The sequence below is a fragment of the Nomascus leucogenys genome, chromosome 16 (genome assembly GCF_006542625.1).
Source record: "Nomascus leucogenys isolate Asia chromosome 16, Asia_NLE_v1, whole genome shotgun sequence".
NCBI lineage: Eukaryota > Metazoa > Chordata > Mammalia > Primates > Hylobatidae > Nomascus > Nomascus leucogenys.
Genome location: NC_044396.1, coordinates 61,176,675 through 61,320,853, shown reverse-complemented (window position 1 = coordinate 61,320,853; position 144,179 = coordinate 61,176,675). Strand labels below are relative to the sequence as shown.

General features: G+C 37.7%; 1 protein-coding gene across 1 annotated transcript; it reads right to left on the bottom strand.

Annotated features, from left to right (window-relative positions):
- Positions 1–59,329: 59,329 nt before the first annotated feature.
- On the bottom strand, positions 59,330–95,023 carry TRHR (thyrotropin releasing hormone receptor). Its single transcript, XM_003256109.4, has 3 exons — positions 94,767–95,023; positions 93,347–94,220; positions 59,330–61,838 (listed from the first exon to the last, which is right to left on the bottom strand). Exons 2-3 carry the CDS (start codon positions 94,133–94,135, stop codon positions 61,431–61,433), a joined length of 1,197 nt encoding a protein of 398 aa, XP_003256157.1. The 5' UTR covers positions 94,136–94,220; positions 94,767–95,023; the 3' UTR covers positions 59,330–61,430.
- Between the last annotated feature and the right edge of the window lie 49,156 nt (positions 95,024–144,179).

The window sequence follows — 144,179 nt, the reverse complement described above, 5'->3', positions numbered from 1 at the left end:
CCTCTGGCAACCATTGATCTGCTTTTTGTCACTTTTGTTTTGTCTTTTCTAGAATTTCAAATAATCGGAATCAGATATAGTCTTTTGTGTCCAGCTTCTTTCACTTAACGTAATACTTTTGCGGTACTGATATTGTTACATGTATTAGTCGTTAGTTCCTGTTTTACTGTTCAGTATTTGCATTGTATGGTCATACCACAGTTTGTTAATTCACTTATCAGTTGATGGACATTTGAGTTATTTTCAGTTTTCTTTTGCTGTTATGAATAAAGGTGCTATGAACGTATGTATATAAATAAGTAAATAAACAAATGCTCCTGCTGTGCTTTGTGAGGTCTAAATATAGTCAGGATGTATGTTACATAGCTTCTCAGTTATTAAGTTTAGATTTGTTCCCATGAAGTTATGTTACCAGCTTCCTCCCTGGGCACCCTGTAGAAAGGTATATTTAGTGTATGGGGGAGTGGAGAGAGACACACAAGATATGGAGGTATGATGGTCGTAAACAACTTGAATTCCTATGAACTACAACCAGAGAGAAATCCTTTTTCTCCTTCAAGTCTTTATTTCTTCCACTGTAAAAAATAAAAGCAAAAAGGATATTTACAATTCATGTAATAATGCTAGTGGCCATATTGTTTGACATTCAGTTGTTGTGGAAAAAATAAATTACTCTAGCTACGCAGCAAACCCACTCTAGCTAATTTATATAAGAAGGTATTTATTCTAGGGTATTAAATGGCTTATGAAATTGTTGAATGGGATGAAGCAACAAATTCTACTTTGAGCTTTCAGGAAAGAATCCCAAAGCCACATGCAAAATTGGACCTTTAAAAATGTTGCTGCTGAACAAAAAACCAAACACTACATGTTCTCACTTATAAGTGGGAGCTGAACGATGAGAACACATGGGGAGAAACAACACACACTGAGGCCTGTCAGTGGAATGGTGGGGGAAGGGAGGGCATCAGGAAGAATAGTTAATGGATGCTGGGCTTCCCACTTAGACGATGGGATGATCTGGGCAGCAAACACCATGGTATGCATTCACTTATGTAACAAATCTGCATATCCTGCACATGTACCCCTGAACTTAAAAGTTGAGGAGAAAAAAATGCAAATTAAAGAAAAACTCCATATAATTCATTAACTATAAAAGAGAACTGAAAATAATTGCACAAATAGTGTCTATCTTGATGTGTAAGTGCTCAGGTAAAATGATGGTTGAAGATGTGATGAAGTCACCCAATGAGCAATCTACTTATAGAATCCCTATGAATGGGACAGCTAAAAGGCCCAACTATGAAGATGTGTTGTTTCATAATTCAAATGTTAAGAGTGGCCTTGCCATCCATGTCACAGTGTCCCCAGATGGTGGACAAATTGGTAAAATTGCCAGCAAAACAAAGTACAATCTTTGCCCAGTTTACAAGATAATGGCATCCCTGGAAAAATCAACATGTCTTAAAACCACCCCAAAATATCTCATGTTTATGTGTGAAATTGAATTATGTTATACTGATGATTAGAAGCAGATTTTTTTGTCTGCGTGAATGTCCAGAGGACAATAAACAGGGTGAGAAACGGGGACATGACTTCATTATTCAAGACCATCTTGTGCATTGCAGGAGACTTGTCATCTTCTCCTGGGCCCCCTAAATGCCAGTAGTTCCCCCACACCCCATCACTGTAACAACTAAAAACCCTCATGCCAATATCCAGATTGCCTCACCTCCATGAGTCTGGACTGTAGGAGTTACCTCCAGAAGAACCAAAACAAGAAATAGTTAAAAGAGGTTGCCTCTGGGAAGGAGGCCACTGTCTAGGAGGGAGGGCTGGGGGACTCTTGCTTTTTATCTTCTTTTTTAGCCCCTGTATTCTATTTAATTTTTACCATGTGTATGCATTACATATACATACAAATTTTTTAAAAAATGAAAAAAATGTTGCTGCCTTTCCTATGGTCAGGAAGTTATTGGCTTCAGCATAAATTACCATTGCCACAATCAGGCTGCCACTAGAGTCAGGAAGCTGTTGCTACTGCTGCCAGAGTTAGAGCCATACTGCCTCTTACCATCTGTATCTGTACCTGTGAAATGGATGTGCAATATGTTGCCTTTCAACTTGCATGAAGTTAGTGACTGGACAATGAGACCTTTTCTAACACAGCCAACAAAAATACAAATGTCTCCACAATCTTAGTTGGTCATGTAAACAAAAGCAACAGCAAAGCAAAGGAGGAGACTGGCATCCTCCTAACTTGTGCCTTTTGAATTTTAGAAGAGTTCATCTTATTTCCAAAACTAAATCATGTTCAGGTCTTGGCAATGATTTCTTGGATTGGAATTATATCATCATCTCTACTGGGTCTCCTGGTTTCCAATTACAGGTCTTGGACCTCTCAGCTCTATAAGTGTGAGCCAATTTCTTATAGTAAATACACACACACACACATTTCTTATATACTATTATAAATTATATATTTATACTATTATAAATTATACTATTATAAATTATAAGAATATACAATATATTGCATAATATATATTACATATATTCTTATATATTATATATAACATATATTCTTATATATTATATATAACATATATGATATATTATATCATATATAATATATAATATATCATATACAACATTATATATGATATATCATATATAATATATAATATATCATATACAACATTATATATGATATATTATATATAACATATATAATATATTATATAATATGTAATATATTATATATTATACATAATATAAATAATTATATATTATATAATATATTATATAATATATATGGTGTATTATGTATAATATATAATATATAATATATGTCATATATAATATTATATAATATATAATATATCTCATGTATATCATATAATATATATTATATAATATTATATCAGAATATATTATATAATATATCATATAGAATATATACAATGTAATATATAATATATGCAATATAATATATAATATATGCAATATATTATATAATATATAATATAGGCAATATATAATATAGGCAATATATTATATAATATAGGCAATATATTATATAATATAGGCAATATATAATATAGGCAATATATTACATAATATAGGCAATATATTACATAATATAGGCAATATATTACATAATATAGGCAATATATTATATAATATAGGCAATATATTATATAGGCAATATATTATATAATATAGGCAATATATTATATAGGCAATATATTATATAATATAGGCAATATATTATATAGGCAGTATATTATATAATATAGGCAATATATTATATAATATAGGCAATATATTATATATGCGAGTGTGTGTGTTCTGTTTCTCTGGAGTACTATTGGTCTGTTTCTCTGGGGAACCCTGACTAATACAGATTTTGGAACTGAGAGTGGTTCCACAGATACGGAATTTTAAGGATGAGTTTTCAGAATTGTTTCTTGGATTTCTGAAGTTGGCTGTCTGATCTGAATAGATTTAACAATGCCAATGACTCTATTTCCAGTAGTGAAGGGAGCACTGATAGTCCATGTCATGATCTGGCAATGGAGATATGCAAAATCTCTGCATTAGATATTCTGAATCAACCACTTAAGAAACAAGGTACTGAGTGATTATGTATATAATACTTTTGAACATCTTTAGAAATCTAATATAATTACATTGTATGATTATAATATCATGCAATATTACAGTGAGGTTGACTGGTTGCTACTAACATCAATGAACAAAGTGATGGAAGAAGAGGATGAGCTCAGGGATTTGAATTCCCACCTCAAGCACTACATTGATAACCTGAAAGTTTCTGTTTATGTACTGAAGGAGACCATTATCTCTTGCAGCCACAGTGGTGGTTGCTGAAAATCAAATGCAGAATCTCACCATGTGATTGGCTGAATTACAACACAATTTAAATTCTCAGGCCGAAAGAGTGTCTACTGTTAAAGTGATGACATTGACTGGGGAAAAGGGATATCTTGTAAATTGGAATGGAAATGTGTAGGAAGACTCTGATGATGCTGAGGACATTAAGCCTCCAAATTCTTTTTTGCTCTAAACTAGATGTATTTATTTTATTTATATCTGATAGATATATTGAATTTATTTCTGATAGATAAATTGATATCTGCCAACTGCCCTGAAATATATCAATAAAATAAATGAATTATTGGAGGGATAGATAGTGATAATGCAAGTATAGTATAAGATTAATGACAATATAAGCCCCTAAATTCTTTTTTTTTTTTTTCATCTTTTTGAGACCAGGTCTCACTCTGTTGCCCAGGCTGGAGTGCAGCGGCAGGGTCTCAGCTCACTGCAACTTCTCCATCTCATGGGTTCAAGTGATTCTCATGCCTCAGCTTCCTGAGTAGCTGGGACTACAGGCACCTGCCACCATGCCCAGCTAATTTTTGTATTTTTAGTAAAGGCAGGGTTTTACCATGTTGGCCAGGCTGGTCTCGAACTCCTGACCTCAGAAGTGATCCATCCACCTTGGCCTCCCAAAGTGCTGGGATTGCAGGCGTGATCTACCGTGCCTGGCTCATAAGCCCCTAAATTCTGATGAGTCTTCTTTGCCAGTAAAAGAGATCCCCTCAACCTCAGTGGAGGTGGCCTTGTCGTGCTCAGTAGAATCAGCCTTCCCACCCTCAGTGATAGTGGCTTCCCCCCATCGTCAGTGGTTCCAACCTCTCCACCCCACCTGTGGGGGTTAACCCTGCATTGCCTAAGGAAACTATAATGGCTACCCCTGAGATAGTCAAATTGCAAGACAATGCTGATTCTTTTTAGGATCCACCCTTCTTTGCTTCTAGACTTATAACTAGATTCAAGTCCCAGCAGGCCCCTAAAGGTGAGGTACAAAGTGTGACCCATGAGGAGGTATGCCACACTTCAAAAGAACTACTTGAGTTTTCTGATTTATACAGAGACAAATCTGGAGAACATGTGTGGGAATGGATATTGAGGGTGTGATATAATGGCAAAAGGAACTTAAGTTGGATCAGACCAATCCAACTTTAGAGTTATATGAAGTTGGATATAGGCTCTCTATGCAGAGACTTATTCTATATTTAATGTTGCAGCTCATGGAATTAGGAAGGGCTCTAACAGTTTGGTTGGTTGACTGAAACATGGACCAAAAACTGTCCCAAAATGAATGAATGCTGAACCTGCCTTGGTTTAATGTAGAGAAAGAGACTTAAAGACTTAGGAAAATTGGAAGGCTAGAGTGGATTTGTCATATAATACCTACACACCCACACTAAGAAGGTCCAGAAGATGTACACTTTGTGACTTCTGTAAGAAACAAATTTGTGAGGGGAGCCCTGGGATTCTTGAAGAGATCCCTTCTCTGTAGGCAAGGTCTTACAGTGGGGACTGCTATCACTTATTAGGAAGCCTAAATGCAATGGGAATGTATTAGCTTGTTCTCACACTGCCAAAAAAGACATACCTGAGCCTGGGTAATTTATAAAGAAAAAGGGGTTTAAAGGACTCATGGTTTCACACAGCTGGGGAGGCCTCACAATCATGGCGAAAGGCAAAGGAGGAGCAAAGGCACATCTTACATGGTGGCAGGCAAGAGAGCTGTTCAGGGGAACTCTCATTTATAAAACCATCAGATCTCGTGACACGTATTCACTATTCAGAACAGTATAGGGGAAACTGTCCCCATCAGTCAATTATCTTCACCTGGCCTGATGCTTTACATGTGGACATTATTACAATTCAAGGTGAGATTTGGGTGGGGGTGCAGCCAAACCATGTAGGAGAGTAATTAGGTTTTGATTTGACAGGACCCAAGTAGCAGCGCTCGACTATCAAAGGCAAGGTGGATGTGATTACTGCATTGAACAGCAGAGTCAAAGCAGTAATTGGAATAGTTTGACTTGCAGACCTGTGGCATTGGCTAGTTGATCATGGTGTTCCTAGAAGTGAAATAGGTAAGAAACCTCTAAAATTCTTACTTGATCTGTATAAATAGAAAAGTTCTAGTCCAGGTGAAAAAAAGTCTAACCCGAGATAAGAACAAAGCCATAGTCACTCAATTAATTTCCAGATTTGAGCCAGTTTACAGACCCTAAACTCCTTCAATGAAAGTGAGGTCCCTTTGAAGAAGGACCCCAGTACACCACCAAAAATGTATACTGTTAATCTTTCTTCCAACTTTCTACAAAGGCACCTATAGTCTTTTAACTGTGCAATGGGGAAAAGGGAATAATCAGAACTTTTGGGGACTACTGAACACTGGGTCTGAGCTGACACTAATTTCAAGGGATTCAAAACATTACTGTGCTCCATCAGAGTCAGGGCTTAGATCTGTCTCACAGTTGGCCAGTGGGTCTCTGAACTCATCCTGTGTTTTATTTTTTCAGTTCTGGAATGCGTAATTGAAATTGATATACTCAACAGCTGGTAGAATTCCCATCTCGGTTCCCTGACCTGTGGGGTGAGGACTATTACAGTGGGAAAGGCCAAGTGGAAGCCACTAGAACTGCCACTACGTAGCAAAAATGTAAACCTAAAGCAATGCCACATTCCTGGAGGGATTGCAGAGATTAATCCCACCATCAAGGACTTGAGGGATAAACGGGTGGTGATTCTCATAACTCCCCCATTCAACTCAACTCTTGGTCTGTGTAGAATACAGACATATCTTGGAGAATGACAGGGAATTATTGCAGGCTTAATAAGATGGTGACTCCAATTGCAGCTACCACACCAGATCTGGTTTCATTGCTTAAGAAAATTAACACATCCACACCAGGTACTAGGGTGCATCTGCATTCCCCCAACCCCCACTATAACCAAAAAGGAGACACAACACCTATTAAACTTCTTTGGATTTTGGAGGCAACATGTTTCTTGTTTGGGTGTGTTACTGTAGCCCATTTACTAAGTGATCCAAAAAGCTCCTAGTTTTGAGTGGATTCCAGAACAAAACAACACCCTGCAACAGGTTCTGACTGCTGTGCAAGCTGCTCTGCCACTGGGTCTATCTAATCCTGCAGATCCAGGGGTGCTGAAAGTGTCAGTGGCAGATAGAAATGCCCTTTGGAGTCTTTGGAAGGCTCTAGGATTTTGGAGCAAAGCCCTGCCATCTTCTGAAGATAACCACTTTTGAGAAAAAGCTGTTGGTTTAATATTGGACCTTAGTAGAGCTGAACACTTAAACATGGGCCATGAAGTTACCATGCAAACTAAGCTACTCATCATCATGAACTGGGTGTTATCTGACCCACCAAACCATGAAGTTGAGCATGCACAGGAGTACTCCATTGTTAACTGAAAGTAGCATATCCATGATCAGGCCCAAGCAGGCCCTGAGGGCACAAATGAGTTACATGAAGAAGTGGCCCCCACTTCTGCTACATTGCCTTCTCTCTGTACCTTTGGGCCCATGGAGATTTCCCTATCATCTCTTGACAGAAGAAGAGAAGACTTGGGCCTGATTTACAGATGATTCTGGAAAATATGCAGGCATCCCTGAAGGATATTGGTGGAGGAAACCAGCGGGCAGAACTTTGAGCAACACATTTGGTTGTTTACTTTGCTTGGAAGAGGAAGTGGCCAAATGCATATGTACAATTATGTAGCAATTCATGGCCTGTGCCCAGTGGTTTTGTTGGATGGTCAGGGACTTGTAAAGCACATGATTGGAAAATTGATGACAAGGAAATTTGGGGAAGAGGTATGTGTATAGATCTTTCTAAATGAGCAGAAAATGTGAAGATATTTGTGTTTTGTGTGAATGCTTACCAAAGGGTGACCTCAGCAGGGGAGGATTCTAATAATCAACTGGATAGGATGATGTGTTTTATGGATACCAGTCAGCTTCTTTCTCCAGCCACCTCTGTCATCGCCAGTGGGCTCATGAACAAAGTGGCCATGGTGACAGGGATGGAAGTTATGCATGGGCTCAGTAACATAGACTTCCATTAACCTAGGATGATGTGGCTACAACCACTGCTGAATGTCCAATATGCCAGTAGTGGAGATCAATAGTAAGTCATTGATAAGGTATCATTTCCCAGAATGGTCACTAGGACTTCTTTCATTATGGAAGAGGTAGCATTTTGTTACTGGAATAGACACTTTGGGTATAGATTCGCCTTCCTTATAAGCATTGATTCTGCCAAAACTATCATCAGTGGGCTTATAGAATGCCTTATTCTTCATTCTTTCTTCTTTCTCTCTTTTATGCTTTGCTTCCCTTTTAAACATGAGTTCCAATTTCAAATCATCTCTTTGTGAATGCATATGACTGTACACCTTCAGAAAAATCCAGGTGACCTCTTTAATGCTTTACTGCTTAGAAATTTCCGCTGCCAGATACTCTAAATCATCTCTCTCAAGTTCAAAGTTCTACAAATCTCTAAGGCAGGGACAAAATGTGCCAGTCTCTCTGCTAAAGCATAGCATAAGTGACCTTTACTCTAGTTCCCAGTAAGTTCCTCGTCTCCATCTGAGACCACATCAGCCTGGACCTCATTGTCTGCATCACTATCAGCATTCAACAAGTCTCCAAGAAGTTGCAAACTTTCTCAAATCCTCCTCTCTTTTTCTGAGCCCTGCAAACAGTTCCAAAGTCGTCTGTTACCCAGTTCCAAAGTTGCATCCATATTTTCATGTTATCTTTATAGCAGTACCACACTCTACCGGTACCAATTTCCTGTATTATTCCATTTTCACACTGCTATAAAGACATAACTGAGACTTAGTAATATATAAATAAAAAAGGTTTAATTGACTCTCAGCTCCGAATGGCTCAGAAAACTTACAATCATGGAGGAAGGCAAAGGAGAAGCAAGCACCTTCTTCACAAGGTAGCGAGAGAGAGAATGAAGGGGAAGTGCCACACTTTTAAACCATCAACTCTCATGAGAGCTCCCTCACTGTCACGAGAACAGCGTATTTGATGTCTTTTGAAGTGGCAGATGTTTAAATGTTTCTATTTTTCTACATAAAATTGAAAAAATCCTCTACGTTTTCTACAACGTATGTGCACCTATAAAAATAAGATATCAGATGCAATTGTAAATTGAAAGCTTTAACTGCCAATGTAAGAGCATGCTACATTGTTATCACTATCAGTTTATATAATAAAGAGAATAAAAATGTTATTTTATTATCTTTGTAAACTGAATTGAGATAAATACTGTGTTTAGGGGCAACTATTTATTGTCAACCAGGCATTGTGCTTATCGTTGGAGAGGAAGAGCTTAAAAGCCACCATTTCTACCTTTGAAAAGTTTTCATTCTGGAAAGGGAGACAGACATGAAACCATCCAGATGAAATTCCTCTGTTTTAAATATTTCTGCAAGGCTACGTGGCTCCTTTGAATGCTTTTTGCACACCTACCTTGCCCTCATCGTGCCTTTTTCTCAATATCTTGATTGCAAGTGATTTAATCTCATTGATCTAATTTTCAGTCCTAGGTTGATGGTTCAAAGAAGGAAAGGTTGCTAGAGGTTGACTTCACAGTTCTTAGTGCTGTGAGATGGTTTCCTGATTTGTGTCTGGGTACTCCCCAGGGTTGTCACTAAGGATAGATTCCAAACTTTCCTTTGGCTGCACTCAGGCTGTGTTTGGTGTCAGGGCCTAGACACGGAGTACTGGAGAATAACAGAAGCATATTGTAAGTGTGGGGCTCAGATCTTGAGAAAGTTTGTGTGCATGTGCACATAAATATTTCTTGAACATTTCACCTTGATTGCTTGGTCTCATCTACTCCTAACTGTCTCTCAGCTACAAAATCAAATTTACTTATAAACTGCTACTTGAAACTACTGGCTTTGACTCATCTGTTTGTGAAAATAATAGCAATAACAACTGCTCTTATGTGTTTCCTGTATGCTAGGCATTTTAAAGGCATTATTTTAGTCCTCTCAATAATCCTATTAAGACATTTTTTACATGGGGAAACTGAGGCAGAGACGGGTTTGGCCATTTGTTTCTGTTAACATAGTTAGAAATTTGCAAAGGCAAGAATTTGTGTACATAAAACATGCTTGTTGGCCGGGAGCGGTGGCTCAAGCCTGTAATCCCAGCACTTTGGGAGGCTGAGGCGGGTGGATCACGAGGTCAGGAGATCGAGACCATCCTGGCTAACGGGGTGAAACCCCGTCTCTACTAAAAGTACAAAAAAATTAGACGAGCGTGGTGGCAGGCGCCTGTAGTCCCAGCTACTCTGGAGGCTGAGGCAGGAGAATGGCGTGAACCCGGGAAGCGGAGCTTGCAGTGAGTTGAGATTGTGCCACTGTACTCCAGCCTGGGAGACAGCGTGAGACTCCATCAAAAAAAAAATGCTCGCTCATGGATACCCACTAAATATATATAGTTTTAAATGATGCCCCTTTTTGAATATTTTTAGTTTTATGCCTATTTTTAATTTAGTAATTAATTTTTAATAAATGTTATTTTTAAGAACAGTTTTATATTTACAGAAAACATTCAGAGTACAGAGAATACCTATAATCCTGTACCCAGTTTTTTTATTATTATCACCTTACCATTAAGATGGTCCATTTATTGCAATTAACCAATATTGATGCATTATTATGAATTAAAGCCAATGCTTTATTTAGATCTCCTTAGTTTTTACCTAATGTCCTCTTTTGTTTGGGGATCCCATTTTAAATACCAAATCACACTTAGTCATCAGACGTCTTAGTTTTCTATTGGCTGTGACAGTTTCTCAAACTTTCCCTTTTTTTCTTTTTTTTTTTTTACAATTAGATATATTTTACTTACTATGTAACATATATAAAAATAAAATTAACATGTAGTTTCTATTTACTTATTTAAGCATTCTTAGGGTACAATTTATATACGAAAATGTGCACCATATTTAATGTATACATTTTGATGATTTTGGACAAACATATACACCCATAATACCATCAGCACAATCAAGATATGTGCTTACATTGATTACCTATGGTATGTGCACATAAACCTATCATCTCCAAAATTTCCTTGTGTTTTTTTGTGTGTTTGTGCTTGTGGTAAGAACATTTAATGAGCTTTATCCTCTTAACTTAGTTTAAAGTGCACAGTACCAAATTGTTAACTATTAGTATTATGGTGTGTAGCAGATTTCCAGAAATTATTCATGGTGCATAACTGAAACTTTGTACTCACTGATCAACAATTAACTTTCCTTGTTTTTAATGACCTTGACAGTTTTGAGGACTATTGGTTAAGTGTTTTGTAGGATGCCCTTCCACTGAGATTTGTCTGATGTCTTTATTAGACTAGGTAGTTAATTTTTAATAGTTATTTTTAATTTTTAAACATTAAGTTAAGGAAATGCAGAGATGCAATTTCTGAAATATTTCAATATTAATATTTTAAATGAAACTGTTAAAATGCTCTTTTAATTGTGTCTAATCCAATCTAAATACTGTAGCGATTTGATAGCCATCACCATTCATTTTAAAAATACAGGAAACTTTTTTAATTGTAAGAAATTGAACATCATATATTCCTGAAGCTCTACATTTTATTCTACTTTCCCCTTAGAGTTTTATATTAAGAAAACATATTTTTATCCTTAAAATTATTTTATTGATCCCCCATCACACTTGTTTTTAACAAAGCTATGTTTATAAATTTAAATTGTTTTATTATATTAAAACATATGTGCAGGATCATATTATCATTGCATTATGAGTATGCAATTTGATTAAAATAATATGATAATTACTAAACAAAGACAATTTAATTAAACACTGAGATGAATGGCATCTTTTTTCAATTAGTTAATGCAACTCTAGATGAATATTACTCATTGCTTGAGTGAGACAGGGAAGGTTCAGCATCAATTCACATAGATAAGTAGATGGCAATAGAATGGATTTTGTTATGCTGATTTTCCTTAATTCTTTGAACACTTTCCGAGTTATATGACAACCATCTCAAAGTGGTCTAGGTCCACCTTCAATTTTGTTGAGAGCAAAGAACTGAAAATCAATTCACTTGCAAAGATTTGCTACACAGTTGTTGGAATCATTCATTTTCTTGATTTCTGGGAACTGTACCAGAAGTGCTTTACCCATACTTTTCAGATGGGTATTAATTATATTCGTTATTTTTGCACTTAGAGGCATATAGTTTAACTCAATACACTCAAGAAAGAATTAGGACGTGAGGTAGTAATAACTTCTACATACCTTTGCCATACATTTGATAAAATGCTGTGTCTCCCATATTCTACATGCTTTAAACATATTTTTATCAAAAACTTGGAAATTCAAATTCAGTTCATTCAATTAATAGAAAATTTCCACTCTATAACCAAATTAGCAAAGTCAGTACTCATTAGTAAACCAGTCAACCAAATCAAGCATACTCATTGTTAGAAAAAGTCTAGCTTTATTCTTTAATTCAAGTAAATGGATTAACATGTGTTTCATTTTCATTATTATGAAAGGCACTGAAAACCAAATAAGGATTCCATCTTGTAAGAGAGACCCCTCCAAACAGCTGAGTCTCATTTAAGATGATGTAGGATCTAAAATAATGTTTTACTTTTTATGAATCATAAAACAAAATATGTTTTAAAATTTCATATGTTTAATAATGTAATATTATACAATATCCAAAATCTTATGTGATGGATAGCAAAAATAAGTAGCTGCAAAGTAAGGAGTATAATAAATCAACCATGATATTCCTTACCTCAATGAGTTTGTAGATATTTATTGAAATCTAGTATCAGATTTTGGGAACTATTAAATAAGTATATTATATAAATATTCATAATATCATCAGTTTTTTGACAAAATATATTTTCTATGTATTTTATGAAAGAAAAGTGTTTTATTGCTTAATTGATATGGCAGCTATCATATAATTGCATACTATATAATAGAAAATAGAAGATATTAACTACTTCATAAAATAAACTAGTATATAATTGCAATAAATATTTTAAGATCTGATTTGATATATTGCACTTTAATGACTTTGTTTAATAATGCATACTGAATCTAAAAGAAATCACATAAAATCTTCATCTGTAGATGTAATTTCCACTAAAAGTAGAAAAAAATTGAATAGTCCTGGAAAATATACTCTGTTTTTTTTTTAAGAGTAAGTATTGTTTACTAAACTTTGGTTTTATTTAAGTATATATCTACATACTATGTCAGTGAGAAACATTTCCCAACAGAAAATATACTCTTAAGAAGAGTTAGTGTCATTAAGCTGTAGTGTTTTGCAACAACGTGTCTTTCGTTATGAATATTATAAATACCTGAAAAATTGCTCATTTTAGAAAAGGATTTTTTAGCTTTTAATGTTTCTTGACAATGCTTTCTTCAATATTCTCTCCTCAAATTCTCCCTTGGGGACAAGACATTCTTTCAAAAGGGTCTAAGGAAAGGAAAAGGTGAAGGCTGCCACTGTATATCTAATTTTAAAACATTTTCGCAAGCATCAATATACCCCGATTTCTAATGTTACATGCTTCAGTTTTGTCAGAAATATGGATAAGACAGAGAAAAAGGGAAGACAGGGTCTTGATATATCAACAAAGGAGACTTTCCTGCATACATTACATTAATTACCTTTTGTTGATGCCCTAGATATTTTTATACCCTAGGATAATGGCATAATTAGATTCCAGATGAGTCATAGGGATGTCTTTCTTCTGTAAAATGGGAGAAGAGTCATTTTGAAAGGGAAAGTGGGGAAGATGATCTACCTGATGATGGGAAAAAGGGCATATGAAAGTTGAGAATCTGAAAACGAATGCTCTTAAAATTATAGCCAGCGTGACTACTACATCTATACCGGACCCGTCCCAAATCTAGCTTTTTTTTCTGCCACAGAAATATTGTTATTTTGCCATTGCTTTCTCAGTATGATATTCAAACTCTGCTCTATATCCTTCTTCGTATATTTTAACTTCATCTTTGAAAGAGAAAGAACAAAAGAACCACTTTTAGTTATATCTGTCCTTGAAAGATAATTTTCATGACTTCACTATCAAGGTCTCTAGCAATATTGTGTACAAATACCAAGATACCAATGCCAACTGGAAATGGCAACAAACCAAATTATGGTACTAAGGTAATGACTATATTTGAGTACATCTTCTTTAAAAAAAACATGAAATACATCTACATAATAGAAAACAAGAAAATATAGTAAGAAAGAAGGAGATAAATACATCCATTTAGAAATAACTTGTGAACACTTTTGGAGTATCTATTAATCAATCAATCATCTTTTTATCTATCCTTTATTGTGTCAATAAATCCATCTATATTTGAAATTATGTAAACTGTTTTGTAATTTAATTTTAACTCTCCAGCACATTAAGAACATCTTTCTATGTTGATAAATGTACATCTACAACATAATTTTTAATGGCTGTAGAATGTTCCATTGTATGATCGAATCACAATTTAATCAATCTAGTACAGTTGAATGTTGTTTTCAATTTTTTCATAACTATAAACAAATATGTGATTAATACCTACATAGCTAGATCTTTTAATACCCTGTTAGTTATTTCCTTGGAAGTTTTTTTCTAGAAGAGGTATTTCTGTGTTAAAATTGAAATCTTTGGATACATAATCTCCAGAATGGTTATATCAATATATACTCCTAGAAGAAACATATGAGTCTCCTTAGAGGCTTATATACTTTACTTGAGAAAAGTTAATACACCCGGCTTTGGTAAGGAGTGTGCATTAAAGTTAAGAGAGTGTTTAAGTAACATACATCTTTATGTATGTGTAAATAATCTATTTAGAAGAAAAGAAAAATTACAGAGATCTTTGGTTTTCCTGCCTTGCTCAGTAATCTCTTCATAGCTCTTGTATTTATAGGCTTTACAAATAGAGTTTTAAATATCAACTGATTGGTGGCAAACAAATCAAGATAATTATTCTACTACACATGAAAACATGTTTTGCTCTCAGCATCTGTATAGTTTAAAGCTTTGATTAGTTGCTCAAACTGCAGAGTCCTGAAGGTTGGCTTATTTCCTCATTCAAAGAAAGTTTGTTATGTCAGGAAGTTTGGACATCAGGAAATAGCAGAGGCATATTGAGAGAGGCAAACTATACAGTGCAGAGGAAAACTTGGTTTTATATTCTTTATTTAAAATCATTATGAGGTTAAAGCACCAGTGTTCCCAGTAAGTCCAGTAGGTAGTTATTGCCTGAAAAAGTTCTTGGCGATGATGATGATAAAAATAGGATCTAGAAAGAGGTTGTGACATTTTCTTCCCTAACAAGGCATGGAATAAAGACTTAGATTGTCACTAATAGAGAAGTTATAAGTATGACTGAAAGGGACACTATGAAATAACCAACATGGATTAATAAAAAAGACTGTCTAATGGCATAGGACCAGGGAAGCACATGTGACATAGATGAAAGTTTACTGGACTTGTATTTGGACTTGAGTTATTCATTTTTCCATTCATTTAACCAATATTTACTGAGTATTTACTATATGTCCAAACCCAAACTAGGTAATTGAATACAATGGTGAGCAAAACTGGCATAATCTTTTTCTCACAGAACATAGAATTTAAGGAGAAAGATGGATGTTAAAAAGTGAATACAGTGTTTTTAGCTTCAACATGTACAGACCTTGGAAATCTTCATTTCTGTCTTTAAGATGAGAAAAAAATTGAACAAACTGAACATTAATGACTTTTCTTGGACCCATCAGAGAACTGAGTTCACAGGGTACCATATTTCAATCTGGAAAGAAAGGTAAATTTGGGGAGTTATAGCAGAGATATGCTTAGCTGGAGCAGAAATCAAACTGGTAAGAACGTATAAATGATAATGTTGATAATTCTTGACATATGCAAATTTTAAAGAAATTATTTAAAACGTCAGCAGATCCCAGGATGGAATTCAGAATCTAACTGTATTACAAATGTATGAAACAACCACTGCATTGAAGGTACTGGGGAAAAGAGCGCCAACCTAACACTGGAAAAGAGTGGAATCTATAAGACTAAAGGCAAAAAGAACTGCATATAAGCACTGTACTCTAATTGATAAAGTTGTTTCCCACAGGAGTATGAGGTAACAATTTGATATCACTATATGTGTATATCAGAATTGAAAAACCAAGCAAATGCATGTAAATGGTGGTTTTCTCACTACTGGAATGGGGGGATATAGATAAGAGGAGAATGATCCATGTGGTAATGGATTAGAGTTGGAGATATCAGTATAAGCTCATGTTTAGTCTAATATAAATACTAGCCTGATGAGACTGAGAGTATGGATGAAGGCCAGTACAGTTTGAGAGGAGAAAGAGTGAGGGTCCATGGTAGACCAGGCTGCTGAGGGCTGCTTGAGGCAGACCATGCAGGACTTTGTCTGCATATCAAAGCATTTTCATGTGTATCCTTAGGGCACTGAAAAATCATAGAAGGGTTTTAACCAAGGCACTGATTGTATCTTTTTGAAAAGATCTCTAGCTGAAGTATAGAGAATGGATTAAAGGAAGGCAAAAATGTACGTAGGTTAGAGCAGTTATGAGGATACCACAGTGGACAATGTCAGAGGCAATGGTGGCTTAGTCCAGGGATGGGGAGTGGCTGAGAGTAAATGGCATTAGAATCTCAGCTCTACCTAACTAGCAGTTTGCACGTGAGTAAGTTACTTGTCCTTATGAAGGAAAATTAATAACACTTAAGGCAAATTGTTGTCTTACTTAGTTTTATAGATTTCAGGCATGGACATCCTACAATCTGTACTAGCATTTATCACACGTGTAGTTAACAATATTTCCCAATTTCATCCCAGCAATTTAAGCCATTTCTTCTCATTAAAACTCATGTTAAAAGAGAGAGTAATTTGTTAAATCTTTTTATATACTTTTTCTTTTACTGGAAAATAGTTATCAAAATATATAAATCTATACATTTTTGCCTTCCTTTAATTCATACTCTATAAATTTAAAATTGGTTGACATTACCTGTCTCAATTTTCTCTCTTGTTAAAAAATATGACATTCAGGACAGATCCAATCATAGCTATCTCTTAAAAATATCAACTTTCTTACAATTAGCAATGTTTGAGTGTTGTTTCAAAAACTAATGCTATAGTTTATATCATAAAAGTTGAGTAGTAATTTCCCTAGTTAATAAAGCATCTTACTCTGTTTTGATCATCACATTTCAAAAGAAGTTTTTAGTGCTGAGTCTCAAAACAGTGACATCTTAAAAAACATGTCAGTGAGGAAAGGTTAAATGAGTTAAAATTATTTACCTTACATGAAAGAAAATGAAATCATGATTTTATGACTATTTTCCAGTAAAATAAAAATTATATAAAAAGATTTAGTGAATTATTCTCTTTTCACATAGGTTTTAATGAGAAGAAATGGCTTACATTGCTGGGAATGAATTGGAAATACTGTTAACTACGCATGTGATAAATACTAGCATGGATTGTAGGATGTTAATGCCTGAAATCTGTAAAACTAGGTAAGACAACAATTTGCCTTAGATGTTTTTAATTTTCCTTCATAAGGAGAAGGTGGTTGCAGCAGAAGGCCCTTGGAGGTCTCTTTCAACCCTTTCATTCCATGAGAGAAGGGATTAGTATCTACTGATTCTGACTTGGTGACAGCTGCTTTTATCATGTTCCTTAATCCTTGCAGTTATCCTCTGAGGTTGGGTAATTAATACTGCTTTATCCATATCAAACTTTTTTTCCTTCAATTCTTTCTCCATGCCCTGGTAAGAGCATCTTTTTGGATGTGATGGAAATAACAATTGAGCCTCCAAACTGCTTGTAAATCTTTTTTATGTGTAGCAGTTAAACTGTTTATAGTCACAGACTCAGGTGCAAACATGAAACTTTATTCCTCATTTCTGCTTGGTGTTGAAAAACATCATTTCATCATTTTGCTAAGCTAAGGAAACTCAGTCACTGCCAGTTTAGAGCCCAGGCTCTGTAGCCTCCCTCCTCCCCTTTCTTCCCCTTATCTCCTTGAGTGGTGTCTGGAATTAGGGGAGATTCTGCCCTATGTGACATCATGAAGTGGGTGTCATGAAGATCCAAGATCATCTTCTGACCTTGCTTGCCTGTACTGATGGGTGCCTTGTGCTAGCAGGTCCTGAGGCTTCGCATCTAGGACTGCTGCATCTGCTGACAGTGTCATTTCTACCACAGCCTTTAGTTAGCTGGATACCATGGTATGTATTGGCCTTACCTCAGGCATGAGCTTTCTTTTGGCCTACTGTTAATTTCTCTGCCTCTCTTGGAGACCTGAGCGATGGTTAGATGGTTTTCCATGTAGCTTTAGGTCTGAAGGAGACTTGGAGGGAACGTATCAGGTCCACACCCATTGCTCATCCACTCAATGGTGTTGTTTGAATGCAAGGCTTCTCTTAGAGATATGCATTCTCTTTGGGTTAAACTTTGGAAAGAAAGGCTATATCCTTTCCACCCTAGGATCCCTCTAAACTGATCTGCCACCTGGGATTAAAATAGAGTAGGGAAGTGTGGCAGAAGCTTTCTCAGGTGCTCCACATTCATATCTCTCTTTTGCTTTTCTTTTTAAGTTCTTGTCCTCTTTCTCCATAGCCCATAATGGGTTTTAACCACCTATCTGGGTGTTAAGAAAGATACTCTTGTGCCATCACACATTCTTCTCTGCTCTATGTTTTGAGTTTTCCAATCTTTGCTCTTAATCAATAAAGCCAAGCTTTTTGAATTCCCCCTAAGTCCACCAGAAACTTCCCACAGAAAAACCAAGCAGCATAAAACTATTATCTCTTTCAAATGCCTGGTTCTTGCACTGGAAAGTCACAACTTTCAAGATATTTTGAAACAAAAATCCCAAAATTTGACACTGTTTTCTTACTGGATTCTTTATATTCTTCCTTCTAGAACAGTAAATCTTAGCTTAATGGTCTATGTTTTTGTTTTGCTTTTGTTTTAACTAACTTTGATATTGAAATATAACATACATATAGAGGCATGCAAAACAATAATAAGCATATAGAGGCGTGCAAAAAAAATAAGCATACAGCTTATCGGCTTACTGCAAAGTGAATACTAGTGATACCATCACCCACATCAAGAAACAGAATTTTACTAGTACTCTAGGAATCCCTTAGCCCCACTCCTTCCTCAGATACAACTCAACCTTCCAAAGGACCGCTGGTCCAATTTCTCTTTTTTTCTTTCTTTCTTTCTTTCTTTTTTTTTTTTTTTTTTGAGAGGGAGTCTCCTCTGTCGCCCAGGCTGGAGTGCAGTGGTGCGATCTCCGCTCACTGCAAGCTCTGCCACTCCGGTTCACGCCATTCTCCTGCCTCAGCCTCCTGAGTAGCTGGGACTACAGGTGCCCGTCACCACAGCTGGCTAATTGTTTGTATTTTTAGTAGAGATGGGGTTTCACCGTGTTAGCCAGGATGGTCTCAATCTCCTGACCTCGTGATCTGCCCATCTCGGCCTCCCAAAGTGCTGGGATTACAGGTGTGAGCCACTGCGCCCGGCCTCAGTTTCTAATACTATAGATTGATTTTACCTGCTTTGGAATTTTATGTAAATAAAAGCATAGAAGATGCATTATTTGTGTCTGACCTGTTTAGCTCAATATTATATTTGTGAGAAGCATTCCTATTGTTGTTGAGTAGCAGCAGTTTGTTCATTTTCATTGCTGTATATTCCATTGTATGATTTTCCACAATGTATTTTTCCATTTTATTGTTGATGAATATTTAGGTTGTTTCCAGTTTTTGGCTATTGTAAATAATACTTCTAAAATCACTCTTGTCCATTTCCTTTGGCATACATTGTATGCATTTATGTTAGATAAACTCTTTTGAATGAAAATATTCATTTTTCATTGGCAGTACTTAGTCTAGATACAATATTATTCTTTTAATAGCTTCCTATCTTGACTTCTTGCCTTTCTCTAATGCATTCTCTAAACTATAGATGGAGTACTCTTCCTAAAATCAAGCCATATCCTATAATTTATGTTTTTAAACCACTTCAATTGGATCGCATTGCTTGGAAATGAATTACAAACCCCTTCCATGGCCCACAGGCCTTCTACTACTTGGCTTCTGCTTGCTGCAGCTTTCACTCTTTGCTCTAGCTAAACCTTGTTCACCTTTCCTAAATGTGCTCCTTCACAGATGTTTACTCTGCTATAAACTCAGTTTTCTTTCACTCTTTGCCCATCTCCATCCCCACTCCTTTCTATGATTTTATCTGGCTAACTTCTACTTACTTCTCAAGTCATAGCTCGTCATTTCTGAGATAATATGGAAGGTTGAATTGTCAAATTCTGGGCATATGGGAAATCACAACACTCAAGTGAAACATGGAGAAGTCGGAGCATGTCAACAAAGTCACCCAGGTCTGTTCTTCCCATATTAGGATGTGTATTAGAACACATGAGGACCTAAATGAAGCTTGAGTGATATTACTTGCATAAAGGGAGTCATTTCAGTAATGGAATATCTCTTTTATTAGACAGTTTACATGACATTTCCTAGTGAGCTATGTTTCATAAACTCATAAATTCCAGCTTTAGTTATAATAAGCAACCTAGACAGACCACAGTTAGGACATCTCATAGAAAGGACTCTCCCCCTAGAAAATACTGTCAGCTCTATCATTAGTGTGATTACAAAGGGTTTGACTGTGGCATCTCTTCCTAGAGGTTGATTCTTGGCAATCTCTTCCTTCTCCTTGAGGAAGAAATAGATTATAGACCTGCTGTTAATCCTTTTCTTCCCAGTTTCCTAATGTAAGCACTTCTGACCCTCTAAATCTGGACAGGTATCCCTACCAATATTTCTGTAGTTTTGAGTTTCTTCCACCCAAGTGATTGCCAATGTATTATAACTTCTTGGTCTGTTGTTGCCTGTAACCTCTTCAATGCTGTGAACTCCATTAAAATGATGATTATATGTAATTTTTTACCATTGTATGCCTGATGCCTGGCAGTGTGCCTGAGACATACAAAAGACTCAAAAACATTTATGAATTGGTATATCTGTTCCTTTAAACTAAAGTCATTTGTTTACTCAGTATGGAAACTGACATGTTGCTTTTTAGGCTTGTTTTAACAAAGTTTATATTGACTTTGTAATTTTAGCATAGCAGAAAGAAAAAGATTCATGAGTTTCTTGTACAAACCTTGTCATAATAATTAGATTTTTATATTCTCATCAAATATGAGGCCTAATAAATGTTTTTGACCTTTTTGGAGATATATTATTTATTCCCAAGCACATTTCCACTGACTTACATTTTTCTGTTTCATGATCCTTCTGTCTTTTTTTTTTGTCATTTTCTCACTCTTCCATTTCTCTTATTTTCCATTTTTACCTATTTGTGATTCACATTTTCCTTTTGTCTTTTAAAAAATCCACTCCCTTTCCTTAGTTTTTGTCACCAGATAGATAGAATTTTAAAAATTAGATTTCCCGTCTGTTTGAATCCAATATTAAATAGGAAGATTCTTGTTATTAAAATAATTAGGAGTTTAGAGCTAGCTTTTCTCCATGAAGGCTTGCCTCCAGTTTATCCAGGAGGCTGACTGATAAGATTATGATAAGCCTGCTAACACTAAGTGACAGTTCCTAAATTATGCTAAAATTTTCAATGAAAAGTGATATATTCAGTCATTTATTTGCATTCAAACAATACTCCAATACATTTAATAATAATATTGAGTTTACTTGATACCTAACATTCTTTCTGAAACGAAAGCATCATTCACGTAGGGAATCTAGCACTGACTGCTACCACATGGGTTCTTTTGAATTGGACATGCCATTGCTTTCTTGTGCACTGGTTCAATTGTGCCAATCCTTTTTCTCTAACATGTTTCTCTATTCAAATTACTGCCAAATCTTTATTCAGATAGCATTCATAATTACAATGAGTTTTCACTGAGTGTGAATACATCATTTATGTAATTAGTCTACCTCTGTTCTTATCTCATTAGCTAGTTTATTATCAACAATTAAAGTAGTACTACTTGGCATCAATGAAATTATAATCATAAATGCAAACATGGGCCTGAAATTATATTACAATAGTCAGCAATATGATGCTTATCTAGATGTTTTAAAATAAGTTTGTATTAATTTTGTTCAGATTATTATCGAAATAGATACACAAAAGTTAAAAATTTTATGAACAACTCTCAGGCCCTTGAAACTATGTTTTGGATCCCCAGAGGGTAACATATATTAGTTTGAGAAATAGCCTCTTCCTTTAATTCTTAGACCAGTGAGTCCCAAAGTTTGGTTCCCTGAAGAACAGCATCTGAATCACGTGAGAACTTGTTAGAAATGCAATTCTTGGGACCCATCCCAAATCTACTCAATCAGCAGCTTTGGAGATAGGGCCTAGCAATTTATGTCTTTCTGGTAATTCTGATGCACAATAAAGTTTGAGGACCACTGTCCTAGGCTATAAGCAGATGCTATTTGCCCTGGATAGAAAAGGCAAGTAAGGCAATATAGCTGTATGTATTCTAGGGATATGCATGTGATTTGATGTACCTAGCATAAATCATCAAAAGGCTAGTATTCACATAACAGTGACTATAGTAAGAAATAACTTTAAGTAAAAAGAATAGAACTGGATTTTTTGAAACACAAAGGATAAATGCTTGAGGTGACGGATAGTCTATTTACCTGATGTGATTATTACACATTGCATGCCTGTATCAAAATATGTAAACTTAAAATATACACACCTACTATGTACCCGCAAAAATAAAAAATATAAAAGGCTAGTATTCAATCTCAATCACATAATGGGGCAGTTTCTTACAAGTTTAAAGCATCAAGAGGGCAGTAGTAAAACAAAAATGTTATTCTAAGATTGGAAAATGGGGTACCATGATCTGGACTCTAATTCTTATAAAGATCAAGCTGAGCCAGGAGAGATTGGGGGTCTGGAAGCAACGATGTGAAATCTGAGGATTAGGGCTTAATAACCAGTGTCTATGGACAAACCGAACATAAGTTCTAAACCAGTGGTAGACAATACTTTCCTGACTTACTGTTGGATATGTTATTATTGTGATGGGGTATACTACTGTTCTTAAAGCTTTGGTATCCTGACAGTTATGGTTTCTAGAGGTATGTTGAGGGCTAGTCTATGAAGCTGAATTTAAAAATGTATCAGAATGTTAAGGTCAGCTGCATCCATCTGGATGGCATCTTATTCAGGCTTCAGTATAAGCTTCACTTCTCCAGAAAAATTATCCTCACCCTATAAAGGATAGGTGAAGGGTTCCTCCCATGTGCTCCATAGTGCCATGAAATTCTCTTATCATAGAAATCTTGGACCGTAGTGGAAGGGCCTTGTCATCTACCTATCTTCTACAAAATAATTTTTCTACAGTCATTTGGAAATTTAACATCAAAAGTTGTTATACTGTGTTGTGTATATGTGTGTGGGGAGGGGTGTGTGGGTGTGGGGGTGTGTGTAAAATAGAGGACTAAGCAGAATTACTTGAGTCTATTAACTGTTCTTGGGCCCATCTGTGGTATTCTAAGCACTGGAGTGGGGTTGATTGGGTATATAAAGAGCTGCCCTGTTCTTTGAACAATAGCCACAGTGAAGATCTGTCCACTGTCTGCCTAGTATAAGTTTACCGAGTCAGCAGTAGAAGGGGCAATCTGTTTTGTTGCAATGTACATTAAGAAAGCAACAAGACTGGCAGGGTGCAGTGGCTCACACCTGTAATCCCAGCACTTTGGGAGGCCGAGGCAGGCAGATCACCTCAGGTCAGGAGTTTGAGACAAGCCTGACCAACATGGCGAAACATCGTCTTTACTAAAAATACAAAATTAGCCGGGTGTGGTGGCACATGCCTGTAATCCCAGCTACTCAGGAGGCTGAGGAAGGAGAATCGCTTGAACCTGGGTGGTGGAGGTTGCAGTGAGCCGAGATCGCACCATTGCACTCCAGTCTGGGTGACAGAGCAAGACTCTGTCTCAAAAAAAAAAAAAAGAAAGAAAACAATAAGACTTAAAATCTTTCTAAGATAATTTTTATTCTTTATTGCAGGGGTCCCCAACTCCCGGGCCATGGACCGTTATCAGTCCGTGGCCTGTTAGGAACCAGGCCTCACAGCCGGAAGTGAGCGGAGGGTGAACAAGCATTACCACCTGAGCTCTGCCTCTTGTCAGATCAGCGGCAGCATTAGATCCTCATAGGAGCACGAACCCTATTGTGAACTGCACATGCAAAGGACCTAGATTGTGTGCTCCTTATGAGAATCTAACTAATGCCTTGATGATCTGAGGTGGAACAGTTTCTCCTGAAACCATCCCCTCACCATCTGTAGAAAAACTGTCTTCTACGAAACCGGTCCCTGGTGCCAAAAAGGTTGGTACTGCTGGTTGTCTGCTAGGTACTGTACTAGGAACTTGTGATAAAAAGATGAGTAAGATTTAGCTTCTGCCTTCAAGGAACTTATACTTTAGTGATTAAAACAGGCGTGTGAACAAACAGACTACAATATGACATGCTAAGTGAAAAAAGGGAATTTTGTGCAATTACGGAAACAGCATACACAGGAAGAAGTTATTCTCTATATAGAAAGCCTTCAATATGAGGTGGTTTCTTTTCTTTCTTTTCTTTTCTTTTTTTTGAGACAGAGTGATGCTCTGTTGCTCAGGCTGGAGTGCAGTGGCATGATCTCGGCTCACTGCAACCTCTACCTTCTGGGTTCAAGTAACTCTCCTGCCTCAGCCTCTGGAGTAGCTAGGACTATGGGTGCATGCCACCAGGCCTGGCTAATTTTTGTATTTTTAGATGAGACAGGGTTTTGCTGTGTTGGCCAGGCTGGTCTTGAACTCCTGACCTCAAGTGATCCACCTGCCTCGGCCTCCCAAACTGCTGGGATTATAGGCGTGAACCACTGTGTAAAGCCATGGATCCTGTATTCTCAATCACTACCTGACACTGCAGCATCTTGAATAAGTGGTTCTTTCTTGTGAACCACTGTGTTCTTGTGTGACCACCCCCCGCCAGTTCCCAAATTTTGGAAAAAAAAAAAAAAAAAGAAGGATACTACAAATGGAAATAGATTCAAGTCTAACCCAGCTGAGGGTTTCTAAACTGGGTTTTGAAGGATAAATAGGAATCTTCCAAAGAAACAAAGAGAAGGCATGGGGGTGGGGGTAGGAAAGAATTAAAACCAGCATCCTGGTCATAATTAAAACCACAAAATGGGGGCTTCCACTTTGAGCAGTATTGTGGGCTAAGGTACCATTTAGCTGTCTCTGCCACAGCAAGACACTTTGAAAATGTGTGTTAAGTTCACAAGAAAGTATGGAAAATCTTGAAGGACCAGAAAATAAGAAGGAAATGTTAAAATCACAGAAGCAAATAAACATAGACATGGAACCTAGTGTTGCTCTGGAGATAAGAAGCTTTATCCATAACCCAGGGCTTTATGTATCAATGACCACTGGAGTCAAAACTAAGTTTGGACACTTGACTCTTTGTTAGGCAATACTCACAGATTGAAAAATGCTGAGAAAACTAGATAACAAATACTAGATATTATCTTAAAGCTGCAAATCTTTTAGCAAAATGTAGGCTTGGCTAAGCTAATGAATAACCAGCCTACAATGAAAATGCCATGTGATTGATTATGAGTATGTATTCAAATTTCTGCTTCATGTGATAGTCTATGCTTTAGGAATTATATGGGAAGTATAAGAAAGAAAATATGAGAGAATTTAACTAGGGAAGGAGGAAAATTGGAAAGGTGAGATAAAGCTAACCTAATAATTCTAGTCCCCAGTCACTGTCAAGAGCCTGGATAATAATGAATTTGTACTTTCCAATGCCACAGCCTTGTGCTAAGAATCAAAATCCTTCTGAAAGCCAGGATAAATAGTAGTTCCTAAGACAACTCTCTGAAGCTGTACAGGCAGATCCTTTGAGGAATTTCCATAAAATACAAATGACGACTGCAAAAATAAAGAGTTCGTTTGAATCTGCAGAGGGACATAAATAAAAATGAGTGAAATGATGTCAAAAATGATAGAAAGTAGTTGCAGAAGTAAGTCACTAAAAGGGAGGAAAGAATAAAATGCTTTGAAGCATTCTCATATTGCAGTGGAATGGATGAATTTCATAATGAACTCTGTTTGAAAGATAGTCATTTATGTGTGCTTGCATTCATTCACTTAGTAAACATTGAAAGCCAAGTACGTGTCAGATACTGTGTAAAAAGCCAAAGATACACAAAATGAATAGAACTCAGTTCTTGCATTCTGGAGTTCATGGTCTAAGGTAAGTCTTCACATAACAAATGATTGCAGGACAGTGAGATAATGGCTATAATAAGATACAGCAGTGACACAACACAGTGTAGGGTGGGAAGTGGGGAGGGAGGTATACGATTTTTTTTTTTTTTTTGAGAGGGAGCTTGAAGAACTGAGCTCCTCTTAACAAATATGTTTAAGTGTGACAAAATAGATCCACACTAAAAACTCTCCCTGAGGACTAAATTAAATGTATTGATCCCTGGGGTGAGCATCTGCTTATTCTCAGAATCTTCTTTTTATTTTTAGAGTGCAGTATACCAAATCAGTGAGCAAAGCTATTTATGACTCCTCAAAGTAAAAAATCTGTCTTCTCCCTCAGTCACAGAGTGTGACCCTGCACACCTCCTACCTGCCATTCACCCCAGAGAGGATTTTGAAGTTAGGAAAGCTGGAGATGATTCAGATTTGGGGGCTTGTAAATCCCTTTCTGAGTTTACAAGTCAGATTTCATACAAATTATATTTCTGCCTATGTATATGCATGTCTATGTATATTCCAGCCAGTGTATATGCAATATAATGGCAAAATAAAAACATAAAAAAACAGCAAACAATGGCACATTCAGGTGTAAAGGAAATCAATTACATGATATAAATTTTTAGAAATGAATCTGTTTCCATTGGAGTATCTTTTTTTTTTTCAAAATTTGGGATCTGGGGGGGGTCACACAGATAATTATTACACAAAGAACCACTTATTCAAGATGCTGCAGTGTCAGGCAATGATTAAGAGTACAGGATCCACAGCTTTACACAGTGGCTCACGCCTGTAATACTAACACTTTGGGAGGCTGAGGCAGGCAGATCACTTAAGATCAGGAGTTCCAGACCAGCCCGGCCAACATGGTGAAACCCCTTCTCTACCAAAAAATACAAAAGTTAGCTGGGCATGATTGTGGGCACTTGTAATTCCAGCTACCCAGGAGGTTGAGGCAGGAGAATTGCTTGAACCTGGGAGGCAGAGGTTGTCGTGAGCAGAGATCGCACCACTGCACTCCAGCCTGGGTGACAGAGTGAGACCCTGTCTCAAGAAAGAAAAAAAAAGGAGTATGGGATCCAGAATCTGTGTGGCCTGGGCTCCATGTAAGCAGGGGCACTGACTCCTCAGGGAGTCCAGGCACAATATTAAATTTAGCAGAGCCTTTGTTTCCTCATCTGAAAAACTGGGATGTACTTGCCATTCTTTCTTCACAATATCATTGTGAGGATTATGTGATGCTTGCAAACAGCTTAATACATGTGATGACAGTGATGATGATGAAGAGCCAACCAAGCCACAGGAGTGGGGCTTGGCCAAGGGAACCCTTTGGTCCAATGATTTTCAAAGTTTCAGCATATTGGCATCATGTGGGGCAAGGCCAACTTCATGGGTATGTGGTCTGTGCAATCCTACAGGGCCTCATTCAAAGAAGGGCCCTGCACTCAGTTTAATGGTCTGCTGTTACCATCTTAACACTCTTAAAATTTTAAAATAAGAACTGCAGGTTTTCTCAATGGACCCTACAAATCTTGTAGCTGTCGTGCCTGGAGAATGTTTAAAAATCTTCATACCTGAGCCCCACTTTACATCAGTTAAATCAGAATCTCTGAGGTTGAGACCACAGATTCTTATTTCTTAAAGCTTCACAGGTAAGCCTTACGTATAGCAAAGTTGAGAACCAGTGCCTTAGTTTTCTGGTTGATTGACAGGAGTCCAGGAAATTTCTTGCCTCAGTGACCTATATAACCTTGGTGGGAGAAACATTCTTTTGATATGAGTTTCTAAATGCAAGAGAATTAACATAAATTCTCCAACTTTGAAACCCATCTAGCACTAGGCTACACACACTGGGATGCCCACCAGTGTCACCACATGGTGACAGATCTTAGAAAATTTACTCTGTTTAATCTGTGAAATGGGGCTTAAAGTAATACCTACATCCTAGGTGGTTGTGAGAATTAAATGAGATAATGCATATTAAATGCTCACCAAAAAGCCCGACACATAGTGTGTTCAATAAACGTGAGCTATTATGAATGTTATGATTCCTACAGGTTTCTTTTGGTTTGATTAATACACAGATCCTTGGATGATCTAAAAACTCCTATCACAGGAACCTCAAGATTATTTGTTTCAAAGGACATTCTTAATTATTCCTCAGAGTATAGAAGTATAGAAGGCATTTAGTCAGAGGAAGATGTATAATGGTCTGAGGCAAGCCACATCACAGCATGGGGGCAAGTTGTGAATAATTTACTCATGCTGCCAAGCTGTCAAATGACTGTACGGTTTTCCAAAGCAGCATCAGACCTGGTTTCTCAGACCCTCCTCCTTTAAGGAAGACATGGCTAATTGGAAGGAAAAAAAAATGTCCTCAGTCCTCATGCTCTGTGCACATCAACACATGCCATCTGTCACTCTTCTTCTCTCAGGCACTACCCCAGCCAACAGCATCTATCCATCATCAATTGATGTACGTACATTTGTTCCTTGATCATTATTTTCCTGTTTATTCTGATGTTCTTCATTTTTAATGATAAAATAAAATAGATCCTACAAGTCACTTTGTTTAGAGCCTCAAATACTGCTACGATGCAGATAGATAGGTTTTAAGCCTTAGTAGGGAATGAGGACAAAAGGAAATAGAAATATTATTGTCTTAAGGCATAAACAAGCCATAAACTTATGGGCTTAATTTTGCAGTTTGAAATTTTAATATCCTATTTTCCTCCATTTGAGAAATAACCAGCATTTTTCGAGTACCCTAGGGAGAAAAAAGTTATGAATGACTTTTACTGGAAAATTACAAAGAACTGTGTAAACACTAATTTAATTAGAATTCAATAAGAAAGCCAAAATCCAGAAATTATCTGCCTGACACCTGGTTGACATGTTTATTTGGTATGTTAATTCTTAAGCTGGCAGAACTTCAGAATGACTTGGCAAGCCTTAAAAAAATCATCTAAAGCTGTGGGTCCACCCATGATCAATTAAATTAGAACCTTTAGAGATGAAGTCGGGGCATCAATATTTTAAAAATATTTCCCCAGTTGATTCTAACATGTAGCAGGGTTGACAACATGAAATCCCCACTAGAAATGAGAGAGATCCTTGTAGAAACCTCAGGGGCTGCATGCTTTAAGAAACTAGGAAAGTACAAAAGCAGTAAAAACAAACGAACAAACAAACGAACCCAATCAACCAACCAAACCAAAGAACCTAACAATAAAAAATAGCCCTATTTGATATTGTGGTTGAACTGTATCTGTAAGCAAACAATAACGGTTGTATTTGGTTTAAAAAAATATATACATGAACGTACTTCTAACCTTGTAGGCACAAGTAAAAATCCTTTCTTGGTAGAATTTTCTCATGCTGAAAGCAACTTCAGGGTTCCCAGCTCCCTGACCCTAAGGGTATTATGACCTTAAAGAAAATTCAGGGCAAAACACATTGTGGCTTTGATTATTCATAACTTTGTCTCACACTACTAGACTTCCTCCACTTAGCTAGATGTTTAGAAATCCTCCTGCCTACCTCAGCTAGACCTGAACTCCCCTAAAAAGCAGCTTCACTAATCCTCCTTTATTTCCCAGCCAAGCGTGGGATGCTTTTTTTCACTGTTTGTGTAACACAACCCCCCCACCCCAACTCACTGATGCATTCATGTTCCTGAGTGACACCGTACTCCTCCCAGGGACATAAATGTGTAGCACGTTCTTCTGAAGGAAACTCTTGCCCTGAGTCCCTACCTTTAGAAAACTGCCTGTACATTGTAGAGGAGACTGCAGAGGACACCTTTACCCTACTGCCTGAGAGTGTGATCAGTCTAGAACCTGCCAGCTTCATCTGCAGTGCCTTTTCTCGCCCCTGTCAGATTCTGGAACAAAGCAGTCCCCTAAGCTGCAAAGGCAGCCCTTCTAGGCTGACTATACAGAGAGACATTATAAAGGAGGAGAGAGAAGGGAGGAAGGACAGAGGTGAAAAAGCATTTAATCACTTAGTAATCCCTGACAGTGGGCTACCTAATATAAACAATCGGATTAACACTGCTTGAAGTCTCTTCATTCAGGAACGAATGATCCTTAGTTACTTAAGTCAGATCATGTCACTCCTCCTCTCAGAAATCTCCAATCATCTCCCAACCCACTCAGAAGACAGTCCAAAGTCCTTACTATGGCCCTAAGACTCCAGGGGGTCTGTACCCCCTGTTTCTTTCTTTCTTTTTTTTTTTTTTTTTGAGACGGAGTCTCTCTGTCGCCCAGGCTGGAGCGCAATGACGCATCTCTGCTCACTACAAGCTCCGCCTCCCGGGTTCCCGCCATTCTCCTGCCTCAGCCTGCCGCGTAGCTGGGACTACAGGCGCCCGCCACCACGCCTGGCTAATTTTTGTATTTTTTTAGTAGAGACGGAGTTTCACCGTGTTAGCCAGGACGGTCTCGATCTCCTGACCTCGTGATCCGCCCCCCTGGGCCTCCCAAAGTGCTGGGATTACAGGCGTGAGCCACCACGCCTGGCCTGTACCCCCTGTTTCCTGGTTCTCATCCCTTCATGGTCCCCGGCTGTTCAGTGAAATTCAACCTCATTGGCCTCTGCTGTTCCTGGGAAGCGCCAAGTGCATCGGGGCCTTTGTGAGTGCTATTCTCTAGGTCTGCAAGGCTCATCCCCCAGAATTCGGCAGGGCTTCTCTTTCCCTTCCTTTAGGGATAGACAAGCTGAGCCTCCTTTATTTTTAAAACTTTTCTTTTTGGCTTTTTATTTGCAATAATTATAGATTCACAGAAAGTCACAGATAGTGATTAATTAAATTAGTCTCTAATAAAGCTAAATATGATGTGTCAGAAGATCTCTAAAATCACACTCCTTAGCAGATATTTTTTTCTCTAGAACACTGAGAACAGCTGTCCAACATTTCTGCTTGAATATCTCAGCGTGGTAATTGATTGTAAGACACAGCAGGGCAAGGATTCTATCTGCTGTTTTCCACGCCAATTTCTCCCAGCACCCATTTCTCCCCAGCACCAAAAGCAGTGCTCAATATATATTTGTTGAATATATGCAAAATTGAACCCTTCCCTGTTCTTTAGCCCAACCATAAATCTGCAAGTTAATCCTGAATTTTCCCTTTTCTTTATGACATACATGGAATTATATAGCTATCCTTGTGGATTGTATACCATTTATATCTATGAAATCTGTGTCTCTCTCATCCTATGGTCATCACTCTAGGTTAGGCTTTGAACATCTCTCACTTGAATTATTACAAATATCTCCTACTGATCTTCCAACCCTGAATTTAACTCCCCTCTAATTCATTCTTTAGTCTGCAGCTAGAATATGTTTTTTAAGTAGATCTGATTGCGTCATTTATTTATTTTTTTGGCTTAAAACCTGTTACAGACATTCTATTGTTCTCAGGATAAAGTCCAAACTCTCTAATATGGCTAACATGAATTGAATGATTGGATGAAATAATATCAATTGAATACTTTTCCTTTCTCACATCAAATTCTGTACTGCAGACATACTGGCACTGAGCTCTGTCCTAGCTCAGAAACTTTGCAGAGTGAAGTTTTTCCTGCTGCGTGAAGAGGCTTATTCCCTTCTCCACATCCATATGGGTAACTACTACTACTTGCTCTCATTCCCTCTTCAAGACTGGGCTATGTGCCTTGTTGAAGCTCCTTCCCCAAACACACACATTAATTTTTAACCCCCGTGAAGGTAAGGGTAGTGTCTAACTTGTTCTCCATTGTATTACTAGCACCTAATACTGTCCCTGGTACATAGCAGGGATTTAGCAAATGATTTCTGATCAACTGACTCTTGTTCAGGTCTGATGATTAGGGTATGTGATGCCTAGGAGGGCAGGCTGCGTTGTTTAAGTTTAAATACTGATATGGTTTGGCTGTGTGTCCTAACCCAAATCTCTTCTGGAATTGTAATCACCACCTGTTGAGGGAGAAAAGTGATTGGATTACCGAAGTGGTTTCCCCTGTGCTGTTCTCGTGATAGTGAATGAGTCTCACGAGATCTGATGGTTTTAAAAGTTGCAGTTTTTCCTGTGCTCACTCTCACTTCTCTACTGCTGCCTTGTGAAGAAGGTGCCTTGCTTCGCCTTTGCCTTCTGCCTTGATTGTAAGTTTCATGAGGCCTCCCCAGCCATGCGGAACTGTAAGTCAATTAAACCTCTTTTCTTTATAAATTACCCAGTCTCAGGCATTTCCTTACAGCAGTGTGAGAATGGACTAATATAAATACCTAGCACTTAGAACAAGCCCTAAATATACATAACAGTTTGCTTCCTTAGGAGCACTGTGTAGGCTGCATGCATGTATCTCCAGGGCCTAATACTGGACCTAGCACATTGTAAATGCTTAGAAAATGTTTGTGAAATGAATGTTGTATATATTATAGCAGCACTATTTTTAAACGCATTCCAGCTTGCTTCTGATAGACAAAGTAGTGGCAAGAATGAGACCTTATATAAAGGAACAATTCAAATTATTTTGCTTTCTTTAATATGGACAACTCCTGATTGTAGTAGAAATGGTTTTAGTACCTCATTCACCAAATAATCTCCAGCTTTGCCAAATTTTCCTTTTCAAGATATCCTAATTGTTTTTTAAGGGACACACAATGTAAATATGGTATTCACAGGGTAACAAACACACACACACTAAAGTTTTAGAAAGGTAGTATGGTATAGTGGTTAAGAGCCTGAGCCTAGGAGTCAGACAGACTTAGAATTACGTGTTGCTTTTATCACTTATTGGATGTGGAAACTTAAATTACTGAATTTCCCAAGTCTCATTTTATTAAATTGTAAGATGGGAATAATAATAATATTACCAAAATTTTGAAAGGATCAAGTGAGATAAATGCTATACATAGCACTTGGTATACTAAACACATAGTATTTCAGTAATTGCACCTCATATTATTATTTTCATTATTATTTAAAGATATTTCAGTTACCCTTCATGTAATTGAGTTGCTGTTAAGCAATAGCTCATCCTTTGTGTTTCTGGTTTTGTTTTGTTTTTTTGAGATGGAGTCTCGCTCTGTTGCCCAGGCTGGAGTGCAGTGGTGTGATCTCAGCTCACTGCAACCTCCGCCTCCCAGGTTCAAGCGATTCTTCTGCCTCAGGCTCCCGAGTAGCTGGGACTACAGCCATGCCTGGCTAATGTTTCTATTTTTAGTAGAGATGGGGTTTCACAATATTGGCTAGGCTGGTCTCAAACTCCTGACCTCATGATCTGCCTGCTTCGGCCTCCCAAAGTGCTGGGATTACAGTCATCCTTTGTTTGTTTTAATACCTTCCTGAAGCTATCTAGGCATCCATTCATTCACTTTGAATTGCCTTAATACCAACTTGCAACATGTCTAAGATTTTAAGGAAGAAAATGTGAAGAACTGGCCTACAATAGTCCTAGTCAACAGAACTTCTGATGCAAAAACACAAAGACTATGCGTTCTGGAAACAACTAGAGAAACCCTGTGGAGATATCTGTAATGGAAACTTTAAAGTTATCAATACTGGAAACTTTGATTTGGGTTTTAGCTGTTTTAACATAAACAACAGACTAAGACTTATTTTACTATGGGGTAATTGTGTAGATATTTTATGAACACTACCTCAGAAGATGAATGCTTAGGAATGACCAGTGGATGTATTATGCATGAATGATGACAGAATGCTGCACAACATTCTGACCTTTTCCTCTCTTGAGAAAAGTGGAAAAAAGCCAAAACTCGCCACATAAAATGTATTAAATATATGCATATATTCACACTAATGAAATTGTATACATTATGTACAATTTTTATATATCAATTATACATCAATAGGGCTGTTAAAAAAAATTTCCACCAAATTAAATTTTAAAAATGTGTCAACTGATGCTCAGCAAGAGAGAGTAAAGAAACTGACTTCCTGAAAGGCATTCTCTAAGTTTCGAGTAATTAATCATTTAGAAGGAACATCTGTTGCATCTTGAAATGGACTGGGAGAAAAACATTCTCTGGAAAACAGAATTTGAATCTATGTCACAGAGTTTTACAAACAGTTTCCAAGACTACAATAAAAAAGACAATTAGATTTAGCACTCATGGCTACCAAACCAATATTCTATGGCATCATGGCAACGTTATTGTTTTTGTTCTGTTATGAGTTCTGATCTTTAAAATTCTCCTGAAATAATCAGAAATAAACTTTTAATGTTATCTCATTTGATTTCATGGTGCCTAAAAGTCTGTTCTCTAAACTTGGCATGCACTAAACTGTTGTTACATTGAAAACCAGAAGATCTCCTGTTTGAGATTGACTCTCATTGGCATCATTATGTGACAGAAAGGTAGGCTTGCAGTCAGCCTAATTTGAATCCTGTCTTTACCACTGACAAGCTGACAGAATTTAGGTAATTTGGATGAGTTACTTCCATTCAATAGAATAGAGTTGCCTCATACATAATACAGGGACTATAATATCTACCTCTTAGAATTGTACAGAATAAATATGAGCATTTGATGTGCTCATTACAGAGTAGTTCTAAATGTTTTCCCTTTTATCTTCATAAAACTCCAGCCAACTCTAATGAAATCTCCTGACAAATGCCCTCGAGTCAGGACAGAGACAGAAAGTGTTAGGGTAGAAATGCATCTTGCAGCGGTCCTTTAAACTCATGGGTGGCTAGTGTCAAATTCTGTTTTCTGATGAATGGTATTTCAGAAGGGATCTAGTGTACTTGAATGATCAGCTTAGGGAAAAAAGTTCATTAATCTTTTGTTTGACATTTGATTTGTCTGTAAATAACCAAATATTTAAACATAATTAAGCCTGTTATTTGTTGACACTTCCGTGATCCAGGCACTTTTTATACACACTATTTCATTTTATCACCCCTAATTTATAGATGGAAGCTCTGAGATGAAGAGTTGGATTTTAAAACTAGTGGCAGAATCAGGGTTTAAATCCAGCCTGTTTGATTCTAAAACCAGGCACCTTTTACTTCATCACTTTGCTTCCTCAGATCATTCCTTTTTCACATATGTGAATGTTCAAGGCTACAGCATTATTTAGCAATTGCGAATCAGTATCAGTATATTCATATTACAGTTCCACAGATTTGCTTTCCTTTGCTTTACCCTATTTCATTTTTAACACCTGCATAGTGTCTTTAAAAGTATATATTAAATATCTACAACTGTATATATCAATCATATGTCAATAAAATGGTTTACAAATTAAATAATTAGAAAATGTGATCCAACTTTATGTCTAAGTAACCTAAACTCATGTTTCTAAGTTATATTCCTCTCTCCTTCCCTTCCTTCTTTCTTTCCTCCTTGCTTTTCTTCCCTCTTTCTCTTCTCCCTTCTCTCCTTCCTTTGGTCATTCTGATCCATTAAATGTTACATATGCATGTACAAACATGTATGTATAGAAATGTAGCAAAGCACTCCAGCTGTGCATGCTTACAAGTGTTAAAGTGTATTGTGCCATGGAAGGACACTTTCCGAAAAATAGCAGGTTTGTAGAACATGAATGAATGATACATGGTTGGCTGGGTGCAGTGGCTCATGCCTGTAATCCCAACACTTTGGGAGGCTGAGGCAGGAGGATTGCTTGAGCCCAGGAGCTTGAGACTAGCCTGGACAAAATAGTGAGACCCTGTCTCTGAAAAAAAAAAAAAAAAAAAAATAGCTGAGCGTTGTGGTGCCTGCCTGCAGTCTCAGCTACTCAGGAGACTGAGGTGGGAGGGTTGCTTGAGCCTAGTAGTTGAAGGCTATAGTGAGCCTTGATCACACCACTGTACTCCAGCCTGGGCAACAGTGAAATGCGGTCTCAAAAAAATAAAAATAAAAAATAAAAGAAGGATGGTTGAGTTCAGAGCTTGGCTTGGAAGGAAAAGTAGATAATTGTCTATAATATGGTAGGACATTGGAGAGCCCGTCTAATTGCCTTCACATTTGAAATGTCTATATTAAAGTTTTTCTCCCGTCGACTACGCTGTTGTTGAATTCTAAAGCACTTTTGTGAAATAAATCATTGAGAATAGACTTTGTGGTGCAAGGAATAAAGCCCCATTCATTAAAAAAGGCCTGAAATCTGAAACATTAATTTTACAAATATTTATGGAGCCCCTGCTATACAGTAAACATTGAGTATTCAGTGACAGAGCTGATCCCTGTCTTTATGGAGCTTACAGTCCAGTTGAAACAAGTATTTTTTAAATTTAGTCAGAGAGAGGAATCAGGGTGAAACTAGAGAGCTGGGGAAGCCTCACAGTCATGGCGGAAGGCAAGGAGGAGCAAGTCCCATCTTACATGGATGGCAGCAGGCAAAGAGAATGAGGAAGTCGCAAAAGCAGAAACCCCTGATAAAACCATCAGATCTTGTGACACTTATTCACTACCATGAGTACAGTATAGGGAAACTGCCTCCATGATTCAATTATCTCCCATCGGGTCCCTCCCACAATATGTGGGAATTATGGGAACACAATTCAAGATGACATTTGGGTGGGGACACAGAGCCAAACCATATCACTTATCCTGGTTGGGTATCCATGGTTGGGGTCCCTTTATTGACCTGGACAAACGGAAGGAGCAGAGGGGTGGGACTCTTGGGGGAGGATAGCAAAATGATGCTAAGACAAACATGGTCTCCTTCCTAATTTTACCTGTCACTAGCTCTGACCATGTGACACACATAGTGTAAAATACGAACATGCATCTCTGAACCATGGTAGACTGGATCAATACTTCTTCCATGTTCACTCTGTGGTTGTGGCACTCCTGGGCCAGGCCAAGAGTGAAAAACCCTTCTAATTTAAATACGTGTACCATCTAAAGGAAATAAGTTATGTCTAATAAGTTGACTGGAAGCTCTTTATTCCTTTTCCTTCTGCAGAAGCAGATATTTATTAGTGATATAAAATATACATATATGATTTACCATCTTTATCATTTTTAAGTGTACAATTCATTGGTAATAAATACATATATATATACTCCCCCCTTCATCCTCCCTCCTTCTTCCTTTCCCAGCCTCTTGTAACTGCCAATATACACTCTATCTTCATGAGATCCACATTTTATAGCTCCTATATATGAGTAAGAACATGCAAGATTTTATCCAGTTTTCTATTTGGAAACATTTCACTAGCCATTGAACTAGAACCTTTAGGGCTTATTCATTACATACCACATGAACAGTTGAAAAATACTCTTAGATTTCTAGAAAAAGTACAAAGAGGGAGAGAATTGCAATGGAAAATGGAAAAGAAGGAAGGGTCAACATATGTACAAACTAATTGCAAAAAAGTGAAATGAAATGGATTCCAATGAAAATGGATTATCATGGATATCTGTGCTCTGGTTCTGGGCTAAGATTTTTAGAAAAAGAAAAATAACTTTTTTTCTGATAATTAAGAGAATATATGTTAAAACTTGAAGAAATTAAGATATTATTTAAAGGGAATTTTATCTTGCCTTTTTCCGTTAGAATGTCTGTGTAAAATGATTTACTAGGATCACTGGTCCTAAGGGTTCTGATTCTTTGTGTTTGGTTAGAAATTTCTCACATTCACATAAATATCACCTGAAAACTAAAGAATTAAACTTTTGTGCAATAAAAGATATCATAAAGGCCAAGTGTGGTGGCTCACGCCTGTAATCCCAGCACTTTGGGAGGCCAAGGCGGGCAGATCACCTTAAGTCGGGAGTTTGAGACCAGCCTGACCAACATGGAGAAACTCGGTCTCTACTAAAAATACAAAATTAGCCAGGCGTGGTGGCACATGCCTGTAATCCCAGCTACTAGGGAGGCTGAGGCAGGAGGATTGCTTGAACCTGGGAGGTGGAGGTTGTGGTGAGCTGAGATCGCGCCATTGCACTCCAGTCTGAGCAACAAAAGCAAAACTCCATCTCAAAAAAAAAAAAAATAAAAGCACATGAAAAAACTACCAAATAAAATATGCCACAAATATACAAGGGATATTTAAAATATACAAAAAACTTCCATAAAGTTTTAATAAAACTCAAGCAATTAAAAAAAATGGACAAAGGTCGTGAAAAACAACTTACAGAAAAATATACAAGTAGAGGAGAGGGAGAAATAAAGAAGCTGCAATTTAAAATAATGTGACTTTTGGCTGGGTGCAGTGGCTCACGCCTGTAATCCTGGCCTCTTGGGAGGCTGAGGAGGGCAGATCACTTGAGGTGAGGAGTTCGAAAGCAGCCTGGCCAACATGGTGAAACCCAGTCTCTACTAAACATATTTTTAAAAGAGGCATGAGAATTGCTTGAACCCGGGAGGCAGAGGTTGTGGTAAGCCGAGATCGCACCATTGCACTCCTGCCTGGGCAACAAGAGGGAAACTCCATCTCAAAAAGTAAATAAATAAAATAATGTGACTTTTGACCTTCCATTTAGAAAAATCTTAAAAGACTGATAATATCTAGCATGGGTGAAAGTATAGAGGAATGATTACTCTCATGTATTCTTGGTTAGGGGTATGAATAGATGTAGTGTTTTTGGAAGTCAATATAGCAATAAAATTAAAAATGCATATGCCATTTGACTCAGCAATTTCTTTTTTAAGGCTTATATCCTATAGGATTGCTGGAAGAAATGCAAGAAAAAAAAACACAACAAACTTCATGATAATGCTTACTGAAGCATTGTTTGTGATAGTAAAATGCTAGGATAACCTATGTGTCATTGATAGACGGATGTAAGTAAATCATGATACATCCACACAATAGAATAATATGCAGTTGACCAATGTTCTTCAACCTGAGTGATGTATGGATCTTCTCTAAGAGATTTTTAAAAATTATTTCCAAAGGAAGCATGAGGACTATCTTTAAGTACAGACATTAGATACTATAAAATTAAATGAGAAAAATCAAGTTACAGATTTGCATGTTTAGTACAACATTCTTTAAGAAAACAAACTCAAGCTATATATCTATTCTATTTCTCTCTCTGAATATATAGAAAAGGCTGAAAAGTACACATCACACTGTTGATAGTAACTACCTTTTTTTACTCTACATGAGTCTGATTTTTAAAAATTTGTTTCAATAATATTGTGTTCCTTACCTACTTCCTTAATTAACCAATTTTTAAAATTAGAGACAGGGTCTCACTATGTTGCCAGGGCTGGTCTTGAACTCTTGGTCTCAAGCGATCCTCCTGCCTCAGCCTTTCAAAGTGCTGGGATTATAGGCATAAACTACCATGCCAGGCTGTTATTTAATTTTTAAAAATGAAAATATTTTAGAAAAACAAAAACCCTCTTATCATAGGATTTATTTTAATCTTTAAAAATTTACTTTGGGATGAAATTTATGGGATTTAAGAAGTAGACCAAGCCATACTTAATCCAAATACATAAATGTAAAATGAGTTTTTCATTAGTGATCTCTGAAACCAAGTATGACTCAAATCAATGTGCGTTAGAAAGTCAAACATTCTTTGTTAGTTTTTTGAGGTGGTGTCATTCTAGCTTGCTCTAAAATATTTCATTCAGTAATTTATCTGCATTACATTTCATGTAGTACTGTGGACAGAAAATGTTCAGCATTTGTTATATTTGTATAGGAAAAATGCTCCATGAGATAGTTTAATAGTAGGAAGCAAGGTACCTCAAAATTCAATACAGTTCAGGCCCCAGGAATAATCCAGAGTAGAGGAAAGGAAGGGTTAAACTCCATGTGAGCCTTTGATTCTGACATAACAATTAAGTTACACAAATTCCTAACTTGTGTTAGATTTTAGAGTTTGCAAAAACCTACATACAAGTTATTCCTGTTTGTGCTCCTCGCAATCCTTTAAGATAAGGGGGGCAGGAATTAATGTCTCCATTTTACAGCTGAAACTGAAAATTAGAGGACCACAATGAATGAAAAATCTGAGTAGCTTATCCTGCCAAGTGGCAGATTCGTTCATGGCAAGTCTTATCACTTAATAAGAAATCAAACACCAGGAATCTGGGGAAGAAGTGTATTCAAATAAGGATGCTTGGACCAATCTGAAAAAAAAAATTCAGTTCTGAGTGAGTAACAATTCACAGTAAGAATTAGGTTATATCAAAAATTCAGTCAATTTTTCAAGGCATACAGAATTAACACTAGTAGTAGTAGTGATGTTGTGGGCAGCTATCAACTTGTGAAGGGATCAAAGATTTGCCTGCCCAAGGAGGTGTCTTCTTTCGTAGTTTCTGAAAATTCCCTTGGAGTCACTTCTATTGTCATTGTCCCCAGGTGGACATGACAAATAAATTAATGGCTTATTGGATGGTATGAAACCTTAGTCACCTTTTCTCCTTTTTAAAATGGCATTTAAAACTTATAGAAACATTGCAAGAAGAGAACAAGAAATTATTGTACCCATTTGAGAGTATGTTGAAGACATCATGCTCCTTTACCCCTAAATACTTCCTCATTCATTTCCTAAGAATGTAAATTGTCTTAAATAACCACAGTACATTTGTCAAAATGAAAAAGTTTAACGTTGATACAGTACTATTGACTCCATATTCAAATTTTCTGAAGTGGCCTTAAACTGTCATACAGATTTTTTTTAACCATGTCTAGGATTCAGTCAAGTATTACCTTTACCTGTTTTTGTCTTAATAATAAATCAACTATTCCAAAAATATTCCAGCCTTTGTATCTGTTGAGTATTGGTGCAAAGTATCATAACACATAAATACAGACTAGTGTCCAAATCCCTCCTCACAGTAGATGAAAGGATGGCTGGGATTGGTCCCACCAAGGTACCCTCTTAGGTGCCAGTGTCACAGTTTGGAGAATCAGTATTTGCTAAATCTTTAGGCAAGGGTTCTACCTGCTGCAGCATGGTCAGCAATTATTTTGTGAAACAGTTAAGGTAGATTAACATCCATAATCTACAGTTGAAGAGAGACCTAGATATTAAGTGACAGAATAAAAATTCCAACCCATGTCTTTAGTATCTCAATCCAGTTGCTTACTGATTTCCACATCACCGATCTATTCCTTTCCTAAAATCATCTTAACAAATTTTCTGCCCTTTAACATTCTGTGAAATTGTTATACTTGTTTATATTTTATGCTTTTGTCCATGAAATTCCCTTTTCCTGAAAATACTTTCTTTTGGTTCTTTTCTCTTTCTTAAGATTTTACTCATGTTAAAAACCTTTCTTGAATGTTGCTTTCTCTGTAAAGGCTGTCCTGACATCTTCAGAAAGAATGTACCACTTAGTCTACATGGCTCCAAAGCACTTTGCAGATCTCTATGTTAAAAAAAAATTATTTCAGTGTTAACTAAATATATGTGAATTCACAATTGAGAATGGAATGGCCTTGTCCTAGTACAGTGCCTGGAATATCATAGGTATTTAATAAATTATTACTTAATAAATGAGCTTTCATTATTTATACATTCACTGACTCCAGTTGGCATGGGTCTATGAACTGGAGAATGTGTAATGTAAACTAACCCTCAGAAGCTAATACTCTCAGGCAACTGACATCTGAAAGATTTATAAACTCAATTCATTGCCTTAAATACAAAGTCTTATAAGAAACTGGCCTTTAAAGTCCAGCATGGCATACTTTAATCAGATGACATCAATTTGACCATTTGGGAAATGGATTTTAACTTGAACAATCATTTACAATCATTTAGACTTGGTTATATGCAGTCTATTGAATCATTCAGATTCAATTCTATTTTTAGTGTTGGAGGCTGCTAACCTAGTGGGGATCCCAGATGGAAACCAAATCTGTGTACACATGGGAGGTTAAGTTCATGGGCATGCAGCTGTGACAGGGTAGAGTCACCAGCAATTGATTTTCATGAGGGAGGGGCCTAAAAGCCTCACTGTAGGCAGCTCACACACAATGGAGGAAAAGTTAAAAGATGAAATCTTTGTGTGAGTGCACTGGGAGTATTTTGAATTTAGATGGAGTGTAACTTTTGGCTCAACACTACTGACACTGATTCAGTAATCTGTAAACTCAATATAGCCATTTTTTTTTTGGTCATACTACTTGCATACTGATGACAGAAATATTTTTATACTTTTAGAAAGTTGCTCTCCCAAGTTGCACCAAATATAACAGTGACTCTGCAATTTTCTACATATGTAAGCTACTCCCAGGTAATTCTTAGGCCACTACTGTTACTGATGTTGGAATGGGCTTCTGACTTTAGTTGGCTCAATCAGACTAATGTGAAAGACATATTCCATCCTTGAACAGTGATTCCTCTCTCTCTCCTCCTCTGGATATTAACAAGAGACCATGTTATTCCAGTGGCTGCTGGTTGCCATCTTATGAGCCAGCCACTTCAAACAGCAGACGAGAGCAATCAGACAAGAGAAAGGAATAAAGAACATCCAAATCAGTAAAGAGGAAGTCAGACTGTCACTGTTTGCTGATGATATGATCACATACCTTAAAAACCCTAAAGACTCATCCAAAAACTCCTAGATCGGATAAATGAATTCAGTAAAGTTTCAGGATACAAAATCAATATACACAAATCAGTAGCACTGTTATACACCAACAACAACCAAGATGAGAAATCAAGAACTCAACCCTTTTTACATTAGCTGCAAAAGTAAAATATTTAGAAATATACCTAGGCAAGGGGTGAAAGACCTCTATAAGGAAAACTACAAAACACTGCTGAAAGAAATCATAGATGATACAAACAAATGGAAACACATTGCGTGCTCATGGATGGGTAGAATCGATATTGTAAAAATGATCATACTGCCAAAAGCAATCTACAAATTCAATGCAATTCCCATAAAAATACCATTAACATTCTTCCCAGAACTGTAAAAACAGGCCTAAAATTCAAATGAAACCAAAGAAGAGCTCCCCCGAGCCAAAGCAAGACTAAGCAAAAAGAACAAATCTGGAGGCATCACATTACCCAACTTCAAACTATGCTATAAGGCTATAGTCACCAAAACAGCATGGTACTGACATGAAAATAGGCACATAGATCAATGGAACAGAATAGAGGACCCAGAACTAAATCCAAATAGTTACAGCCAATTGACCTTTGACAAAGCACACAAAACCATGAAATGAGGAAAGGATACCCTATTCAACAAATGGTGCTGGGATAATTGGCAAGCCACATGTAGAAGAATGAAACTAGATTCCCTTCTCTGACCTTATACAAAAGTCAACTCAGGATGGGTCAAAGACTTAAATCTAAGACCTGAAACCATGAAAATTCTAGAAGATAACATTGGAAAAACCCTTCTAGACATTGGCTTAGGCAAAAACTTCATGAGAAAGAATCCAAAAGCAAATGCAACAAAAACAAAGATAAATAGATGGGACTTAGTTAAACTAAAAAGATTCTGCACAGCAAAAGAAATAATCAGCAGATTAAACAGACAATCCACAGAGTGGGAGAAAATCTTCACAAACTATGCATTTGACAAAGGACTAATATCCAGAATCTACAAGAAACTCAAATCGGCAAGAAAAAAAAAGTAATCCCATCAAAAGGGGGATAAGGACATGAGTAGACAATTCTCAAAAGGAGATACATAAATGGCCAACAAACATATGAAAAAATGCTCAACATCACTAATTATCAGGGAAATGCAAATCAAAACCACAATGTGATACCACCTTACTCCTGCAAGAATGGCCATAATTAAAAAATGAAAAAATAACGTGTTAACGTGGATGTGGTAAAAAGGGAACACTTTTTTTTTTATTTTTTTTTGAGACAGAGTCTTGCTCTGTCACCCAGGCTGGAGTGCAGTGGCGCAATCTCGGCTCACTGCAAGCTCTGCCTCCCTGGTTCACGCCATTCTCCTGCCTCAGCCTCTCCGAGTAGCTGGGACTACAGGCGCCCGCCACCACGCCCGGCTAAATTTTTTTGTATTTTTAGTAGAGATGGGGTTTCACCGTGGTCTCGATCTCCTGACCTAGGGAACACTTTTACACTGCTGATAGGAATGTAAGCTAGTAAACCACTATGGAAAACGGTGTGGAAATTCCTTAGAAACTAAAAGTAGATCTACCATTTGATCTAGCAATCCCACTACTAGGTATCTACCCAGAGGAAAATAAGTCATTATATGAAAAAGACATTTGCACATGCATGTTAATAGCAGCACAATTCACAATTGCAAAAATACTGAACCAGCCCAAATGCGCATCAATCAATGAGTGGATAAAGGAAATGGGTGTGTGTGTGTGTGTGTGTGTGTGTGCATGTGTATATGTATGTATATGTATACACCACGGAATTCTACTCAGCCATGAAAAATGAATGAAATAATGGCATTCACTGTAAGCTGGATGGGGTTGGACACCATTAAGTAACTCAGGAATGGAAAACCAAACATTGTATATTCTCACTTATAAGTGGGAGCTAAACTCTGAGGACACAAAGGCATAAGCATGATACAATGGACTTTGGAGACTTGAGGGGAGTGTGGTAGGGGGATGAGGGATAAAAGATTACACATTGGGTACAGTGTACAGTGTACACTGCTTGGGTGATGCGTGCACCAAAATCTCAGAAGTTGCTATTAAAGAACTTATCCATATAACCAAACACTACCTGTTCCCCAAAAACTACTGAATTTTTTTTTAAAGAAGTAGCTATGGAGTCATTCAGAACTGGTTCAGTTGGTGCATATGCTGGAGCTGGCCAGTCCTAAATTGAAAGGGCAGATGGCATGTATGTCTTTCATATTCTGCTTCATCTAAATTCTACACTTGGATTCCCAAGGACTATTGTCTTAGCTAAGTCAATGTTTCCGAGTGCACAACCACCGTATCCCTAAGGGGTGGTTCCAGAGAATTTCCAAAATCAGCTGCATGCAGTGTTAGAACCAGCCTTTCCACATACACTCTTAGGCTATGTTCTTAAGACTGGGTCAAAAGCCTAGACAGCTACCTTTTTGTCAAGGTAAATTTATTTCAGGTGCCCTGTTCCTATTTCTTGCCAATGAAACCTGACCGGAGCAATTCCAGAAAGCCCCATCAGATCTTCTTCCTAAGTTCTTCTTTCAGGCAACAGTGTTGAGGCTGTGTTCCTTTGATTTTCAGAAGTTATCTGGGTTCCCAAGTAACTCTTCTGAGATCATGACCTGCTCAAGTTACAAAAGGTTTTGGTTTCCTACACCGCAACAACCAAAAGGGCTACTCAAGTGAGTCTTGGCTTGCTAAAAATAAAGGGCTTTAAAAATTTCTATACAAATAATACAAGTTGAAATTACATATGCATGTATGTAAAATCAGAATATTACACAAATGCTGCTTTATATCTTAAGTACTACTACTATATAATTTTAATGATCCCATAATATTCCATCTATAGATTATCATAATTTAATCTTCTAATGTTGAATTTTTAGATTATTTCTAATTGCTATCTATTATAAATATTTCCTCACAATGAACACCAGAGGCATAAGTTTAAATGCTCCTAATTGTATCTTCAAAGACCTCTTTAATCTGAAAGACTAAACTCAAGGAAATCCAGAACATTGCAAAATAAATTTGAAGACTGGTTTGGAATATGTCACCAAGTCTAACAGGGAAATTGTGAGCTAGGACCATGCAACTATTCCTTTTTGTTGCAAACAATACCCAAGTAAGGGGCCCTAATTCCTCTTCCTTGGCTGTTCATTTGCCCCTGGTATGTTGGGTTCCATTTGCCTCTCAAATCCCCTTTTTCAGCCTTTAGTTCCTCCTCCATGCTTTCCCAAAGGTGACTCTTGACCAAGACCTTCCCCATTTCTGCTAGGTAGGCATGGGGCATTTCCGAGAGCCCAGTTCAGTGTCTCGCTGCTTCTTTCTCAGCCTTTTAGAACTTCCAGTTTACACCAGCCTTGATTTCTGGAGAAGCACAAAGAGGTGAACACAGAGAAATTTGTAAATGTTCCTAGTAGGGTAGGAGGTAAGAGCAGGATCAAGAGCAGTGTTGAGGTCAGGGAGTTGACAGTCCACTTTCACAGTATAGATCCCATGCCTTTCCTAGGTACCTTCCAGCTGTGACAGTTTATTTCCTATCTCTGACTCAGGCTATGTTTCAGCACCTGCACCTGTGCTGCACATTTCATTTATTTTTATCTTCTGTTTGCAAATGTACAGGCTCCTATGTTTTACTGAGATCAATTGGCTTCTGACCCTATTCCTCCTTCTAACTCTTCTCAGATCTCCTGAAGACCCAGGAGCCTCTTCTGTCTCTGGCTGTCTCAGTAATGAAGAGGCTGTGGTGGTGCTCAGTCATTTATTCAGTCATTCATATTCATAGAAAAGCATAAAAACAATTTTCTTAATTACAGTACTTGATGCTGCGATGTGTCTCCCAATTTTCTGTGTGCAGTTTCCTCTGTGTAACAGGCACTCTGCATGAATTTGACACCTTTAATTGCTGGAGAAATTTCTCCAGGAGAGGTAATACACGAAGAGGGAAATAAGCTTCCAGGATTCCATTTAAAGAATGTTTACTTGACTCTAGTCTTACTGGGTTCAGGGAGCCTGGCTGAGCTGCTGCTTTTTGATTTGCATGTACAAACCAAGATTAAGCTTCTGGTTTGCATTCTTCATTTGCTTATGAAAGTTCTGTTTATTTACCTGCAGGTGGAGATTTAGAACTTACTCACTCCTGAGATCACTGTGAAAGGAGGGAATGAATAATTTGATGGTCTCTAAAACATGGAGAGAGAAAGGCTGCTGCCTTTCACCACAAAATTGAATTTTGTGAATCCATCAGTTAACGGCTGTGGAAAGTGGAGTGTGGACTCTGTGGCTTCCCTCCAAATGCGCTAAAAAAAAATGAAAGAAAAAAGTCAGCAGGTCTAGGTTTGTTGGGTAGAATGCCTTGTAATCTCAGTCCAGTCTACAGGATTTCAAAATAACAGCTGGAAGGCAGAATAAAGACCAGTGAATATGTTTGCTTTTAGGATCTTGACAGTTAAATCTCCCTGTTTGATTTCAAAATTCCACCTCAGTTTTATCAGATGTTAGTTGGCCACACTAAGTAGATTATTTTTCTTTTTAGTCATTTATAGTCTAATGACAACCAAATATGTTTTGTTTCATTCTGGCTCTGCCCCTCACTCATGTCATCTGAATGCTTGAGGCTGTTGCTGATTGAAAGATATTCTGAAGCCATAAGTGATGATATCTGATGTTAGTTGGTGTTAGTACTTCTTGTTTGGGTAGGGTTGAACTCAGATATGAAGTAAGCTAGGGATCCCTTGAGTTTTTCTTTCCGTTGACATTTACTCTTCTTCCATGTTCGAAAAAGAAGGAAACTAGCACATCTACTTTGTTTCTCAAACAGCCTGTTTTCAATACAATTGTAGTTTTCACTGAACCGATACTGCAATTCAGTCTGCTGTTCTGGCTAGCCAGTGCCTGCCATTATTTACCTTTGTGAGTTGACTTATATTAGGGGGGAAGATATGCTAGAGATGGAAGTTTTTTGTGATTGAGTGTCTGAGAGCAGAGGTGGAGGAGGCAGAGGACAGGGTGGACCCAGGCTGGATTTGATCTTCTAGCAAGAGAGTGTTTGCAGGTGGAAACTGAGAGCCTATTTTCATGAGAGTCATTCTTATACACAGTGAAAAAGCAGTGACATTAGAACCAAGGTTATGGCAAAAGATGATATGACATAGGAGATAGGGGATATTTACATGGAGCAGGGAAATAAGTGCAGTTCTTTATGACAATGGAAATTTTTGCAACTTTTGAAGTCAGAAGAGATGATTCCTTGGGCAAAGCTGCATTATCATGAGGGGAACCCGAAACCATGGCAGCAAGAAGGCTATCCTTTTGTGGCTTTGAGTCAAAAAATAGGCTCAGGTTGAAGAACAAGGTAAGCCCTGAGCAGTGTGATACCCACCCTGCAGGAAATATCTGAAGGGGAAGCTGAGGTTCTCTGTTTTAGGTAGGGAGGTTAGCCACCTAGTGAAATTGCGTGTTAACCCTAATGTGACTTAGTTTGTGTCCATAGGCTGCTGAAGTCCAGGGGAATACAAACTACATTTCCTCCTATTTCACACAGTACAAATATGTATTTGGGATTTCAGATTTCGATTCACTTGAAAACAGAGGCATTACACTTTGCCTTAGGGCACTTTGCATTAATGCCAAATTATTGGCAGAGATCACTCTTTTCACTGCATTTCCATTATTTCAGCACATTTGCATCTGACGACTTTTTCTAAAATCTGATGAGATAAACTTTCTATTTGTTTTGTGTTGTTTCAGAAATGGAAGCTTGCAGAATGTGAAATCCTACTGGGGTAATAAAAAACAAATGCAGAAATTGCTTCTGGCAGATGATAGTGTATGGAATGAGTTAGTTGCCTTTTTTTTTTTTTTTTTGAGATGGAGTTTCGCTCTTGTTGCCCAGGCTGGAGTGCAATGGCTCTATCTCGGCTCACTGCAACCTCTGCCTCCCAGGTTCAAGCAATTCTCCTGCCTCAGCCTCCTGAGTAGCTGAGATTACAGGCATGCACCACTACACCCGGCTAATTTTGTATTTTTAGTAGAGACGGGGTTTCCCCATGTTGAGGCTGGTCTCGAACTCCTGACCTCAGGTGATCCGCCTGCCTCAGCCTCCCTAAGTGCTGGGATTACAGGCGTGAGCCACCTCGCCCGGCCAAGTTGCCTTTTTTTAACAAGAGGGGTGAGAGTGGAAGATGAGGGATGTCTGAAAGGCAACTTGTGAACTTGTGGAAGTTTGGATGAGACTTCTAGAAAGTGAACTTGTAGTGAGAATAGTAGGAGGAAAAAGTGTGCCAAGAGTAACCCTAAAAGCATTTTTAAAGAGCATTTAAGTCATTGTTTAGCAACTTAAATATTCAAATAATATCTGCTTACCTTTCTGGCTGGGTTGATCTATTTCTCTATCTCTCTATCTGTTCATCGATCTATCCATTAATCCTCCTTAAATATATAAAGTCAATCTTTAATTGAATAAAGATCTTCAATCTGCAATAACAGATACAGAGAAAGTGTAGCTTTATGTCTATGTGTTTTTAATGTTAAAAATTATAAATTTAAGTTCTAGCATAGATTGCTTTTTCTGGTCAAAGCAGTGGTAAATTGAATAAGCTTTTAGAATCTTTTCTGGGAAATATTCCCTAATTAGGAAAATATTGCTTGATTAAAGTATGAAGAATCTCTTATTAATAAGCCCACTTTGTCCCTCCCTGATGTTTTAGTAAGTGTTTTAAATAACACTCTGTGAAGGATCAGAAAGAGAATGAATAGGAAGAAAATAATGGTAGAGGAGGAGGTAGAGAAGAAGAAAGAGAAAGATGATGAGAAAGATCAGAAGACATTGTAAAGCTGCCTTGAGGCCATCATGGTAAATAAGCTTGTAGCTCCTGTGACATTTTGATGCAGCAGCTTGTCCCAGAGGTTTTGGAGCAGGCACTTTTGACTCAATATAAGAAAAGAAAATTATTAAATGCTTGGTATATTTTATTACCAAGAAATGTTTGAAACAAATATTCTCACCCCCATCTTCAAGTTTTACCTCTTTGAGTTGTATATTGGGCATGAGGTAGGGGTTGAGATGGTTTGGAAGAGGAGAATAAAACTCAAGGCTGAGGAGAGGAAGAGAGGGCCATTAGACATCACCTCTATACAAAGCACATAAAACCAAGACAGAAATGCTTACTAATTGTACATTCTCAGAAGGCACAGTCAATTGTTTTAAGCACAGACACTGTTTAGTCTTGGAGAATTCCCTGGAATTATAAATGGTCTCCATCTGACTACTTATTTGTTGCCTTCAGTTGATTATGTGTTTGACGTTTTCCCTATTGGACTGAATTCTTTCTCTACTTCCACAGATAGATGACCATCACCTCAACACTTTCTTCTTAGTGTCTGCTTCATGTAGGCAGCAGTTTTGATGCTAGGTCCCAAACCCTCTAGCTCTTCTATTTGACTATATCATGTCAATCATAATCCATGGCAATATTAAATTTTGATAAAAATCCCAAATATATGCAACTCACGTAAGAAATTAAAGAACAGCATTTTATACTAATCATCTTCATTGCCATTTCTGATCAGCAGGCAGAAGGGCATTATGAGATATAGCCTAGATGATCAAGAAGTAATGGCAAACTCAGCAACCACCCAATTTGCCCAAGTTGTAGTTTGCCACCTGGCCATGGAAATCAGTGTTTTCACATCCTTAATATCTTGGCATTAAAAAAATGTGTTCAATATTCCAAGCAAAGGGACAGATTCTTTCAATTGTCTCAGATCCTTCTGGTGGCCAATTGCATTCCTCCCCAAGAAAATGACTGATTGTGAATGAAATAATGGTACTCACATGAAATATTGAATATTAAACTCTTAAAAACCATTCCACCAATAAATCTAACCCAGAATATGCTATTTGGAAGACTTCTCATTGATCTTTTTAAAATTCTATTTTTCTTCTCTTTATCTGTCTGTTGGGGTAATGTCTCAAAATAGTTTTGTACGCATCTATCCAACCATGACAAATAGGACTTAGAAGCTAAACAAACAACTATTCTAATTGTTGGTATTATTGCCTATTTTTCAGAGTTTTTTCAGCTCAAGAATTAGTCTTCCTTAAAAGTTAGAAGTTGTCACAACCATGTCACCTGTCATAAAAGCCAAGGGCATGAGACATTTAACATTCAAGGTATGGAGTATAGGGTAAAAGTTGAAATCCATTTAATTATCAGTGACGGAGTTTCTCTGAGGATAACTTGGCAAAGCCAGAGTCATTAGGAACTGCTAATGAAATGAAATTAGAAACTGCTAATGAAATGGAGTCAGTTGGTATCCATTTCATATTGGAGAAGCATAACCAAAGTCATGAGTGGTAGGTAGGTTATATATTTTAGTTGGTGAGTAAATGTGTGTATGAAGTGAAGAAAGAAAGATGTTTGTGTTGACCCTTTGCTTCCTATGATTTATACTTCTGAAAATTCTGTAATTTGGCAATATGTGTGTGTGTGTGTGTGTGTGTGTGTGTATTTGGGGTTGAGATGGACTTTTCTGGCTTATATTGTTACATAAGAAAATATGAAACTGACTCAAGGGATAGTCATTCAAAAAGATCCTTGCAATAAAAGCCCTGCTGCACTCGAATTATGATTTAAGAATTATGAACATTGTTAGTCATTTTGAAAAGAGAATTTAAATAATTTTGCCATTTGGTTAATTTAAAAAAACTTTAGTGCCAAAATAATCTGGGGCCTTATAGGAGAAATATTCTAGATCAAACTACTTTTCTTTTGGACTTCTATTACCAACATTTACTTATTTAGTAAACATGTTCTTTTGGAATAATTTTAGATTTACAGAAAAGTTGCCAAGATACTACTACCATTATTCTAAACCAGAAAAAAAGTTAAGCAAAAAGTGTTATTATTATCATGCTTTATATTTTCAGAAAAAATATCTTAGTTTGAAAGTAAGACATAGCCCAGCTAAATTTCTTTCTTTTTTTTTCTTAATTTCTTCCCTTCCCCTTCCCTTCCCTTCCTGATAAGTTCTCACTTGGTTGCCCAGACTGGAGTGCAGTGGTGCAATCATGGCTCACTGCAGGCTCAACCTCCTGGGATCAAGCTATTCTCCCACCTCAGCCTCCTGAGTAGCTGGGTGTACAGGCACATGCCACCATACCTGGCAACTTTTTAAATTTTCTGTAGAGATGGGATCTCACTATGTTGCCCAGGTTGGTCTCAATTTTCTGAGCTAAAGTGATCCTCCAGCCTTTGGTTCCCAAAGTGCTGGGATTATAAGAGTAAGCGCTGCATCTGGCCCTAAATTTCCTTTTTTTAATGAGCATTACCTGACTTTAGACTATTCCACTCTTGATATTCTATGGTAAACAAGTTTCCAGTTTCTATCTCATTTGTCTGTCTCCACACCATCTTATTCCTTCTCATTGCTTTAGCTCCAGGCATTTTTTGAATGTCTCCTTTTCTGTCTACTCCACCCCATACCTTCTCTGCCCTTTCATATTTTACTACCATTTAACATTCAGCACATATCTCACTGCCTCCTCAAAGTCTTTTCTTGCTAGCTGCTATGATCTGAAGATTTGTGGCTCCTTACCACCACCAAATTCATATGTTGAAATCAGATTACCAGTGTGCCAGTATTAGGTGGAGCCTTTGGGAGATGATTAAATCTTGAGGATGGAGCCCTCATGAACAGGATTAGTATCCTTATAAAATAGGCCCAAGGGAGCTCCTTTGGCTCTTCTGCCATGTGAGGACATAACAGGAAAGTACCATCTGTGAACCTAGGAAGCAGCCCTCACCAGACTCCAAATGTACTAGTGACTTGGACTTGAACTTTCTGGACTCTAGAACTGTGAGACATACATTGCTGTTGTTTATAAGCTACCCTGTTCTGGTATTTTGTTGTAGCAGGTAAAATAGTAAGATTCTAGTTTAGACTGGAGTAATTTATCTCTCTCTTCTGAAATTTCATGACCATTATTGTTTATGTTAATGATTGGGGAATTTATCAGGTACTTCCTTTTTTCTTCTCTTGGTGTCTTAGACTGCTAGTTAAACCTTGTACTGTTACCTAAATTTAAAATGTTTGTATTTGGTCTCTTCGGCCAGATTGTAAGATTCTTGAGGACAATTCTTATTTCCTCTTTTGTCTTATTGTAGCACTAAGAAAGGTGCCTTGTACCCAGCATTTCTCAATGAGTATTTATGGCTTCAGATGTTTGGAATTCCTTTTATTGAGTCTGATTAGTAATTGTTAGGAAATGTTGAGTGCAAACTATGGGCCTTATATCTTGTAACTACTTTTAAATATAATGTAATTTAATTCTCATAATTCATTCATGAATTAGATGTGTTTCTATCTCTATTTTACAGATGTAATTATTATATTCTAAGAGTAAAATACTTATAAATTACACAGGGGAGAATTTGAACAAAGTTGAGTTGAAATGACAAGATCATTTATGGTTCAGGAGTATAGAGAAACAACTATTTTTTTCTGCAATTCATGAAATTTGTGCTATATTAAAAGTATTTTAACTGACATACATATGCAATGTTACTTCTTCAATAGTTTAGAAAGCAACTTCTGATTGGAAATGCAAATGTTCCCTGACTTTCCATAGTTTGACTCATAATACTTATGATTTTTTGACTTTACTGTGGTATGAAAGCAATACAGATTCAGTAGAAACTGTACTTTGGTACAGTATCCAATAAATTACATGAGATATTCAGCACTCTTTCATAAATAGCCTTTGTGTTAGATGATTTTGCTTAACTATAAGCTACTGCAAGTGTTCTGAGCATGGTTAATGCAGGCTAGGCTAAGCTACAATGCTTACTAGTTTAGGTGTATTAAATGCATCTTCAACCTACAATATTTTCAACTTTGTGAAAGTGAGGAAGTTCAAGTAGTGGGACAAGGAAGGAGGAAAAGTTGGTGAAGGGTATGTGAGTTGGTTTCCAGTATGAAGAATGGGGGCTCAGTAATGCTGAGGACCTTTTGAAGAATCATTTTGAAGATGCCTCAGAAATATTCCATTAGAAGATAAGAGCCTGGAACATTTTTCTATTGGTTTTTATTTCCCACTTTTTGATTGGTGTCCTTAGAGGCATTAACTCCCTTGAAATCTTTGGCTACCTGTGCTTATATGGAGTGATGTAACACAGCTTGGGAGAACTCTGCTACTTTAGTTTGCTGAAGATGAGAGAATGGCAATGTATATGGAATGGTCTACCATAGCTGTCCTGAAATCATGGGACCAAAGAGGAGATGTGGCATGAGGAACTGCAAGTGGCTACTACCCCACTGGTTTATTTGTATAGATTCGTCTACGTTATCTCACCTTTTAGAATAAATGTATCAGTAGAATGGGAAGTTAAGTGGAGTGGATGGGATGGACACATTCAATTTATTATTAAAATTAAAATGTCTATTTGTGTATTACTTACCATTATTTCGAAGAACCACCAATGGTACATGTGAGTGGCACTGAATTAAAATGAAGTCTTTGGGGCAAGTGATTTAAGGTCCAATCACACCAAAAATGAAATAATTTGGAAGAAAAAGAAAGCTAAAGAGCCAGGTCTTTCATTTTGATGCTTTATTGCTCACCATACAATATTGGAACAGACACACAGTTTCTCACAGTAAAGCACATAATACTGCACTTTCTTAAAAAAGAATGTTTGCCCCACAAGGACACAACGATTAATTCCCAAATGATGAAGTGAGTCAGCATACAACTTTCTAAAGCTGATAGAAGGAAGCCAAAATATTCCAAGACACATCATAAGCAACATGCAAGTCAACAATGTTATCACAGTAGCCTGAAGCTAATCACTACATGTTTCTCAGTTTCATATTTAATGTCGAAGCTTAGGTTCATGAAGGGCCTAGGTCCCTGAGCTAGCTCTGATCTCTATATGTAGCATAATTGGATAAATCCAGAGTCTTTTAGGACCCCTGAATAATATACACATATATAAATATTTTAAACATATGATGACAATATAATATAGAAAAAAATATACACATATTTTTCACTTGGAAAATTAGGACTATAAGAATACTTTCAGAATTACAACATAAGACAAATAGTATACTGTATTCTCTATAGATAATGAAATTCACAAAGTTTAGAAAATAAACATAGCAGATTTATATACATTTCTACTTTATATTCTTGTGTGTGAGTGAACATTTCCTCACCAAATATAAGTACAGGTTGGTCCCTTACTTCCTTTGTCAGGTTTTTTTTTTGGACTAGTTGCCTTCCTTAATCCCTGATGAATTGGATTTGCTCTGGATATACATTCTTAATATCAAGAGCCCTGCTTTAAGATTTATTTATGTCTCCTTTTCTTTACTCATCTTATTTTTCTCACACGGCTCATCTTTTCTTTAACTATCTAAATCAAATCTATCCTTGAAGGACGTTCTACCTTCTCTACAAAGCCCTCCTTAATGACTCCAAGCCCCACGGAAGCCCCCTTCCCTCTGAAGAACTAAGCTGTTTATAGTCTGAAATCATACAATTTGGCTTCCAATTATGTGTTCTTCTTTTTCTGGCATGTTTCTGTGTTAATATGTTATCACTAAATTGTAATCTCCTTGAAAGCAGAAACAATGTTTTAGTCTTCCTTTTTCTCATTATTAAATTGGATGATGGACATGAGAGTACCATTGAAATTGTCATGCATGTTACATACATAAGGGATTGTTCTGACCATCATCTGGCACACTTCATGCAGTGCCTTTCAATGAGCCAGGAAAACTATTTAAAAAATAAAACAAGCACAATGAGTTATCTGATTGTGAAGATAGATCTATAGGCAAATTGGGTATTATCAAAAGTTTAGAATGTATTTCTGAGCTGGGATTGATTGATTCATTTTACAGATATTTAGGGATATCATCCAATAGATAATAGTTAACTAAATAATAGTTTAGATAATTTGTGGAATACAAAGATGAAATAGACATACCCTCAAGGATCTTTCCGTTTAGTTGCTTATTAAGAATTATGTAATAAGTAAGAGCCTTGAAGGCTCTATCTGAGGGCCTGAACTCAGTGATTTTCAAGGTGTGCTCAGAAGACTATAGGCATCAAAATCATCTAATAAATGAGAATTTTTTAGGGCAAGACCAAAAGAAAGTGCATTTTAAGATAAGCTCCCAGGTAACTCTTATGTATATGAAAGCAGGAGTGTTTTATTATTCTTAGCTAGGGATTAAATACTTGGCCTCCTTACTAGGGCATCTTGTGCCATTTCAGGAATATAATGTTCTTATTGACTTCTGAATTCAGATCTCTGGTTAGATGGAGTCTTACTCTGCTCCCTTGTATTTATTTCTTTTTATTTTCTCAAAAGCCTCCATCTTTATCAATATCAGTCCATAGCATTTTTGAGGAAGTTCATACTCTCTCTTTTCTGGAAGTCAGAGAACAGCCACATGCACAAGAATTAAGTTCATTATTCTGTGAGGAATGAAATAACAATTTAAGGGTGTTGCTTCAGGGCTCAAATACACTGGAAGAGCTCCAGTTGACTCCACTCTTTATCCCAGTCTTTTAACTTTTATAATTTACAAAGTACTTTCATTTCCATTATTCCAGTTGAGAGCCTGTAGTATGGACTTAACTCAGATGCTTCTTCGTGAGGCCAGGCAGGCAATCAGTGTGAATTCACTGTTTATTGGCCATTAAAAGTATCGTTTGTTTCCTTGCTGGATCCAGGTTTGAAAATTCTGGACAATGTACTGTTTTAGCTGTACTACTTCATTTAGCTCTTTTATTTTTCCAGATGTCATTTCCAAAATATGGATTAATAACTTTATATTGGCTTTATCATGAATGTGCTTGGTGTAGAAGAATGTAAATAGACCCAACAACATTGTACACAGACATTCATGATCCCTCTTATCAAAAGAGGGTTACAATAGTTGCCCTTTATACACAGTTTGGTTTGGTTTTCTGCAGTGTCAGTTACCTGCAGTCAACCTCTACACAAAAATATTACATGGAAAGTTCCAGAAATAAACAATGTGTACGTTTTAAATTGAGAGGCATTCAGAGTGGCATGATAAAATCTTGTGCCATCTGACCCAAAATGTGAATCCTCTCTTTGTCCAGTGTATTCATGCTGTGCATTCTGCCTGCCTGCTGCAAGTCATTTAGTAGCCATCTTGATTATCAGATCGAGAAAACATAGTATATACAGAGTTTGGTACTATCCACGGTTTCAGGCATCCACTAGGGGTCTTGAAATGGATCGCCGGAGGATACGGAGGAGCACTGTATTTGAATATTAGAAGCAGAACCCTGTAGACTTAGTTTATGTCAGCATTGTCATCATTTGGTGTTAAGCATGTCAGTAACAAAATTTGTTCTCCGATGTGAAACTCCTGTAAATGAGGTTTGCTGTTGAGTGATGAGATTATACTTATAGACTGAACATATCAGAAAAATAGTACAGGGTCTTATCTGACCTTATTTTCCTGTGTAATCAGTGAAGAATTAAGTTAACAGATACTTCTCTTTAGAGTCCATAAAGTAGAATGAGAACATGTAAAATTGATCCTTGTATTAAAAGTCATCTTATGATATTTCAAATGGACCATTAACAATTGCTTCTTTAAATTGTATTTCTGACATCTCAGATTTGTATTCTAAATATTGCCAAACAGTTATATCTTCAGGTGATGTCATGTTGGTCTTCTTTTTCTCGTAGGATTGTGAGCTTCATAAGAAAGGGGAGAGTTTGTCTGCTGAAACAAATTTCTGCAGCAATTTTGCACATATTGAGTGTTTTTTGATTAGTTTCTGACCGAAACCTCTAAAATGCCAACTTCTCAACTCTGTACATGATTCCTACCATGTCAATGAGGACATAAAGAGAACTCTAATTTAAAGCATCAGTTTTTCTATGTTTAAAAGTGATTTCATGAAAATGAAAGTTTGTAAAACAATGACATATTTTTATACATAAATACGTTTGAAAGAACATTTTGTATTTTTACTTAAGATATTTCATGTCCAGGTTTAGTCTTGAATGAAGTTAGATGAATCTTCCTGCTATGAGGAAAGTGATGATTGAGGAGTGATGAGAGTTTGATAGGGAGAGGGAAGAGAGAGAAAAATACTTATGACCACAGAGCTGTGTAAGATTTCTTCATGTGTATTATTCTGAAAGCTTGTTGACTCAGTCAAATCTTGGTTTTGATGGCTATTTATTGTAGACAGCTAAGGATACATAAAAAATAAATTGCTGGAGATATTCATGTTTGCTTCGCCCTAGGGGAATGAGTGACTTAAAACATTTGAAAACATTTTTTCTTGACTCTGGAACTGACTAGTTCCCCTTAGGTGTACTCTCATTCACATTGAGTTTCCCTACTTCATATATAAATATTCCAATCCCTGTTTTAATTGCAGTTGAGAAGTAAAGATGATATTAAATATAATATTTATAGAACTTATACATTGACGGGTTAACCACATAAAATCTTTTCCTTCAGAAAGTTAATATTTTCTCTTTATCATGTTTACAGGTTTAACATAGTTTAGAATGATATAAATTCTTTTATTCTTGAAGAGCCAACCAAAACTATGTCAACCCAACTTTTACTAAGACTTATTATTCTTATTATTCCAACATAGCCTTCTGAAAATAAAACACTTCAAATATCCATTAAGACTTAGTTGCACTAAACTAAGTTTTATGGCTATAGCTTTTCCTTTGACATTGCTAATTGGTTAGCCAAATCAGCCATTTATTTTGGTATATTATCACGGTATATTGTTCTGTGCATTCAGTTTGTTTAAGAATGATTGTAGAGTTTGGACTTGTCTTATTTTTCTTCAGCATTTAGAATATTTGCCTTGTAAGTTAAGGTCTAGAAATATACTCACAGCCCTTAGATCCTAAGAGGGAATTTATGTTTGTTCATTTTATTCATGATCTGTGCCCTTTACTCAATTACCTCAGGTGTGAGATCTAACCAAAGACCCTCAGCAATTAATGAAATTGGAAGTAACAAAAGAACACAGGGAATTTTTATTAAGGAGGGCTGTTAATAACATTGCTTCATTTCACCAGCAAATTTTAATCTAGCTCTTTATTTCTCATTTGGTGGTATATTAAGTTTTGATTATTTATGGAAATATTTTATGATTGAGTATAGTGTGATAAAGAATATTTTAAAAAGTTATATCTCTTCTGTGTAAATTCAAATATCTATTGGACATTACATAGGAACATTTAATTTTAAAATGGCATTTGCTTTAGAGTTAAAACACTATGAACTGAGTTCTTATGGATTTCCCATGTGGTCTAAAACTAACAGATTTTTGAGAAATAACTTTTTAAAAATTAAAGTGGAAGAATTCAGCCCATACATTAAATTTCCAAAGAAGAGCATCTTTGTATTCTGTGTATATCATGTTAAACTAATTGTATTTTTTAACACCTGATATAATCATTCTGCAAAACCCATAACTTTTTATTGATTAGGAATTAGGTCACAGGAATACTGGTCTAATCATCAGAGAAATCACAGCCATAGTGAAATTGTGATGAAGAAAATGTTGATTGACTACCTACCAGCATACCTGAGACATAGTAGATGCTCAATGATATTAGTTCCTTTCTGTAATGAAAAAATCTCATATATTCCAGTCCCCTTTTTTACCAATTTATGAACGTGTGGGTATGTGTTTATAAACACACATGTGCTTGTGTGATTTGGGGTTGGGTCACTATGGTGCTCTATTTATACGATGCCAAGATTAATATTTATACCAGAACAAAAAGTCAGTTAACATAGATTGCTTACTGTCATGCAGGTAGGGTTTTAGGGTATTTCCTGCAAATATTTGCTTGCATTCATTTACTGTTATAGTAACAGGATAAAAATGTCTTGCTGGAGTAGATAAGGCCAATTTTCAAAAAAAAGCATACTCTAGAATGAGGTTCTGGATAGCAGAGTCTCCATGAAACAGCACATAAAAACAAGTTTCAGAAGTAGAATGGTGTATTCTTCATTAAGAAGATGGGGAGGCGTAATTATTATTAGCAATTAGGTTCTAGAAAAGTCCATAAAATAGGGATATAGGCTGGAGAGGGAAAATGACAGCCTATGGGCGTGTAAAGGTATGGGTACTTTTTGATCTACTCCTTAAAAATCAGTGACTACTGAACCATCACCAAGGACAATTTTTGCCCTTGGAGATTCTGGTTGGCCAAATCTCAGTAGGTAAGAGATTCAGGTAGGAACTGACAAGTGTCCTGGACAGATTCATTCACAAGTCTCCAATAATCACTGGAATAGCAGATGTCAGTCATAAATATAAAGATGACATACTGATAATATGATGAAATCAGTTTTAACTCTGCTGAAAATAAAGCCAACAGAATTTTGCATTGCTTTTAGAATCTGTAAATAAAATATCACTAGCATTTCAGAAAAACAAAAAAGGAACCTACAAACGACAAGCAGATAGGAAAGAAAGACAATTGCAGCCAAAGTAAAATCCATAGACTACAATTCTCAGTGGGAGCTCTTCATCTGGAAGAGGGATACCAGGATTTTGGCTGACTTAGAATAACAACGAAGCTTTTGAGAATGTTTCAGACTTTTGAGCTAGATTTTGCTTGAATGATTTGCTTGACATGGCTGAGTAATTTATTAACAAGAATGTTCAAAAAGATTTTCTTGCTTAAAAGCATCATGAGAAGAGGCAAAATCTAATTCTAAATACTTTTGTCTTGACTATACTTTTCAAATTTAATTGTATGTTAGTTTGTATCTTCACAGTTACTTAATCTGGGTTTTTACCTTTTTCCACCCATCATGTGGGAGGCTGGAAGAGTTGATAAGAGTTGGATTTATCTTAAAATCTACATTTCTCCTTAATTAATAATTTCAGATATTTTGAGGTTTATTTTAAAGTTGAATGATGATTATCTACCTTCTAAGATATAAAAATCATCTCAGAATTTTATAAACATTATGGCAGTTTTTAAAATACAGTTAACATGTATGTCTAAAATCTTATTTTTACTCAATAAATAAAATGTTTCTGTAGTATTTTTCCCTTTAATTTCAGATATTCATGAACTAGCCCTGTACTATGTTAAAATGAATACTAAATGCAAACATTTAAAAATCTGCATGTTGTCAAATTATCGAATGTATAAATAAATTAGGGGAGTTGAAAAGTGACATTTGATAAGGTTACTATGAATAATGTAAATTGATGTCTAGATTTTATTGAAACTCTATAAGTCCAGAAAATATGGTGAATTTCTTAAGTTAAATGAAAAGGGCTAAACTTTAAGTTTCCATCATTTAGCTGTTTCACAGATCTGTTCCATTTTTAGTGATACTAGTTTGTAAGAAGGAAAGTCTGAATCATCCTCATGGGTTAAAGTATCTAGGGCCAGGACTTGTTAGAGCATTGACAAAGACTGATCTGCTTTGTCTTCACATATGACTATTGGCCATGTTCTCCCTTTTGTTGATGACTGCACAGATTCTCATTTTCTTTGTCATCCATTTTCTTCTAATTCATGAATCAACTTTGGCTAAAGGATACCTCAGAAGCCAAGCAGGTGTCATCAAAAGACACTTTTGTGGCAGACAGGTAAGTGTCAGTGACAGTGATATCATCAAGCTCTGTGCTGAAATGGTCTGACTCCTTGATGACACTGTAATTTAGGGCCACACTGTAGTTAGCAGGTTTCTCTGTTGGCTTCTGCTTGCAGTTGCAGAGCTTTCTGAAGGCTGCACGGAATTTCTGGGACATGAGATTGTAAATCACCGGGTTGATGGCACTGTTGAGATAAATGCAAATTCTGCAAAAGAGCAAAAACCAATTTTCTTGGAAAGGACTGGAGAGAAATGAGTTGACAACCACAAGAGTCCTGTAGGGCATCCATAAAAGGGCAAACAGAATTACAACCACTGCCAGCATCTTGGTGACCTAGGGAGAAATAGAGAGAAATGCTGTACAAACACAAATGAAAACAAAACAAAACAAAACACCCTTTCTTCTCTCACCCAAACCTTTAGTTCCCAAAATGTAGTCTGAGACAAGGAGTTAGGTGCAGGTCATTTATTGGGGGGGTGATCCCAGGAAGCAGGATTAAGGGTTATTAATTAGAATGCTATAGACAAGGAAAAGCCAAAGTAGGGTGTGTTATTGAGATAGCTCCCCCTATAGCCAACTCTGGCTCAAGTAATGCAATTGAGAATTATCTGTCAGAAGTAAGAGAATGAATGCCAGTGTCCATTCATTAAAGGATATTGTTAAGGACTTTAACTCCTGTGTACTTCCAGGATTCTCTTGCCTGAAAACTCCTAGGGCCTTTAGAGAGACACTTGAGACCAAGAAGAGGAGAGACAAATGGTACAGTGGATGCCTGAAGTGGGATATTTCCCACTGCAGGAACCATCTACTGCAGCTATGGCTGAAATCAGTCTTGTAAGAGGAAGTTAGCACAGGGCACCAAAAGTGTCTGTGGCAAGCATTAGGAGACTTAGGGTCAAATCCCTTCTTTACTTACCCTATGTGTGGCCTAATAAATTATCTTAACGTATCTTATAGCTCATCTGTAAAATGGAGCCAACATTGCCCTCCTAAATCAAATGAGGTAACAGTGCATGAAAAGAATAATGCAAAAAAGCCAGTGTTTATTGAATGCTTAGTGACTGCTGTGTGCCAGACACTATCCAAGGTGTCTGTTATTTGCTATCATGTTTAAGAAGTTTTAAACCTCCTAAAATAGGTATTGTACCCACTACTTTTTCAAATTAGAAAACAGGTACAGAGGCTGTTAAGTACTTTGGTGGAAGCTGTAGAGTCTTGGGGCCGGGATTAGTATCCAAGTGAGCTTGAATTCAAAGCTTTTGCACTCTTTCAGGTTAAAGGGAAGTGAAAGAGAGAGAAAGCAAATGCTGGAATTTTACCTAATGCTGAAGCCACTCCTAAGTATAAGCAATGCACAGGAAGTAAGACAATAGGTAGGATGAGGTCAATATCTCAGATTGCTCACTGGTCACTGAGCTTCATTCTGACTCAATGCATGTAGGATATTAAGGCTACATATTTTACCACTAGGAGTAGAAAAATTGTTCAGTGAGAATATGTGATTTCACATTGGTTCATATAATACCAAGTAAGACATTCCAGAGATTCTGACTTCTTTTAGAGCCAAAGAGGGTCTACTTAGCAAAGGGGTTAACTGAAACATGATTTTTCCTAAGTAGACTTTAAAATATATATATAAGTAAATAATTGGTCATAGGAAATCAAAGTGATAAATGTTCTAAGCTTTGGAAGGAGATGTAGTGATTATCATCTTCACTGTCATCATCACCATGATCTTTGTCATTATGAACCATATCCCTGCCTTTATTCTCTGCTTGGTACTCCAGGCACTCTGAAATCAGATCACTGCTTCACACTTGTCAACATTCTCCGACTCCCTCTCAGGGGTAAAGCATCCTACATTGAAATACCTAGTTTAATTTACAATTAGATCTATACCATCACATTTTAGTCCTTTAAGATGGCCCAGGTAATCTGAAAAATGCCATATAAACATTATCTTATTTAATGCTTATAGTAATTCCATGAGTAAGCTAGTATTCTTTTCATTTTGCATATGAAGAAATTGAGGTTTAGGTAATTTATATGATTTGTCTATAGACACATGAGTAGTAAGTGACAGAGCTGTGATTCAAATCTGTCTACTTAAGACAAAGGTCATGCTGCTTCCTTTATACTTTGCCCTTTCCATGAACGTTTCTTGCGTTTTTGGTAACATTTCTATGATGTTATTTCCATTATGATCACCCAAACACTTAACTTCTTCAATTATAAACCAAACAACACTTACTGCTGCTAAATTTCAGAAGAAAGGTTGAATTTCATCTACCTTTATCTTTCCCTACAACTGTCAGGTAAAATGGTGAATCCACAAGTAACATCTACTTGCCTTTTTTCACTGAATGTCAGTGAAGGGAGCAACTTTCATCGTGTTGGAGAAGAGCAACTGTTTCAAGGTTAGTATCTCTCCTGTGCATTTCCACAGTGCCTCCAGGCATAATTTGACATCATTCCCAAACATTTCATTGCAGTGACCTATACTTGTTCATCTCTCCAATAAATAGTAAACTCCTTCAGGGTATGGGTAAATTTCTTCATTTCCCTACTCTCAGAGATTTAGTGCACTATGTGACACAAAGTGGCCCTAAGAAAAAACTTGAATACATTCAGGCATGGAAGGAATTAGTTTAAAATATGTAACCATAGGTCTAAGAAGAAAAGAGAGAAGAATCAAATAGACACAACAAAAACTGATAAAGGGGATATCACCACTGATCCCACAGAAATACAAACTACCATCAGAATATACTATAAACACCTCTACACAAATAAACTAGAAAATCTAGAAGAAATGGATAAATTCCTGGAGATATACACCCTCCCAAGACTAAACCAGGAAGAAGTTGAATCCTTGAATAGACCAATAACAGGCTCTGAAGTTGAGGCAATAATTAATAGCCTACCAACCAAAAAAAGTCCAGGACCAGAAGGATTCACAGCCAAATTCTACCAGAGGTACAAGGAGGAGCTGGTACCATTCCTTCTGAAACTATTCCAATCAATAGAAAAAGAGGGAATCCTCCCTAACCCATTTTATGAGGCCAACATCATCCTGATACCAGAGCCTGGCAGAGACACAACAAAAAAAGAGAATTTTAGACCAATAGCCCTGATGAACATCGATGCAAAATTCCTCAGTAAAATACTGGCAAACCGAATCCAGCAGCACATCAAAAAGCTTATCCATCATGATCAAGTGGGCTTCATCCCTGGGATGCAAGGCTGGTTCAACATACTAAAATCAATAAACGTAATCCAGCATATAAACAGAACCAACGACAAAAATCACATGATTATTTCAATAGATGCAGAAAAGGCCTTTAACAAAATTCAACAACACTTCATGCTAAAAACTCTCAAATTAGGTATTGATGGGATGTATCTCAATAAGAGCTATTTATGACAAACCCACAGCTAATATACTGAATGGGCAAAAACTGGAAGCATTCCCTTTGAAAACTGGCACAAGACAGGGATGCCCTCTCTCACCGCTCCTATTCAACATAGTGCTGGAAGTTCTGGCCAGGGCAATCATGCTGCTATAAAGACACATGCACACGTATGTTTATTGCAGCACTATTCACAATAGCAAAGACTTGGAACCAACCCAAATGTCCATCAATGATAGACTGGATTAAGAAAATGTGGCACATATACCCCATGGAATACTATGCAGCCATAAAAAAGGATGAGTTCATGTTCTTTGAGTTTGTTCATTCTCAACAAACACCATGTGGCACATATACACCATGGAATACTATGCAGCCATAAAAAAGGATGAGTTCATGTTCTTTGAGTTTGTTCATTCTCAATAAACTATCGCAAGGACAGAAAACCAAACACCACATGTTCTCACTCATAGGTGGGAATTGAACAATGAGAACACTTGGACACAGGAAGGGGAACATCACACACTGGGGCCTGTCATGGGGTGGGGGGAGGGGGGGGGGAGGGATAGCATTAGGAGATATACCTAATGTAAATGACCAGTTAATGGGTGCAGCACACCAACATGGCAAATGTATACATACGTAACAAACCTGCACTTTGTGCACATGTACCCTAGAACTTAAAGTATAATAATAATAATGTGTAACCATGATAATTTACTGTGCTTTAATACTCTGCTTTATTGTTAGAGAGTTTTTGCAAGAATATATTATTTAAAATTTTTAAACTCTCTTAAATGGAGATTAGGTCAATAATAAAATGAGTCCTTAATACATTTCAATTTTTTGTTAAATGTTAAGGAAATGTGAAAAGGAACAAATGATGTTTCTAGTATTTACCCAGAGGAAACTATACCTCCTGTGAGGTTTCAGAGAGTATATTTAATCCTACTCATGCCTTTTTTTAGTTAATTTCAAATTTTTTATTTAGTTTAATCACTTTTTTAAATGTTCACAAGTTTTTACCGTAGCTGTAGCTTGGATTTTAACAGCTCTTATTCAGTATAAAGAACAAACACTTAGAAAAGAAATATCCTGAAGATTGTCTTTTATACTCATGTAATTTCATCGTGGTTTTTGAAATTTTATTTCTGCTATTATTCCTTATCCTGAGAATGTGACATAAATGTAGATTTGAAATACATCTTAAGAACCTCATTGTTTTTAAGCATTGACGTTTTTGACAGAGTAGCGCATAGGGTGTATGGTGATATGAAAGACAGCTTCTTTACAGCAGCCTCTGCCCTAAGATTTAAAGGTCCTTGAGAAATAGCATGACACAATCTTTGAGTAAAAATGATCTTATACTATACTTTCGATTGGGAAGGAATCCATCCATTCTAAGTTATGCATTTGCATCCCTACTGTGTATCAGTCAATGTTCTGGTTCTTGATTTGACAGTGATCCAGAGAGACATGGAAATGCATTCATGTACCTTAAATCTGATGAACAATTATAATACAATGTGACAACTGCTAATATACAGAGGAGTGTTTTGGTTCTAAAAGAACCCTTGATATAAACTTGGGGTTGAGAAGTCATTAGCAGGGGCTTTCTGGTCCAGTCAAAATCTTAAGATAAAGAGAGACGAGAAGACTGTTCTTGCAGAGATAAGTATGTGCGACAATCTGGAAGTGTAACAGTGGGTATATCATGGGACTAGAAGTAATTTAATGTGCAAATTCCAATTGCAGACCACGTAATGAAGTGGCACTATCTCTTTTTCTAGTAATCTTGTGGAAACCACTACAAAGCCATTACTTTTATATGATAAAGTGATGTCTCACTCCGTGGAGTGCTTGCCTTCCATTCCTTCTGTCTTCCCTACAGAAAGAGAGATACAGCTGCGAAAAGGGGTACAGGCATATTGAGTTCTGAAAATGTCGGCTCTGTGGAGCCATTTTAGTCAACACAGAAGCAGGTAGCCATTTTTGTAGAGTGTATTGAAGGCAAGCAAAAGAGATTGCAAAAATTAATGGATTAAAATTTAGTATTTAGAGAGCGAGCTTGCCGGCACAGATAGTTGAGGAAAAGGGTAGATGAGAACAGGAGGGTCTAGGCTTGATGCCTTGTCCTTGGCCACCCTAGCTAAGTGTTGTCTTCTTTGTGAATATCAGCTGGAAATTTTGATACCAAACTCTGCTATATGTCTTTAAGTCTACACTGTATTTAAACATGTAGAATAAGTGGCATAAACCTCTCACAAAAGTTTGGATTCAGTCCTTCTCAACACACCCTTTTGTCATCTTTATAAAGCCTCTAGAGAAGCATCCTATTCAGGGAGTTATCTTTTATAAATGTGAATTGGACAGATTTCTTATTGCTAAAATTAAGATTATAGTTCCTCAAGAGGGCTATATATGCATTTCAACCCTGCCTATGTGTGCTGCATGGAAGAAACAGGCTAATTGGGTTGTCTCTTCTAGCATGCTTATGAATCTTCTATTACTAACTACTATTATTGTAACTACTGCTATGACTCTTACTACAAGTTCCAAAACTATTAGCTAACATCTGTATATTGCCTTTTTGTTTTTAGAATAGTATTAGATTTATAGAAGAGTTGTAAACACAATGCAGTTTCTATATACCCCACACCAAAGTCCTTCTATTATTCACCCCTTGCATTAGTATGGTAGATAAGTCACAATTAGTAAATCCGTGTCAATAATTTTTATATGGAGTTAGTTAGCTCCATGCTTTATTCAGATTTCCTTACATTTTACCCGAAGTCCTGTTTCTGTTCCAGGATCCCATCCAGAATACCACGTTATCTTTAGTTGTCACAGCTCCTTAGGTTCTTCTGGGCTGGGACAGTTTCTCTAACTTTCGTTGTTTTGATGGTCTTGATAGTTTTGAGGAACACATTATGTATTGTATAGAATGCACTTTAAGTTGAGGTTGGCTGATGTTTTTCTCATAGTTAGACTGGAGTTATGAATTTTTGAGAGGAAGGCCACAGGAGTGACATGCTATTCTCAACATAACATATCAACCATTCTCTCTTGAACCTGCTCCAAACAGGCTTTCCAGAATGGGAGAAGATGTGAAGTTAGCGGTAGTAAACAGATCTTTTGAGAATTTTACTGGAAGAGGACAATTAGGGAAACTGTTCTAGAATAGTGAATAGTCCAGTGCACAGTGTGGGGGTGGCCTCATCTTCAGCATATCCACAAAATCATTTTTAAAACATCTGCCTCTTTTATTTCTTAGTCACACATTTAAGAGGTCAAGAAAATGCATGAGACAATGACACCTTTCTCATCAATGCTCCAAATCCTGAGTGGAGTTCTGAAAGTTTCTGAATTCTCTGAAATTAACAAAGTTCTTTTATTGTAATTGAACCATTTTGAGCTCATATTCCTCTGAAATTTGTAGGACAAGTGTTATCACTACCATTTAATTGATGAGAAAGTAAAAACTGAGCTTAGAGAAGCAGAGAAATAAAGCAATACAGCTTATACATGTAAGTATCAAAGCTAGCTACTGAACCAAGGTTTTCTGAGTGTAGCTCTCATTTTCTTTCCAGATAATCACAAAAATCAACATAAATAGTTGAAGAATTTTAATCACTGTAAATATTGCTTATGAACTATTTGAAAGACATAATATTGTTGCCAGAAATCACTGGTAACTATGGAATCATGGGGCTTTTGCCCCGAACAGGAGTGCTACATTCAGAAAGCACTGATTAGGAAGAAGAAAGATTTCATAACAAGGGAGACAGAACTCCTTCATACTCATCTATTTCCTGGGAGGGAAAAAAGGAAAATTAAAAATGCAAAAATAATCAAATTTTAAAAATGAAAACTTTTATTTCTTTGGCCACAGCCTAGTTAATAGTATGCCATTTATTAGGTTCTGGTTACATAGTATCTGGGGACATTTTGATTATTTGTCAGAGATTAGCTTATTAGTTTGCCTAGGGAATCTTAAGGATTTGATTCATACCTCAATTCCCTAGAAGTTTTAGTCGAAATTTTTGTACTGATTCAGAAAAAATTCTGAATTTTAATTCTATATATGATTCAGAAAAAATTCTGTGCATGCTCATGGGTCTTGCTAATATCTGGATACTCTTGCTTTGGAGATAAAGGCTGTGGCTTTGTCCTTCTATGTTTTATTGAATGACAATATGTAGTAGGCATAGAAGAAAGAGTTGGAATTTCATTCAGCATCTTGGATTCACAGTCCTATTCTGCCCCTGAAGATCCTGGGCAGGTCATATGACTTTTGTCTGAAGCTTATCTAAATTCCAGGGCAATCTTAAGTTGTGAAAAAGCTCTGTTAGTACTAAAAAGCAAAGTCATATACCAGATGGTGACAACCTTATGATTAAACTTGTATTTGAAGACTATCTGTCTCTTTTATAATGAGTGATTTTCAAGAGCATTATAAGCAGATAACTTTAATTTGTGAATAGACTCTTCATCAATTTTGGATCCCACTTTATATAATGCCAAAACCCTTTTTTGGCTTCATTCACAAAGTAAATCAACAAAAAAACCTTCACTTCATCTCTACTGCACAAAAGGTTGGGAGAAGTCTTTAGTACATATGCCCGGCACATAAGTACTCAAAGCACAGTTAAATTATTATTGAGTAAATACGTATTTTTCACAAATGTTAAAATATAATTATGGAGTTATGCATCGATTTAGAATTCTTTAAATTAGCAAAAATATGCTAGTTCTTGTATTTCTTCTGGCTGGAATACTCTCATTTTCAGAAATATACTTCTTTCTGGAAATATTTTCTTATTAATGAATACAAAACATTTAGTCTTTAATATTCGAATGCCATTCTTCACAGGGTAACAATACATTCTGTGCTTGGACTCTGCCCATGTTCTCCAGTATTTCTGAATATTAACAAAGTGTCCTGTAACTGGGAATATTTTACTCTCAGATGGCCCTCAGCAAAGTGATCAATGACTATTTAAATTTTGTTACAATAATTGGGCCAGCTGAATGAACTTGACATGATAACTAAACAAATCTGAATTTAGCTGAGCTTCCACACTAATTGGAAGCTCTGGGAATTTCTTCTTGCAGATTATTCTGTTTTGTTTTGACTTATCTCTGGACATTCAGTTTTTTGTTTTTTTGTTTTGTTTTGTTTTGTTTTTTTGAGATGGAGTTTTACTCTGTGGCCCAGGCTGGAGTGCAGTGGTGTGATCTTGGCTCACTGCAAACTCTGCATCCTGGGTTCAAACGATTCTCCTGCCTCAACTCCCAAGTAGCTGGGATTCTATGTGTGCACCACCGTGTCTGCTAATTTTTGTATTTTTAGTAGAAACGGGGTTTTACCATGTTGGCCAGGCTGGTCTCGAACTCCTGATCTCAAGTGATTCACCCGCCTTGGCCTCCCAAAGTGCTGGGATTACAGGCGTGAGCCACCGCACCCAACTGACATTCAGTTTTTAAAAGACATAATCAATGTGGGGTGCTTCATATCATGGAGTGAGATCATTGATGGGGCTTAAAAGTTGAATGATGGGGCTACAAAAGGGCTTGACATCAACTTGTCAGTTACTGTGTAATAAAAGTGAATAAAGGCTGAGTGATGATTCATGGTGGGGAGACTGTGGACTGACATACTCTGTGTTGTGCATTACTTGTGGATTTCTTGCCAAGAAGCCACCCAGAGATGCTAATGCATAGGTTCTTGACTTCTCTTGTCAAGTACTGAACCTAAATGTTTCATTCAGAATAGCCTTTCTGGCAAGCATTATGGAGTGTTTTCTGGGCTCTATTCTGATTTAAAATGCTCAAGAAAATATTAGCAGGGATTCACAATAGAGAAACTTTGGTTGTATCTGATAAGGCTTGAGGAAATAGAAGAAGGGCTAAAGAAAAAAAAAGTGACATAGGATTTTTATTTTTGTTTTTCTCACAGACAAGGTATCAATGTCACCCAGGCTGGAGTACAGTGGTGTAATCATAGCTGACTGTAAACTTGAACTCCTAGGCTCAAGCAATCTTCCCATCTTGGTCTCCCAAAGTGCTAGGATTATAGGTGACAGTCACTGTATCCAGACAGGATTTTTAAAATATAAGTTTATAAGTGTGGCACATCCAGTGAAATGGGAAAAAAAGTTTTTTATTCACAATTCTAGAGTGTGCTGAGAAAGATAGGTGGGGTTATTTTATGAGCAAGACATTTGAGGGGACAGGAAACTATATCTCAGGGGGGCTGCATGCACCAGTAGGGGCATGAGCTGACACTGTCATCAGGTGGATATCATAGCACAGATGACAGTAGGAGTTACAGGATGACATAAAGCTATGTAGAACATGACGTGACCCTTCCTCTGTGACACCTTCAATTCTCTAGGAAAATAACTTAGCATCACCAAATGCAAATGTGAAGGTACTTCCAGTGGAAAATCAACAGAGCTCTGCTTCTCACTCTGATGTGGGATGAACCCTCAAAGCCTTGTACTTTCTTTCAAGAAGAAAGTTAGAGAGAGGCACACACACATGAAGAGTGGGAAAAGTGATGGGACTTTGAGCTGTCCTGGTTAGTGGAACTGGGGTTCAATGCTAAGTTGCACCAACATTTCTCAGTGTAAGAGAGGCTCCAAGTGATAGTGAGCCTTGCTTTCTGAGAATCAATGACAGTCCATATGAGACAGGAACTATGCAGTGCTTTCTGAACATATTTTAATCTAGAATGGAAAAAACTAGATGAAAATTGAAGGTATTCTAATCTAAGTAATAGGAATTCACAGATTAAAGGAAGAAAGATAATTAAAATATATGAAATACCAGGCAAGGTGCTTGGTATATTCTTCATAACGGCCCTACTTTTTTTTTTTTTATTATACTTAAACTTAATAGCCCTACTTTTTATCTGCATTTTACAGAGGATAAGACTGATGTCAGAAAGTTCATATGCTGGTGATCAAAAGCCACACTTTTGATGCATTGGTATATCAAAGTGATATATTGGACTCCAACATCATCTTTTTCTCTTTACTATTATGCATTGAATTTTGGGAAGGAATATTTTTCCTGAAATTTGAAAAACCTAAAAACAAAACTTGGGCTTAAAGGTTGGAATTGGTGGAGGTCATATGTGGGAGGTGAGCAGGGAGAATGAAAAACTAACTCTTATTTCTACACAAGAGTTTATGCCTATTGCACCTAACAAAGATATTCCTATTCACACTGTGATACTAAGTCCTTATGGAACATATTTTTTAAATGTTTCTGATTTCAGGGTTCTTCTTTGAAGAATGGAAAACAGCTGTGTGCTAGGTAAGATTTGCATCTAGACTTGAGGATTAGATGTAACACTTCCTGCAATACTAGCAACTACTGTAGTGCTGAGGTTTCAGTATTGATTGTGGAGTCTGGTAATCATGAGTGATGAGAGGTTGGCCTTTCTCCTATAGCTTGGATGTTTTCTTGTTCACAGGAGGTGAATATTTGAAAACACACTGAGAAAGAAAAACTCACCTGGCAGAATTTGGATTCAAATTACAGTAACATCTAAATTTAGAAAATAAAATGTCATTTTGAATTCTTTTATGAGCCATGCTGGAAAAATGCTACCGTTGATCTGCCATGGGCTGAGTTTGCTATTTAGCCTTTTCTGAGTATTCTTTCTTCTAGGTATATTACTGGTAAATAGCTAAGCCTGTGGAAAAGTCTGCCCTAATATAGCTTGCTTTAATTTTCTTAACTTTGCTTTCTAGGGTATGGTTACCTCTCCTGGTTATATTTTCATTTGGAACTAGTTTTTAGGAATTCTAATTGGGCATCTTGGCTGGCTCTGAGCTGCTAGCTGTAACACTTCTCTGAAGAAACTGATCTTTCCCAAGGGAGATATTTCACAGCCTATTTTCTCCCTTGTGCTTCTCTGGCTATACACCTGGTAAGGGTGACACTGTAAACAGAGACACAGATAAGTGATTCCTCAGCTGCTTACCCAATAGGGGCTGGGAAATCAAAGGGGATATTTTAAAATGTAGAATGCAAATGATGGAGAAGGAGAGAGGTGATGGTGATCCTTAAATCGAAGTAAAATTCTCAGAGCTCCCAGATTTTTAAGAGGGCACTTAGTTGTCTTGCTTCTAAAATTCTTGGACAAAGTCCCTCATCGTAGAGCTGGGAGCACCTGGGAGGCATCGGACTCCTTCTCCACCTGTGTCTCTCCCAAGGGAGACAGCCTGTACTATGCTCAGGCCTGGAGTTACAGAGCTAATTTTCTAGCTGTCCTAAAAGAACTCATAGAGTCAGCCAAGGGATAGGCACATTTTCTTTCCTTCAGCAAACCATAAATTCAACCTTTTCCACTGATTTTAGCTTTCTGATCAACTAAACATGATACTCAAAATCAGAAGCCTTGGTTTTAAGTTTCAGCTTTACAAACCATTGCTACTCAAAGATTTTTGAGCCTTAATGTCTGCATTTAATGTGTGAAAATATAGGCATGAGGATTCATTACAAGGAGAACATAAAAACACATTGTAATATGTACTATACCTTTCTAATATAAGGGGCTGTTATATTCTTTATCTTGTCTTGAAATCTGCATCCTTGATAAGAGGTGCCAGCTTTATCACTCTGTGTTAACCTAGCAGACTGAATGGAGTTTCTTTGCACTTATCTGGTTCTTCACTACTTGACTAAAAACATAATTTGAGCCTACAAACCATGCTGGCCCTGGCTATGAGTTCCAACATTCAACACAGATGATTAACTGCATCAGAGTCTCTTTTGGATGATATGGTCAGGGTTGGTTTGTAGTATTAGTATAGTGATGAAGGGGACAGGCTATGGAGGCAGACCTAGCTGGAATCTAAATCTAGTTCTGCCACTTACTATCTCTATGGCGTTGGATAAGACATTTCACCCTTGTAAGCCTCAGTATATACATCTGTGAAATACAAAGAGGTATGAAGAATAAATGAGGTAGTTTAGGTAATGCACCAGCATAGGGTATGGTTCTCAATAAAAGACAGCTAATTTTCCATAATTTAAGGGGATGAGATTTCCCATCACTGGGGAAAGGTGTAGTATTTAACCAAATGACAGATAAAGCCTTTGATAATAAATAATAATAATATCGTATTGAACACTTTATATTTTAAACACAGAACCGGGGACTTTATTGAATTATTTAACTTTTACAGTATTTCTGAGGCAGGTATTCCATTCTCTTTATTATGTAATTGAAGAAAAACAGATTCTGAGACATTAATAATTCTGGAGAGTGGTAGATATTAATCCTTCTTCAAGTTACTTTCCCTCATGTCTCCCTGTTTATTCATTTGTGCTAATAGTCACAAGCTGAAAGGATCCTATTCCTTCGTTGGCTTACTTATGTATTGTCTCTCATTATTCCATAGAATGATGCCTCCTTGAGGGTTGCCACTCCTCTACCTGCAAAGGGCAACATGAGGCTCTGGCATTTAGTAGGTGCAATAAACATTGAGGAAATGAATGAATAAACAAATGAGAAAAACAGTTCATGAATGCTAGTCTAAGTCCTGCCTCTGTGGAGTTCCATGTTGCCATTTTACATTTCCATTCCTAATCACAAATGTCATTATTATATCGTGTCTGGTTTCTTTCCTGGTATGTAAAAGGGCAGGATATGTATTGCATATTTTTATCTCTAACTTTTAAAACAAGTTTGGCATAAAAAATACTTGCATTTAAAAATTAGAATCAATGTGTAAAGATTCCTTCTCGGAAAAGGACACGATTGATAGAGCAGAATGCAATTACAGTGAAGAAAATTTTTTCGGGGAACAGTCTGTTATTCTGTAGAAATAAAGAATTATTGGCTATTTGTTATGAAGAACTTAGGAAAAATAAAGAGCTAAGGGAATGCTAACTCAATATGATTTATGCTAAGTTTATTTCCTATTACTGAATATTGATCGGCACTATGTTAATATATACCAACCTAAAATGGGATTTGCCCCCAAAAGATACAAAGCTCAGTTTGACAGGTATTCTCGCTCTGTCCTATCTGTCAGCTGTCACATTCAATCTTTTGTTGCTCCTCCTTCACTCATGCAGTTGTAGAAGGCTATTTCTCATGATGCCACTCTGCATCTTTAGATTATAAATTGGTATTTTTAGGGCTCCAACATAAGCCTGAAATAAGCAGGCTCCAACATAACACAGAAAGCATTTTCTTTAGGAGATAAAGAGTTAAAATGAAGGCAGGGGATGCACTAGCTGCTAGTTTAGGCTGCCTGTGATAAGCTTGATCTTTCCTGCATTTGGCAATTTTGTGGAATGCAAACATTTATTTAATGTGTATTTATAATTTAGCTATTGAGCGATTATCATACACCAGTACATGTACTAAGTGTATAATTATTTTCACAAATAAATTCTTTAGGAATGGCTCAGGAGTCAGCAAACTTTTACTGTAAAGGGCTAGATAGTAAATATTTTAGCCTTTGTGGGCCATACAATCTCTGTCACAACTACTTAGCTCTGCCAGTGTAGTGAGAAAGCAGCCATGGTCAATAAATAAGGGAACAGGCATGGCTTTTTAAGTTCTACTAAAAATTTAATTAGGAAAACATATGGATTCAATACAACAACATGCTCTGAAAATGGGCTGTTTATTTACTATCGCTGACTGCCCTATTTAAATTAGACCCCTCTCATTTCAGCATTTCATTATTTCCCTTATTTGCTTGATTTTTCTCTACTGTCTGACAGGTCACAACTTGATATAATATGGGCATTTTTTTTTATTCCATGTTTCCCCATTTCTCCTTAGAAAGATAGCTCCATGCAACAGGAATGTTTGTCATATTTGTCCATTGCTGTGTTCCCAAGGTCTAAAAGAGTACTTGGGATTCAGAAATGTGCAAATATTCAACATATTTTTGTGGAATGAATGAATGAATGAATTTAGTTGTCACACATGTAAGACAATGTTCCCTTTTTCTTGGGCAGATATAGCCTGTATCTCTGCACCTCATTTCTGAGAGTTCATACCATTGGCAAGTGTGGGAGAAAGCAGAAAATAGTGTTGCCATCAAAGACTTTGGATTAGATTCTAGGAATTAGACTTTTTGCTCTTCCATTTTTTGAATGGGTGACCATGAGCTTAATATCACTAAATCTTATAGCACTCATCTTTAAAAATCACAGGATAAATTACACTTATGTCATAGATACAAATGAGATGATGTGTGAAGATCCCTTAGCACCACCATGCCTGGCACATATAACAGCTCAGTAATATTACCTATTATAAAGGTTAATTAACACATGGACACATATGCAAATGGGACAGATTATTTTCTGGATTATGTTGTTAGATACTCAGACATGTAATCTGTTGCATTAAATATATTTATTCAAGAGATGGGGTATTTCTATGTTGCTCAGGCTGCTCTTGAACTCCTGGGCTCAGGCGATCCTCCCACCTCAGCTTTCCAAGTAGCTGGGATTACAGGCATGAGCCCCAGTGCCCAGTTACCAAATGTGATATTAACTGAAGAATTTAAGCTAAAATATTTAAACAGTGATGCTTGAACTGGGATGGGGAAGTTTTGTGAGGGTTGTAGAAATCACTTGGGGGGATTTTCAAAACTCTCTGTGCTCTCTGAAGAGTCTGCAATGTTGCCTTATTTTTAGAATTTGTCTTGGGATGTACCTCTGCTACTGATGGGAAAATGTCTTGTTCTTCAGGGGTTTTGGGTAAAATAAATGTTGACAACAACAAATTTGCAATATATAAATTTACAAGGTATTATATTAAAATACAATACATTCAAATCTTCATAGTGACTATAAACATGGCAATAAATATAAAATATTGGCCAGGTAGTATACAAGGAAATCGCTACTCATTCCAAAGGCTTCTGTGCATAGCATTTCCCCTAGCAGTACTACATAACAGTTTACCAAGACGTTTTACTTCTGAACGTAGACATTTCTATTTCTCTTTGGGAAAAATGGTTTTGTGAATTTTTCCTTGCTAATCATCATTTTTCAAGTTGTCTTTATGATAAATTTTTGGTGCTTTTGAAAGAATATTTTATATTGCTCAGTGTTACTAAGCAACTTGACTCTAGCATTAATTTTTGGAATTGTGTTTGGTCACTTTAGCTGAAGAAGAAAGATGATCTTACTGAATATGTAGAATTCCGACTGTAATAATTTTCCACTGTAACTCTTTAAAGATAGTGGGCTACCTGGCAGTGGGCTTATATTTAGGAATCAGTTTGCAAAAGTCTAGTCTGCCTTCCTTAAAGGCTACCAAGATCTTTCTAATGAGCACTAAAAATTATTTGAGATGATAATTCATTTCATCACAGCCCAAAAGTTTCTGTTTTTTGACTAACAACGCATATAAAAACATGAATTTTCTTTCTTCTGGTGCCTCAGTGTTCATGTTTTTTTAAAAAATCAAGATTGCTTTCTCTAGTTGTGGTATATGCATGGGCATTGGTCTGATTTAAAACATGTTAATGATGGGAACAATGAGCCTGGTATGATTAAATAACCTTTCCCGATTGATTATCCTGAGGAAGTGGATGGAATTGAGGAGGAGCAAGCAACAGAAACTGTTATTCATTAGCTTAAAAGCCATGATCAGGCAGTTTTCCACCTGCCTCAATTTTGGGTCTGCATTGGATTTCCAGTGGCTGACACAGACTTCTTGAGTTGGGAGAGCTCCCCTAAGGAACAACCAAACATTCTGCATGATGCTCAAGTGTGAAGAGTGGTAGATTGATAGAGAAAGCCTTTCTGGCCTTTGCCTTTAGTACTCCTGATAGTTTTAGTGAGGCACAAAAAAACCCAGTATACTTGCACATGAACAAGGAGAGTCAAGCACCCTTGATCGATCCTGTTTATTAAGAGCATTTGTACCTCACACTATTACATTCCTTTGAGGTTAAGTCAGTAGCAAAATAAAGTCAAGAACTGTGTGCAAAATGGAGTGTGTTGCTTTTGTCACAAGGCTAACTGAATTGCTTCTAAATGTGTTTCTAGAATTCTTTAAAGATAAAGTGGAAACAGCCAAGATATTTGAGGGAAAGAAAAAAAATGGACTGTGAACATAAGACATGTCATCAGGGAATGTTGATAAAGGAAAGACCTGGTTTAAGATTGTGAGGACAGAGTTATTACTCATAAGTTGGCCTTGTTCACATGTTTTTGAGTAAGGGATGTACTGAGGCACTTGGCTTCTGTTGATTTGGAATTAGGGCTTCAGATGGAATTTTTTGGCAAATGAAGAAATCCCTGCCCTGTGGATTTGCATCCAATATGATTCAGTCTGGCCTTTAATTATAAGATCCTTGCCTCAGTGAAGGGGAATAGAGTGCTAAATATGAAATCATACCTGTTGTGAGTGTGTCACTGGCTGCAACAGCAAAGGAAACAACCTTGAGGACCATGCCAGCTAGCTACTGGCTAATAAAGTGGCTCATCTAAATATGGTTTATTGGGAATGAGTCCCAGAACAGACTTACTGGAAAGTGTTTAGATGTCACAAAGAAATTCAGATCAGCTGTAATTTACTACCACACCAGTTCATTTTTTTAAAAAAATGAATGGAACTTGTTGTCAGTAGTCTACCCATCCCTACTTCTCCCATTTCCCACAATGAACAGCCATGCCTTTTCTCCTTGCCATTACCCTCATTCTCAATCAATGACTTTCCATTCTACCTCACTGAAAAAATAGAGACCAACTTGCTAAACTCACAACTTTCTTCCTCATTACTTAAAATTAATCTGCAACCACGATCATCCTTATTTCTTTTCTTTGCATCTATTCATTTCTTCTTTAATTCACTCATTTATCTGTTTGTTTGACAAACATGTATTGGATACGTCCATGTACCAGATACTGTGCTAGGTGCTGCAGACAGATCAGGAAATTAGACACAATCCTTTCTGACAAGAAAAAGAAAGATGAGCCCTATCCTATTCCTTCTTGCCTCCTCAGTCCTCAGGAATCATGCACCATCAATATCAAGTCCTGCTTGTGTATCTACAAATAATTCCTTCCACTCTACTAGCTCTTTCCCATCAAAATTTAAACAGACGTAGATTTCTTCTATTTTAAGAAGTAAAGCAAAATAAAGCAGACAAAAATACCTTGCCTTGTTTCTCCATGTTATTACTATTCTCTCTCATAGTGAAGCTTGTTAAAACAGCAGTATATTCTTACCCTCCTTTTAGTTTTTCCTCCATTCATCATTCACCAACATCATTCAACCTTATTTATTTCCCCAACACCTTATGGAAACTGCATTCACAAACTGGGTGCTTCTCAGTCCTTATCTTTACATTTGTCATTGACCACTACTGAAATAGTCTCCTTCTTTGATTTCTGTGACTCCTTCTCCTGATTTTCCTCCTCCCTCTCTGAATATTCCTTCTCTATTTATTTCAAAGGCTCTACATCTCATTCTCCCAGAATTCTAGCTACACCAGGGTTTCTTTTCTACTTTACAAAATTTCCTCTAGTGATCACATCTACTCTGGTGTCTTCAACAAACCATCTCTATACTAATTAATCCCAAAGCTATATCTCCAGTCTATATGTTTCTTCTGAGCCTTAAATCTATATTTCTATTTGTATCCTGGCATTTTATAGATGCTTCAAGCACAACATGGACAAAACTAAACCTGACATGCTTACCCTGCTGAAATATGTTTCTTCTCTAATGTTGTCAACATTTACATAAGTTGTACTATTCAATTAATAACAACAGTAGCTAACATTTATTATTTCCATGTTCCAGGCACTGTGAGAAGTACTGTATATGAAATTTTGCACTCAACCCTAATAACTACCTTGTGAGATAGGTACTGTTATCATTCTTTTTATAGATATGCAAATGAGGCTCAAGGTTGTAAGTTAACTTGTTCACATCACGTAGTCTGCAGCCAACCCTGGCTCTCGCTCCAAGGGGTGAAATTGGAATTCAGGCTCTCAACAGTCACACCACTTTCTCTCTCCATGGTTCAAGTAAAGTCACTTTGACTCCTTTCTATTCCCCTTTCTACACATCTACTCACACCAACTCTATTGATTCTATTCCAAATGTATCATTTTCTTCCCTATCCTCAATGCTACTTACCTTATTCTGTTAGGCCCTTCCAGATTGATTCATATCTTGCCCATATTGTTCCAGTCCTCTCCTAACTAATGGCTTTGACTTTGGTCCAATTATTTGGCCACATTGAAGACAGAGTGGTCTTCCCCAAGCTTAACTCTGATTATAACACTCCTTGCCTTGTAATCTCCCAATCTTTCCATAGCCTTTAGAAGCTTGTCCAAATCCTTCATATATATACTAAATAAAGGCCTTATTTCCTGATCTCTGCTTACCTCACTAGGCTCATCTTTCGTTGCCCAGACTTAAGGAGCTACTTGCCATTTTCGGGACTGATTGTTTTATTTCTAGATTTCTGGCTTCACCTGTGTAGATCCTAGTACATAAAGCATCTTCCTTCCCTTCACCTACAAAATGCCTGTGAATCCACAATGCTTAGCTTGAGTGCTCCTTTCTAGAAAGCCTTTCTGGTGCCCGCCTCTCCTCAAGCCATGTAGATCAGGTGCCACTAATTTGTGTTTTTACCATGATAACATTTGTTTCCTTATGACTTTATCAGCTTACTATTCTGTCTTCTCTATTAGATTGTGAACGTTTTTGTGAGCATAAGCTTTGTTTTAATCATTTTTGTATCCTAATGGCTAATAAAGTCCCTGACATTTAGTATGTTTTTAATTAAATCATAGGTGAGGAGATGCAAATCTGTCCAAATCTATCTGATCCTTACTTTCACCATTTTCCTGTCCCATATAATATAACATGCTGGAAGGGATTGTAGTAATAGAATTACTATTTTGGAATTCAAAAAAAAACCATGCTTAATTCCAGGATAGCACCTCTACTGTGCACTGCAGTTGTTTTATGCCAATGTATTGATTCGATTGCTTTTAACTTATTCAGAGAGATTTCCAGTTGATTCCTAAAGAAATCCCTGGAGGTCCATCCTAGCCCCTTATAATCTCTAGTTAAATATTTCTCCTGTAAATATACTCTGAATCTGAGCCTATTCCTATTTTTCCTGGTAAAACAGAAAATCTACCAGTGAATTACTTTCTCCTGCCCTCCCCTACTGAATTTTATGTGTGCATAACCTTTCAAATGTTTGTCAAGTAAAATTAGTCACAAAGCCGCACTCCTATCAGAGGAAATGTGGCAGGGTGTCAGTTCTGCACATTGCCAGGGGCTTGAGTCACTTGACTACACAAAAATGATCTTTAAAAATTCATGGGGTGCTCTGCATTTACCCTGCCTCTGTCCTCTCTCACTCTCACAATGGTGCCACCTCTCTTACTGAGCCACTTCCTTATTTTCTAAGCTAAGAGCTTCTGCCCACAGAAAATATGCTGAGTTTCCCCATAGTCATAAATCCTCGTAAAACTCAAACAACAAAGGCCCAGAATGGAGAGGCATAGGATGCTTTACTTTCTTGTAGCTACTATATAATTATGTTCAGAGCAATGTATCCAAGGGTTATAGCCAAACGTCACCAGTGTTGTTTATGAAAGGTTTCAGTGTTTTCTTTTTTGAAATGTTATCTATTTTTATTTCAACTGAATATGGCTGTCAAGTGGTTCACATTATGCATCCTAATCAATGTGCATATGTATGTGGCCTTGTTTAATTCTCAGAGCTAATTTAGCTTTAAATTTATTCAAGTTCTTCTCATGTACTTCCATGCAGCTCTCAAGTGTTGTGTCTGACTCCAGTGGCAAGACCATGACTTCTGTTTTAGATAAATCCACTTACTATTTTAACTTATTCTTTTAACTGCGTCTTCCCTTGCTCATTTTTCTTTAATTTTACCCCCAACTGAGAGAATCCACTAAAACGTGTCTTTGGCCCTCTAGCCATGTCCAAGAGGAGAAAATAAGTCCTTTTATTTCTAGCTGAGTCTCCCATCCCATTTTAGCCTCCTATTTGTAAATATTCTTCTAGACCTCAGTGTTTGTCAGTCTGTTCTTCATGCTTTAAATTCAACCATCATTCTCAGCAAACTATCGCAAGGACAAAAAACCAAACACTGCATGTTCTCACTCATAGGTGGGAATTGAACAATGAGAACACATGGACACAGGAAGGGGAACATCACACACCGGGGACTGTTATGGGGTTGGGGGAAGGGGGAGGGATAGCATTAGGAGATACACCTAATGCTAAATGACGAGTTAATGGGTGCAGCACAGCAACATGGCACATGTATACATAAGTAACAAACCTGCATGTTGTGCACATGTACCCTAAAACTTAAAGTATATAAAAACAAAACAAAACAAAAAGAATCTGGGTAATTGTCACAATCTGTAATGGAATAAATAAACTATTATATTTTCAACATTTGGAAAAAAAAATTCAACCCCCACCACACCTTTCCATTATTATATTGATTTACAAATCCACTTTACCTGATACTGACCACTCACTTCCAATCCCATATTTCTAACTCCTCCATACATCTCCTCCTCTTAATGTCTCTCTAACATCTCTCCCTTACCATTTCTTTCAATAATTCTACTATTTTCTGTTTCCTGAAAAACATCTTTAGAGTCATATTTGATTCTTCCATGTTCTTATGCTGTATATCCAGGCTTTACTAGTTTAGTAATTTATCAATATGTCCCTAGGCACCATGGAGGCACCGTGGACACAACAATAAATAGGATCATGTTTCTGCCACTGTGGGATACACAATCTGCTGAGAGAAAGGGGCATTTGAAAAAATTATTAACAGCAAAATGGTGAACCATACAGATGAATGCACAAAGTGATATAAAGGGAAGGGAGAAACACCAAACCCTGCCAGTGGTGGTCAGGAAAGCCCGCTCTGAGAGGTGACCTACCACAGGGAGGATAGAAAGAAACAGGTCAAATAAGGGGCTACTGAGTGCTCAAGACTGGAGGAGTCTGCATGCTGGCTGGCAGGCATGAGAGAGTGTAACAGTGACAGAAATTGCCTGTATGAGGGTGTGTTGGGGGACAGAGGGCAGATGAGTTTGGGAAAGTAAGCAAGGAGCAGATCATAAATGTCCTACTATCCCAAGATAGTGACTTGGGATTTCAACATATAGAAAATGCGAAGATTGAAGGATTTCAGGCAGCACAGCGATGGTAGCAAGTTTGCATTTTAGATGATTCTAGCAGCAAGCACCTGGAAGAAGAACTGGAGGAGGGCAATCAAGAGGCAGGGTGTGGGTTGGGGGATGCAATGGCTGATGGCTGTAATCCTAGCACTTTGGGAGGGCAAGGTAGGAGGATCCCTTGAGCCCAGGAGTTTGAGAGCAGCCTGGGCAACATAGTGAGACCTCATCTTTATACAAAAATGAACAAAATTAGCCAGGCATGGTGGCACACACCTGTAGTCCCAGCTATTCAGGAGGCTGACGTGGGAGGATTGCTTGAGCCCAGGAAGTTGAGTCTGCGGTGAGCCGAGATCAAGCCACTGCACCCCAGCCTGAGTGACAAAGCAAGACTGTCTCAAAAAAAAGAAGAAAAAAAGAGGCAGGGGGATTGGAAGGAGGCTTCTTCACATGTGGCAAAGCAGGAGATCAGCCTTCTTGCCTACAGTGCAGAGAGGACACAATGGAACTGGAACTGTGGTCATAAAAATAAAAGAGAGATACTGGATGTGGGAGGAATTTCAGAGGAGAGAATTCCATGTATAATGACATGAGGACAGTAGGGAATTTTGAAATAGGAATTTAAGGAATAAAAAGAGGAAACTAGTTATCGCTCTGCAAATGGATAGACAGAAATCCCTGAGGGCCCATTTGGAATGGAAACTCCAAGGGTGAAGAAACTATTGTCTGTAGAATGTGATATTCTCTGGCATTGCTGAATAGCTTGAAGAGAAAACTGAGAAGGCAGGTGTTGATGGTGGTCTTGGGCTTTGTTTTTCTGGCCTCATTGACTACTTCTGCAGATTGGAAGGTCTTCTTGTATTTCGTGTTGGCCTGGTGAATGCCTACTCATTTTTCAAGCCTGAGAGTTACTTGTATCCCACTGGGGGCTTGCTCTTCAACCTTACGTACAGTAAGTACCACTTTCTCATCTCTTCTGTACACTGCACAGCTTAATCTTGTGTTTTAATGTGGATCTTTCATATTTTACTGAATGGTCCAGAAGAGAGTATTATTGGTTCTTTTTAGACAGTACCTGGCATAAAATTGGTGCTCAATACACGTTTATTGAATTGAAGAGATAATGGATGAACAAAGACAGAAAAGTGATGAAAGGGTCATATTTTAAAGGGTGCTGAAAGCCCTCAGAGAAGCTTGGAGATATATATGTATTTTTAAGAAGATGATGTGTGAAAACTGTTTAAGGAAAATTAGTCACATAGGGGCACTCCGATGGATTTGTTCTCATCTTTATACCTCTGTTCATTTTGTTTCCCTTCCCTGGGCAGTCATTTCTCTGCCTCTCTATGCCTTCTGTCCAAGGTAGCTCTTTTATTGTGGAGGGAATTTAAAGGTTCATGGGAAAGCCAACAGGTTCTCGTACAATGAAGTCAATTATCTAAGTTTGCCATGTTTCCAAATCAGCCTGTCCTATTTGGAGGGGGAAATATTCCTAAAACATCTTCTCCACTAACACAATCGCCATTATACTGGCTAGTTGCACTTTTGTTATTTTGGGAATTCAGAAAGGATTTAATAAAAGACAAGGAGATTTTAATTAAAATCAGAGAAGAATATGTCACATGTAAAGGATAATTTTTCAGGAAGCAAAATATAGTGTTGGACTTGACCAAGCCCGTAAGTCTGTATGAATGTATTCTTTCACACTTTCATTTACTACATTTGTAAAATTACATGTTTTATATATATATATATATATTATATATATACACACACACATATATTTGTATATATACATACACACAAACACAAAAGTGTGTCGATAAGTATTTAACAATCATCTCTCCACAAAAAAAGAGGGGACCCTGGCTTGTCATATTTGCTGATTTTGTAAAGTAATTCAACCATGACCAATTTTAAGCCACCAGTGTGACGGCACTGAATGCAGAGTTGGGGAGTGAGACTAATCACCTGCTCTTGCAAAGCCTGTACTCCTTGGCAGCTACACACCACTGAGTGTGTACACTTTGGGGAACCTACTATATGCCAAACGCAGGGCTGAGGGTACCAGAATACAAGGCCCTACTCTTTGGGATGTTAGTGAGAGTGGGAAGACATGCTACCAATTATGAGGACCAAGAATTACTAAAGCACATGTGTATGCAAAGTACTGTGGAAACATAGGAAGAACACCTAACATATATGTAGTTAGGAATGAAGCTATATAAATCTACCTGAGAAATTCAGTGAAGGCTTGATGAGGTGGCTGGGCATCATTTGATTTATGACTTGAAAGATAATTGGGAGTTTGCCAGATGAAGGGTGTTCCAGCTGAGAGAATGCAGCAGGTTCAGAGAACTACAAATAATTCAGAATTGCTGGAGCGTAATGTGTAAGTTGGGAGAGCCACGTGAGAGGAAGCTGAAAATGTAGGAAAGGGACAAGCTCTTATTTGTGACGCTAAGGAGTTAAAACTCCAGCGCTCAGGGGACTGTGAAAATTGTACCGATAGTATCTCTGTGTTAGAGAGATCCCTTAGTGAGCAATATGCAGAATGATTTGGAGGAGAGTGCCATGGGAACCAGAGAGGCTGGTAAGGTGTGCAGTGAAATAGGGCAGTGAGAGGCGGTGAACCAGGGCAGCAGTGGTGCGAGTGGAGAAGTAGGTCAACAGGAGAATAATGAGCTGGAATCACTAGGATGTGGCTATTGCTTAGCTATGGAGGGAGGGGGATAACAGAAGAAAAAGGCACTTAGAAGGACCCCCAGGTTTCTGGTTTGGGAATCTAATATAGGAAAGAAAGAAAGAGGTAGAGGTTTATAAGGCAAAATAATGTGTTTTGTTTTAGACCTATTGGATTTGATGTAATTATGTGATGTCCAAAAAGCAATTGTATGTATGGGTCGGGAGATGTCTTTTCTGAAGCTATACACTGAAGACTCAGGTGAAAGTTGTAAGCATGGGCATAGAAGAAAGTATATAGAATGACAAGGGACAGGATGGGGAGGAGAGGCGGGAATTAGGTGTAGCAGGACCACAATCTGGCTCAGACTTCCTTCTCTAGACACTTCCCTTCCATAGCTTCAACAATACCAGATTATTCCCTCCCTGAACGTGCCCAGTCTTTTCCCATCTACTTTCCCCTTTCTGTTGAACTTTCCTTCTTTTCTCTCTGACTTTATTGCTGCTTGTAGACATTCATCCCACCTTTATAGGTCCAGTTCAAATACCATGTACTCCAAAAGCCTTCCACCATTTTCCTTCTCCTGTCATTGATGCCATGTTCTCTCTCATAGAATGTAGTGGTATGCTCAGAATTATTTGTGTACATGGCCCATATTAAGCTCCTTGAAGACAGAGTTTGTCTTTATTTATTCCTGTAGCCTGTATACCCAGGATAGTGCTAGGGGCTTTCTGGATGTGAATGAATGTTTAATTAAATTAGGGAACATATTGAATAAGAAGGACCTACTGCAAAATTTTGCTTAACACTGACCCAGCTCGAGCATTATAACTTTTGCTATTTCCTCCAACTCATTAAAAAAAAAAAAAACCTAAAGGAGACTAAGAACATACTTACCAACCAGACTTCATCTGTCTGGAACTTGGAGTATCTGTGTGCATGTTGAAGAATTAATGAGAGGCTATGTAAAGAAGTATAAAGTAGTTTGTCATCTTCAAGTTTAGCTGATTTTATGATGTTTCTTGTGTGATCAGATTGAATTCTATAGGAGCATAGGTCTTTCTTTTGTAGGCATATAGAATAATTTATTTTTTTCTGCTAGTGAAATTACGGCTCAATTATTCATAAATACACATTGTTTATTCCTAATTTTATATTTGCAGCTTTTATGCAAATACAAAATTAGGAATAAACAATGTGTACTTATCTAAAAGCACACAAAACACACAACTTTAGGAGATTATTAGTCAATTTATAGGATATGTACAAAATCTTATACAGGATGTGAATCAGAAAATAGAAAACTATTCTTTAATAAAAATAAAATGGCACACTTAGCTGTGAGCTGTCACAAAAATTACACATTTTTCTCCTGAACTTAGAGATATTTACACTATTAAGTATATAGTTGAAACCAGACATTGGAATAAATAACACAATTAAAAATGAAAGATGAGCCGGGCGCAGCGGTGTGCACCTGTAGTCCCAGCTACTTGGGCGACTGTAGCAGGATGATTTCTTGAACTCAGGAGGTAGAGGTTGCAGTGACCTATGATTGCACCACTGCACACCAGCCTGCATGACAGAGCAAGGCCTCCATCTCTAAAAAAAATTTGAAAAATGAAAAAATTAAGAAAAAAAAGAAAATGAAAGATGAGCCTGTAGCCTCAGTACTCTTGGGAAACCTCTAATTTAGGCCTAATGCTGAAGAGTTTAATATCATTAATTTGCCGTGTGAGCTTAATCATTGATTAAGCTACCTGCGGAGAAGAATGAGTCTGTTGAGTAAAGGTTCTCTTAGATGTAGGTGGAGCTGGCAGCTGCTTACGTTTACAATTATGAGATTTTATGGTCCCGAATGCCAGCCCTACTGCCTGACATTCCAACATTGTGCCTCCTTTCCTATGCGTCTTACAGGTTTTACGTAGCCTCTCATGAATTCTTCAAAATGCAAACTAATACCCCAAGTTCTAGACAGGTGAAGGCTGGTCAGTAACTATCTTGTTAGTCTTTTTTTTTTTTTTTTAAATGAGTTGGAGGGAAAGCAAAAGTTCTAAAGCTAGAGCTGGGTCAATGTTAACTAAAATTTTGCAGTAGATCATTATTGTTCAATATCTTCCCCCAATTTAATTAAACATTCATTCATAACCCAAAACATGTATTCTTTAAAAAGTAAATAGGCCGGGCATGGTGGCTCATGCCTGTAATCCTAGCACTTTGGGAGGCCAAGGCGGGCGGATCATGAGGTCAGGAGATCGAGATTATCCTGGCCAACGTGGTGAAACCCCGTCTCTCCTAAAAATACAAAAATTAGCTGGCCATGGTGGTGCGTGCCTGTAATCCCAGCTACTCGGGAGGCTGAGACAGGAGAATTGCTTGAACCCAGGAGGTGGAGGTTGCAGTGAGCTGAGATCACACCACTGCACTCCAGCCTGGTGACAGGGTGAGACTCTGCCTCAAAAAAAAAAAAAAAAAAAAAAAAAGTAAATAGCACTAGAAGTAGGAGTTGGAGTGAGGCAAGGGAGAATAGGGAAGACACATGGAAGCCAGTTCTTTGTCTGAGTGTCTTCATTTTCCATGAGCATTGTATGACTGAGGAGTGCTTAAAGAGGGTCAGGAGGGTGCCCAGCGAGGTGGGGATCACTGAGACACATAAGAGAGAGGGAAGAGTAGGTGGCTGGACAGGTGGGAGGAAAGCAAATCTGAATTTTGTCTGATATATCTCATATGACTTCAGCAACAGCACTATGAGGTCATCGTTTTTCCTATTTTATTGATGAGAAAACTGAGGCTCAGAGGAACAAACTTAATCCTGATCATTTTCTTTTGCTTTGCCTTGTGCTTTCTCTTTGAGAATATTATTTCCAAAATTGTATGTGGAAAAGTAGGAAGCCAAAACTACATATTCATTTGACTATAATTGTGTTAAAAAAAAGATCCAGTGAAAACATAAGAAAAGCAATATAACAAAATGATGATGATTTTGGTCTTTGAGAGGTGGGGTCAGGAGGTAAGAGATGGCTTTTGCCTATTCCTAGTTTTCTATATTTTCCGTAATACACATGATTGCTTTTATAGCATCATTGTCATTATCACCAATAACAGCAAAAGGAGTGCATTACTTTAAAAAGGAAAGTTGTGCCAGGCGCGGTGGCTCAAGCCTGTAATCCCAGCACTTTGGAAGGCCGAGACTGGCGTATCACCTGAGGTCAGGAGTTCGAGACCAGTCTGGCCAACATGGTGAAACCCTGTCTCTACTAAAAATAGAAAAAAATTAGCCAGGTGTGTTGGCACACACCTGTAATCCCAGCTACTCGGGGGGCTGAGACAGAAGAATCTCTAGAATCCTGGGGGTGGAGGTTGAGTGAGCTGAGATACTGCCACTGCATTCCAGCCTGGGCTACAGAGGGAGACTCGATCTCAAAAATAAATAAATAAAATAAAAATAAATAAATAAATAAATAATAAATAAAAAGGAAAGTTGATTCTGTTTCTTGGGCTACCAATATTTCTTCTAGATGTTTAATAGTTTCATGGAAACAAAGACTGATATTTTTAAGGCTTGATGAGTCAAGTGAATTCCATAGTAAAAATTCTGCCATTACTCTTAGAGCTTCTATTAAGACTATGTTACATGGTTTCTCTACTAGTTATTGTGTAAGAATTAAGAAAAAAATTATTGAAGCAACTCCATTGAAAATAAAACTGGTAGCCTGTTTTATAAATCTATAAAATATTCTGCATATTTCTGCATCCTGTAGAAAGTACATATTTGAATTGAATGTATTTATTGATTTTACATTTTAATAAGATGTTCAGGTGTTTCTGTGCTTTCAAAATACCAAAAATCCAATCAATTACATAGAAATACACAGTCAATGATAGACATATTGTATCTACATAATGTTGAACCCCTGAATTGACTGAACTGAGGGACTCTTGAGGCATTGTGTAGATAGAGCTGAAATGAGACAAATATGATAATTTAAACAATGCCTCCTTTATATTAAAACAACCAACTATAAAAGCAATATATTTAGTCAGTGAGATAATCCTTTTGGTTTACACAATTCCAAGCCATAAGTTTGGGTAACTTACTGAATTTACCCAACATTTAGATGTTTTCCTAAAATATAATTGAATCCCTGAATAAAAGAGAACAAAGATTTTGGCCTGGATTTTCTGCATAGAGAATGAAAGTTAAAAACAAATAAGCAAGGAAAAAAACTCACATTTGTCCCTTACGTGTAAATGCTCTTTTGCTTCCTTTTTAAATGTGGCTCTTTTAGGCTATGCATATTTGAATTTAAGAACTTGGTTAGAAAGACCTGACCCAGATGAGTATTTATTAAACTGTAAATTAAACTTTCCTAGAAGAAAAAAACGCAGAGAAAATATTAAAATTAAAGTCCTTTGGCTATAGAAGGTGGAGGTTTGAACCTTTCAAAGATTTCAGAAAATAACTATTTTGGAAGAAGAAAAAAGCAGGTCACTAATTTTGTACAAAACTGGCTCCCCTTCACTGTTCTCATTCCCACCGATCGGGGCACCACATTCTTCCAGACTCAGAATCCTGGGACCATATTGAATTGTCCTTTCTTCATCCTTTATGTCTAATATGTTCACATCACACCCTTTCTTTCTTTGAAACATCTTTCTGGTATACTCTTTAAATTCTCCTGATAAAGGATCTTACTGACTCATGCCTGTATCACTACTAACAACTTCCAAAGTGGTCTTTCTTCCACCAATCTCTCTCTCTTCAAATCTGCCTCCCTCACAGCTGTCAGATTTCTCATCCCTGAACACCATTTCATCATTGCTGCTCCCTGCTCATCACTCACATTCTTTGTTGCCTCTGCATTAAGTTCAAACTCCTTTCTTTGCCTGATTGTCTGGATCCTCCACAGCCTTCTCTGTCTCTCTCTTTCTCTTCTTTCATTTTCACACATCAATCCAGTCTTTATTTTTACCACTCCCACAAATGCATCATTCATTTCAGACAACTAAGTCGCTCCATCCCATAAGTCCCACTCTATGTGCCCCTTCTTGGCCCCTCTCCAAACCCACGTCATTCTCATCCCAGCCACTATGTCTTGTCCTTTATGCATGGAATACTGTCCTTCTTGACTTTTACTTTTCAAATTATCTTCATCCTTCCAGAGTCATCTCAAATGCCACCTCTTCCATGAAGACTTCTCTGATACCTGTAGCCCGGTGATTTTCCTTCTTTTCTCTGAACTCCCATCCCATCTATAATCAGGGTTGAATTACAAGGCACATTACTTAAATACACTCCTATTGGCTTATATGTCACTCCATGTTTCTCAATTAGGGTGTTATTGGTATTTGCAACAAGGGAACTTCATTTCTTATTCTTGGAGGCTGACAGTGGTGTTAATGTGACAATCCCAAATGCTCAGAATGTGTTTCCAAATGCTCTAATTGTTTAAAAAAACTCCTTAAAGAAGTTACCATGTCATATACACATTTGTTCAACAAGTAATCTTTGTTAAAGCAGTGAATGTGTATTTTTAAGGAAAAACCTGTAGTTCCCTCACAGTTGCCAATATATTTTTAAAAATTAAGAAGGAGCCTAGTTAACACTCAGGCATTAATCACCACTCCACTTTAGGCATCTTTCATGGATCCTCACACTGATCTTGGATATTGCTATTTATCTCATTTAACAGATGACAAAACTAAGGCTCACAGAGTTCTACTTATCCAAGTTTATAGAGTTTGAATGGAATCCTGGCATTTAAGCCCAAGGTTGTTTGGAGCCAAGTCTTTGGCTTTTTCTTCTATCATATAGCCTCTGTAAAGACAGCTTACCGGTAACAGCTTTGAAATAAGACTGTGAACATGTAACATAATTAGCAAATTAAAGCATATTAATGCTGATGGGTACTAATGACTGTAATGGAAACAAAGGACATTAGACAAGACAAACAAGTTTTAAAAATTTATAACAGGAATGCAAATTGGAGTCTAATGAATGAATTTACTCCCTGACCTTCCTTGTTGCAGACATTAACCCATGTTTGGTGTCTAATTGAGATGTACATATTCTTTAATTTCTTATTACATTTGTTAACGTTTGTCTTGGAAGATAGTCAATAGATCTCTCTAGATTTCAATTAATCAAGTTTTGGGTAATAAATGGCCAAATAAGCCTTATATTAGGTATCTCACTGCTAGATCCAAGACAAAAGAAATCTAAGAGCTGACAATAGTTGTTTAGGTCTTTCTTCTGTCATCTAGTTATCTTTAATAATAAGTATTATATAAACCAAGTATTACAGCACCATTTAAAATGCAGTATATGTTTCCTTTAATTTATGGCTCATTATTCATTTCATGCATGTCTAAAACACTTAAAATTTTTAGCAGTTTATTTCGTTGTGTCCAGTTACGATGCATATATCAGCTAGAGTTTATGAAGTAACCGTGTGAATGATTCATAGGTATACTTTTTTTACAAAGTACACTCAGTTTCTAGCTATGTACACAGAAAGAACTATATTCTTTTCAAGAAATATGAGAAAATTCAACCCATTTAAAAGTATCAGCATGTTGATTTCAAGTTTAGCTTTCTTTTTCAGCTATGAGAATAGATATCATCTGTTCATTATGTTTAACAAAGAAGGAAAAGAAACTTAAAGCTAAGTTTGTAAGTAACTTAGAACAATTGTATAAATATAGATAAATGTGTAAATGATATAAAAGTATTTTACTCTTGTATCATTTCAAAAATACTGAAATAAAGTTTTGCACTTGGTTCACTAGTAAAACCACTATTCAACTAATTATATGGGCATTCAGGTGACCTGAAAGTATAAAAGAATTTTTAGGTATGCTTAGGAAAAAACCGATTTTTAAAAAAAATTTCAGTCATTCTTTATGAAAAATTGAGCTTGATGTTGTATATTTTATTAGAACATTTCCTGAGCAAAGTGCATTTTCAGCTTCTGCATGCTGGGACACTGTGTAGGGAGCTGGAGGAGAGGGTGATAGAATCTTTCCCCACTAAGACTACCAAAAATAAGTCCAGGAACCTTTCTCAGGTATATGTCTCCATTGTGAGTAACTATAGAATGGCAAAGAAAGTTTCATTTTTTAAAACTAACCTATTTTCAAACTGTCTTGTCAAATATTTGTTGTGCAATAGAATTTTTAAAGATAATTATTTATCATGCAATAGAATTCTTTACTACAGAAGCCAGAAATTATCCAAATAGTCCGATAACATTTCCAGAGAGGCACAAACATATTAAAGGTGAATTTCTAGAGTTTCTGTTTATATTTCTTTGTATCTTAATAGCACCTGAACTGATACCTGCTGATGTGCTATCAAATTTTCCCTATCTATTTTTCGATCTTCAGTTGCTTTAGAGATGGATTTAATATGTTAGGCAGAAGCTTACACTGTGAAACATTTGCATGATGGTATTTTGGTTTCGCCATCAGCTAAACAGGGCAAAGTTGTTCCCATCTCCAGGGAACTCTATCCCATATTTCCTCTATTGACTTGGAGTTTCAGTTTTGCTTACCTGCTTCCTTGAAGATACTGTGCTGTTGAAACATCTATTAGAGGTATTTACATTCAAATTTGTGTTCTGATGGGTTGAGTCATTTTTCCATGTCTTAGAGTTTTCTTTAGGATCTGAAGGAATGGGATTTAAGAAAAGGATTCTAGCTATGAATCCATAGAGGACGGTAGCCAGGATCATTGGCACAACATAAAAGACACCAAAGTCCATTAGGTAAATAGGTGAGTAGTAATTCCTGGAGATCTTGTAGCCACAGGATATCACAATAGCATCTTTGTAGGTGCTAATATTGAGATCCAGCAAGAAGAACCAGAGCATACAATAAAGAGATGTGAAAGCCCAGACAAAGATGATAATCTTTTTGGCTCTGGAAAACGTGCAGAGAAACTGGGCTTTGATGGGGTGACAGATTGCTATGTACCTCTCAATGGTAAAGGCTGTTATTGAACAAGAGGATGCATTAATTCCCAAATACTGGAGGTAAGTAATGCAGAGGCATCCAACATAGCCATAGACCCAGGAACCGTAGATACTGTCTGTTATGTTGGGGAGGCCTGCGGCCACCAAGACCGTGAGATCAGCTACTGCCAGGCTCACCAGGTAGCAGTTTGTGGGGGTCCTCATGTGCTTGGTTCTCATGACAACCAGGACTACCATGATGTTGCCTACAATGCCCAGGCCACAAATAATAAGCACAAGTAAGATGGTGACCACCTGGTATTCTAAGGCCACCACTGCTCGTGGCTGAAGCTGTGTTTGGTTCAGTTCATTGACTGTCTCGTTTTCCATCTTTAGTGGCTTAAAGTTTCTCGGGAACACTGACTTCTCAAAACATCTTTCCAGCGCTCACCTTTATTGCAGCAGTTCCGTCCCCCTGTGAAGGGTCATAGTACATATTCATTAACAGTGTTAAAATTTCTGATCAAGTCCCAATCACAAATAACCCTCACTTCCACTCCTTTCACTTCCCATTTTTCTATGGGAATAGGGCTCATGTGTACTTCTTAAAACTTCTTTTATTGCATCTCTGGTGTAGAATGGAGTAACTATTTTGACCAGCTCACATTAAGAGGGACCAGTTCCCTCTTAATGGAGAAAAATGCTTAAGGAAAGAGAAACAGTAAAAACTCCTTGTTTTGTAACAGTGCCCAATTGAAAAAAACTAAACACTATCTACTAACTGAAAAATAAATACGAATACACCTCTTAGATGCCTGGCAAAAGTATAATAAAGAAGAAAAAGATCCCAGAGGAAAAAGCCAAGAAGCTCAATAATCAAGCTTGTTACAAATTTAGCTGTTGCCTCTTTTGCTCTCAGAGTGTGAGATGTCTTTGGTATAAAATAGCAAGCCTTTGAAAGATGACATTTCCCCATGCCCCCTGCCCCACAGATTCAAGAGAGGACAATTTCTTCTCTTACCTTATCCTCTGTAGCGCTGCCTGATTTTCTGGGTAGATGAAGTGGTAATAGTTCCAAGTTTCTAATCTTGCAGAAAATCTTATCTACTCTATTTGAGAGGAAGACCACTTAGCAGTGCTCAGTCTTTAAAACTGCAGTTTCTCTAAACCCTCCACAGCCCTTTCCAACTAATGACAAACCACAGAGCCGCAGCAGAAGCAGAAGCAGCAGCAGGAGCAGCAGCAGTGAGGCTGTCAAATCATAGATCGTCACCTAATGAGAACATACACGCTCGCTTGCTCTCTCACAGAGACACACATACACACACACACATACATTCACACACACTCACAGATGCCAGTCAGTCCTCACTGATTCAGAGTCTTCTGCTCTTGGAGGATTTACTATTAAATGTGCTGATGAGACAGTCTTTAATTTGGAAAGCTGAATCACAAGCCAGGGGTCTAGAAGCAGCTGGCTTTGTCGTTGCTGATCGTCTAAGTTCTGCAGAAACTCTAGTACCTGAGCTGCTCTGAAATACATTTACACTCCTTGCTTGATAGGACTTTGGAGCTAGCAAATCCTTCTCAGTCTAGACACGGCCCTTGAAGCTTGAAATATCTGTCTGAGCTGAAATCAACCTTTCTCTATTATGAAAACTCTTGTACTGTTTAAGTGAATCAGTACAATTGGCTTCCTCCTCTCATATTTTGTGAATGGAAAATTAGTTAAAGTTGATTGCAAACCATTTTAGCTGCAATCTTCTGATGCTTATAACAATTATTTTTAAAAGGCCTCTTTGAGATCAGAACATCAATTTAAACTGCGTAGGGTCTGTTAAGTTTTTCAACTCTTATTTCTGGACCACTTTATAGAATCTCTCTATCAGCCCTGGGTGCTTTTCCCCTTCACCTGTCCTCTGGATTTCCAATCACATGAACCACCCAGCAATGTTTTGTCTCAGTTTATTTCTAGGTGGAAAAATCATCTAGTAAAAATCTATACTAGTGCCATTCTGTTACCAAGCCTCTGAAATGAAAATTTATAGACACGTCTTTTGAAGAAAAGTACACTTCAGCATTATTATTTCTCTAAAGTAGCCAGTGGGCAAATCTATAGTTTTTTTTTGTTTTTTTTTTTAACTTTGAGACAGGATCTCACTCTGTCACCCAGACTGAAGCACAGTGGCATGATCACAGCTCACTGCAGCCTCAACCTCCCGGGCTCAAATGATCCTCCCACCTCAGCCTCCTGTGTAGCGGAGACTACAGGTGCACACCACCACGCTCAGCTAAGTTTTGTATTTTTTTGTAGAGATGGGGTTTTGTTGTTTTGCACAGGTTGGTCTTGAACTTCTGGGCTCAAGTGACCCACCCACCTCAGCCTTCCAAAGTGCTGGGATTACAGGTGTGAGGCACTATGCCTGGTCTTAAATCTGTATTTTTTAAATGGAAGCTCAGAAAACATGTATCTTTTCTCAAGATGCCAACTAGATACATCAAATGCTGATGCTTCTCCACTTTTATTTTATTAACTGACAATGAAAAATACCCTTAGCTAAATTTCCTGTAAGGTAACTGGTGGATTGAGAATAGACCTCTAAGCTGGGCGCAGTGGCTCATGCTTGTGATCCCACCAGCACTTTGGGAGGCCAAGGTGGGCAGATCACCAGAGGTCAGGAGTTTGAGACCAGCCTGGCCAACATGGCAAAACTCCGTCTCTGCTAAAAATACAAAAATTAGCCGGGCGTGGTGGCACACGCCTGTAAATCATAACTACTCGGGAGCCTGAGGCAGGAGAATCTCTCGAACCCGGGAGGCAGAGGTTGCAGTAAGCCAAGATCACGCCATTGTACTCCAGCCTGGGCGACAAGAGCAAAACTCTGTCTCAAAAAAATAAAAAACAAACCCAAACAACAACAACAACAACCACTAACAAAAAACACCAAAACCTCTAGAAGAGATCAATGGAAGAGTCTATTTTGAGTAGACAGGACAATAGGGATATCAAAAACATGCACAAGGCCGGGTAACAATGAGATGAAGGTGAAAGTGAAGTTCTGGATGATATTGAATGACTGTCACCCATTGAACCATTGAGGAATCCTTGAATACCCATTTCTCCTTCCCAATTATTTGTAGTTACAAATTAATGACCTGTGAGCCCACGTTCAGCCTTCAGACATGTATTGTTTGGCCTATACATGGTAAGCCCAAGGGATTTAACACAATTTATTATTTTTTACCTTTCAAAATTGAGAAAATGAATATTAAACTTTAGGGATTGTTATCATAAACACGTGAAAGGTCTGGCAACCAGGGGCTTGCTTTCTTCACAGAAATAATCATTTGTGGCTGAGTGGGTGTTGTGATCAGGAGTTTGTAGGAGTCCCTGGTGCAGGACGTGCATCCTATTCCTCACTCCACACTACCTCCAGCATCTCTCAGTCATGCATACCTGCCTTCTGCCACCATTTGAGTTCTGACCCCTGCATCAAACCCAAGTTCCTGAGAGAGACAGGGGAGGGCACCAGCCAAATGCACATTCTTTTATCCCGAGCAGGAATTTTGTCTGAGTTCTAGTTTTCTCCTCCACCTGGTTTAGGAGGCTGGACAATGGATATCCCTTATGCCTTTCTCCCTGGCCAAGAGGACAGAGATTGCTCTGAAAAGCTTGTCTCTTGTCTAGCCTCCTGCTTTTCAGAATGAAAAATGCTTTCTAAGATGAAGGTGTTTCCTCCTTACTGCACCCTACCCCCACCACTTGCAGACCACAATTCCTCTCGAAAAGTCTTCGTAAAGCCCATCTTCCCATCTTGTTGCCCTAAGGAGTTTAGTTAGCCTTCAGGCCTCCTAAAAACAGCTTACTTCAAGTCTTATAGTTGAGTTGTCAAGATGAGAGGAGAGAACCCATATACTGCTACCTGCTGTCTCAATTCCACCTCCACTCCAATTCTTTTCTTATTGCCATTCTTCAACACTTACAGGCAAGACCATTATTCAGAGTCTCTTTTCTGTGTCTGTTATTTTAACACATAATTATCAAACTCCTACTGTGTGTCAAGCAGCTAGTACATAAAATTTTGTTTTTTTTTTTACCTCCAAGTAGGTTGTGGTCTATTGGGAGCAGCAGGTTTGTAAACAGTTACAGTGAGATATGCACTAAAGTTGTGCATTCACAGGGTTTGGACTATGAAGGGAAGGCATTTGTGGGTGGTCAGGGCAGTCAGCTGAGGCACAGAGAGGGATTCTGAGGCAACGTAACATCTGAGAACAGCCTTGAAGAAAAGCACAGCTTTCCTTTAAAAGGTGGGGAAAGTGAAGACATTCTGACTAGAAGTAATAGAATATTACAAGAGTCAGCTGTGTAAAATGGCCAGGGATTTGGGGAGACAGGGGAGTGATTTTATGATTCAGCTTTGGCCATGAGGCATTTGAACTGGTGATGAGACAACCATCTGATGACCACCAGGCAGGTTTTCTGATAAAGGCGCTCTCCCTTGTGCACTGACTCAGACTGTCCTTGGTCCTGCAGCCTTCTACCCCTAAACTTGTTCTTTCAACTCTGGAGAGGCTACATTTCTGAGTTTACCACCCCAGATTTGCCTATTCAGTATGGTACTATCAATCAACTTTCATCTTCTCAATAAACTTTCAGTCAATTTCATGCTCTTTGCAAAATTATATTTTCAAAGGATGATTTCATAAGGTAGGTTTTCTATTTGTAAACTCAGATAATATCTAATAAATGCTCCCTATGTGCAAACAGCTGTACAAAAATGGGAGAACATTTCTTTTTTTAAAAGGCAAGATCAGTATTATGAATTTTGCCTTTTGCCTCAGACTCCAAGTGCTAATCCCTTATTTACATTTTTGATATTTTGTTTATTATGGATTATTTTCCAGTGATTTTGATTTTTAAAGGTTGCGTTTAAAATATCGTAAAATGTTATCTTGATAGCTGAGTTTTTTGGAGCTCCCTACACTTTGCGCCGTCACTTACCTCATTCTATTCTCAGGCTTCTCATCCCTGGCTGAATTTCAGAATCAACTGGAGAGTTTTTAAAATTACAGAAACGTGGGTCCCTCTCTCAGACATTCTTATCTAATTAGTCATAAAGTGAAGCCCAAGCTTTGGTGTGTACAATGATGTTTGAGAACCACTGAGCCATGCCAATAAAATTTGGTGTCTGGAGATGGGAAATTGGTGGTGTGGGCTAATCCAGGCTGCTGGAGGGCCGGGCAGCTGAAATAACTGGGTCTTAAGTAATCACCAACGTTCAGAAAGGTGACAGATGTAGAAAATTTGGCAACAGAGAACACTGGCACAAGACTCTGGTTCCTGTGAAAAATAACTATTCAGGTTTCTGGATTTAGAAGTGCTGAATGTGGTGCAGTGTATTGAGTGAGTTAAGATTCAGACACAGAAACCATGGCAAAGATTTGGTCACTGGAATCAGTATGTAAAGTCTTGGCAGCTTCCATGTGATGTTGGGCCTGCAGGTGTGCAGAAGGCCAGAACTGAGGTTTGGAAACCTCTACCTAGATTTCAGAGGACATGTGGAAATGCCTGAATATCCAGGCAGAAGTCTGCTGCAGGGGCAGAGCCTTCATGGAGAGCCTCTACTAGAGCAGTGCAGAGGTGAAATGTGGGGTTGGACCCCCCATACAGAGTTCCCACTGGGGTACTGCCTAGTGGAGCTGTTAGAAGAGGACCACCGTCCTCCAGACCCTGGAATGATAGAGCCACTGATAGCTTGCACTGTGCACCTGGAAAAGCCACAGACACTCAATGCCAGCCCATGAAGGCAGCTGCGGAGGCTGTACCCTGCAGAGCCATAGGGGTGGATCTGCCCAAGGCCTTGGGAACCCACCTCTTGCATCAGCATTCCCTGGATGTGAGACATGGAGTCAAGGAGATTATTTTGGAGCTTTAAGACTTAATGGCTGTCCTTCTGGATTTTACACTTGCACGGGGCCTGTAGCCTCTTTGTTTTGGCCAATTTCTCCCATTTGGAACAAGAGCATTTACCCAATGCCTGTATCCCCATTGTATCTTGGAAGTAACTAACTTGTTTTTGATTATACAGGCTCATAGGCAGAAGGGGCTTGCCTTATCTCTGACGAGAGTTTGGACTTGGACTTTTGATTTAATGTTGGAATGAGTTAAGACGTTTGGGGACTGTTGGGAAGGGATAGTTGTATTTTGCAATGTGAGAAGGACATGAGATTTGGGAGGGGCCAGGCACAGAATAATATGGTTTAGCTCTGTGTCTCCACACAAATCTCATGTCAAATTGTAATCCCATAGGTTAGGGGAGGGACCTGGTGGGGGATGATTAGATCATGGGGATGGATTTACCCCATGCTGTTTTCATGATAGTGAGTGAGTTCTCATGAGATCTGATGGTTTAAAAGTGTGGCACTTCGCCTCTCACTCTCTTTGTCCTGCCACCTTGTGAAGAAGGTGCATGCTTCCCCTTCACCTTCCTCCATGATTGTAAGTTTCCTGAGGCCTCCCCAGCCATGTGGAACTGTGAGTCAATTAAACTTCTTTTCTTTATAAATTACCCAGTTTCAGGTAGCTCTTTTCTTATAATGTCTTTGTCTGTTTTTTGTAACAAGTCAACACTGACCTGATAAAATAAGTTGATAAGTCTTCCCACTTCCTATATATTTTGAAATATTTTTTATAGGATTAGTATTATTTCCTCTTTAAATATCTGGTAGAGTTCATCAGTGAAGTCATATGAGCATGGAGTTTTCTTTGTTGAAATGTTTTTAATTAGAAATGTGATTTTTATTTGGAGCTATTCATGTTATTTATGTCTTCTTAAGTAGTTTTGATTACTTTGTCTTTCAATGAATTTATCCTCTTTAGCTAATGTTGTTTATTTTATTTGCATTAAATTTTCAGAACATTTCCCTCTTTATAATGTCTTCTAAGTGTATAGTGATGTTCACTCTTATTCTTTCTATTGGCAATTCATGCAATCTCCTTATTTTCATGATAAGTCTAGCTATAGGTTTATTTATTTTATTGACATTTACAAATGATCAACCTTTAGTTTGTTTACTATTTTCTGTATTATCATTATTATTTCTCTTCTTCTTTGGCTTCAATTTGCTCCTTTCAAAAAATAGATAATTATAAAATATTTGGTTCACAAAACACAAATATAAAATGAGGAAGACATGGTTTATTATGCATACATGTAGAAAATATATGAGAAATAATTATTTTAAAGGGACAGTATTTTTTTTTAACTTTTAAGCTCAGGGGTACAAGTGGAGGTTTGTTGCATAGGTAAACAGGGGTTTGTTGTACAGATTATTTCATCACCCAGATACTAAGCCTAGTACCCAATAGTTATCTTTCCTGATCCTCTCCCTCCCCTGACCACCCTCCAATTTGCTTCTTATGGTGAAAGCTTAGATCACTGATTTATAACTCTTTTTAAAATGTAAGCATTTAGCACTATACATTTCCCTCCCAATATTACTTTAAGTTCCATTAATTTTGATATGTTGTATTTTTATTTTCATTCAGTTAAATATGTTTTCCAGTTTTCCTTTTATAGTCTTCAGAAGTGTGCTGTTTAACTTTCGTATGTTTACAGATTTTCCATATAGGGTTTTGTTATTGTTTTCAACTTTAATTCTATTGTGGACAAAAGATATACTCTGCATGATGTCGTCCTTTTCCACTTAGGAAGATTTATTTTATAGACTATCATATAGTCTATCTTTGTGAATGCTCCATGTGTTCTGCTTTGGTTGAGTAGAGCATTCTGTAATGTCAATTAGTTCAAGATGGATTGTAGGGCTAAGTATTCTATATTGCTATTGATTTTTCTGTTTTATCAATTACAGAGATATCGTGCAGAGGTATCCAAAGATAATTGTGGAGTTTCCTATTTCTTATTTTCACTTCTGTCACTTCTTGAACCACGTCCTGTGGAATTCTGTTATTCAATGTCTCCTTGATTAATTGTCCCCTTTACTGTTATGAAATGTCCCTCTTTATCCCTAATACAACTTCTTTTAAAGTTTATTTATCTGATATTTGTATAGTCACTCTAGCTTACTTATAATTAGTTTCTTCGTTTGTATTCCTTTCTATCCTTTTACCTTTCTGTATATTTACTCTAAATGGGTTTCTTGTAATCACATATAGTTGAATATTACTTTTTCACTCAATCTTATAACATGTGACTTTTAATCAGAGTGTTTAAATCATTTTCACTTAATGTAGTTATCAGTGGGGTTAGGTTTGAATCTATCATGTGGCTACTTATATTTATTTCCTCATATGCTGTATCCTTTCCTGCACAAAACGTTCCCTTCTTAAATATATCTTTGTTGAATAGACAAAATAATATTGAAATCAACTTATCTTCACATTTCTTAATGCTTTAGAAATATTTTTATGTGACGTATTTGTACATGTTTACCTTTTGAAGCTAGTGTTTTTCTTATTTATTTGAACTCATTATATAAAAGATATATCCATTAAATTATCTATTAAATGTATCTGTGGTTTTATATCATTGTCTTTTTAAATATGGAGCTTTTTACTATTACATAGTGTAAAATTTTAATCTTCTATCACTACAGACCTCAAATCTTATTTCCTAATATTTCAACAATTTCATTTTAAAATTTAATTCTTTAATTCATCTGGCATCTATTTTGATTTAAGATACAGATCTCAACTTATCTTTTACTAATATACTTGTATTTAAAAAGATAACATTTGTAAAGATGCAATACAGAAAGACTGTGATTTTTTAAGATGTTAGCATACTTTGTCAACTCTTTTTCTTTTTGTTCTATTTTTGATTAATATTATCTCTAATAATGATTATGATCAAGAACAGCTGTTGATTATTGAGCACTTATTAAGCACTGTATATGCATTATACTTTTTTTTTTTTTTTTTTTTTTTTTTTTTTTTTTTTTTTTTTGAGACAGAGTCTTGCTCTGTCACCCAGGCTGGAGTGCAGCAGTGCAATCTTGGCTCACTGCAACGTCCGTCTCCTGGGTTCAAACGATTCTCCTGCCTCAGCCTGCCAAGTAGCTGGGATTACAGGCCCGTGCCACCATGCCTGGCTAATTTTTTGTATTTTTAGTAGAGACAGGGCTTCACTGTGTTAGCCAGGATGGTCTTGATCTCCTGACCTTGTGATCCGCTCATCTCAGTCTCTCAAAGTGCTGGTTACAGGCATGAGCCACCGTGTCCGGCCAGCACTATACTTTTAAGTCTGATAATGACACCACAAAGGAATTATTATTGTCCATATTTCAGATAAGGAAATTGAGACATTAAACTTAAGCAATTTCTTCAACACTATATAGCTGATGAGTAGCAGAGCAGGAATTAAAAGCCACCAAAATCTATACACTTAACTAATTTGTTCTACTGTGTCCCAAAGAGTCACTCTGCACTTCTATACATCAGATTGTTTTTTTCACCTAAAAGGCTATCCAGGCCATTTGAAATTATAGTTCAGAAAACTCAAATTTGTTTTCATACAAATCTACATAAGGACTACATATATGGAATTCAAAGCAGAAAGTAACTCTTTGTGTTTAGGGCAAACTTTCCTTAATGTATTTTGTGTGTTCTCCAGCATGTAACAGAGCACATTGCTACACAAAGAAAGTGGTTTGTGTATAGTACAAAATGTTGTATAAATGAGTGAATTGGTTTCACGAAGTGATTGACTTAAAATATAATCCATAGAATAGTTGTGTGTACATAGTGCAGTACTTGGCACATAATAAAAGCGTAATATATTTCTGACTGTATAAACAACATTTGGATCATTAAAAATAAAATTAATATGATTAAACTTGCTGGGTTTTTTGGTGGTTTGGGTATGATGTATCTTTATGAAGATCCCAGTGCCATATTATTGATTGTATGCACTTACTCTTCTAAAACTGAGTTAATAAAATATATAACATTAAATGTTCAAGCCTCAGTAAATTCATGAACTAAAAAGTAATAAAAATGTAAGAATTTGTTCATTCACCCTAATTATGACAAAGAGAGCATTTGTAGAATTACATTTCTAACTTTTGTTTTGTTTTGTTTTTGAGATGGAGTCTCACAGTGTTGCCTGGGCTAGAGTATAGTAGCGTGATGTCGGCTCACTGCAACCTCTGCTCCCTGGGTTCTAGCAATTCTCCTGCCTCAGCCTCCTGAGTAGCTGGGATTACGGGTGCCCACCACCATGCCCGGCTAATTTTTGTATTTTTAGTAGAAACAGGGTTTCACTATGTTGGCCAGGCTGGTCTCGAACTTCTGACCTCGTGATCTGCCCACCTCGGCCTCCCAAAGTGCTGGGATTACAGGCATGAGCCGTTGTGCCTGGCTCCGATGTTTTTGAAATTATAATTGTGATAGAAAACCTTTATAAAATATTTGTTTGAGTTGTTAAGAATTATTGGCTTAAGTAGTACCTTAAGACAGAAAGGAGAATACAGAATATTGAAGCTGGATATATTTTTTTGAAAGAGAAAAGGACAGTAGTTACAGATAGAAATTTAGTCACTTAATTTTTAGGTTGTTAATAGTAGTTGAATATTTGGGTTTATTGATGAGATTATTCTATCACGGATGTGCAGAACAAGCCACATCTGCATGAGGAAATGTTTTCTGACAGTCCCAGAAGTGGCTCACACCCTCAGAGAAGGTGGGTGTGGTGGGAACTTGTTGAGAATGACAATGATAGGAAATGATGATTTATTTGAAGGAGGTAAGCAAGATCTGCCTAAGTCAAAAGCATAACATCTTAGAGAATCAGAAGCCACTTTAATATTGGAAATGATTAAAAAATTAAAAAGAGACATTGGTGTGGAAAACACCTCAGTTTATAAAATTGTCACAGCCATTTCCTTTAAAGCAAGACAATTCTGAAATATTTTATTAGCTATTCTCATAAACTTTCCAGTCTGCTGGCAAAGCCTCTGTGAAGAAGAATGGCAGGAAATAAGAATGAGGAGATATTACAGAGTGATTTCTCACCTTCGCTGTGAAGAGTCAACTGTTTATCCATTCATGCTTGTTCAGTGCTTACTTATTGAGGGCCAATTATTTCACAGGCTCTATGCCAGACACTGCAGATAAAAATGTGAACATGAACAGCACGGAGGAGTCCCCAGCCTGGCATGGGCGGCTTACACAGAGTGCCAATTATACTGCAGTGTGTTATGTCCCGTGATTGAGGTGTGTACACATTTTTAAGGGTGTATAGGGTTAAAAGTGACTAATTCCATGTGAAATGGTACAGCATAATTTCGCAAGACCAGAGAGAAGGTCAACAGGACCAGGCCCAGGATTTAGAAAAAAATTAATGGGTTGGATAAATAGCCTCTGACCAACCAGTTGGGGTAGAGGAAAGGTACCATCAGAGAAAATTCAGAGGACACAGCAGTAGGTGCTTTGTCTTTCTCTGAGAATGTCCCATGCAGGGCCTGAGTCCTCCTTGGGCCCAGAGTCCTATTGCAGAGACACATGCTAAGCCCGTGGTTCCTGATTCAGGCTGACTGGTCATTAATCAGTCCTAGAGCACTTCCTGCTGTCTGTGGGACTTCGGTAAGTCATTTAGCTTTTCTGTACCCCAATTTCTTCCATTGTAAAGTAAATAATAATAGTAGCTATCTCATAGGATTGTGTATTTTTTTCTAGGATTAAGTAGAATAATATGAATTAAAATTATTAGAACTAAGCTCACACAAGGAAGGTACTGAGTAAATGTTAGCAGTTACTATAATTATAGTAGAAGAAAATAACTGTTTTCTAATTCTTCTGGTTTTTGAGGCATAGCCTTCTGAAGTTGTACCCACGTCATAAATGGTTTCAAGAAGTGGTAGGGCTATCTACAGGAAGATACATGCTCATTGTATTGCAGAGAACTGACAGGGAAAAGACAGAATTCAAATCTATTCAATGATGAAGGGAATGAATAGGGTAACTTTTTTTTTTTTTTGAAACAAGATCTCACTCTGTTGCCCAGGCTGGAATGTAGTGGTGTGATCATAGCTCACTGCAGCCTTAAACTCCTGGGCTCAAGTGATCTTCCCACCTCAGCTTCCTGAGTAACTTGGACTTACAGGCATGCGCCACCAGGCCCAGCTAATTTTTTACTTTGTGTAGAGACAAGGTCTCGCTATGTAGCCCAGGCTAGTTTCAAACTATTGGCTTTAAGCGATCCCCCCACCTAAACCTCCCAAAGTACTGGGATTACAGGCATGAGCCATTGCACCCAACTCCATAACTCCTTTTTTGCTCATCAAATCCTTGAAATAAGTCAGGGAGATGAAAGCACCCACTCTTATTGTCTCTTTCTCACTGAAATTTTATAGTCTCTATGCCCATTCTATAGCAAAACAAGTTTTTACCAAACTCCAGCAAAATGAATATACTAAGAGAGAAGGATAAGCATTATTAATTTCAAATTGGAAATTTGATAAGAAATTGATAAGCATTGTTATTTTCAAATTGAAGGTTGAGACTCGATGTTGGGTTATAAAATCAATTTAAAGTTTTATGACAAATGCTTTTTTTTCAGATCTCAGATAATATCGGTATTATTTTATAAACTTCTAGTTTCGCTTATGCAAATAAGGAATAATATAATGATTGACACTGAGGTCGTGCCCAACATTGTTGTCAGAACTTTATGTATAGTAACTCAGTGAATACTCATAACAATCCTAAGAGATAGATCTTATTACCAACCCAAACTTGCAAATGAGTAAACCAAGGGGTTAAACAACTTCCCATGGACAGAGAGTTGGTAAATTCTAGATCCAGGGCACAAACCCAGAAGCCTGGCTCTAAAGCTATGAACTACATGGTTATATTGTAATATGTATATCTTACTGTGGATCTGGGTCAAAAGAGCTTGAAAACCACTATGATGAAGAACACATGTGCAACTCTCAGCACCCCAGCATCCCTAGCAAAGTGCACTACTTTTGGAGACCTTCAACCTGCTGGGCAATCACAGCCAGCTTCAGCATTCAGGCTACTTCCGAATTTTAGCAAAATGATTTAGTCCATTTAAGAATGAAAGAATAATGTCAATGTATGTGAAAGAATAAAATATCAAAGTCTTCAAGGGCATGTGTTTAGGAAGGAGATTGGTGAACTGCTGGAATGTGCCCGCCGTAAAAAAATTAGTATCATTCACAAAACATTATTTTAAATAATGAACATTTACCGTGCACCTACGTATTATTTTGTTGTTGTTTGAGATGGAGTCTCACTCTGTTGCCCAGGCTGGAGTGCAGTGGCGTGATCTCGGCTCACTGCAACCTCTGCCTCCCAGGTTTAAGCGATTCTCCTGCCTCAGCCTCCCTAGTAGCTGGGACCACAGGTACATGCCACTACATCCAGCTAATTTTTTATATTTTTAGTAGAGATGGGGTTTCACCGTGTTAGCCAGGATGGTCTCCATCTCCTGACCTTGTGATCTGCCCGCCTTGGCCTCCCAAAGTGCTGGGATTACAGGCGTGAGCCACTGTGCCCGGCTGCACCTGCATATTCTAAGTATTATGGGGAGAAATGGTAAATAAAATTGAGTCCTTTGTTCTCAAATAGTTTATAGTCTAATGGGAGACAGAAGCAAACACAAAATATGAGTCACAATATAACCTTGTAAGTTCAGTGATAGAAATATAAAGAAATGCAGCGAGGTCTTCAGTTGTACATGAGCAGCCACCAACTTGGTTTGGAAGGTCAAAAAAGCTCCTGGAAGAGCCAGTCCTTGACTTGAATCTTGAAAGTAGAAAGAAAAGTGAGATTTTTTTTCAGGCTGTGGAAGGAATGTGTGCAATAAAGTGAAGGTGTGGAAGGGCAGGGCATATTTATGCAACTGTGGGTTTGTTCCAGCTTAGCCCCTACTACCATATTTCCTAGTAATGAGAGTGACCTTGCAAATAAACATTCCCTATTTTTCTACAACATCCTAATAACTGAAGAAATGCTGAACCCTGCCAAAACAACTGTTTTCTCCTAGAATCTATTGAGTATGTATAATGGAATACTATTGTAGTTGAAAAGAAAATGTCTACCATATTATGCCTTTTTCTAATAGATTCTGCTGAATTAGCTTACCTAAAGTGTTACTGTACTTCAAAGATCAAAACACTTTCTACTGATTGATTCACTGCCTTTCAAGGGTGATGCCATAGGCAGCAACTTTAAACTTGCCTCACTTGTCTGGATTATATTACATTGAGTGTTCACCACCTCTGCAGGACAGAACAAGCCATGAGAATGTCTTCTCCCATTCTAGACATGTTTTTAACAATGTGTTTCAAAAAGCAATGCTAGCTTTTGGCAACCCAGAGTTCAGTAGAATGTATAGTGTTCCAGCATCAACTTTTGAAACAATTGGCTCCATGCTAGGAAGAGCAGGGAGGCAGGGTGGTAAATGTAATGGAAATGAAACACTTGGAGGCTCCATAAAAACATCACTCTCCCATAAATCAGCTGGACGAACCTGGATGTGTACTTCCATTCTTACAGCCTCAGTTTCGTCATCTATAAAATGAAGTTGTTCGATTTTTAAATGTTTGATTTTGAGGGCATCTTAGACTCTTCTTGAGACCCAAAGGAAAAAGCCATCAAAGGTTCAGACAGCTCACAGTCATGCTATACCATATCTTCTATGTAATTATTTTGAAGGAACCATAAGGGAAGCCAGTTTCTTCTCTTGATTGACTTAGCTATATTCTGGATCAAGAATGTGAAGTTAGACCCTCCGGTTGTGCCCCTGGGATGTCATCACATCTGTAAAACTGCACTACCTACATTACTGGCAGCCTACAAGTCTGCTCTATTTGACTTCTCCTTTGCTGCTTTACTCCATCATGGAAAAACCTTTTGTATTGAAGACTTAATGCCGCTAGCTAGTAGAGAGTCTGTGGAGGTTGAGCTGCATAAAGGAACAGAGAGAAAAACCCACATGATGTCAAAGAATCAAGCTCTTGTGGACCTTTAAATCCACTGTACATATTCAGATGAGTCCCCTTGAGAGCACAGGGTAATATTTCCTCTTTGGAGATAATCATATTTACCCACTAGCTTCCTGTTCTTATGGAATGCATATTAATTCAAGAGAAAACCAGAGCTTTACCAGTTTAATGATGTATATTTTATGGTCTTTTCATCGAGTTCACATCTTTGATTGGTTACCCACTTAACTGTGGTTAAGGAAATGCTGAGTCAGGCTCCTGTGCTGTTGCTATAGCGACTTCTGGGAGATAAAATCCAGGCATGAAGTATTCAGCTGAATTTTTTATCAAACTAATGTTTAAATTAAACGTGGACTTAATTTATTTATTAAAATATTTAAAATACAGCCATCTGGGAAGCTGAAGCACTACTTTCCCAATTACCTTTCCCTTTTGCTTGTTGATTGCTGTTTTATGCACACAGGTGTCTTCAGCAAGAGTGACTCAGTTGCATTTTCTTATTCTCAGATGAGAATTGCTGAGCTACAGTGAAGGCAGTTAAGTGACTGGATCAGCTAAAGAGACTGCCTTCTGTGGGCAAGAGCTTAACCTTTTATTCTTTGATGAGAGATATCTAATTAGAGAAAAATTTTGGATGTTTATGCCCCCTTTCCACCTTGAACAATGGCCTGAATATTTTTTCAAGTCACAATAACTGTACTTGGGAAACTTGGCTTTCTAATTCAATTTTGCATAATGTCTTCATTCATCTTTGCTGGTGTATCATAGTTGTATTTCTCTCCATATGTTTCAAGACAAAATAAGCTAACTTATCAGTGGTGGGTCAGAAATTTGTTGTGCCACATTATCACACAAGAGCAAAGATATGAAAATGAGATCGATGGAAGTAGGTGGAATGGAAGGTTCACCTGGACATCAGTGGAAGGACAGATCATCACTCGGGTACTGCATATTTGAAATATCCTTCTCAGCCCCTTGCTCAGTATTGCACAAACAAGGCATCAGAAAACTTTTCCTGTAATGAGCCAGAGAAGAAATATTGTTGGTTTTGCAGGCCCTCCACCTGTTGTAACTACTCGGTTCTGCCACTGTAGCACAGAAGCATTCATAGACAGTGTGTTCCAATGAAACTTTACGTATTAACAATGAAATGTGAAACTTATATGATTTTCATGTGTCACAAAATCTCCTTCTTTTTATTTTTCCCCCCAACAAGTAGTGTAAAAACTATTCTTAGCTCATGGGTCACTGGAATAACAGGCAGTGGACTGATTTGGTCAGCCTCTTGCTGTTTGCACTCCTCTGGCATAGAATGTTAAAAGGGTGGATTTCAGCTGGGCGTGGTGGTTCACACTTTTAATCTCAGCAAGATGGGAGGCTGAGGCAGAAGGATCGTTTGAGGTCAGGAGTTTGAGACCAACCTGGGAAACATTTCAAGACCCCGTATCTACAAAACACTAAAAAAATTAGCCAGATGTAGTGGCATACGTCTGTAGTCCCAGTGAGAGGTGACAACGAGCTAGCAGCCCTCCCTTGCTCTTGGCGCCTCCTCGGCCTGGGCGTTTGCTCTGGCCGCGCTCGAGGAGCCCTTCAGCCCGCCGCCAGGCTGTGGGGGCGCCTCTCTGGGGCTGACCTGGGCCGGAGCTGGCTCCCTCTGCTCCTGGGGAGGTGTGGAGGGAGAGGCGCAGGCAGGAGCCGGGGCTTCGCCACTGGTGCTCGGGGGCCAATGCAGGTTCCTGGTGGGCGCCGGCTTGGTGGCCCCGCACTCAGTGCAGCCTGGCGGGAGCCTGCTGGGCTTGATCGGGGGACGAGCTCCCTCTGGGCTGCCAGAGTGCCCGGGCTAGGGCCGGAAAGTCCTGTGGCCATTGCCACTGAGATGTGAAGCCAGCTGCGCTTCTGGGTCGGGTGGGGGCCTTGGAGAACTTTTCTGTCTAGCTAAAGGATTGTAAATGCACCAATCAGCACTCTGTGTCTAGCTAGAGGTTTGTAAATGCACCAATCAGCACTCTGTGTCTAGCTAAAGGTTTGTAAATGCATCATTCTGTGCTCTATGTCTAGCTAATCTAGTGGGGACTTGGAGAACTTTTGTGTCTAGCCAAAGGATTGTAAATGCACCAGTCAGCACTCTTGTGTCTAGCTCAAGGTTTGTAGATGCACCAATCAGCACCCTGTCAAAATGGGCCAATCAGCTCTCTGTAAAATGGACCAATCAGCAGGATGTGGATGGGGTCAGATAAGGGAATAAAAGCAGGCTGCCTGAGCCAGCAGTGGCAACCCTCTCCAGACCCCTTCGACACTGTGGAAGGTGTGTTCTTTTGCTCTTTGCACTAAATCTTGCTGCTGCCCACTGTTTGGGTCTGCACTGCCTTTACGACCTCTAACACTTACCGTGAAGGTCTGCAGCTTCACTCCTGACGCCAGCGAGACCACGAGTCCACCAGAAGGAAGAAACTCTGGACACATCTGAACATCTGAAGGCACAAACTCCGGACACAGCATCTTTAAGAACTGTAACACTCAACACGAGGGTCCGCGGCTTCATTCTTGAAGTCAGTGAGACCAAGAGCCCACCAATTCCGGACATACCAGGTACTAAGGAGACTGAGGCAAGAGGATTGCTTGAGCCTAGGAGATTGAGGCTGCAGTGAGCTATGATTGTGTCACTGCTCTCTAGCCTTGGCAACACAGAAAGACCCTGTCTCAAAAAAAAAAAAAAAAAAAAGGGAGGGGTGGTATCTATGGTATCTGGAGTCAGATTGTCTCTCTTTTAATCCCAGACTTTTCTACCTGTTTTACTGTGGACACTTAAATTATCTGTGTCTTGGTGTCCTCATGTGTACAATGAAGTTGGTAATAGTACCTACTCAGAGTTTTTTGAGATTAAATAAGAGAATATACATCAGCTAAACAGAATTGTTCTTAACATGGGGTGCTCACTGATAGGCGTAATTATTATCCACAGAGTGCCTCTGTTCACTGTAGAAGATGCTTGATCATCCTCGGACTAACTGCGGTAGCAAGATCTGATATTCATGGAAAGCGCCAATGTAACTTAGAGTGAGGATATAACCATCCTTCCTTTCTTCTGCAGGCACCAAAGTAATGCAAGCTTTCTTTCACCCATCTGCCCCAGCCGCCTGCTCCTGGCCGCCATCTATGGCGCACTTACGACGAATGCTTCCCTGTGGAAATGGCTGCTTGTGCTCTGCCTGCCGACACCTTCTGCCACAAAAAATTTAATCATTTTTATTTTCTTTCCACTGCAGTTTCTAAATGTTGAGATGGTGATTTCAGGACTAGTCTCATCATTTTCAGATCTTATGATGGCCATTTTTTATACTTCATAAATCCAGACAGGCAAAATTTTGTTGAACATTATGCAGCTGTTGGGTAGCAGAGAACTGCCCTCTCAGTGCTGTCGATGAAAATACAAAGTTGTTTTTTTTTTTTTTAAATGATGCTTTTTGTTTTCTCTCCTCATTTAACTGCTTCCATTTATTTCTGGCTCCTGCTCCTTCAGGGAAGATTGGAGCTGAGGAATATTTTTAAAGAGGGAAGTGTGGAGGATATAGGATAGGAATGTTCTATTTGTGAAGAAATTTGAAAATTATCTAGGGTTTTTCTATGATGATTTACTTTCTTTTTTGTACATGATTGATTAAAAAATCTTTCAAATCTGTTTTCCCAAGAGAGGCCAAATCAAATGGATTTTTTCTTTAGAGATACCAGCCACAAAAAGAAAGGCTGCACCAAAATATTATCTCCAGTTAGGCCACACATACATCTATTTGGAGAATTTCATAGTGGAGACCACTAGCCATACTTTTTATTGCTGCTTGAAAATTGTGTCAGACATTTTTCTGAGATTAGTTATTTTTGTAGGGTTGTGATTCCTATGAAAACTTTTTTAGATGTGTGATTCCCTACTAAGTTGTATTATAATTCATTTTTTAACACTTAATTATTTATTCATTCAACGCATAAAAACGTGGCTTTGGGAGTCAATTCTAATCCTGGCCCCATCACTTACTAGTTTTGTGATTTGGGGTAAATTTAAACTCTCTTTGCCCAGTTTCCTCCTCTGAAAGAAATAAGAGGGTAATGATTGCACCTACCTCATACAAATATTGTGAAGAATAAAAATGATAACAGACATAACACTCCTGGAATTATACCTAGCACAGAGTAAGAATTCAGTAAATGTTATCTCTTTTCATTCATTTATTCATTTAGCCTTGACTTCGTGTGTCTCATAATACTCAGGCGTTGGCCCTTTTTATTTACTAGCTGTGTGACCTTGGGCAAGTTGCTCAACCTCCCTGAAACTCAAGCTTCTCATCTGTAACATGAGGATAATGAGAACTTACCTAATGGTGTTGGTGTGCGGAGAAAATGTGCTAATACATTTAAAGCATTTACATCAAGGGCTGACACATAGTAACTGTTCAGTAAGTGTTAGCCATTATTATGTTTGTAATTTGCCAAGGCCTTGTAGTAACTTGTGGGTTTCAGGGGACAACTGTTGTCATTGTCCACTTACAAACTGGTAAATGAGATCATTAAGCCAGAGTGCGATCATTGTGATGACAGAGGCGTGTACAGACACTGCTTAGTTGAAGGTAACAAAAATAAAGCCTTGTCTCTTGGCCTCTAAAGACAAAACTTAAACATTTTACTGTTACAAACTTACGGAGATAATTGAATGTGAAAAAAATTAATGTAGACACAAACTTTACACCCTTCACAAAAATTGTGAAGTTTCACAAATTGAGTTTCACAAAAACTCAAAATGGAACACAGACTTAGATGTACAATGCAAATGTATAAAATCTAGAAGATAACATAGGAGAAAACCTAGATGACCTTAGGTTTGGTGATGACGTTTTAGTTGCAGCATCAAAGGCACGATCCATGAAAGAGTTGACAACCTGAGCCTCATTAAAATTAAAAGTTTCTGTGCTGCAAGAGTCACTGTCAGGAGTATGAAAAGACAAGCCACAAACAGGGAGAAAATATTTGCAAAAGACATACCTGATAAAAGAATATAGTCCATAATAGGCTGGGAGCAGTGGCTCACACCTGTAATCCCAGCACTTTGGAAGGCCAAGGCGGGCAGATCACCTGAGGGCAGGAGTTCAAGATCAGCCTGGCCAACATGGCGAAACCCCATCTCTACTAAAAATACAAAAATTAGCCATGCATGGTGGCACGCACCTGTAATGTCAGCTGTTCGGGAGGCTGAGGCATGAGAATTGCTTGAACTCAGGAGGCAGAGGCTGCAGTGAGCTGAGATTGCACCACTGCACTCTAGCCTGAGTGACAGAGCGAGACTCTGTCTCAAAAAAAAAAAAAGAATATTGTCCGTAATATACAAAGAATTCTTAAAACTAAACAATAAGAACACAAAAAACCCAACTAAAAATGGGCTCCAAGGCCAGGCGCGGTGGCTCACGCCTGTAATCCCAGCACTTTGGGAGGCCGAGGCGGGAGGATCATGAGGTCAGGAGATCGAGACCATCCTGGCTAACACAGTGAAACCCCGTCTCTACTAAAAATACAAAAAATTAGCCGGGTGAGGTGGCGGGCGCCTGTAGTCCCAGCTACACGGGAGGCTGAGGCAGGAGAATGGCGGGAACCCCAGGGGGCGGAGCCTGCAGTGAGCCGAGATCACACCACTGCACTCCAGCCCGGGTGAAAGAGCAAGACTCCTTCTTAAAAAAAAAAAAAGGGGGGGCTCCAAAAAAACCTGAACAGACATCTCACCAACAAAAGATATACAGATGGTAAATAGCATATGTAAAGATGCTCCACATCATACATCATCAGGGAAATGCAAATGAAAACAACAGTGAGATGCCACTACCTACCGGTTAGAATGTCCAAATTCCAGAACACTGACAACAACAAATGCTCACGAGGGTGTGGCACAACAGAAAATCTTATTCATTGTGGGAGGGAATGTAAAATGATATAGCTACTTTGGAAAACAGTTTGACAGTTTCTTACAAAACTAAACATCCTCATACCATACGATCCAGAAATCATGCTCCTTGGTATTTACCCAAAGGAATTAAAAACATTCCCCAAAATTTGCGTGCAGGTATTTATAGTAGCTTTATTTATAATTGTCAAAATTTGGAAGCAACCAAGATTTCTTTCAGTAGGTGAATGAATAAATAAATGGTGGTACATTCAGACAATAGAATATTAGTCTGTGCTGAAAATAAATGAGCTACTAAGCTATGAAAAGCTGTAAAGGAAACTTAAATGCATATTACTAAGTGAAAGAAGCCAATCTGAGAAGGTTATATACTATATGATTCCAACTCTATGACATTCTGGAAAAGGCAAACCTAGACAGTGGAAAGATCAGCGATTCCCAGAGTTTGGGAGGTGGGAGGGGTAAATAGATGGAGCACAGAGAATTTTTAGGGCAGTGAAACTGTTCTATATGCTACTACAGTGGTGGATACGTGTCATTATACATTTATGCAAATTCATAGAATGCATATCACCAAGAGTAAATCCTAATGTAAAACTATGGACTCTGGATAATAATGATGTGTCAATGTAGGTTTATCAATTGTAACAGATGTTCCACTCTGGGGAGGGGGGATGTTGATAATAGAGGAGGCTGTGCGTGTGACGGTGCAAGATGTATGCGGAATATTTCTTACTGGCCTCACAGTTTTGCTGTGAACCTAAAATCTCTTTAAAAATAAAATCTGCTTTTAAAAAGCCCCCTATATATATAATTATTGCATTTTCTAATCCTTGATACAAGAATCAACTGGTGATTATTAAGAGAATATTTCCCAAAGTGTTTTATCAAAAACACAAAGTCCTGGCTGGATGCAGTGGCTCACCCCTGTAATCCCAACACTTTGGGAGGTCGAGACTGGAAGATGGCTTGAGCCCAGGAGTTTGAGACCATCCTGGGCAACATAGTGGGACCCTGTCTCTATAAAGAATAAAAAAATTAGCTGGGCATGGTGGCATGCATCTGTAATACCAGCTACTTGGGAGGCTAGGTGGAAGAATTGCTTAAGCCCGGGAGATTGAGGCTGTAGCGAACTGTGATCGCCCCACTGCACTCCAGCCTGGCTGACAGAGTGAGACTCTGCCTTAAAAAAAAAATAAAAAATCAAAACACAAGTCCTGCTAATCTCAAGTGATGAGGATTTTGTGGTTTAAATACTTGGAGAAATGATGGATTACAAATTTATTTACTGCAGGGCACTTCATACTCTTTTAAGATAGTAAAATGTATTGGGTGTCTCTTGGCAGGGATAGGGTATGAGCTTTTCCCGTTTATTTGATCATGGTACTCCCTCTTTCTCTTCCCCTCCCTTTTTTTGCTTTCTCTCTCCCTTTCTCTTTCTCTCTGTGTGCGTGTGTGTATTATTCTGTGCTTTTGTCCAATAGAACTCATTTTGGAAAACGATGCTCAAATTTTTATCTTTTTATATTTTCATCTAACACTCATATAAGTCTGCTGCATTGCCTCTTAGCAACATCCCTGCTGGTGTTCTGGAGGTTAAAATATAATATCGTGCCAGACACAAACATGTTCTTCCTATTTTCTAGACCTTAAAGGAGTACTAGAGATTTTCTTTTGAACTGCCTACAGTGAGTTAATCATGAACATTTAAAAATATTTTTTAAAGGAAATCTTTCTCAAAGCATCAGATTAACACTTTGAAATTGAAAAAAAGAGCAAATAATAAGAAAAAAAGTGATAGTTGAAATCCATTGCAAATACATACTTCCCAACAGTCTTTCATCTCAGATTTGAAAGAATCCTGTTTTATGCATTAATAAAGATTTCCCCTCTGCCTGCTTCAAGCTCACTTTCAGGTAATGCTTGTACAATGTTCATAACCAGAAAGATATGTTCATAACAATAACTATTCATGTTGTATAGACAAGGATATGTTGCCTGAAAGCAAATGTATCTTTTCGAAGAATGAAGGAAATGGCAATGGCCAAGGTCAGCTACCAGAACATGCTACCCATGGCCATGAGTTGTAAAGTGCCTACACAGATCATCAAGAGTCCACATGGCATTTTTTTCAAATCGAGGTCTACCTAGGAATTCAAGCAAACAAAAAAACACTTTTGGTCTAAATTGTTGTTTTTATAGCCGCCCCCCATAAAGTGCATTCACATATTCCTGCAAAACCTCAAATGCAAATTAACATTTCTAAAGCTCGTGAACAGTTTCATGGCAAGACCCACACAGTGCTGGCAGGCATGCTTAGTCAGTCTTCTGTCCTGAACTCCAAGTGAGTCATGGAGCCCGAGGGATCTATCTAAACCAGGGCTTCATAACTAAAGCAGATGGCAGTCCTATTTGTACGTGGCAGTTTGGGGATAATCATTCAGTTCTTAATAGAGAATAAAGATGGATATAATAAATTTAGTAAAGCCTGTAATTAAATGAGTTAAAGGTCTTTAAAACTATCCAATAACTGATTCTATTTTTCTAATTTGTTCCTTCAAACTAAATTTGACCTATCAGGCTGACACAGCTCCACGTACATTGAATTACTGAAGAAAAGCAGCAAAATCATTCCAGAGCATAGAGCTTGGATTGCACAGTCTTGAAGGAAAGAAAAGAGGAACTGGAGACTGCCCTTTAATAGTTCAGTTACTTTTAATTTGTCTTCAAAGCAGCAGTGTGAGTTTAGAAATGCCCTGTTCTGCTCTTTCTTTACATTATTGGGAACTTATGATTTTTAAAATATTTAAGACATGAATTGTAAAGGTGCTCCCCCCCTTTTTTTTTTAACAGCATGTACTTGGTTGTTCAGACTTAATTGCTTAAGAATATTTTGTGAGAAAAAAATTACAAGTTTAACATTTGTATGTATTTGTTCACCAATACCATATTTATCTTCTGGTCACTCCCAGGGATCTTAACCTGATAGCTAAAAAAACTTAAACCCTACCTGAGACCTAAGCCCTACCTCAGACCCTATGATGTAGAGCTATTCTTAGTATCTCATTTTGCAGAAGAGGAAACTGAGGCAAGCAGGGGGTAAGAAATTCACCCAGCATTGCCCAGTTAGCATGGAGCAGAGCTGGGATTTGAACTTGTGTGCTTTGTCCTTGGAGCTTCTACTCTTGGTCTTGATGCTTGGGGCCTCCAGGATGCCTACAGTATAGAAGAGATTCGTTCTGAAATCCCTCCAACTCCTTGAGCCATTTATTTTTCACTGACCAAGCATGATGGAAAAAAGCAAGCACACATGTGAGTGCCAAAAAATGCCACAGTCTCAGTGGAATTCTAAAAGATGAGCTCCCAAATGTTTTGAACCACGGTAACCACCTTAGCTGTGTCTTCTTCCCTCATAGCTATTTTGTAGTGTTCATTGGGGTGCATAAATGCCACTACATTTGTAAGACGTTAGCCCCATTACGTTGTGGTCACTTTCTGTATATAGTAATCAACGTGGCTAAGTGACAAGCTAAAGTCAACCAACTAATTTTCTTTTTTTAATGCTAAAGAAGGAAGGAAGTAAAAGCAAAGATGGAGCACTGCATTGGTTTCATTAAGATTATGCTTCTAGGAAAATATTGTGATGGTAGAATGAATAATTATCTTTAACACCCACAGACGAGTAGTGGGTAGTTCAGTCTCACATGCTGCGACATAAAACAGATACTAACTCTGTGGTCAGAGTAAATTCTACAAAGCTCCCTCTATTTCTGTAGGTCCCCAGGATTCCTGTCAAGTTTCTTTTCTTAGGGATCTTTCCTTCCCTTAACTGCCGAAATGCCCTCAGATAAATGAATGAACCCCTGTTTGATTGGCCCCTGCACTCTCCACAATCTGGTTCAAATTATGATTGTCTCTTGTGGATTGCAGTGTGCCAGCCTTGGCCCTATTGAAACTCCTCGTGTGAATCTCTAGTTCATGTGGTTGGTACTCTCAGCTAACCAGCATCCAGAGTCCCGCCGAGCTTTTATAACACTCTGCACAACTTTTACAGTAATTTTATGCTTTTGACTGCAAAATTTGGGTATCTTTTATTTCCATTGCTTCAGCTTAAAAGTTTGAGGGCTTGGTAACATTCCCATTGTAAGTGCAGAGCTTCAAAAGTATCGACAGTGTTAAATGAAGCCACCTGTCACAAAATTAACTGGTGTAAAGCTCATCGTTATATTTGATAACATTTTCATCTCTAGGAAAGAAAGCAATGTTTCATCTTGGTAAGTATGATTTGTATAGACAGTCTTTATTCCTGGTAAATGTTGCTATCTGCCTCCCAGTATTCATTTTCCCTTAAGCAATAAGCATGCCTCTAGGCTATAATTCCCAGCTTCTCTTTAAGCTCTGAGATGTAAATATAAGTTGCTCTTTGGGACTTCCAGAAGGGCTTAAAGGAAGCAGTAAGCTAGGAAGTTGAGCTCTTTGGATTTTCTCTCTCCCTGCGGAGCAGGTGTGATGGCGGGAGATCTAACAGCTGTCATGGAGCATGAAGTAACTCTGAAGATGCTAAGTCTTATCTTGATAGAAAAAACCCAAGTCCCTGATGTTCATAGGCAGACCTATCCTAGCCTTCCTATTTCTTTATTTCTTTTGTGTGAGAAACAAATACATTTCTATTTTGTTTAAGGCTATTAAACTGTTTTTCTTTCTTTTTTCATCTTTTTGGCTTAATGCTATTTACAGACAAACTCAGTTGTAACCAATAGAGCAGTTAATTTAAGTGAATTTTCAATCAAATGTTTAATGGTATGGTATAGTTAAGATGTTAATAAGAATTTCTTTATTAAGACTTCTAAAAGAATAAAACACTGTTCTTCAAGTTTCTAGTCTAAATTAGGGTGAGTTTTTAATAACTGACAAAAAAGAATGTAACACAAAGTTGTCATGACCAACTGGAAGATGTGGGGGACAGCTTTGAAAAAGGTCAACTTACCTAGGCTGAACGGCAGTTCTCAGAGTTCCCTTGCCTGTGTGTTTACAGAGAGAGTGGGCCACGAGAAAGATCTCTTAGAATATTTGGAAAGCAGAAGCAAAGCTTTGGGGATTTTGTAGCTTACACAATGTTGTTGCGTATCGTGGGGTCATCTCGTCAGTGTGAGGCAGCAGCCAGGCCTGCAACTACTCCACCTTCCTCTGGATCCTCCTTCAGCTTCTTGGAATCCTGGGCCACATGTGTGTGCTTGATGCCATGCTGAAAGGCTGGGATTTCTGTAGACACCCACAACATTAAGGTCAGAGGCAACAGGAACTGACACGGATTTCAATCTGTCTCTGTGGACTCCAGCCCTTATCTAGGGATTCTAGCTATTTCTTGCTTTCCCTGACTGACTGACATAGTTTGAATACTTGTCCCCACCCAAATCTCATGTTGAATTGTAATCCTCAATGCAGGCAGCGGGGCCTGGTGTTTAGGTCATGGGGATGGATCCCTCCTGGCTTGGTGCTGTCTTCGCAATAGTGAGTTCTCACAAGATCTGAGATCTGGTCCTTTAAAAGTGTATGACACCTCCCTGCCCCATTCTCTCTCTCTTGCTCCCATTCTCACTATGTGATGTTGTTCTTGCTTCCCCTTTGTCGGTTTTTGTTGTTGTTGTTGTTGTTGTTTGAGACAGAGTCTCACTCTGTCGTCAGGCTGGAGTGCAGTGGCGTGATCTCGGCTCACTGCAACCTCTGCCTCCTGGGTTCAAGCGATTTTCCTGATTCAGCCTCCCAAGTAGCTGGAACTATAGTTCCATGCCCAGCTAATTTTTTGTATTTTTAGTAGAGACGAGGTTTCACCATGTTGGCCAGGATGGTCTTGATCTCTTGACCTCGTGATCTGCCCACCTTAGCCTCCCAAAGTGCTGGGATTATAGGTGTGAGCCACTATGCCCAGCCAACTCCCCCTTTGTCTTCCACCATAATTGGAAGTTTCATGAGGCCTCCCCAGAAGCTGATGCCACTATGCTTTCTGTACAGCCTGCAGAACCATGAGCCAATTAAACTTCTTTTCTTATAAATTAGCCGATCTCAGGTGTCTCTTTATAGCAATGCAGGAATAACCTAACACACCCACTTTACCTTCATCTTTTTTTTTCCTGACTAATGCATGAGTGGACTTCAAGTTCTGTCACTAAGTACAAAGAATATAATCTTACAGAGACCACTTTGCCAGCTCTCACAACTGCAGAAGGTCAAATCCCTGAGACAAGTTCTTTCACATTATAGGTTGCTCTAGTTGTTCTGCTTTTCTGATTGCATCCTGACTGATACAATGCACCCTTCCAAAATCATTTGAAATTGAGGAGAAATAAATAAATGTAAGTTGTGCCAATTAGGGATAAAATGCCCAAAATAAAATAGAACTAGACAGAGTGGAAAAGCAAGAGTCCTCTGTGACATTTCTGTCACATGATTATTTAATTCAACAAATATTTATTGGCTGATAAATAAATGTAAGACACTGCGCTATGCACTAAAATTTAAATGATAGGCAATAGATTTGGTCTTTCCAAGCTAGTATTTATTGTGCTGGGTATTGGGCATACAGTAATGTACAAAACAAATGTCCCCGTGGAGGCATCGTATTTCTCAACCATTCTAGTTGGTTGAGGCATTCAGTAAACATCTACAGGCTGGTGTGGTGGCTCACACCTGTAATCCTAGCACTTTGGGAGGCCGAGGCGGGTGGATCACCTGAGGTCAGGAGTTCAAGGCAAGCCTGGCCAACAAGGCGAAACCCTGTCTCTACCAAAAATACAAAAATTAGCTGGGCTTGGTGGCACGTGCCTGTAATCCCAGCTAAGCAGAAGGCTAAGGCAGGAGAATAGCTTGAGCCTGGAAGGCGGAGGTTGTAATGAGCTGAGATCGCACCACTGCACTCCAGCTTGGGCAATAAGAGTGAGACTCCATCTCAAAAAAAAAAAAAACAAAAAATCTACGTATTATATATAATATGTACATATCAGACTATAAGTGAAATAAAGAAAAATCAAGTAGGAGGAATAACCCCTACATTGTATGATAGTAGCAAGGATTTAGAGACAATATGTGCAAAGTGCCTGACTCAGGGTAGATCTTCCAAAAACTATAGTTATTGTTTTTATTAGGATTGTGGCAGAAGGATAAAAAGGAGGAGGAAGATGTGGTAAAAATCCGTAGAGGAGGAATAATTAGAATTCAGTAACTGATTACTTTTGTTGAATTCTGGCCTCTACAATATGAGAAAATTAAATGAACAAAAGGCATTATTCTCTTTATTGATGACAGAGTAAAAGAAAAACTTTATTTGGAGAGCCAGACAAGATAAGGCAGCCTGAGATGTGTCAGGAAAGAGTGTAAATGACCATAAGGGGTAACAGGAGAGTATCCATATGGTTTAAAACCCTATGTATGTTGCTGAATCTATATCTGTGAAGAGCTCTAATGAGAGATTTAAACAAGGTAAAAAAAATGGACTGATTTAGTCCCTTTTGCTTAGAGGGACACAGCTCCAAGCCTGCATAACTTCGTGATCATCTGATTCTCAGATGATAGTTTCTGCTGGTTCCTGGACCAGATCACAAAGGAAATCGAGGAGACAGCCTGGGGTGTGCTGGGGCCCAACTGAACAGTCGGTCATTCTGGCTACTGGTCCATTGGTGTGGAACTGGAGGTGGGCACCAAGCCTTGCATCTGCTGAGTAAACCTCCCCAAAGCCCCTGCACACCCCTAAGATTGCCATTCCCATTTGTCCTTCATGATTAAACACATAATACAAGGTAGAAAAAAGTAAAAGATCTGATTATTATCTTTAAGACTCCTTTATAATTTCCAATGAAGAAAACTGAGTAGTATGTTCCATGTTGTTAAGGGCATGAAAGAAAAAGTTTAGCAGTTAATAAGGCCAATTGAGAGAGAATGGGCTTCATTTCAGCTGGAAATAATCATCCCGCCTTGAATAACTGCAAGTTATTCACCTTGAACAGCTGCAAGTCACTGATCATCTCCCCTTTGTGTGATGAGGGTGAGCCACACAGAAGAATTCTTGAGGTGCTGCATAGAGGGTGAGAAGGCAGCCCCAGCAGAGGCCGTGCAGAGGTGAGGAGTGCTGTGTCTGACCAGATGGCCACCATGACCTCAGGTGACTACAGAGGACGTTTCAGCTTAGTTGGCTGAGTGAGACATCCTTGATTGTATCCACATTTGTACTATATTATGTGGAAACCAATTCTTTAGCTTTCTAGTGAGGTAAATATTGCTATTCTGGCAACATTTCCTTGCAGAAAACAAGCTATGAAAAGGTTAAGATGAAAACACAAAATCTTTTGATTTGAGGTGCTGAGGAAGCACATTATTAACAAAAAATATTTAGAAAATAAGCCATTGAGATATAAACAAAAGCTATTTTTTTTTTACGTTGGTGTATACCAGAAATGTCAAAAGTCCTGACATCCTATTTTGGTAGAGAAGTTATTGAAGACTAAACATATTTGAAACCTGGATGTAATTTGACATTAAGGTTTTCAATAGGAGAGTCTATGAAACTTATGGGGAAATGAATGCATAGAAAGGTGAGACTCGGCCGGGTGCGGTGGCTCACGCCTGTAATCCCAGCACTTTGGGAGGCCGAGACGGGCAGAGCACGAAGTCAGGAGATCAAGACCATCCTGGCTAACATGGTGAAACCCGTCTCTACTAAAAATACAAAAAAATTAGCCAGGCGTGGTGGCGGGCACCTGTAGTCTCAGCTACTCGGGAGGCTGAGGCAGGAGAATGGCGTGAACCTGGAGGTGGAGCTTGCAGTGATTTGAGATAGCGTCACTGCACTCCAGCCTGGGCGACAGAGCGAGACTCCGTCTCAGAATAAATAAATAAATAAATAAGCCTCTTTTCTAAGGTAAATGGAGAGACTAAGCACGGTATTTTTTAGGGAAGCCTTGCTTGACACTGTGACCCAGGATCACCTCCACCAAAACATTTATAATCCTCAGATACTGCTCTCTGAAGGCAGGAAGCAATCTTATTCAACATCTTGTCCTTGGAACCTACAGCAGTGATTGGCTCAAAGCAGGAAGAATGATAAAATACTTGCTTTTTTTTTTTTTAAATGTTACTTTAAGTTCTGGGATACATGTGCAGAATGTGCAGGTTTGTTACATAGGTATACATGTGGCATGGTGGTTTGCTCTACCTGTCAACCCGTCATCTAGGTTTTAAGCCTCACAGGCATTAGGTATTTGTCCTAATGCTCTCCCTCCCTTAGCCCCCCACCCCCTGACAGGCCCAGGGGTATGATGTTCCCGTCCACATGTTCTCATTGTTCAACTCCCACTTATGAGTGAGAACATACGGTACTTGGTTTTCTGTTCCTGTGTTAGTTTGCTGAGAATGATGGCTTCCAGCTTCATCCATGTCCCTGCAAAGGACATGAACTCATTCTGTTTTATGGCTGCATAATATTCCATGGTGTACATTTGCCATATTTTCTTTATCCAGTATAATTGATGGGCATTTGGGTTGGTTCTGTGTCTTTGCTACTGTAAATGGTGCTGCAATAAACACACGTGTGCATGTGTCTTTATAGTGGAATGATTTATAATCCTTTGGGTGTATACCCAGTAATGGGATTGCTGGGTTAAATGATATTTCTAGTTCTAGATCCTTGAGGAATTGCCACACTCTCTTCTACAATGGTTGAACTAATTTACACTCCCAACAGTGTAAAAGCATTCCTATTTCTCCATAGCCTTGCCAGCATTGATTGTTCCCTGACTTTTTAATGACTGCCGTTTTAACTGGCATGAGATGTTATCTCATTGTGGTTTTGACTTGCATTTCTCTAATGACCAGTGATGATGAGCTTGTTTTTCTTTTTTTTTCTTTTTTTTTTTATTATTATACTTTAGGTTTTAGGGTACATGTGCACAATGTGCAGGTTTGTTACATATGTATCCATGTGCCACGTTGGTGTGCTGCACCCATTAACTCGTCATTTAGCATTAGGTATATCTCCTAATGCTGTCCCTCCCCGCTCCCCGCACCCCACAACAGTCCCCGGTGTGTGATGTTCCCCTTCCTGTGTCCATGAGTTCTCATTGTTCAATTCCCACCTATGAGTGAGAACATGCAGTGTTTGGTTTTTTGTCCTTGTGATAGTTTACTGAGAATGATGAGCTTGTTTTTCATATGTTCATTGGCCACATAAATGTCTTCCTTTGAGAAGTGTCTGTTCATATCCCAGGTGCTGCTCTAGACTTTTCACCTGTATCCATTCATGTGGTCCTCACAACACTCATATTTGGTAGAAGCTATTATTATTTCTCTTTTGCAGATGCAGAAATATAGGCACAGTGAAGTTCCACAACTAACTCAGGGTCGCATAGTTCATAAAGGGACAACCAGAGGTTTGCTTTTAGAAGCGAGGTGCATACCAGCATATTGTACCACTTATTTAAAATGGCTATCCTAGAAAAACAATATCTTTAAAACTATGTGAGAAAATGCTCACTTGTGAAAGTAACACTTAAAATGATGTCTTCTTGTCACCTTTGAACTGAGAAGACATCTGTACTACAGATGCTTAAGGGAGGGATTGGATATTATTTTATGGCAGAGAATATTGGAATATTGGGGATATTGGAATATTGGAGATATGGCAGAGATCGTTGGAATACCACAGGAGATATGAATTTTTATTATTGACTAAATATAAAATAAAGTTGCTTATGGATATGGTTGGACATGAAATATTTGTGAAAAAGAACAAAACTTTCATGTGAAATACTTCATTTTAATTTCTTAGTTTTAGTTATCACCATGAATTGATAGGAGCACCGTTTAGCAAATTTGTACTGAGTTTTAAGATCAGCAGAGATAACATGTGAAGCTTTGTCTTTATTAACACTTTGTCTGCATGACCATTATTACTTTGGATAGTCACAACAGCCCTACAGTGTAAGGTCTAATATTTCCTGTTTTCGTTTATAAATGAAAACCTTTAATATCTGACTGACCTGCTAAACTTACACAGAGTGAAAGGCAAAACCAGGACATTATTTGAAACCAGAAATTAGGAATTAAAAGTCCAATGCCATTTTCACTGTGTTTCATATTCTAATGATTTGGATATTGTATAGACAAAATTGGAATAAATTTGTCCAATATGAATCATGGAGAAAGGTCAACTGTTCCAGCTTGCATAGGATCTAAGAGGTTCTCTTGATGTGGGACTCTCAGTTCTTAAACCTCGAAAATTCCCAGAAAACTGGGATGAATGCATCACCTTCTGTAAACCTGATTGTTTACTTGACATAAGAAACAAAACAAAACAATTGTTGGTTGTAATGGCCATGTGTGTATATTAAGAAAAACCATGAAAAGATTAGCATGCTATTAGGTGGGTTGTGACTGAGCATGAATTAATAAGGAGATGAGAATACTTATTATTCCCAAGAAAAGCCAGAAGAAATAAAGATGGCAAAGTATAAATGCTCCCTTTTCAACTGATTATAAACACAGGATCATAAAGTCTAGGAAGATGGAAAAGCTTTAAGGGAAGGGAAGTTAGTGACCAGTGAGGTTTGCAGTATTGTTCAGAGACAGGTGGGATATTTTTCCTGATTATTTAATGGGAGTCTGATGAAGCTTGGAACAAAACCACTTTTTTAGAATTAAATTGAAAGGATGAATGCAATTCTGTAATTATATCCGTGTGGAATTGGAATATTAACTTTACAACTCTTTCAAAATATTAGCTAACATTGTTTGCAAGCCTACCTTTTCCCAGGCACTGTAAATGTTTCACATTCAATTCTCACCACAACTTTGTGAAGAAGATTCTTATTCCCATTTATATAATACATGAGGAAACAGGCAAGTCTATGGCAAAGCTTTAATACAAATTAAGCCAAATAGTTCTAGATTCCATGTGCTCAGTTTCTATGCTGCATCCAGTCAAGGGTGTGGCAGGAAGTGGGGGTACATCTGTTTATGGATGGCTCTCTCTTTGAAATAGTTAGAGTGGTCAGATAATCAGACATGAGTAGGCAAGGGAGTCTCCTGGGAAAAGAAGTCTTGGAGACACTGTCTACTGATGGTAGTGTTTACTGACAGTAAAAAAGGCAATGGACTGTACTGGCTTTTGCTATACTGACTACTTGTGGTTGGGTTTTCTTTTAAGTCTTAAAGGAGGCTTACTAGGCCCGAGTCAGAGATAACCATGCTCGGGATTTTTCCCGCTAACGAACATGCACACTCCTCCAAAAGCTTGCCCTTGAGTAGCCTTTTGCTCATTATAATAGTAAAAAACACACCCATGGGTGGAGATTTTAGATGCTAATGAGACATACGACATGTGTACTCGCATGTACAACCACAGAACATGTGTGCCCAAAGAGACTTCCCAAAACACCACGTACTATACATCTCTTAACTAAATTCTTTCTCCAAATTAAACAAAAACTGAAAATACCACACTTCCTAATAACAAAATCACTTCCAACTGTGCAAGAAGTAAGGGAGAGGGAAGGAGCAGAAGGAGGAGGAAGGTTAGGGGTCAAACCTTGGAAGAAATACTGACTAATGCATTATTAATGGGCATCTTGAAAACATTGTTCTCCCTTTCTCCTTGTGTTCTTATCAAGTAGGGTCCTACCTTCCATAGCAGTCTTCTAGCTTCCTTTACCTTTACCTCCTTAAAATGCCTAAATGAGATTTGAAGGAAAGAAAATGTCAAATCTGTATAGTAATTCCTGTCCCCTCTATACACACAGTTTTCCTGAGGAAATCTGTGGTTCATTCTGCATTATTTTTCTTTTTTAAATGGAATTTTGTTGAGGTAGATTTTTCATTATTGGAATATGATAGAGAGTTAATGTCTAATATACTATAGCAATGCTCCTTTAGAAAGGTTCTTTATAATTTTTGATATTCAAGATGGAGATGAATGTTCTCTGTGATTGCTTATACTGAGAGCTACAGGTGTCAGTTTATTTTTATAGAATATTTGCATAAGAGCTGTAGCACACAGAGTGTACTTCAACTATGCAACCATAAACTTTAAGAGAAATATTCATTCTTGGTGTTTTCTGTTCAGAATATTTTAATGGGCTTTTTAAATAGGGACGGATTATTTCTGACTTTTCCAATGATGATGAAGTATCTTTTTTATTATGAAAGAAAGGTACTGACATTTGGGTACTAGGAGTAAAGTTGATACATATTCCAAACGATTAATTGCGTGTTTTAAAGCTTACACAGGCTTGGCACTTGTGGGTATAGAGGAGAAAGCAGAAGCTTTGGAGTTAGATGCACTTGAATTTTTACCAACCTATCTAACTTATAGTAGTGTGATAGTTATATCATGGAACTAAAAAAAATCTACAATATAGTAAATAAATAGCAGGCATATGTTTATTACATTGACTTCCTGTCAATATGTTTTCTAACAGCTTTAGATTTCCTTATGGGCAAAAGAGACCAAAAAACCGATTATTATTAGTAAGGACACATTTATTAAAGTTTTCCCTGCCTCTGAATTTAAATATGTCTGCTTTTACAGACCATCAGTTTGAATGTGCTCTTCCATGCTTAGACAAATGTGAATATGTTGAAAGAAAATGTGCTTACAGGTTTCATTCAAATAGACTTTAATTCAAATCTTGTGTAGTTTCAAGTCCAGCCAGAGCCCAAGACTTTCGATTGCTTCTTAAGAGCTTGTCAGGAAATAGTCACTGGAAATATACCACATGAACCCAGAGATGGCTGCTTTAATGTTCTAGTAATTAAGAATTAAAGCTGTGAAATTCAAAAAGTTTTCAGTAGTTAAAATGTAAGCTTATTAAAATTAATAAGAGTTGACATTTGACAATTTCTCTTCTTGCAAGTCTTTCTCAAGCGTATCTGGACAAGGCAATAGGGATCTAAGAGCAATAGGGAAGGATTAACTTTTTTTTCTAGTGTACTTTAAACTTAATATTGTTACCCTTAAGTATTCAGACAAAGAAAATGCATGGCCTTGTATATGCTTGTTTTTCCATTTGTGTGAATCACCTGGAAATCCTCCCAAAGTACAATTATTACTAATAAATTATATAATTCAGATTTCCTTCTCTTAAGGGAGATAGTAAATTCCTAAGGGCAATTACAGGAAACCAAATAATGGTTGCCATTTAGAACCTTTCTTTTTTTGTGTTCCCATTCATTCTGCTTTTATTTTTGTTCTTTTACATCTTCATTAGAGGCCTTTATTGTAATTGGACATTTTTAATTAGCATGAAGCTCTCAGAAACCATTGCTGCAGGCACAAGAAAGAAAATATTAATTTTCAGACTGAGTAACAGTATTTTTAAGTTAAAGGATGATTTTATGGGCTTCCCAACCATGACAGCTAGGAAAAGTTACTAAGATTGTTATGTGTTTTAAAGTATTATGTTTGCATAGATTCAAAATGATAGATATATTTCTCGTGATACCCCCATAAATCCATACTTATATGTGGAAGGTGGCTTAATGCTTTATTAAGTCAATTTTATAACATGCTAAAGAATGCCAATCCACCCCATGGAAAAGGAAGCCATTTACTCAATAACTTTGTGATGCCAAATGATTGTGTTGACCAGCTCTGACTCAGAATTATACCTCTAGCTTCCATCATTTATTAACTGCCTTACTCTCAATTCTTGCCAGAGTGGTCTATTTGCAGTTCCCAGAACCTGTCATATTTTTCCTAGCTTTTATTTTTTCTTTTGCGTATGCTTTCACGTATGTTGTTCTTTCTACTGGAAACATTCTCTCCCATTCGGTGAAATGCCCACATTCCCTGGATAATACATGCATCTGTGATTCAATCATCCATTCATTCTTTGGACATTCAAGTACGATCCAGCACTAGTGTGTGTACAGAGCGTGGGCAGGAGAGGGGTATAGCAATGAATGAGACACTCATGGCTCCTCCCCTAGGGGATTTAGAACTCTGACGGAGGGTGGTTTCCACATTATTTTTCTTTCCTGGGTTTTTTCTTAGCTTTGCTCCTGATGGGATGAGTTTGTTAGTCTAATAACTTTGACCTTAAGTTTAGAAAGACTTACAGTAGTCACAGAGAAAAGGCTTTTTGCCTCCTAGATTAATTTACCTAAGAAACCAATAAGCCAACAACTCTAAGGGGTCCCCCATCATCTTCACAAAAGGAGCAGCGGGGGCAAGGCCATTCCTGCCTTGACCACTATCACCTCTGTGGAACAGCAACACTGAGTTGGTGACAGAAGAATAAAAAGCAAGTGAGGAAGAAAGAGGATAGAGGAAAATCTCCGATGCTCATCTGGTCTCTGAATTAGAAGTCTCTCCTTGGAGTTAGCACACTATTTTGCCCTCACTATAATACATTGTAATTACCTGTCCCTTTGTCCATTTTCCCCAGTAGGTTCTAAGTTCCCTACCAACATTTATATTCTCAGAAACTGATCTGGAGCTTAGCACATAGCAGACACTCTATAAATATAACTAATGGATGATTCAGAGCAGCCATTAGCTCTGGTTGTGAAGGTAACATGCTGCACAGCTGCAGAGGCACCATTTACATAGATTATAGGTGAATGGGATTCTTCACTTGCACAACCATATGCTGTGACTCTGGAAATGAACTAGCAATGTTACTATCTAATAAATGATTATCTGTGGTAGCGAGTCTAACTTAAAATACTTAAATGAATAACACAAAAATGATTCAGACACCTATAAGGAAAACTACAATCAAGCGAAACAAATATTAATGTACAAAACACCATAGAAAAGAGGTTAACTGTGGTGTGCTGGGCTGGGAAGTCTTCATAAATGAATTGATGTTTAGGCAGAATTTTGAATGACATTGTAAGAAAAGGTAACAGTATGTCCCGAAGCATGTAATCATAAAATGCCACAGCACGTTCTGAGAAATGTAAGTAGCATCATGTAGACGGGGAGTAGGAAAAATTAAAGTAATAATGGGAAACACAGCTATTTAGAAAGATAGAAAACTGAACATGAAGGACCCTATGTAAATAACATGGAAAAGGGGCTTGTATGTAATTCTAAAAAAAACAAAAGAGTCATTGGAGAGTGTAATGTGGTTTTACAATGAATACTCTCGTAAGGATATGGAAGATAGGTTGGCTGTGTATAGATTTGTATGTGTGTGTAAACGTGTGTGCACACATTTAAAAAATCAGCTTTATTGAGGTATAATTTACATACAATAAAATTAATCTATTTTAAGTGCACCATGCAATGAGTGTTGACTACATTATACATTCCCAGCCTCTGGCAACCACTGGTTTGCTTTCCACGCTACAGGTTTGCCCTTCTAGTATTTAATACAAATGGAATTATACAATATACACATTTTTGTATTTGGCTTCTTCCACTTAGCATAATGCTTCTGAGATTCATCCATGTTTTGTGTGTCAGCAGTTTGTTCCTTTATATTGCTGACCAATATTCCACTGTATGAATATACTGCAATTTGTTGATATCTATTCACCAGCTGATGGACATTTAGGTTGTTTCTAGTTTGGGGCTTTGTGAATAAAGCTGTTATGAATATTCAAATATAAGATTTTGTGTGTTCATATGTTTTTAATTTTCTTTTGGGAAAATACCTAGGAGTAGAAGTCGAGGTAATAGTATCAGCGTATGTTTAACTTTATAAGAAACTGCTCAACTTTTCTAAAATGCTATACTATTTTTTATTTCTAGCATCAGCGTATGAGAGTTTTAGTTGCTCCACATCCTTACCAACACTTGGTTTTGTCAGTCTTCAGTTTTAGCTATTCTAGTATGTGCGTAGTGGTATTTTGTTGTGTTTTTAACTTGTACTTTTCTAATGACTAATAAAGTTTTTGAACCCTTCAGATGCTAATTCCTATAGCTTCTTTTGTAAAGTATCTATTCAAATCTTTATGGTTATTAAAAAAAATTGGGTCGTCTTTATTTTCCAGTTGAAAGAAAACAATATATTTTAGAAACAAGTGTTTATCAGATACATATTTTGTAAATATTTGTTCCTAATGCAATTTTCCAATTTCTTGGTGTCTTTTGAAGCACGTTTTTAAAATTTTGATAAAATTCAGTTTATTAGTTTTTTTATGGTTCTTTGTAGTCTATCTAAGGAAAATGGTATAACCCAAGGTCACAGATCTTCTCTTATGTTCTCTTCTAGACGCTTTATAGTTTGGTTTTTTTTTTTTTTTTTTTTTTTTTTTTTTTTTTTTTTTTTTTTTTTTTTTTTTTTTTTGAGATGGAGTCATGCTTTGTCACCCAGGATAAAGGGCAGTGGCACAATCTTGGCTCACTGCAACCTCTGCCTCCCAGGTTCAAGCAATTCTCCTGCCTCAGCCTCCTGAGTAGTTGGGATTACATACATGCCCCACCACACCCAGCTAATTCTTGTATGTTTTAGTGGAGATGGGGTTTCCCATGTTGACCAGGCTGATCTCAAACTCCTGACCTCAGGTGACTCACCCACTCGGCCTCCCAAAGGGATGGGATTACAGGCGTGAGCCACAATGCCCAGCCTTAAAGGTATGATACATTTTGAGTTAACTTATTTATAATGTGCGAAATAAGGGTCAAGATACTTTTTAGTCTTCTTTTTCACAATCTCTCTGGCTAGAGGTTTATCCACTTTATTATTTTATCTGAACAGTCAGCTTTCACTTTTATTGATATTCTCTAAATTTTAAATGTTGTATTTCATTGATTTCTACTCTTTCTAATTTCCCTTGTGCTTTATTTGGGTTTAATTTCCTCTTCTTTTTCCATTTCTTAATGTGGAAGTTTAGGTCATTGATTTTAGACCATTCTTATTTGATAAAATAAGCATTCAATGCTTTGCTTCAAAGACAGTAAAATACCTACGAATCCAACTTACAAGGGATGTGAAGGACCTCTTCAAGGAGAACTACAAACCACTGCTCAATGAAATAAAGGAGGATACAAACAAATGGAATAACATTACATGCTCATGGGTTGGAAGAATCAATATCGTGAAAATGGCCATACTGCCCAAGGTAATTTATAGATTCAATGCCATTCCCATCAAGCTACCAATGACTTTCTTCACAGAATTGGAAAAAACTACTTTAAAGTTCATATGGAACCAAAAAAGAGCCTGCATTGCCAAGTCAATCCTAAGCCAAAAGAACAAAGCTGGAGGCATCACGCTACCTGACTTCAAACTATACTACAAGGCTACAGTAACCAAAACAGCATGGTACTGGTACCACAACAGAGACATAGATCAATGGAACAGAACAGAGCCCTCAGAAATAATGCCGCATATCTACAACTATCTGATCTTTGACAAACCTGACAAAAACAAGCAATGAGATAAGGATTCCCTATTTAATAAATGGTGCTGGGAGAACTGGCTAGCCATATGTAGAAAGCTGAAACTGGATCCCTTCCTTACACCTTATATAAAAATTAATTCAAGATGGATTAAAGACTTACATGTTAGACTTAAAACTATAAAAACCTAGAAGAAAACCTAGGCAATACCATTCAGGACATAGGCGTGGGCAAGGACTTCATGTCTAAAACACCAAAAGCAATGCAACAAAAGCCAAAATTGACAAATGGGATCTAATTAAACTAAAGAGCTTCTGCACAGCAAAAGAAACTACCATCAGAATGAACAGGCAACCTACAAAATGGGAGAAAATTTTCGCAACCTACTCATCTGACAAACGGCTAATATCCAGAATCTACAATGAACTCAAACAAATTTACAAGAAAAAAAAACCCCATCAAAAAGTGGGCAAAGGACATGAACAGACACTTCTCAAAAGAAGACATTTATGCAGCCAAAAAACACATGAAAAAATGCTCATCATCACTGGCCATCAGAGAAATGCAAATCAAAACCACAATGAGATACCATCTCACACCAGTTAGAATGGGCATCATTAAAAAGTCAGGGAACAACAGGTGCTGGAGAGGATGTGGAGAAATAGGAACACTTTTATACTGTTGGTGGGACTGTAAACTAGTTCAACCATTGTGGAAGTCAGTGTGGCGATTCCTCAGGGATCTAGAACTAGAAATACCATTTGACCCAGCTTTCCCATTATGGGTATATACCCAAAGGACTATAAATCATGCTGCTACAAAGACACATGCACATGTATGTTTATTGTGGCACTATTCACAATAGCAAAGAGTTGGAACCAACCCAAATGTCCAACAACGATAGACTGGATTAAGAAAATGTGGCACATATACACCATGGAATACTATGCAGCCATAAAAAAATGATGAGTTCATGTCCTTTGTAGGGACATGGATGAAACTGGAAATCATCATTCTCAGTAAACTATCACAAGGACAAAAAACCAAACACTGCATGTTCTCACTTATAGGTGGGAATTGAACAATGAGAACACATGGACACAGGAAGGGGAACGTCACACTCCGGGGACTGTTGTGGGGTGGGGCAGGGGGAAGGACAACATTAGGAGATATACCTAATGCTAAATGACGAGTTAGTGGGTGCAGCACACCAACATGGCACATGGGTACATATGTAACAAACCTGCACGTTGTGCACATGTACCCTAAAACTTAAAGTATAATAATAATAATAATAATAAAAGAAATTTTCTGCTAAGTACTGCTTTAATGGCAGTCACACAAATTTTATATTGTTTTCATTTCCGTTCAATTAAAAATATATTCAAATGTTATGTCAGGTTTCTTCTTTGACATGCATGTTATTTGGAGTTGTGTTGTTTAATGTCCAAATTGTTAAACATTTGTAAGATATATTTCTGTTATTGCTATATGATTAAATTCTGTTGTGTTCAGAGTGTATACTTTGCAGGATTTCGATTTTATTTTGACAATTATTGAAAATGTTATGGAACCCATGATGAGTTCTATTTTGACAAATGTTTTCTGCACACTTGAAAACAGTATGTGGTCTTCAACTGTTCAGTGAAATGTTTTACAAATGTCCAGTAGGCCAAGCTGGTTGATAGTGTTCAGGTCTTCAATAACCTTACTGATTTTCTTTCTACCAGTTCTATCAAGTGCTGAGGGAGGACTGTTGAAATCTTCAGCTATAATTGGTAAATGTATCCATTTCTTTTTTTTTAGTTTTATCAGTTTTTTTGCTTTATGTGTTTTGAAACTCTACTCTTCGTGAATATTTAGGGTTGTCATAAGTGAGTTCTTTGTTATAAATGTGCCTCTGTATATCTGATAATATTCCTTATTCTTAACTCTCCTTTGAAAATAATATATCCATTCCAGCTTTTTGGGGGAGCTTGGAGTTGCATGGTATCCCTTTTTCTATCATTTGTACTTTTAACCTATGTGTCTCTTTATAGTTAAAGTCAGTTTTTTGCAGGCAACATGTCATTGGGTCTTTTTAATACAGTCTGACAGTCTATGCCTTTTTTGGGAAAATGTTTAGACCATTTACAGTTTGTGTATTTATTGTTATGTTTGAGTTTTTTGGTTTTTTTTGGGGGGTGGGGGGCGGACAGAGTCTCACTCTGTCCTCCAGACTGGAGTGCAGTGGTGTGATCTTGGCTCATGGCAAGCTCTGCTTCCCAGGTTCATGCCATCCTCCTGCCTCAGCCTCCAGAGTAGCTGGGACTACAGATGCCTGCCACCACGCCTGGCTAATTTTTTGTATTTTTAGTTAGAGACAGGGTTTCACCATGTTAGCCAGGATGGTCTTGATCTCTTGACCTCATGATCCACCTGCCTCAGCCTCCCAAAGTGCTGGGATTACAGGTGTGAGCCACCACACCTGGCCTGTTTGAGTTTTAAACTACAATCTTGTTATTAATTTTCATTTGCCCAGTCTCCTATAATCCCCTATTTGTCCCTTTGTTTCTACTCTGTTTTCTTTTGGATTACTTGAAGTTTTTGTTTTACTTTAATTTTACCTTTAATGCTGGCTTATTAACTATATGTGTATTAAATTTTTAGTGGCTTCTTCAGGGCTTATGATATACTTTTTTTCACTTATGGCACTCTACCTTTAAAAAATATTATACTATTTCACATGTAGTGCAGGAACCTTTAAATGGCAAACCTGTTTTTGATGCCATTGTTGTCATACATCTTACCTCTACCTATGCTGTATACCTTATAATACATTGGTCTTATTTTTCTTTAAACCTTCAATTATCTATTAAAGGAATTAAATAAATTGGAAAGAATGTCTTTCATATTTACCTACCTACTTAATATTTCCAGTGTTCTTCATTCCTTTGAGAAAGCTGATATCATTTATTTTCTTTATATGTAAAGAACTTCCTTTAAACTTTCTTTTACTGTAGGTCTGCTAGCAATAAATTCTCTTTGTTTTGGCATGTTTTTAAAAAAGCCTTTATTTCCACTTAATTTTTGAAATAAATTCTTGATAGGTAAATAATTCTAGGTAGAAAGTTTATTCTTTCATTACTTTAAGGATGTCTCCAAATTTTCTTCTGTCTTGGGTAGCGTCTTATAGCATTTTGTGTTGCTATAACAGAATACCTGAGACTTGGTAGTTTATATAAAAATGAAGTTTCTTTGACTCACAATTCTAGTGGCTGGGAAGTTCAAGATTGGGCATCTGGATCTGGTGAGGGCCACAGGCTGCCTCAGCTCATGGTAGAAAGCCAAAAGGGAGTTGGAGTATGCGAAGACATTATATCATGAGAGAGGAAGCAGATATAAATAGGTGCCAGGCTCTTTTTAAAAACCAGTTCTTGAGGAAACTAGTAGAGCAAGAACTCACTCACCCCTGAAGGAGGGCATAAATCTATTCATGAGATATCTGCCTTTATCACCCAAACACCTCCACACTGGGGATCAAACTTCAACATGAGTTTGGAGGGGACAAACGTCTAAATCATAGCAGGTAGTTTGTGATGAGAAGTCTGTGGTAATTCTTATCTTCATTCCTCTATATGTAATATTCCATGCATATAGACCTTGGGATTTGTTAAGTTTCCTGGAAGTATAGTTTTATAATTTATAATTTTCTCTCTTCTTTTTCTGAGATTTTAACAATAGATGTCACTTGATAATGTCCTATAGGTCACTGTGTTTGTTTCTTTTTCAGTTTTTTTCTTGTCTCTCTGCTTTATTTTAAATAGTTTGTATTATGTTTTCAAATTCATTGATCTTTTGTTCTGCACTATCTAAGTTGCTCTTAATTGCACCCAATATTTTTTAACTCAGCTCTTTCCAGGTCTGTTATATCTTCCATCATATTCATGATTTCCTCTACCTATTTGAGTGTATCTTTCATGACATTCATGTTTTCCTCATTATATTCATGTTTTCTTCTACTTATTTGAACATATAGGGAATATTTAGTATAACTATTTATGTTTGTCTGCTAATTCCTTCATCTTGTTATTGGTACATCTGTTTCTATTGATTGTTTTTTTTCTTGTTATGTGTCATTTATTTTCCTGCCTAGTAATTTTTTATTGAGTACCAGGCATATTTGAATTTTATATTTTCAGAATTGAGTTTTGTTGTATTATTTAAATGGTGTTGGAATTTGTCTCAGCATATGTTTAATTGGTTTCAGTTTTATGTCTTTCTGGCTTGCTTTCAAGATATGTTAGGGAAGATTGAGAGCAGTCTTTTTTTTTTTAGGCATGTAGCCCAAGGAGATTGTGCACATAATATAATAGGGCTTGGTTAATGTTCCTGTGTAGTTAGTGTCTTATTCATTTTGATATCTCCAAGTCTGAGTGTAGTGTCTAGCATTTGGAAGCTTCTCTACAGATATCTATTAAGTGGGAAAACAGATGGATTAATTTTTTGATTTGTTTAGTTAAAGGAAAAGAAGCTTACTTTGAATTAAACAAAAATATTTTTAAGTTTGTCAACAGGTAAATAAAACTACTAGTAGATTATTGCTTGAATATGTTAAAACACTTTTCTAACAAGTGTGCTGGTATATAATTTTGGCTACATTTGAAAACAACTAATGAAAAGTTATTCACAAATAACTACTTGTTTTTAAATGGGTGTCTAGGTACTGAAGAAGCTTTAGGAGAGTAGAAACAACACTGGTCTTCAAAGCAAAAAAACTGAAGTTGAATCCAGATTCCCTTAATGATTAGCTAAGTGATCTTGAGCAAGTTACTTATGACTTTCAGAGGTATGCTGATATGGTTTGGCTCTGTGCCCCTATCCAAATCTCATAATCTCATCTTGAATTGTATTCCCATAATTCCCACATTCTGTGGGAGGGACCCAGTGGGATATAATTGAATCATGGGGGTGGTTTCCCCCTACTGTTCTCATGGTAGTTAATAAGTCTCATGAGATTTGATGGTTTTGTCAGCGGTTTCCACTTTTGCATCTTCCTAATTTTCTCTTTGCTTGCCACCATCTATGTAAGATGTGCCTTGTTCCTCCTTGCTTTCTGCCATGATTTTGAGGCTTCCCCAGCCAAGTGGAAAACTGTAAGTCCAATTAAACCTCTTTCTTTTGTAAATTGCCCAGTCTCGGGTATGTCTTTATCAGCAGCATGGAAACAAATGAATACAGTAAATTGGTACCAGTAGTGTTGGGCACTGCTGAAAATATACCCAAAAATGTAGAAGCCACTTTGGAACTGGGTAACAGGCAGAGGTTGGAACAATTTAGAGGGCTCAGAAGAAGACAGAAAAATGTGGGAAAGTTTGGAACTTCCTAGAGACTTGTTGAATGGCTTTGCCCAAAATGCTGATAGCAATATGGACAATAAGGTCCAGGCTGAGGTGGTCTCAGATGGACATGAGGTACTTGTTGGGAACTGGAGCAAAGGTGACTCTTGTGATGTTTTAGCAAAGAGACTGGCAGCATTTTGCCCCTGCCCTAGAGATTTGCAGAACTTTGAACTTGAGAGAGGTGATTTAGGGTACCTGGTGGAAGAAATTTCTAAGCAGCAAAGTATTCAAGAAGTGACTTGGGTGCTATTAAAAGCATTCAGTTTTAAAAGGGAAACAGCATAAAAGTTTGAAAAATTTGCAGTATGACAGTGCAATAGAAAAGAAAATCCCATTTTCTGAGGAGAAATTCAAGCAAGCTGCAGAAATTTACGTAAGTAATGTGGAGCCAAATGTTAATCCCCAAGAAAATGGGGAATATGTCTTCAGGGAATGTCAGAGGTCTTCATGGCACCCCCTTACCCATCACAGGCCCAGAGGCCTAGAAGGAAAAAGTGGTTTTGTGGGCCGGGTCCAGGGTCCTTGAGCTGTGTGTAGCCTAGGGACTTGGTGCCCTGCATCCCAACCACTCCAGCCATGGCTGAAAGGGGCAATGTAGGGCTCAGGCCATGACTTCAGATGGTGCAAGCCCCAAGCCTTGGAAACGTCTATGTGGTGTTGAGCCTGGTGCACAGAAGTCAATAATTGAGGTTTGGCAACCTCCACCTAGATTTCAGAAGATATATGGAAATGCCTGGATGCACAGGCAGAAGTATGCTACAGGATTTGAGCCCTCTGGGAGAACTTATGCTAAGGCAGTGCAGAAGGAAAATGTGGGGTTGGAGTCCCCACACAGAGTCCTTACTGGGGCACTGCCTAGTGCAGCTCTGAGAAGAAGGCCACCATTCTCCAGACCCCAGAATGGTAGATCCACTGACAGCTTGAACCATGCACCTGGAAAAGTGACAGACACTCAACACCAGCGCGTGAAAGCAGCCAGGAGGGAGGCTGTACCCTGAAAAGCCACAGGGGTGGAGCTGCCCAAGACGATGGGAACTCACCTCTTGCATCAGCGTGACCTGGATGTGAGACATGGAGTCAAAGGAGATCATTTTGGAGCTTTAAGATTTGACTGCGTCACTGGATTTTGGACTTGCATGGGGCCTGTAGCCCTTTGTTTTGTCCAATGTCTCCCATTTGGAATGGCTGTATTTATCCAATGCCTGTACCCCTATTGTATCTAGGAAGTAACTAACTTGCTTTTGATTTTACAGGCTTATAGGCGGAAGGGACTTGCCTTGTCTTGGATGAGACTTGAGACTGTGGACTTTTGAGTTAATGCTGAAGTGAGTTGAGACTTTGGGGGACTGTTGGGAAGGCATGAGTGGTTTTGAAATGTGAAGACATGAGATTTGGCAGGAGCCAGGGGCAGAATGATATGGTTTGGTTCTGTGTCCCTACCCAAATCTCATCTTGAATTGTACTCCCATAATTCCCACGGGTTGTGGAAGGGACTCAGTGGGAGATAATTGAATCAGGGGGGTGGTTTTCCCCACACTGTTCTTGTGGTAGTGAATAAGTCTCAAGAGATCCAATGGTTTTATCAGGGTTTTCCACTTTTGCATCTTCCTCATTCTTTCTTTGCCTGCTGTCTTCCATGTAGGACGGGACTTGCTCCCCTCTGCCTTCTGCCATGATTGTGAGGCCTTCCCAGCCAAGTAGAACTGTAAGTCCAATTAAACCTCTTTCTTTTGTAAATTGCCCAGTCTTGGGTATGCCTTTATCAGCAGTGTGAAAAGGGACTAATACATATGCAAACTATGGCCCAAGGACCTGCCATCTGTTTTGTAAATATAGCTTTATAGGAACACAACCAAAAACATTAGTTTAAGTATTGTCTATGGCCACTCTTACATTATAACAGCAGAGTTGAGCAGTTGTGATGGAGACAAAATTACCCACAAAGTCTAAAATATTCACTCTCTGGTCCTTTATCAAAAAAAGTTTGCTGACCTCTGCATTGGAGCCTCAGCTTCCTTATCTGTAAAATAGGAATGATAGTGCCCTCTGTACAGGGTTATTGCCAGGATACTATGTTTATACGTATAAATATCTTTAGGCCGGGTGTGGTGGCACGTGCCTATAATCCCAGCAATTTGGGAGGCCAAGGTGGGCAGATCACATGAGGCCAAGAATTTGAGACCAGCCTGGCCAACATAGCAAAACCCCGTCTCTACTAAAGATACAAAAATTAGCCAGGTGTGGTGCTGGGCACCTGTAATCCCAGCTACTTGGGAGGCTAAGGCATGAGAATCACTTGAACCCATGAGGCCAAGGTTGCAGTGAGTCAAGATTGCACCACTGCACTCCAGCCCGAGTTAAAAAGCAAGACTACATTTCAAAAAAGAAAGAAAGAAAACCTTTAGTGCAGTGCTTAGCACACAGCATTGCACAACAAATGCTTATTAAATTTGAATCTAAAAGTTCCACCCTCCTCCTGATGGTTGGTTTAAAAACTGAGCTATTGTCTTTTTAATCTTACTTTTACAAGTTGAAACCGTTATATGTCAAAAAGTAAAATTTCTCTTTTAAAAACAATGTTATTTGCTTATTCATCATGACTTTGTCAAACAATATAACCTTTATGCATCTTTGTCATAAACGATTAAATAACAATAGGAATTTTTAAATGCTGTACTTAATGCAGTGCTGAACACCACAGACTTTTCTACAAATAGAAAGGAGGTAGTGGAGTATTTCTGAGTTTTTAAGTGGTAAAAACATCAGCAAACATAAAAACTTGTAAAGTAAATCAAGACTAGTGGTGTTTCTTTCTTGAATGGCACTGGTGAAGATACGAAATTATTTTTTATTTCTGTGCTTGATATTTAGAAATACAGTGATGAAAAATGAAAGGTAATCTGAAAGCAAAAATCAGTAGGAATATTCTATATAAGGTACTGTTCCAGCTACTGCATAATTCTCATCTGCTCATGCCAATTATGACAAATAGGTAAATAGGAAGAGGTGAGACACCAGGAGGTATTTCTTCCTCATGGAATTGCTTTTATTAAATTGTGCTCTACTGTGATCATCAACCTATATTGAGGTAAAATGTAGGAACATTGTTGAACACATTCTCCTGTCTGATTTTAGTGCAATAATCATTGTACTTGTCCTAACAAATTGCTGTTTCCGTGTTATGGATGCTGTGCTTTGAGTAACTGAGCAGGTTTCCATTTTCTACTGAATCTGGTAGAATACTCAGGGTCAAATTGTGTAGAGCAATCATGTAGTTCTATTATGTGCACTGTAACATCATTCATACTAGGATTTTGTTTCCTTTGTTTCTTCCTTTTGCTGTGCTTTTATTTATGCTAAGTGTATTTTATGTAACTTTGCAAGCCACATTCAATTCTTTCTAGAACAAGATTGGTTATAACTAGGTAGGTAATAGGGAAAAAAGTGAGTAAAATGCTAATATAGCTATTTGGTTCTCTCCTTGAAATCCTTAAAAATAGCACAACAGAACAACTCCCAGCTTACCACTTGATAAATCTCACAACTTAAAGAGAGGAACTTAGTTGCTTGGATCTCTACATCACATAAAAAGATTGAAATAAATTTTTGTTGCAACTGATGCACTGTCTTTTAAAGTAAGCCTGTGATTTAAAGCAAATTCTACATTAAATATCAAAAAGAAGGAATGCTTATGTTCTATATTTAAATCATTCAGTCACACTAATTTTATTTGCTTGACAAATATGATTGCAGTTATATTTTTAAAAGCTTTGCAAGTGGAAGTATAAAAACTACATATTTTTGCCCATGAAAAATGCTGTGTCATTTATTAAACTAAGTAGCTATATGTTAAGCACTGCTATGCATCAAATACTTTTCCCAGCACTGTGGATACAGCAGTGAACAAGACAAAGGTCCTTCCTTTTGATACTATAGAGGGACTGTATCACCATAAGTGGTTCTAAGCATTGAAAAACAACTGGAACAAATGTATGCCAATATTATCTTATTGATAATTGTCTATGAAGTTTGATGCTACAAATGCGAGGCATTTTTAAAGAGATTTGTTACTTGTTGGAGGGAAATCATAGAACTCTCATCTGACTTTCAAGGTACAGAGTCAGGTAGATCAAGGAAAAGATAAGAAATAAGTCCTAATGGCATTTGACTCACTCAATGACTTTGGTCCCCTGAAAAGCCATTGGCCTAGAGGTGGTGCCATGATGTTTTTCTTTAAGAGGGAGGCTCACACTTCCCTGGAGGGTGACTAAAAAGACAGATAGGAAATTAAGACTGGTAGAACCAATAAGTATATCTTGGAGTAGGCTAAGGTAGAGGGAAAACCTATAAGCAAGTAGTTAGGGCTAATGTCTAGTTAGTGGAAGTTAAAGATTAACAGAGGATAAATGGAGCTGTGGCATCAGAAATTGCTGTCTGATAGTAAAAATAAAACTTATATTTATTCATACTCCGTCTGTTGTTTCATGCCTTTTCTCTTTGTTCAACTTACTCTACTGCCAGGAATTCTTACACCCTCATCCTTCAGGGACCTTGTCTGTGATTCCAGGTTAAACAAAATGTTCCCTACCAGTTCCCACACTGCACTGTAGCTATCTCCATTGTTTCTTTCACCACATTACCTATGAAACTTTCCTTTGACGTGTCTGTCATTTTTATTAGACCAAGAGGTTCTAATAGACTTGTAGACTTTAAGTCCTAAGAAAAGATTTATTGAGTTAAACTGAATGAATCAGGCAAACAACAAAAAAAACCAGGAGCATGAAGGCATTATAAATACCATGGATCAAATACTCCAATACCTACAGGGCCTAGCAGACAATAGAAATAAATGAATGTATGCTCCATCTAAGGGAAACAACTGTTCCAATCCAGCCAGTTGTCATGTGGGAGTGCAGCCTCACATTGCCAGATTGGAGGTTTTGGAGAAGCCAGAATGATGGATTTTTAGTGTAAATATTCCTATCTCAGATGTTAGTGGCAATAAATCCAGTTTTAAATATTCTCTTTGGGCCAAAAAAAAACCTGGCTGTTTCCAAAGTGGGGCTACCACTTGTATCTAGGCCATAAGATTTCTCCTAGAGTTTTTCACTTACAAACTATAGAAAACAATGCTTGATATCCCAGACCAAAAAAAAAAAAAAGAAAGAAATTTATTGGAAGAACACTGGAGTAAATGATACTTAACGCATTATAGGAATAGCAGAGGCTGGGCACGGTGGCTCACGCCTGTAATCCCAGCACTTTGGGAGGCTGAGGCGGGCGGATCACGAGGTCAGGAGTTCGAGACCAGCCTGACCAACATGGTGAAATCCTGTCTCTACTAAAAATACAAAAATTAGCCAGGCATGGTGGCGTGTACCTGTAATTCCAGCTACCCAGAAGGCTGAGGCAAGAGAATTACTTGAACCCAGTTGGTGGAGGTTACAGTAAGCTGAGATCACACCACTGTACTCCAGCTTGGACGACAGAGCGAGACTCTGTCTCAAAAAAAAAATCAAAAATAAAAATAAATAAAAATAAAGGATTAACAGAATAACCAGATCCAAGGCAGTACAGAATCTGGGTAGTGCTAGGGAATTTTGGAGGCAAAAACCAATGGCCAGTTGCTTTAGAAAGCAGCAGAGGAGTATCTGCACTCCAGGAGGCTTCTGGTTGTGACAAGCTTGAATTATGGATAGAATTGCCAGATTTAGCAAATAAAAATAGAAGACATAGTTAAATTTGAATTTGAGATAAACAGCCAATAATTTTAGTATAAACTTA

Coding starts and splice junctions, on each gene's coding strand:
- TRHR (XM_003256109.4), bottom strand. CDS start 94,135: ATGGAAAACGAGACAGTCAATGAACTGAACCAAACACAGCTTCAGCCA. Junction 61,839..93,346: donor CAGTATCTTCAAGGAAGCAG/GTAAGCAAAACT, acceptor ATTTCTCCCTAG/GTCACCAAGATGCTGGCAGT.